The sequence below is a fragment of the Mobula birostris genome, chromosome 15 (assembly GCF_030028105.1).
Source record: "Mobula birostris isolate sMobBir1 chromosome 15, sMobBir1.hap1, whole genome shotgun sequence".
Classification (NCBI taxonomy): Eukaryota; Metazoa; Chordata; class Chondrichthyes; order Myliobatiformes; family Myliobatidae; genus Mobula; species Mobula birostris.
The window spans coordinates 19,659,753-19,803,931 of record NC_092384.1 but is presented as its reverse complement, the minus strand read 5'-3'; the positions used below and the strand labels follow the sequence as shown (position 1 = coordinate 19,803,931).

General features: G+C 43.1%; 2 protein-coding genes across 4 annotated transcripts in view; one reads left to right on the top strand and one right to left on the bottom strand.

Moving 5' to 3' along the window:
- Positions 1-7,164, top strand: part of znf319b (zinc finger protein 319b) — a 16,245-nt gene extending 9,081 nt beyond the window's left edge. For 2 of the 3 annotated variants that reach the window (XM_072279405.1, XM_072279406.1), the window contains one exon: positions 132-4,971. In XM_072279405.1, coding sequence (XP_072135506.1) covers positions 232-2,001 — 1,770 coding nt within the window. In that variant the 5' untranslated portion in view covers positions 132-231 and the 3' untranslated portion in view covers positions 2,002-4,971. Of the gene's footprint in view, positions 1-131; positions 4,972-5,759 lie in introns of those variants that run through there. The other variant, XM_072279407.1, reaches the window with a different exon arrangement.
- A 42,834-nt stretch (positions 7,165-49,998) lies between these two features.
- Positions 49,999-129,149, bottom strand: hsf4 (heat shock transcription factor 4). Its single transcript, XM_072279363.1, has 13 exons — positions 129,087-129,149; positions 118,634-118,742; positions 102,807-102,934; positions 93,208-93,332; positions 92,709-92,784; positions 90,210-90,274; positions 75,760-75,859; positions 75,206-75,339; positions 64,891-65,106; positions 63,231-63,336; positions 61,499-61,564; positions 58,470-58,548; positions 49,999-50,793 (listed from the first exon to the last, which is right to left on the bottom strand). The coding sequence occupies exons 1-13, from the start codon at positions 129,147-129,149 to the stop codon at positions 50,630-50,632; spliced, it is 1,431 nt and encodes a 476-aa protein (XP_072135464.1). The 3' UTR covers positions 49,999-50,629.
- Between the last annotated feature and the right edge of the window lie 15,030 nt (positions 129,150-144,179).

Here is a 144,179-nt window from a genome sequence, read left to right as displayed (position 1 = left end):
AATGAAGGACACAATCCAGTTCTCAGAAGGTATGCTATCTCTGTAGAGACTGTAGCTCTTAGTAACATTTTTACATTACTGTCTTCAAAACTGCTTTTTAACAAAGCTAATTTAACTATTTTTTTTAACAGGTTAGAAAGACTTCTTTCTCAGTGTGGAGTCTTCAAAAGACCAGGATAAAGTCTTTTGTTTGGTCGTGGGAAACACTTTTCCAATGTGAGGCCTTTCACCATGACTGAGTGTTGGGAGGAGCACCCCGCTGCTCCGCCCCTGGTGGAGAACTGTATCCCCCAGAGTAACGAACGAGCCCTTGAGTTTGCCATTGTGTTCCCAGCCGACGCCGCCCTTCAGCAGCATCAGCCCCTGTCAGCTGAGTGCTCCCAGAAATGCAGCATGTGTGGCCAGACCATCACGCAACTCTCCGAGCTCCAGCAGCACCCGTGCTTTATTAACATGAATCGCTTCTTCCAGTGCGCCCAGTGCCAGAAGACTTTCAGCCAGTCCACCGACCTCTTGCAGCACCATTGCGGACAACTGGAGGAGAAGCCCTTCATCTGCCACGTTTGCAAGATGGGCTTTTCCCAGCTGCTGGCACTGGTCCAGCACCAGAATGTCCACAACGAGAACAACCCCTTCAAATGCACCATCTGCGGAGAGAACTTCCAGCAGTCCTCCGAACTCTTTCTGCACCAGAGGGCCCACATCGAAGAGCAGCCCTTTGAGTGCACGGTCTGCAAAAAGAAGTTCAAGGATTCCTCTGAGCTGGTTGCCCACCAACAGTTCCATGCACCCGAGAAACCCTTCAAATGTAACGTTTGCCAGAAGGGCTTCAAGAAGTCCTCGCAGCTGGTGCGCCACCAGTACATCCACGGCGAGAAGCCCTTCAAGTGCTTGTCCTGTGAGAAGGCCTTCCGGCATGCCTCCGAACTACAGAGGCATCAGCGGGTGCACACCGGAGAGCGGCCCTTCAAGTGCACCCAGTGCGACAAGACCTTCAGCCAGTCCTCGCACCTGGCCCACCACCAGCGCATCCACTCGGGCGAACGGCCCTACGATTGCAGTATCTGCCACAAGAGCTTCAAGCACCGCTCGCACCTGGTGCGGCACATGTGTGTGCACGCCGGCGAGGACATGTTCAAGTGTGTCATCTGCCACGCCGGCTTCAAGCAGCCGGGGGAGCTGCTGCAGCACCAGTGCACGGCAGATGGCGAGCGCCCCTACAAGTGCAGCCAGTGCCCTAAGACCTTCAAGCGTGCGTCCTACCTCCAGCATCACCAGCGCGTCCACTCGGGGGAGAGGCCCTTCAAGTGCACCACTTGCCAGATGAGCTTCAAGCAGCTATACGCACTGGTGCGGCATCAGCGCACCCACACGGGAGACAAGCCCTACAGATGCACGGTGTGCGACAAAGGCTTCAGTGAATCCTCACACCTCCTCTACCACCAACACATCCACACGGGGGAGAGCCTCTTCCAGTGCACGGGCTGCCAGAAGAGCTTCAAAGACTCCTCAGAGCTCCTGAGGCACCGGTGCGCCCGGGTAGAAGGCAAGCCGTTCAAGTGTACTGTGTGTCAGAAGGCGTACAAGCGCGTCTCGGCCCTGCAGGTCCACGAAGCCACCCACGTCGAGGAGCGGCCGTTCAAGTGCAATGCCTGTGAGAGGCGCTTTGCGTGCTCCTCCGAGCTAGTCGAGCACCCATGCCGCCCCGCCAAGGAAAAGCCCTTGAAATGCAGCGACTGTGAGAAGCGGTTCAAGTACTCATCGGACGTGGAGCGGCATCGGCGTGTTCACACTGGAGACAAACCTTTCAAGTGCATCACTTGTGACAAGGGCTTTAAGCAGAAGGAGCACCTGATAAAGCACCAGAATGTCCACGCCAGGGAGAGTCAGTGTAAGTGCACGTGGTGTGGGGAGAGGTTTACAGAGCTGAGCTACCTGCAGGAGCACTGCCTTCAGCACACAGCCGAAAACTCCTTTGAAGGTTCTGCTTGTGGACAGTGATAATTTTTTTTTCCCCTTTGGAAGTTTGATCTTACAAACTGTGGTGCAGATAGGTTTGTATGAGTTGACAGGAGGTGTTGTTCCTTATGGCAGAGTGTCCAAGTTTCATGGGCTTTGTATGGAGCCCCAAGGTTCTCCATCCCTCTTTAAAGTTTCTTAACTTTGTTGATACCAATAGATCTTGGTAATCTGACTTAGGAGTTAAACATCAATAAAATCTCTCAACCCCCCACAGACTCTCAGAAATAAAACAGGGCAAACCAGCAAGTTGGATATATAAGAGCAAATAGAAATGTGCTGCTCAGGTTGCCAGGCTTGTGGAATGCATGTGACCAGAGTTCAGATACTGTCATTTTAGCAATGATCGATCACACCAAATTATTTCCAGTGAACTGTAAACCTTATGGTTTAGTGATCTGGTTTTTGTGTTCCTTTATACCTTTCCACTGTTGGAAATGGAAAGGCTGTTAAAGTTAGTGCTACAATACTGTTTTTGTGTGTGACAACACTGGAAAGCACCTTCCTTTTCCCCTCTGTCCAACAGAGTTTTGCGATTTGTTTTGCAATTGGTCTTCTGTGATTTTTTTTTTTCACATGTACTCAACAATGTCCCCTTCTTTCATGTGATCCTCCTTTCAGTGATCAAGTGGGAGGCAAATGAAACGGTAGATGTTGGAATCAAATGAATATAGAAGTGCTGGAAGAGCTCAGCCAATGCAACTGCATCTGTGGAAAATGAAACTAGTTAAATTTTTATAACTGCAATATTAACTGTTTACTCTTTCTACTGGTGCTGCTTGATTGGCTGAGTTCTATCGGTGTTTTTGTTTTTCCTAAGGGATTGGGAGCTTGCTTTCATTAACATGAATCCAAAAATGAGTGTTAACATCTTTATTGTAATAAAAGTGTAATGTGGAAAGAAGCATTTGTGCGTTTTGAGATTGCAGAGTTGTAAGATGTGGGAGCATATAATTAGCGCCGTTGTTTTCCTAAAACTGCAGAGTGCCATCCTTCTATGCTGCAAAGTGTCCAATGCAGGTGTCCAATCGCATTCGAAGCTTTAGAAAAACTTGGTTTGCCTTGCTCTACTGCCTTCTGTTTACACTTTCCCTGGTAACTAGGACCACAGGCCATAACTGAACTCATCCTAATCCTGGGAATTTTCTTGCCCACAGTTCTGTTTTACTGCTGATCCACTTTTCCTGGTGGAAAGTTCCTTCCCCACAACTCTTGTTTGAGTAATGTGAATGTTAAAGAAATGGGATGCAATAGTTGAAATGTATCTTACTACATCTTAAGCTACCTAATTTGTCCAGCGGGCCTGGAGGCTTGGAGTCAAGGCAGCTTCTTTCCACCGGGTGCCAGTCAATGTTCCTGTGTTGGTGGCTGCCAGGAAGGGTATCAGTGTGGCTCTGAGCTGGGCTTTTCCCCATTGCCAAATCCATGGCCTTTATGCATTCCCACATAAAGCAGGAGCAATTCATTTAAACAGAGTAATTTAAATGCACAATGCTCCAAGATATTGGTATAGCTCCAGTGTCCCATGCAATTGTGCTCACTTGGGTTACAGTTGCTGCTAGTTGCACCTTAAAGCAAATATGTAAATTATCACACACACAGCTGAATAGTTCTCAAGTAAAATCTGAACTGAAATATTTTCTTAAATGGATTTGACTCCTCGACAGTTAATATCAGATGAAAAATTATCTGTGGTGAGTGTTTTATTATATTGAAACCTGCAAGTTCAGTGGTGGCTTTGGTTTGGATCAGGTTGATGGGACATGTACTGAAGAGAGTTGTCTCTGGCCTGTGAAGCAATTATCCACCCATAGACTACAATAGTTGGAGCATTGTGAATTATTTTCAGAATTCTATTGCAAATGTATAATTGAAAATAGATTTTAATTTATGTATTTTAAAGTTGCTTGATAACTAGTGCTACATTTCACTGCTGCAAAATGTTGAACTTGAGTTCTGTCTTTTTAAATTTTTGGTCATATTGGCTTCGGTGAGAGAAAGATGGGTTCATGAGCAAGTCTTTCAAAAGCACTAGTTTTAACAAGAATATTTGATATAAATGTCCTTGTCATTATTGGAAAGGAAACCACAAAGTTTTTTTTTATGGGTTTTTTGCCATTTCAACGTCTACAGTCTGAATATAACACAGGATGGATGTGAAGTTATGGACACAGCAGAGCTCGAATGACAAGTCTCCTTTGAAAATGAGCCTGCACCACAGAAAGTTGGGCAAGAAGTCAGCCAAACATGATCTATCACCTTAAGTGATTGCAGTCTTTACAAAGGTGGACTTTTGATGAGAAGAGTGGTATGTTTTTGCCAATTGAATCAAGGCTGTTGTCATTTTGTGTCATCTCCATTTTGTAAGCACTAACAGTTTGCTAATGCAGATGCTAAAATGAAAAGCAGATTAATAAAAATTGAGTAGAATTAATATACTGTCTTATCAAAATAGTTTCAAGCTGCCTGTAGGATGTCTCCACGGTTACCAGTGTTTTTAGGAATGTAAAAGAGCTGTCTCTCCTGCTGTTGCGCATGGCTAATTGCAGAAAACGGGATTGTAGATAATCTACATCCTTGCTGAGTGTAAAGAGAGTATTTGATTGTAAGCTGTCAAGTAGGAAACTGAGTGCAAACTACATAGCATGTTAACTCTCAATTCCGTTGGCTTACCATTGAATATTCTCATACCACAAGTGTGATGTGTTTTTAAAAGAAGTGTCACAGAAAGTTGTTTTTTATTTTATTACAAATGAATTTTATTTTGTCTGGGCTACCATAGATACAAGATGACAAGTGATTTACTTTCAGGGTTCAGGTGACACCATAAACCATACAGTTGATTGATGTAATCAGAACCCAGAGAATGAATTACAGCCTGATACTCTTGCCACTTGTAATTTTTTTATTAATATACATAGTCTTAATAAAATTAAATAAATACTAATGAAATTTAATGGTGCCGACTGATATGATTACTGCAGAATATAACAGTTGATTCACAGGAAACTATAATAAAGCAATTTTGCTCTTCTGAAGGAGAATGAGAAGGGAATTGATTTTGGAACCAGCTGTGGGATCAATTAATTTTTAAGTGGATAATGTTAGATTTGGACCATAATAATGTTTCTCTTTTTTATTAGAGCTCTAATCATCACTCTTATAATGGTTCTAATTGAATGTAAGCAACGAAATGTTGTGTAAATTCTCTTCAATTACTTTTTAGAATCATGATCAAACTGATCTTTCTCTAGGTTCCTATTTGCAAATGGTATTTTCTTTGGCTTTTCTTCAGATGTAACTATTTGATAGACTATGAATTAATCTTTCTAGGAAACTGTTTCTTTAGACATACCAGTCTAACTGGATGTAACATTCTACCAATGTTAAACACAGGTTGATAAGTTTCAGATTGTTGAGAATGTACTGTTAATCTGACAAATGTTTAGCCAACACATTTAGAAGTTTGGACTCTTTTCCTCAAGGTTTTACAGGAAGAAGAAAAATGAAGAAATGAATCGTATTTGTGTCTCCTAGACAGATGTCACATGAGAAGCTCAGCACCTTGGCTAAACGTGTTGTACCTCATGTTGATTTTATCCATGCCCTTTTGGACCTTGTACTCCTAATTACTGCCCCAAAGTATTTAATTTGGGAAGGTCGCGTCAACCTGTTAGCATTAACAAGTGTTACATTGTAAAAGTCACTGATGAAGTTTTGTTTTATTTTCTCTGTCGTAGATCTCCTTTTGTACATGAAGTCTGAAGTCACCTGAACGGGGAAAGAATCTTGCCATTTAAAAAGAAATTCAACTTGCTCATCATTGGACATTTGGCAGAAATTTGTGTTTAGATCCCATTCTAATTTTTTTTTATATAATTGCATGCACTCTGCTACCAGGAAAACCTGGGTTTCATTTTGATAGACAGAGCATCTCCATTGCGACAACAGAACTACAGGACACTAGCACAGCTCTTAAGCCAGATTGAAAGAAATTCTTGCACAATGAGTTGATTAATAACCTAACCTTCAGTAAATGGCCTGACTCTAGAAGGTGATTGATAGACAACTCGCTCTGTTCTGAACACAAAAAGGGTGGCACTAAGTACAAAATGGTTACAGAAAAAATGCAAATACATTACATGTACAAATAATATTTAACTAAAATATCACTTTTTATGAAATCATATATATCCACAGCAGCTGCATAAAACTGTACAAAAGATGTACTGAAACTTTCCAGTACCAAACCGTAACTGGGGATTTCTGTTTGATTTGAGAGAGCTAATGTAGCAGAGATAACAATATTTAAAACTTTGGGCTGCAAAAGTAGGTGGAAGGAGGAGAAGAATATGGATGTATGGGAAATATGAGTTGTATTAAGGAATAATAATATATACTTATAAATTGAAATCTGTAAAAAAAAAAGTTAAAAATGCTTAGGGAAGAACCTGTGCATCCATATCTCTTCCAAGTAATTAGATTATTATGCTAAGAAAGGAATGTGTCTTAATACCCTTTGATGAATTGGAAGCAAAACTAATTTAGAAGTAAGAGTTTCATTCATTCTTGCAGTTCTGTGTTAAATTTATTTTCCTGTATTTTTGTTAAAAATGTAACAAAAGAATAAGTAAATCAGACTAAATGTGTGGAAGCCCATGGTCAGAATTTCGAGAACCCATTGTTACTATATTAATATTGTCACGGTAGGTTTTTGAATGAGGCTACAAATGATAGCTACGTAGGTCTATGCTAATTCAGTGGAGAATAACAGTTTACGGGTTCGGAATATGTGGAAATCATGCTGAGATGTTTCATAATGTAAGCAATTCAAATAGTGTTGTTCTACACAAGTCAGCATGGTTTGGTCTGATTATTAACAAAGTTCTTTGGAGCAAAAGACAGGGCAACCAAAATGATACTGGATAAGAGGATTTAAAAAAGAAATAGGGAAATATTCATAGTTGAAAGCCTTGATCTGGATGGATTGTAAATGTAAGTATGAAATGTAGTAAGGAGAAATAGCAGAGATTTTAACATAATTAAAACAGGAAGTAGAGAAATGGCTGATAGTTAATGTGATTCCTGTATATTTTTAAATAAAAGCTAACACAAATCCAGTGACCTTTTGAACACTAATGATGATGGGAAGTAGTTTAGAATTCTTCCTTGGAATGAGGACCAGAAATGTAAAATCACGTAATCTAAATGGAAGGTCATGTTCAGCTATCTACAATGACTTCTCTGAAGAAGTAACAGAAAATATATGTGGAGATGGGACAGGTAGCATTATTAATAACAATTGGGTTTTGAAGGTCAGGAATTAAACTTAGGCAGGTTTGCATATGATCCGTGACATTGTTTATAAATGGTTTAAATTTCAATATTTACAGAAATTCCATAGCAAGTTAGCACTTGGAGAGGAGTGCTTCAAAATCAGATTTAATGAACTGGTTAAAAAGAGAATGCTGATGGACAACAATGTTTGCAAAGCAGTTCATTTTGAAAGTGATAAATGAGCTATTCATTGGAAAGTAAGCGATTGAGAATGGATCAGAGGGTATGGGATAGACTTTGAGTAGTCTTTTAAAGTTGAGAATGACTTGTCTAGTTCGAAAGAGTGGAACACATATAAAATGCTGGAGGAACTTAGCAAGTCAGGCATTGGGGAGGGATGAGTGGAGGGGGCTCTAATCATCACTCCCAACTGATCTTCCTCCCAACACTTACCTCTGCAGCAAGCGTGACAAGTGCTACACCTACTCCCTATCCATTCAGCCCCCAAACAGTTCCTGAAAGTGAGGTGACACTTCTGTGAGTCTGTCAAGGTCATTTATATTGGTGCTCCCAGTGCGGCACCTACATTGGTGAGATCCGTCACAGATTGGTGGACCACTTTGTCAAGCACCTTGACTTTGGTTACAACAAAAGGCAGGAATTCCTGGTGGCCACTAGTTTCAATTTGACTTCCTCTTCCCATTCTGACATCTGTCCATGGCTTCCTCTATGATGAGGTCAACCACAGGTTGGAGGAGCAACACCTCATTCCATATGAGTACCCTCCAACCTGATGACATAAACATTGATTTCTCTGACTTCTCGTAACTTCTCTCCCTCCCTCCCCGTCTTTCCAAGGTCCATTATAAATTCCTTCTCACCCCTTTTCATCTACCCACCACCTCACTCTGGTTCCCTTCCATGATCCACTGTCCTATTGGATTCCTCTTTCTTCAGCACTTTACCTCCTAACTTCTTACTTCATTCCCACCTACCTGCCTTCCCTATCACCTGCCAGCTTCTACTTCTCCACCCATCTTCTGGCTTCTGACTCCTTCCTTTCCAATCCTGATGAAATATCTCAGCCTAAAATGCCTCCTGTTTATTCCTGATATTGATGTCTGTCTTGCTGGGTTTTTCCAATATTTGGTCAAGATTTCCAGCATCTGCAGAATCTCTTGTGTTTCTGAGTGTGGAAATATGTGAATTACTTTTAGTTAGATGGCCATTGCACAGCAACTAATATTTGGGCTTGATGGGATGAGATCCTGGTCTGGAGATTTTGAAAATAGTGCGGATAGAGTTAGTGAGTGCAGTGATTATTATCTTCGAGAGATTCTGGAAGTGTTCCTGTGGATTGAAGGGTAACTAAAGTGAGCAGAATATTGAAGCGAAGGAGTGAGAAGGGAGGCATTGCTCTATTAGCTATCATCAGAAGTAGGAATGATGCAGGAATTTGTACAGATTGATGTAATATGGAACACAGTAAAGAAGATGTGCGCAACTATTGTGGGCAGTAGTCTTTGGCTAATCTATTTGAATTCTTTGAAGGTGTGACCAGCAGGATATGGTGAATCAGTGAATATGGTGTATTTGGATTTTCAAAAGCTTTCAATAAGGCAACTAACTTGTAGTATGTGGAATTCAGATTATATTCTGACATGGACTCAGGGATTAGAGTACAGAGGAAATCAAAGAATGAGATTAAATGACAAGAGAAAATGTGCAGATGCTAGAAATCCAAGCAATACACACAAAATGCTGGAAGAACGCAGCAAGCTAGGCAGGATCTATGGAAAAGAGGATAGTTGACATTTCAGGCCAAGACTCAGGACTTCAAGGGAGTTGTGCCGAAGGTCTCGGCCCGAAACATCAACTACTCTTTTCCATAGATGCTGCCTGGCTTGCTGAGTTCCTCCAGCATTTTATGTGAGTTGCTAATGAGATTAAATGGATTGTTCTCAGATCAAATGGCTGGATACCACCTGAATTGGTTCTCGGGCTCCTATTATTCAAATCCAGGTCGGAGGTTTGGCTGTAGGACCCAAATGTCACATTTCCATCTTTGTTGATGATACTAAACTAGGTGAGTGCAAGTAGGGAGCAGGGTGTAATGGGGCTTTTGAAGGATATAGATAAGCTCAGTGACTTGGTGGAAACATGAGAGCTGCAACATAATGTGGAACAGTATGGTATGATGGATCAGGAAAAAAATCGAAAACAGCATTTTTAAATGATGGGAGATTGGGTAATATTGAATTTCAGAGGAATAGTAGATATCTGTGTCACCGCAAGGCTCGGTGCTGGGACCACAGCTATTTACAATATACATTAATGATTTAGATGAAGGGATTAAAAGTAACATCAGCAAATTTGCAGATGACCCAAAGCTGGATGACAGTGAGGAGGATGATATGAGAATGCAGGGTGGCTTGGACAGGTTGGGTGAGTGGGCAGATGCAGTTCAATGTAGATAAATGTGGGGTTATCCACTTTGGAGGCAAGAACAGGAAGGCAGATTACTATCTGAATGGTGTCAAGTTAGGAAAAGGGGAAGTACAATGAGATCTGGGTGTCCTTGTTCATCAGTCACTGAAAGTAAGCATACAGGTACAGCAGGCAGTGAAGAAAGCTAATGTCATGTTGGCCTTCATAACAAGGGGAGTTGAATATAGGAGCAAAGAGGTCCTTCTGCAGTTGTACAAGGCTCTGGTGAGACCCTACTTGGAGTATTGTGTGCAGTTTTGGTCTCCAAATTTGAGGAAGGACATTCTTGCTATGGAGGGAGTGCAGCATAGGTTCAATGTCATATGTTGAAAGATTGGAGCGACTGGGCTTGTATATGCTGGAATTTAGAAGGATGAGAGGGGATCTGATTGAAACATATAAGATTATTAAGGGATTGGACACGCTAGAGGCAGGAAACATGTTCCCGATGTTGGGGGAGTCCAGAACCAGAGGCCACAGTTTAAGATTAAGGGGTAGACCATTTAGAACGGAGTTGAGGAAAAACTTTTTCACACAGAGGGTTGTGGATCTGTGGAATGCTCTGCCTCAGAAGGCAGTGGAGGCCAATTCTCTGATTCTTTCAAGAAAGAGTTAGAGCTCTTAAAGATAGTGGAGTCAAGGGATATGGGGAGAAGGCAGGAAAAGGGTACTGATTGTGGGTGATCAGTCTTGATCACAGTGAATGGCGGTGCTGTCTCAAAGAGCCAAATGGCCTACTCCTGCACCTATTGTCTATAAAACTAATGTGTACACAGTAAGCAACTAAGAAGACAAAGGTTCTTAGTCTTTGACTGCAGGAGTTAATTATATGGGGGGTGGGGAGGCTGCTTGGTAAGGCTCCACCAGGACTGTTCTGGATAACTTTAGTGCCTGTGTTTTAAAATTAACACCAATGTAGTTCAAGGTAAGTTTATTATCAATGCACATATATGTCACCACATACAACCCTGAGGCTTATTTTCTTGCAGGCAATCACAATAAATACAAGAAACACAGAAGAATGAAAGACTGCACCCAAGGACAGACAGTAACCAATGACCAACCCCCCCCCCCCGACAAACTGCAAATATAAAACAAAAGGGAAAAAAATAGTAATAAATAAGTAATAAAAATTGAGAACCTGAGATGAAAAGTCCTAGAAAGTGAATGCGCAGGTTGTGGAACAGTTCAGTGCTGGGGTGAGTGAATACCCCTTCTGGTTCTAGAGCCTGATGGCTGAGGGGTAATAACTGTTTCGGAACCCGGTGGTGGGGCTCCGGAGGCCCCTTTATCTGCCTGATGGCAGCAGCGATAAGAGAGCATAGCCTGGATGGTGGGGCCCTTCAAGATAAATGCAACGGTGCTCCATTTAGATGTGCTCAAAGGTGGGCAGGGCTTTACTAGTGATGGTCTAGGTCGTACCCACTACATTTTGTGGGCTTTCCTGTACCAGGCTGTGATGCAACCAGTCAATACGCTCTCCACCATACATCTATAGAAGTTGATCAAAGTCCTACATGTCACGTCAAATCTTCCGAAACTGCTAAGAAAGTAGAAGCTTTGCCGCACTCTTTTCGTAATGGCACATACATACTGGACCCAGGACAGATCCCCCGAAATTATTACTCTAAGGAATTTAACGTTGCTGACTTTCTCCACTTCTGAGCTCCTGCTGATAATTGGCTTCCTCCTGAAATCAATAGCCATCTCCTTGGTCTTGCTAACATTGAGTGTGAGAGGTCGCCGTATCACCACTCAGCCAGATTTTCAATCACACCTCCAGTATGCCGATTCGTCACTACCAACAACAGTGGAGTTGTCGTTAAACTTAAATATGATATTGGAGCTACGCTTGGCCTTACAATCATAAGTATAAAGCGAATAGAGCAGGGGGTCAAGCTCTAAGCACACAGCCGCGTGCTGCACCTGTGCTAAAGGAGATTGTGGTGGAAATGTTGCCAATCCAAACTGACTGGCGTCTACAAGTGAGGAAATCGAGGACCCAGTTGCACAAGGAGGTAATCCTGATCTCCATATTATATGATGTAGAGCCTTCAAATAATAATGATGTAGCATCTTTGGAGAAGGTGCAAAGCAATTTGTGAGAATTCCAAAAATCAAATGCTAATCAGGAAAGATTAATATTACTCTTAGGAAGAGAAAAAAAGAAAGATTATGGGGTGATTGAGAAAGATTATGAGGTGATTGATCATATGCTTTATTTGGAAGAAAAGAGCATTATTAGTGGCTGTAAAAGATGTCCATCTCCAATAAATTAAGAATGTTGGGAGACACATTAATGAATGTTTCTCTGTTCCTCACGCAAGGTTACTTTTTACACCACAATGGGGTGTACTGTGATCCTGCAGTGGACATAGATTTGGTGATTGGATAAAAACTTGGCAAAACAAGTTTAATGTGGTAAAGTGTGAGGTCATACATTTCAATAAAAGGAACCAAAGGACAGATCATTATCTGAACGGAGAGAGACTGCAAATGAATGAAGTTGATAAAAATCTTGGTGTTTTAATGAATGAATTACAGAAAGCTAACATTCAAATACAATAAGTAGTTAAGGCAAATTTGGAGTTTTAAAAACAGGAAGCTTTTGTTAAAATTGTACGTGGTGTTGACTGGAATATTGTGTACAGTTTTTCCCCTATCTAAAGGACAGTGAGGTATGAGGCAGTCTAAAAAGGCTGGATGGTTTGGGTCTAGGGGCTTAGAAGAATGAAGGGTGACCCCACACGGTCATATAAGATCTCGAGAAAGCTTCCACCAATAGAAGAGTCTCATATGAAATCCATTGGGGGTGGGGACATCATTGCAAGAGGGCTAATTGTAAGACTGGTAATTTCAAGCAATTGTATGCAAACTTCAGCAAAAAGAATGCTAAATTGCTGGAATTATCTAACTCGGTATAGTAGAGGCTAGATCATTGGTAACATACAGTGCAGAATAGGCCTTTCTGGCCCTTTAAGCATTTCCACTTGGGTCCAGAGCAGAGCTTGTAAAACACGTCTCCATAAAAGAGAGTTACCATCTAGTAGAGTGGTCAGGCTTTGGCAAGAACAGGTGGAGGCAAAATAAGTAGGTAAATTTATTTCTTATTTCTTTTTCTTATTTAACTCTTGAAAGTCTAGGAGGTATGTCTGCGGGGACAATTTTTTCTTCTGAGTGTCAGATGTAGAATTTTCAGGAAGACTTCCTGCCTCCCCGCTGGCACCAAGTGCATTGAGGTGCAGCTCCTTAGAGACCGTGTTAGGGAACTGAGCTGCAGCTTGATGAACTTCGGCTTGTAAGGGAAAGTGAGGAGGTGATAGATAAGAGCCACAAGGAGGTAGTCACCCCTAGGCTACAGGAGACAGATAAATGGGGGACACCTCCCTCTCCCTTGCCAGGGGGAGAGAGTGAACCTGTGGGTTATCGAATTTTGGATGAAATGTGAAGCTTTTGAGGTTACTGTGGTCTGTGTCTTTGCTATTGCTTAGCACATGCTTGGTCTCAGTGATAGTACTGATGCGCGTTTATTTTTGCTGGTGGGGGGACAGGGGATCATTGCTCGCTGCTGCTTACACGCGGGGGGAGTTGGGGGGGACTTTGGGGTTCTCATGTTTAACCATCGTTCATTCTTTGGGGCACTTCTCTGTTTTCATGGATCTTTCACGAAGAAAAAGCATTTCAGGATGTATATCGTAAATACATTTCTCTGACATTAAATGACCTTTGAACCTTTGAATGGGTGACTGTCAACAGAGGGAAGGGAAAATATCAGATAGTGGAGAGCACCTCTGTGGCCATCTCCCTCAACAATAACTACTCCATATTGAGTACTGTTGGGGGGGATGACCTACCTGGGGGAAGCAATAATGGCCTTCCCTCTAGCACTGAATCTGGCCCTGTGGCTCAGAAGGGCAAGAAACTGAAGAGGATAGCAGCAGTAATAGAGGACCCTAAAGTTAGGGGGATGGATAGGTGATTCTGTGGACACAAAGAAGAAACATGGATGGTAGTTTGCCTCCCAGGTGCCAGGGTCCAAGATGTTTCTGAACATGCCCACAATATCCTGAAAGAGAGGGTGAGCAGCCAGAAGTCGTGGTGCATATTGGTACCAATGACGTAGGTAGAAAAGGGGAGGAGGTCCTGCAAGCAGAATACAGGGGGTTAGGAAGGAAGTTGAGAAGCAGGACCTCAAGGGTAGTAATCTCAGGATTGCTACTGGTGCATGCGACGGTGAAGATAGGAATAGAATGAGGTGGTAGATAAATGTGTGGCTGAAGAATTGGAGCAGGGGGCAGAGATCCAGATTTCTGAATCATTGGGACCTCCACTGTACAAAAGGGATGGGTTGCACTTGAATCTGAGGGGATCAATATCCTTGTGGGCAGGTTTGCTAGAGCTGTTGGGAGTGGTTTAAACTGATATGTCAGGGGGATAAGAACCAGTATGATGGAGCTGAGGATCAGCCAGCAGGTTTACAATTAGATGATGGATGTAATACGAATGTAAGGAAGGACAAGCCAATGATTGGGTAGAAATGCAGTCAGAGCAAAGAGTTAAATTGTACCTTGGAGGCAAAATTCAAAAGGGTGAAGCATGCAGGACTGAAGGTGCTGTATTTAAATGCACATAGTATTCTGAATAAGGTGGATGAACTCGTGGCGCAATTAGACATTTGTCAGTAAGACATTGTGGGCATCACTAAGTTCCAGCCCTCCCCCCACCTTCTTTATAGGGCCTCTGCCCCTTCCCTCTTCAGTCCTGATGAAGGGTTCCGGCCCAAAACGTTGACTGATTGTTTCCACAGATGCTGCCGGACCTGCTGAGTTCCTCCAGCATGTTGTGAGTGGGCATCACTAAGTCATGGCTGAAAGAAAGTCACGGTTGGGAGCTTAATATCAAAGGATATACTTTGTATCAAAAGAACAGGCAGGAGGGCATTGGCGGTGGTGTGGTTCTGTTGGTAAGAGATGGAGTTACATCTTTAGAAAGAGGTGACAAAGGGTCAGAGAATGCCTAATCTTTGTTGGTGGAGTTAAGAAACTATAAGGGTAAAAAAACTATTATATGAATCATATATAGGCCTCCAAATAGTAGCCAAGATGTGGGGTTCAGATTGCAAAGGGAGCTGGAAAGGGCATATAATAAGGATAATGTCACAATCAGAATGGGTACTTCAATATGTAAAGGGATTGGGCAAATCAGATTCATGTTGGATCGCAAGAGAGGGAATTTGTTGAATGCCTATGAAATGGCTTTTTAGAGCAGCTTGTGCTTGAGCCTACTCGGGGAAGGAATATCTTAGATTGGGTGTTGTATAATAAACCAGATTTTATTAGGGAGCTTAAGGTAAAGGAACCCTTAGGAGACAGTGATCATCATATGGTTGAATTCATACTACAATTTGAGAGGGAGAAGTATAAGTCAGATGTATCAATATTGCAATGGGATAAAGGGAATTGCAGAGGCATGAGAGAGGAGCTTGCCCATGTGGATTGGAGGGGGATAACAGCAGGGATCATGGCAAAGCAGAGGTGGATGAAGTTTCAGGGAATAGTTCAGAAGGTGCACAGGATAGATATGTCCCACGGAAGTTGTTCTCAAATGGCAGAGGTAGGCAATTGTGGCTGACAAGGGAAGTTAAGGGCTGCATAAAAACCAAGGAAAGGGCATATAATTTGGCAAAGATGAGTGGTAAGTTTACTGATTGGGAAGTTTTAACAATCCAACAAATGGCAACTAAAAAAGCCAAAAGAAAGGAAAGATGAAATATGAGGGCAGACTAGCCAATAATATAAAGCAGGATACTAAAAGTTTCTTCAGAAATCTAAGAGTAAAAAGGAGGTGAGCGTTGATATTGGACCTCTGGAAAATGATGCTGGTGAGGTAATAATGGGGGACAAAGAAATGGCGGATGAACTTAATAAGTACTTTGCATCAGTCTTCACTATGGAAGACACTAGCAGAGTGCCAGAGGTCTGTGTCAGGAAGCAGGAGTGAGTGCCATTGCTATTACAAAGGAAAAAAGTGCGAGGCAAACTGAAAGGTCTTAAGGTGGATAGGACACCTAAACCAGATGGATTACGTCCCAGAGTTCTGAAAGAGGTTGCTCAAGTGATCTCAGATGTATTGGTTAAGATCTTTCAAGAAATACTTGATTCTGGCATGGTTCTGGAGGACTGAAAATTTCAAATGTCACTCCAATCTTTAAGAAGGGAGTAAGGTAAAAGGAAGGAACTTTTATAGGCCAGTTAGCCTAACCTCAGAGGTTGGGAAAATGTTGGAGTTGGAGACTAATGATAAAATCAGTCACCTCAGCATGGTTTCTGAAAGGGAAATCTTGCATGAGAAATCTTTTAGGGTACTTCAAGGCAATAACAAGCAGATTGGACAAAGGGGAGGCAGTGAATGTCATTTACTTGGATTTTCAGAAGCATTTGATAAGATGCCACACATGAGACTGCTTAAAAAGATAAGATTCCATGGCATTACAAGAAAGATACTGCCATGAATAGAGGAATGCCTGACAGGCAGGAGGCATCAAGTGGGAATAAAGGGCCTTTTCTGGTTGGATGCCAATGACTAGTAATGTTCTTCAGGGGTCAGCATTGTGACTGCTACCTTTCACATTGTTTATCAATTATTTAGATAATAGAATTTATGGCTTTGTGGCAAAGTTTTCAAATGATACAAAGATAGGTCAAGGTGCTAAGGAAGCAATGCAGTTGCAGAGGACTTGGAGAAATTGGAAGAATGGGCAAAAAAAGTGGCAGATGGAATACAGTGTTGTGAAATGTATGATTATGCATTTTGGTAAAAGAAACAAAAGTGCAGACTTTTATCTAAATGGGGAGAAAATTCAAACGTCAGGGGTGCAAAGGGACTTGGGAGTCCTCGTGCAAGACTACCAGAAAGTGAATTTACAGGTTGAGTCTGTGATAAATAAGGGAAATGCAATGTTGGCATTCATTTCAAGGGGAATAGAATATAAAAACAAGAAGGTAATGCTGAGGCTTTATAAGACACTAGTCAGGCTGCACTTGGAGTATTATCAATAGTCTTGGGCCCCATATCTCAGAAAGGATGTGTTGTCATTGGAAAGAGTCCAGAGCAGGTCCATGAGGATGATTCTGGGAATGAAGGGATTAACATATGAGGAGCATTTGGCAGCTTTGGGTCTGTACTCACTGGAATTTAGAAGAATGCATGGGGAACTCATTGAAATCTACCGAATATTGGGATGACTAGATAAGGTGAATGTGGAGAGGATGTTTCCTATTGTGGGGTGTCCAGAACTAGAGAGCACACTCTCAAAAACTGAGGGCAACCCCTTAGAACAGAGGTAAGGAGGAATTTTTTTTTAGAATAGTATATCTGTGGAATGCACTAACACAGACAGCTGTGGAGGTCAAGACTGTGAGTATATTTAAAGTGAAAATTGATAGTTTCCTGATTGATCAGTGCATCAAAGGCCATAAGAACATAAGTAATAGGAGCAGGAGTAGGCCATCTGGCCCGTCGAGCCTGATCCACCATTCAGTAAGATAATGGCTGATCCAACCATGGACTCACCTCCACCTACCTGCCTTTTCCCCATAACCTTTAATTCTCCTACTATGCAAAAATCTATCTAACCTTGTCTTAAATATATTATTGAGGTAGTCTCCACTGCTTCATTGGGCAGAGAATTCCACAGATTCACTACTCTTTGGGAAAAGTAATTCCTCCTCATCTGCGTCCTAAATTTACTCCCCCAAATCTTGAGGCTATATCCCCGAGTTCTAATCTCACCTACCAGTGGAGACAATTTTCTTGCTTCTACTTTATCTATTCCTTTCATAATTTTATATGTTTCTATTAGATATCCTCTCATTCTTCTGAATTCTAGCGAGTACAGTACCAGGTGATGCAATCTCTCCTCGTATTGCAACCCCCTCATCTCTGGAAACAATCTGATGAACCTCCTCTGCACCGCCTCCAAAGCCAGTATATTCTTCCTCAAGTAAGGAGACCAGAACTGCACGCAGAACTCCAGGTGCAGCCTCACCAGTACCCTGTACAGTTGCAGCATAACTTCCCCACTCTTCAATTCAATCCCTCTAGCAATGAAGGCCAACATTCCATTTGCCTTCTTGATAGCCTGCTGCCCCTGCAAACCAACCTTCTGTGATTCATGCACAAGCACTCCCAAATCCCTCTGCACAGCAGCATGCTGCAATTTTTTAGCATTAAAGTAATAATCTGCTTTTTCATTCTTCCCTCCAAAGTGGATGACCTTGCATTTACCAACATAGTACTCCAATTGCCAGACCCTTGCCCACTCACTTAATCTATCCATATCTCTCTGCAGTCTCTCTGTATCCTCTGCACAATTTGCTTTTCCACTAAATTTAGTCATCAGCAGACTTAGATATACTATACTCAGTCCCCTCTTCCAGATCATTAATGCATATTGTGAACAGTTGCGGGCCCAGCACCGACTATTGCAGCACACCGTTCACCATGGATTGCCAACCAGAGAAACACCCATATATCCCAACTCTCTGCTCTCTATTGGGTAACCATGATAATACATAACGCCAACTCTAAGTCCTGACGAAGGGTCTCGGCCTGAAACGTCGACTGCACCTCTTCCTACAGATGCTGCCTGGCCTGCTGCGTTCACCAGCAACTTTGATGTGTGTTGCTTGAATTTCCAGCATCTGCAGAATTCCTGTTGTTTGCCAACTCTATACATCTGTATCTTACCGATAAGTCTTTTATGTGGCACCTTATTGAATGCCTTCTGGAAATCCAAGTAAATAATGTCCATCTGTTCCCCTCTGTCCACTGTGCTTGTTATATCCTGAAAGAACTCCAGTAAGTTTGCAAACAGGACCTGCCATTGCTGAATCCATGCTGTGTCTGCCTAATGGATCCATTTCTTTCCAGATGCCTCACTATCTCTTCTTTAATGGTAGCTTCAAGCATTTTCCCAGCTACAGATATTAAACTAACTGGCCTATAGTTACCTGCCTTTTGCCTACATCCTTTTTTGAACAGTGACGTGACATTCACCTTCCAATCGCTAAGGCCTGCCCAGAGTCCAGTGAATTTTGATAAATTATCATCAAAGCCTCAACTATAACCTCTGCCATTTCTTTCAGCACCCTGGGATGCATTCCATCAGGACCAGCGGACTTGTCTATCTTTTTGCCCACAAGTTTGCACAGCACTACCTCTTTAGTAATATCTATTGTATCGAGGTCCTCACCTCCCATTGCTTGCATATCATCTCTCTTGGGCATGTTAGATGTGTCCTCCACCATGAAAACTGACATTAACTAGACATTCAAAGCCTCAGCTATTTTCTCATTACCCAATATCAATTACCCCTCTCATCCTCTAAGGGACCTACATTCACTTTAGCCATCTTTTCCGCTTTATATAATTATAAAAAATTTTACAATCTGCTTTTATATTTTATGCTAGTTTATTTTCATAATCTATATTCCCTTTATTGCTTGCCTAGTGGTTCTTTGTTGCTTTTTTACAGTTTTCCCAATCTTCCAGTTTCTCATTGCTCTTGGTGACTTTGTACGCGCAAGCTTTTAGTTTGATACCTTCTTTTGTTTCCTTAGTTATCCATGGCTGGCTCACCCCACCCTTACTGTCCTTGCTTTTAACTGGAATATACTTTTGTTGAGTACCGTGAAAAATCTCTTTGAAAGTCTTCCACTGTTCCTCAACCATCCCACCATATAGCCTGTGTTCCTAGTCTACCCATTCCAACTCCTCCCTCATCCAGTTGTTAGCTCCCTTGTTTAGGCATAATACACTGGCTTTAGATCAAACTATTGCACCCTCCATTTGTGTGAGAAACTCAATCATGCTGTAACCACTCTTTTCAAGAGGATACCTAACTACAAGATTGCTTATTTTACCTGCTTCATTGCACAGGACCAGATCCAAGATAGTACGTTCCCTTGTAGGTTCAGTAACATGCTGTTCAATAAAGCTATCATGTATGCATTCCATGAAGTCCTCCTCAAGACTCCCTCGACCAACTTGATTCACTCAATCTATGTACAAGTAAAAGTTCCCCACGATACCTGCTGTTCCATTCTTACGTGCCTCAGATATTTCTTGGTTTATTGCCTGTGCCGCTGTAATGTTATTATTCAGTGGCCTATAGACAATTACCACCAGTGATTATTTTTCCCCTTTGCTATTCTTAATCTCTACCCAGGTGGATTCAATGTTCTGCTCCTTAGATTTTATATTATCTCTCACTATCACCCTGATCTCATCCTTAATTAAGAGCGCTACCCCACCACCCTTACCTTCCTGCCTATCCTTCCATATTACCTGATATGGTGAGAAGGCAGGTGTAGGAGGTTGAGTGGGATCCAGGATCAGCCTTGATGGAATGACAGAGAAGACTTGATGGGCTGAATAGCCACCCCCCCCCCACCCCCGATTCAATCCTAGCTTAATCGTGGGGCAATTTAGAATGACCAATTAACCTACCAACTGGCACGTCTTTGAACTGTGGGAGAAAACTGGAACAGCAAGAGGAAACTCCATGCGGTCATGGGGAGAACATACAAACGCCTTACAGGCAGCGACGAGAACTGAACCTGCATTGCTTGTACTGTAAAGTGTTATGCCAGCCACTATGCTATTGTGCTGTCCATACTGTGAGTATGAACATCTTGTGTTATCCATGACCTTCAAAAGAGGTACTCAAAGTTTTATTAGGGGAGGACTCAAAGTATTTTTATTCATTCAGATAGTGGTTAATACCACACTTTCAGACAATCAGGTTCAAAGGTAACGAAGTATACAACTTTGAAATTCTTCTTCAGATAGCCACGAAACCAAGAAAGAAAAGAACAGCAGCACGATCATCAATCCTCCAAATCCCTCCTACTTGCACAAAAAAAACCAAACTAAAATGGAACAGGCATACTGACCCCCAAATCTCCCTCCCCCTTACACAAAAAAATCAAGAAAGATTGGGTGAGAAACACAGAATACTGTCAAACCATAAGATTGGAAAAAAAAGTCTACAGTCCAAGTCTACATCCAAAACTCAGACATCTGGGTAACATTCTCCCTCTCCATAGCAGAGCAATCTCACTAGTGATTAAAAAGGTAGTCTCCTCTTTATGGTAGCAGAGTGATCCCCCAGCGATAAAAAGGCAGGCAGCTAGCATTTCAATCTCCCTCATCGCCTTAATCAATGAACAATAGAAGCTTTAATTGTTAAAATGGAGTCAAACATTGGCTCGTAGTCTTCTCACCATGAGGTTCCCACATGTTGCCTCTGCCTCCTGGAAACCCCTTGGAGACTGCAGAGTGCCGAAACACCCAAACCATCTCCAAACTGCAAATGGCAGAATCACATCGGAGATGAAAGACAAATGTAAGAGACATAAAAGAACTGAAATATATGATTTCATGATCTATCCAGAAGATGTTGATCGAAGGAGCATTGTATGCAAGCACCATCTTGACGGGAAGTCAAGACTAAATTAGCACTAAAAAGGCAACAAAAACAGCTTTCAATAAGTTAACTTATCAATTAGTTTATTATCCAGTTCTATATTTTAATGGAATTGTGTACCAGAGAATAAGGCAATGAGACCAACATGTCTGTGTCACCACCTACTTTACGACCAATCCAGCTCTCCTGCTCTCCATAGCCTTGTGGGATTCTTGGTGTCAGGATGAGTAGTCCATCGGCTACTGGGTTGTACGCATGACTTCTTAATTTTCTTTCATGGATAAACTTGTATCAAAGCGTAATTTTTTTGCAAGCTAAATAATAGATGCATTGTGCATGAGGTTAAAATGAGCTATTGTGAACTGCATCTTCTGCAGGTTATGGTTAGTGATTTAACATGCTCAGGCTCGGTGATTGACCTTGCTGACAGCTGTTTTAACAGATTAGTTTCCTCCCATCAACAGATGATCAACATTGAACAATTGGCCAATAGATTCCTCTGGTAAAATGAAAACTATCCATTTCCAAGTCTCCCGTGTAGCCATGGTAAAACTTTTAGTGTATGGTTATGCCTCATTGCATTTGGCTAGGGCCATTTATGACCAATTCTAGAATATCACTTCAAATATTCCTAAAGGAATATCATCAGTCCAATCATCTTCAGTTACTCTATCAGTTACTTTATTTCAATATGGTGAAGAATAGACTGCTTGTTGGTTGTTGTGTGTTGTTCAGCACCATTCACAACCCCAGTACAGTATTTAAATGGCGAGAAGGTCATCTACAAGGGAATTGCAACAGTTCAAGAAGGCGGCTTATCACTGGTTCCTCAGGAAATGGTAACAAGTATAACTTTACATATGATGCCTGGGTTGAAAGAATGCACAATGAAAGTACTATTTGTGTGTAATCACAAACAAATAAAAATGCCTTGAAGGTAGATCCGGATGCTACAGAATGCTTACATTCAAAATATATGTGCCAAATACTTAGAGAGGAAAGGGTACATGTTCTTTTGACCTACCTCTAGTCCCTGTTTGGCTGAAATGCTCCCTTGGACAGGAGCTGCTGTGGCAGAGATCTTGATGGATTGCATAAGCCCTGAAGATGTGGATGGCTTGCATGATGAAAGAAAACCCAACCAATTGCATGCCTCACAATTAGCTGCAGTGGTTGTTGACAATGGGACAATCTTTAACAACTCATACTTACGAATTAAATAAAAGTACAGACAGGGCAAGCAGGGTGGCTATTGTTGGGAGTAGGCTAGCGGTGAGAGTAGAAATGTCAGGCTTTGTCTCAAGAGGCTTTGAAAAGAAGAAGCAGAGGCCAGAATCACAGGTTAGAAGATTTGGTCTTGGCTGCCCATTGTACAGTGCAGGCAGGATGGCAGATATGGCAGTGGAATGCTCCTCCTGTAGGATGTGGGAATTCATGGAACCTGATGACTACAGCTGCAGGAAGTGCAGCCAACTCCAGCTCATGAAAGACTCTATTAGGAGCTGGAACTGGAGTTGGATGAACTTAGGATCATCTGGGAGGCAGAACCATTGGAAGATACGACTTTTGAGCGGGTGGTTACACCCAGAGTGCAGAATTCAGGGAGTAGATGGGTGAACACCAAGAGAGGTAAAGGGTGAAGGAAGTCAGTGCGGGGTCCCCCTGTGGCCATTCCTCTCAGCAACAGGTATACTCCTTTGGATACTGCTGAGGGGGATGACCTATCTGGACCAGGCAGCAGCTAGAGATCATGGTACATGTTGGTACAAGTGACATAGGCAGGAGAGGGGTAGAGGTCCTGCGCAGTAAGTTTAGGGAGTTAGGAAGGAGGCTGAAGAGTAGGACCCCCAAGGTGGTAATCTCCAGATTACTCCTGGTGTCACGAGCCAGTGAAGGTCAGAACTGGAAGATAGTGCAGATGAATGAGTGGCTGAGGAGATGGTGCAGGGAGCAGGGTTTCAAGTTCTTGGATCTTTGGAACCTTTTCTGGGGAATCTGTAACCTGTACAAGTGAGACGGGTTGCACCGGAATTGGAGGAGAACCAATATCCTTGGAGGGAGGTTTGCTTATGCTATTGGGGGGGGTTTAAACTAGATTTGGAGCGGGGTGGGAACCAAAGTGAAGAGGCAGAGATTGGGACGGTTGGCACATAAGTAGAGACAGCTTGCAGGGAGTTTGTGAGGAAGGATAGGCAGATGTTAGAGCAAAGAAACACTCAGCCAGATGGTTTGAGATTTGTCTATTTTAATGCAAGGAGTGTCATAAGCAAAGCAGATGAAATTAGAGCATGGATCATACGTGGAACTATGACGTTGTGGCCATTACAGAGACTTGGATGTCTCAGGGCCAGAAACGGCTGCTGAGTGTGCTGGGCTTTATATGTTTCAAAAAGGACAGGGAGGGAGGCAAAAGAGTTGGGGGAGTGGTACTGCTAATCAGGAATATTATCACGGCTGTAGAAAAGGAGGAAGTCATGGAGGGATTGTCTACTGAGTCATTGTGGGTGGAAGTTAGAAACAGGAAAGGGGTAATAACTACTGGGTGTTTTTATTGACCCCCCCAATAGTAATAGAGACATTGAGGAGCAGATAGGGAGACAGATTCTGGAGAGGTGCAATAATAAAAGGCAGGAGGAGAAGATGGCAGTGCAACACAGCACGCACAGCTCTCCGATGAAATGATATCGTATTTGTTAAATGGGGTACCGTGCACAATTCTGATTTGATGGACACAGCTGTAAGAAGCACGGAGGAACATCTGGAAAAACTTCTGATATGCCCGGTTCGCTGCCGCTGCTACTGTGCGATCGAGAATCTCCGGAGGGAAGTCCCCAAAATCCTCGGCTTTGCCTGCTGCTGGCGGCCAGGGCTGGGGTCGAAGCGCTCGGCAGAGATGGTGCTCGGTGTCAGAGGGCTGGGCGGAGGCTCAAAGTTTTGAGACGACTCAGAGTCGGATTGTGGTCAGGCATGGCAAGGAGCATTTTCTTCCTCCTCCTGTCTGAGTGAGATGTGGGACTTTCGAGAGACTTTGAACTTTTTTTTTTACCATGCCCATGGCCTGTTCTTCATCAAGTTATAATATTGCTTGCACTGTTGTAACTATATGTTATAATTATGTGGTTTTTGTCCGTTTTTCAGTCTTGGTCTGTCCTGTGTTTCTGTGATACCACACCGGAGGAATATTGTATCATTTCTTAATGCATGCATTACTAAATGACAATAGAAGAGGACTGTGTGTCCTCATAATCTAATCAAATCATAATAATAGTGTTGTTGTAATGGGTGATTTTAACTTTCCTAATATTGACTGGCATCTGCTTACAGCAAAGGGTTTAAATGGGGTGGAGTTTGTTAGGTGTCTTCAGGAAGGTTTCCTGACGCAATATGTAGATAAGCCAACTAGAGGAGAGGCTGTACTTGATCTGGTATTGGGAAATGAACCTGGTCAGCTGTCAGATCTCTCAGTGGGAGAGCATGTTGGAGGTAGTGATCACAACTCTATCTCCTTTACCATAGTGCTGGAGAGGGATAGGGGCAGACAACTTGGTAAAACATTTAATTGGGGCAGGGGGTAATATGATGATATTAGGCAGGAACATAATTTAGGAGCAGATATTCTCAGGGAAATGCACGGCAGAAATGTGGCAGAAATCCCAGGAACATTTGCATAGCGTTCTACATAGGTATGTTCCATTGAGACAGGGAAAGGATGGTAGGGTAGAAGAACCATGGTGTACAAAGGATGTAGAAAATTTAGTTAAGAAGAAAAGAAAAGCTTATGAAAGGGTCAGGAAACTAGGTACTGTTAGAGCTCTAGAAAATTACAAGAGTGCCAGGAAGGAGCTCAAGAATGAAATTAGGGGAGCTAAAAGGGGCCACGAGAAGGCCTTGGTGAGCAGGATTAAGGAAAGCCCCAAGACATTCTACAAGTATGTGAAGGCCAAGAGGATGAGCCATGTGAGAATAGGACCAATCAAGTGAGATAGTAGAAACATGTGCATAGAGATGGAGAAGGTAGCGGAGGTACTTAATGAATAATTTGCTTCAGTATTCACCAGGGAAAAAAGACCTTGGCAATTGCGGGGATGACTTACAGCAGACTGAATTGTTTGAGTGTATAGACATTAAGAAAGATGGTGTGCTGGAGCTTTTGAAAGCTATTGATTTAGATAAGTCACTGGACGAGATATACTCCACTATGGGAAATGAGGGAGGAGATTGCTGAGCCTCTGGCAATGATCTTTGCATCATCAATAGGGATGGGAGAAGTACCAGAGGACTGGAGGGTTGCAAACATTGTTCCCTTGTTCAACAAAGGGAGTAGAGATAACCTAGTAAATTATAGACCAGTGAGTCTTACTTCAGTGGTGGGCAATTTGTTGGAGAAGATCCTGAGAGGGAAGGTTTATGAGCATTTGGTAAAGCATAATCTGATTAGGGATAGTCAGCATGGCTTTGTCAAGGGCAGGTCATGCCTTACAAACCTGATTGAATTCTTTGAGGATATAATAACACATTGATGCAGGTACAGCAGCAGTGGATGTAGTTTATATGGAGTTCAGTAAGGCATTTGATAAGGTTCTCCATGCGAGACTCATTCAGAAAATAATGAGGCATGGGATCAAAGAGACATTGCTTTGTGCATCCAGAATTGGCTTGCCCACAGAAGACAAAAGGTGATTGTAGATGGTTTGTATTCTGCATGGAGGATGGTGACAAGTGGTGTTCTGCAGGGATCTGTTCTGGGACCCCTCCTCTTTGTGATTTTTTTTATAAATGACCTTGATGAGGATGTTGAAAGGTGGGTTAGCAAGTTTGCTGATATCTCATAAATTGGGATAGTCTGGAGGGTTGTCAGAGGTTACAACACAAAATCAATAGGATGCAGAACTGGGCTGAGACGTGGCAGACAGATGGCGTTCAACCTGGATAAATGTGAAGTGGTTCATTTCTGTAGGTCCAATTTGATGACAGAATATAATTTTAATGGTAAGGCAGTGTGGAGGATCAGTGAGATCTTGGGGTCCGTGTCCATAGGACACTCAAAGCTGCTGCACAGGTTGACAGTGTTGTTAAGAAGGCGTATGGTGTGTTGGCCTTCATCAACCATGAGACTGAGTTCAAGAGCTACAAGGTAATATTACAGCTATATAAGACCTTGGTTAGACCCCACTTGGAGTACTGCGTTCATTTCTGCTCGCCTCACTGCAGGAAGAATGTAGATACTATGGAGAGAGTGCAGAGGAGATTTACAAGGATGTTGCCTGGATTGGAGTACATGCTTTATCAGAATAGGTTGAGTGAACTTGGCCTTTCCTTCTTGGAGCGATGGAGGCTGAGAGGTGACCTGATAGATGTGTTTATGATGAGAGGCATTGATCGAGTGGATAGCCAGAGGCTTTTTTTCGGGGTGGGTTACATGGTCGGCACAACATTGTGGTTTGAAGGGCTTGAAATGTGCTGTAGATTTCTATGTTCTATAAACAAATGATCCCACCAGCAAGAATGGAAGGGGTTAGCTTCATGTCCGCTTGTCAAATAATGAATTTATCTCTGTCACAGGGTGAAGGCAGATGGAACAGTGACAAGTCATATTCCAAACATCTTTTCAAATCTTGCAGCGGAAGGATATAATAATACCACCAGGTTAAGGGACATTCTGGGGTGGGCATAAGGATGCAACAGAAAACAATCCAGATCTAGGAGCATTATAAGTGGGTGTCTCAATCCTCTCCCACCATTCACTAGGATTATGGCTGATTTACCATAGCTCTATTTTCTACCACTAATCCCTATTCCTCAATTCCAGAATGTCCAAAGTTCTGTACTGATTTGTGTTTTGAACTTGCACAAAATGACCGAGCCTCCTTAGCACTGTAGAGCATGGAATTCCAAAGTTTCTAAGTGAACATATTTCTCATCATTCTGTTCAAACTGGCCTACCCTTTGTTTTATCCAAAGCTGTGTCTCCAGTCCTAGATACCTCAGCCAGGGAAAGATTCTCCCTACATCCAGCCTGTCATGCACCTACGAATTATGTGCATTCCAAAAAACTCTCTGCTCCTTCCGAACTACAGTGACGACAATTCCAATCTACTCCACTTCCCAAGCCACCATTGCTGGAACCAGTCCAGTTTGCCGGATTCTTTGAAAGTACATTTTATTTTAAAGCAAGGAGTCAAATCCTCTACATGGTATTCTAGTTGCAGTCTCGTCAAGGCTTTGCACAATTTCACCTAGGTTTTCTTATGCCTGTATTCAGATCCTCTTCGGCACTACAGTGTTGTAGCAGTTAGTGCGACACTGTTACAGCCTGTGTGGCCTTTCAGAGTTCAGAGTTCAATTCCGGTGCCATCCTGTAAGGAGCATCTACATCCTCCCTGGGTCTTCCCCGAGTCCTCTAGTTTTCTCCCACAGTCCAAAGATGTGCTGGGTAGATTGATTGGTGAGTGTAAACTATCCTGTGATTAGGTTAGGAGTGCTAGGGCAGTGTAGCTCAAAGGGCTGGAAGGACTCACTTCACGCTGTGTCACTAAATAAACAAACAAACAAACAAACATACAAATCAATAAAGGTTAACATACTTAATACCTTCTTCAGCATTTGCTGTATCTGCAACTTGGTCTTCAGTGACTTAAGGACAAGCAGATGCGGGTCCATTTGAGCCTTCACATGATCTACACTCAACATTCACAAAAATTCCACACTATATTTACAAAACACAGTATTCTTGGTGCTTCAAGTAATGGTTTAAAATAATGGTTAGTTCTAAACAGCTGGCTAATACATTGATATTGTGAATAGTAACGTTTGCTGCTGTTGGTAGTAGGCTTACGTACTGTTCAAAGCAACACGCAAAATGCTGGATGAACTTAACTGGTCGGGCAGCATCTATGAAAATGAACAAACAGCTGACATTTCAGGCTGAGACCTTTCTTCAGGGCTGAAATGGGAGGGGGAGAGGAAGAAGGATAGCTAGATGGAGATATGTGAAGCCAGATGGGTGGGAAAGGTAAAGAGCTGGAAATTAAGCAATCTGATAGGACAGGAGAGTGAACTATAGGAGAAAGGGAAGGAGGAGGGGCACCAAAGGGAGATGATAGGCAGGTAAAGAGAGGAAAGGGGGCAGAGTGGGGAGCAGAAGCAGAGAGGAGAGCAAGGGAAATTTTCTTCACCAGAAAGAGAGATCAATATTCATGCCATCAGGTTGGAGGCTGCCCGGATGGGATATAAGGCTTTGCTCCTCTGCTCTGAGGGCACAAGAGGAGGCCATGGACTGACATGTCAGAAAGCGGATGGGAATTAAAATGTTGGGACACCAGGAACTTCTGCTATTGGTGGAAGGAGTGGAGGTGCTCAATGCAATGGTTCTCCAATTTACAACAGGTCTCACCAAAGATGATGAGGTTGAATCTGGAGCTCTGGACACCATAAGACCATAAAACAAAGGAGCAGAATTAGGCCATTTAGCCCATCGAGTCTGCTCCACCATTTAACCATGGCTGATCTTTTTCCCCCTCCTCAGCTCTACTCCCCAAACTTCTCCCTGTACCCTTTGATGCTGAGGCCAATCACTAACCTATCCATCCCTGCCTTAAATACGCCCAATGACCTGACCTCCACAGCTGCCTGTGGTAACAAATACCACAAACTCACCACTCTCTGGCTAAAATAGACCATGGGAGACATGATAGACGGCCCCAGCAAATTCACAGGTGAAGTTTTGTCTCAGCTGGAAGGACTGTGTGGGGCTCAGAATGGAGGCGAGGGAGGAGTTGAATGGACAACTGCAGCACTTTTTCCATGCAGGGCTAAGTGCTGGGAGGGAGCTTAGTGGGAAAGGTCGACTGGACAAAGAAATCATGGAGAGAGCGATCCCTGAGAAAGTGGAGGGTGGAGGAGGGTGGGGGAGGGGGCGGGTGGTAAAGATGTATTTGGTGGTACGATCTCTTTGGACATGGTGGGCATTTTGGAGAATGATATGTTGGACGTGGAGGCTCACGGGGTTGTAGGTAAGTACAAGAGGAACCCCACCACTGTTAAGGCAGTAGGAAGATGAGATAAGCACGAACGTAGAGGTAGACTGGAAGAATCAGGTTGGTGCTGGACCCCAAGAAAGGGAGTTTGTGGAGTGCCTCTGAGATGGATTCTTAGAACAGCTTGTATTGGAGCCTACCAGAGAGAAGGCAATTCTAGATTTAGTGTTGTGCAATGAACCAGATTTGATCAGGGACCTCCAGGTAAAGGAGCCATTAGGAGGTAGTGACCATAATATGATAAGTTTTAATCTACAATTTGAGAGGGAGAAGGGAAACTTGGAAATGTCAGTATTACAGTTGAACAAAGGGAACTATGGAGCTATGAGGAGGAGCTGGCCAAAATTCAATGGAACAATACCCTAGCAGGGATGACAGTGGAGCAGCAATGGCAAGTGTTTCTGGGAATAATGCGGAAGGTGCAGGATCAGTTCATTCCAAGGAGGAAGAAAGATCCTAAGGGGAGTAAGGGGAGGCCATGGCTGACAAGGGAAGTAAAGGACAGTATAAAAATAAAAGAGAAGAAGTATAACATAGCAAAGATGAGTGGGAAGCCGGAGGATTGGGAAACTTTTAAAGAGCACCAGAAGATAACTAAAAAGGCAATATGCGGCAAAAAAATGAGGTACGAAGGTAAACTAGCCAAGAATATAAAGGAGGATAGTAAAAGCTTCTTTAGGTATGTGAAAAGGAAATAAATAGTTGACCAAAATTGGGCCCTTGAAGAGAGAAACAGGTGAATTTATTATGGGGAACAAGGAAATGGCAGACGAGTTGAACAGGTACTTTGGATCTGTCTTCAGTAGGGAAGACACAAACAATCTCCCAGATATAATAGTGGCCAAAGGATCTAGGGTAATGGATGAATTGAAGGAAATTTATATTAGGCAGGAAATGGTGTTGGATAGACTGTTGGGTCTGAAGGTTGATAAGCCCCTGGGACCTGATGGTCTGCATCCCAGGGGACTTAAGGAGGTGGCTTTGTAATTATGGACGCATTGGTAATCATTTTCCAATGTTCTATAGATTCAGAATCAGTTCCTGTGGATTGGAGGGTGGCTAATGTTGTCCCACTTTTCAAGAAAGGTGGGAGAGAGAAAATAGGGAATTATAGACCGGTTAGCCTGACGTCAGTGGTGGGAAAGATGCTGGAGTCAATTATAAAAGATGAAATTACGACACATTTGGATAGCAGTAACAGGATAGGTCTGAGTCAGCATGGATTTACGAAGGGGAAATTGTGCTTGACTAATCCTCTGGAACTTTTTGAGGATGTAACTATGAAAATGGACAAGGGAGAGCCAGTGGATGTAGTGTACCTGGATTTTCAGAAAGCCTTTGATAAAGTCCCACATAGGAGATTAGTGGGCAAAGTTAGGGCACATGGTATTGGGGGCAGAGTACTGACATGGATTGAAAATTGGCTGGTTGACAGGAAACAAAAAGTGGCGATTAAGTGGTCCCTTTCAGAATGGCAGGCGGTGACCAGTGGGGTACCTCAGGGTTCAGTGCTGGGACCGCAGCTGTTTACAATATACATTAATGATTTAGATGAAGGGATTAAAAGTAACATTAGCAAATTTGCAGATGACACAAAGCTGAGTGGCGGTGTGAAATGTGAGGAGGATGTTATGAGAATGCAGGGTGACTTGGACAGGCTGGGTGAGTGGGCGGATGCATGGCAGATGCAGTTTAATGTGGATAAATATGAGGTTATCCACTTTGGTGGTAAGAACAGGAAGGCAGATTATTATCTAAATGGAGTCAAGTTAGGAAAAGGGGAAGTACAACGAGATCTAGGTGCTCTTGTACATCAGTCACTGAAAGTGAGCATGCAGATACAGCAGGCAGTGAAGAAAGCTAATGGCATGCTGGCCTTCATAACAAGGGGAACTGAGTATAGAAGCAAAGAGGTCCTTCTGCAGCTGTACAGGGCCCTGGTGAGACCACACCTGGAGTATTGTGTGCAGTTTTGGTCTCCAAATTTGAGGAATGACATTCTTGCTATTGAGGGAGTGCAGCATACATTCACAAGGTTAATTCCCGGGATGGCGGGACTGTCACATGTTGAAAGATTGGAGCGACTGGGCTTGTATACACTGGAATTTAGAAGGATGAGAGGGGATCTGATTGAAATATATAAGATTATTAAGGGATTGGACACGCTGGAGGCAGGAAGCATGTTCCCGCTGACGGGTGAGTCCAGAACCAAAGGCCACAGTTTAAGAATAAGGGGTAGGCCATTTAGAATGGAGTTGAGGAAAACATTTTTCACCCAGAGAGTGGTGGATATGTGGAATGCTCTGCTCCAGAAAGCAGTGGAGGCCAAGTCTCTGGATGCTTTCAAGAAAGAGATGGATAGAGCTCTTAAAGATAGTGGAATCAAAGGTTATGGGGATAAGGCAGGAACTGGATACTGATTGTGTATGATCAGCCATGATCACAGTGAATGACAGTGCTGGCTCAAAGGGCTGAATGGCCTACTCCTGCACCTATTGTCTATTTTCTGGGAAATGGAAGCGATGTGGATGAGGGCAGCATCAATGGCGGGGGAAGGTATAGTCAAGCTAGCCATGGGAATTGTTAGGTTTATAAAAGAGAGTCGACAGTTTATTTCCAGAAATGGGGATAGAGATCGAGAAAGGGGAGGGAGAAATGGTCCAAGTGAATTTAAAGGCAGGGTGAAAGTGGTTGAGTGTCTCTTCCCAGACAGAGGAAGGTGGTGGTGGCGGGGAACTGGTTGAGTTTTTTGTTGAGATAGAAGTGTAGAGCCTTAAGATCTTATTGATGGGGTAGAGAAGTGTGTAGGGAGTGGACATGCATGGTGAAAATGAAGCCATCAGGGTAAAGGAATTGAATGTTGGTGAGGAGATTTAGAGAGCTTGAGAAATGTCATGGATGTAGGTGGGAAGGGGCTGAACCTAGGGGGACAGAATCAAGTTGAGGTCTGAAGACACAAGTTCAGTGGGGTAGGAGCAGACAAAGACATTGGGCCTACCCAAAGAGACAGGTTTGTGGATCTTGGGTAGGAGGTAGAAGCAAGCACTGCAAGTAAGGGAACAATGAGTTTGATGGCAGCGGATGGGAGTTCTTCAGAGATGATCAGGTCAGTGATGGTGTCGGAGACAGTTTTCAGATGACCCGGAGTGGGTCCTCTTCAGGGGGTAGGTAAGATGTGATGTCTGAGAATTACCATCAGGCCTCAGCAAGGTCATCCACACTACAACAACACCCCCTTTGTCTGCAGGTTTGATGGTAAGGTTGTGATTGTGCTGTTCGTTGACCTGTTCTGTATAGCTTGCAAAACTGGAACATGTCTCTGTAAATCAACCACATCAATATGCAAGGTGTATTCTTTCTTCATGTCATCAGCCAATCTTAATTTTATCAGTGCATAAAATACTTAAGCTCATAATTTATTTACAGAGTGCCAATAATATTGAATCCATGGGCATATTTACTGTTTAGAAAAAAAGTGTAGTGGAATGTGTTTCATGGACAATGATCCTGATTGCTTTGAGGTGGTTTCTATAAGTTAATTGAATTGAGTCTAAAGATGATAGACAGGGCCTTTTGAAAATGATGTGTAACAAAACTAGTTTCATACTGCAGGAAGTTGAAAACTCAGACAGGTCCATCGTGGGCACTAACCGCAAAAGGGTGGCATCCATCATCACTATCTTTTCTGTATTCCTTATGTAGCTGTGTTACCCAGGGCATGTCTTCTTCTCAATGCATCCATCAAAGACAAAGTACAGGAGCCTGAAGACACAAACTGAACATTTCGGGAACAGCTTCCTTCCCTCCGCTATCTGATTTCTGAATGGACATTGAACCCAGCACTATCTCACTAATTTTTCCTCTTTTTGCACTACTTATTTATTTTTCTTACTGTAATTTATAGTTTTTATTATGATGTATTGCAATTCTGCAAATTGCACACCCAATGCATAGATGGTATCTCCAGCATACAGAGAATACACTGTGTGCACTGAACACAGTACAGTAAACTGGAACAAGGACAGGTGAGTCTCTGCTTCACCTGTCTGTCTTCCTGGATGGTGGGAAGGTAAGAGGTAAAAGAGCTTTGGCTGACTGGCAAGAGCCAAAGAGCATGAATAAAGGGATCCTTTTTGGATTGAATGCTAGTGACTAGTGGTGTTCCGCAGGGTCTGTGTTGGGACCGATTCTTTTTATGTTGTATGTCAGTGATCTGGATGATGTAATTGATGGCTTTGTGGCCAAGTTTACGGACAATATGAAGATAGGTGGAGGGGCAGGTAGTGTTGAGGAAGCAGGGAGGCGGCAGAAGGACTTAATCAAATTGGGAGACTAGGCAAGAAGTGGCAGATGGAATACAGCTATATAAGGAATACAGAAAAAATAGTAATGATATTAACTGTAGGGCATATGAAAATATGAGAGCTATAGTCAAGAGGGAGATTCGATTGCCAAAAGGCAGGTGAGAAGTATATTGCTGATAATGCTAAGATTGACCTTGAGTGTTTTTTTCCCCAATACTTTATAAAAGAACAGTCCAGAAGGAAGTTAAGTGTATAAGGAACGTGAGGTATTAGATAATGCAGAGAAGGACATAGCAGATACTCTTGACTCATGTTTTGCTAAAGTATTCAACTGCGAAGATGTTAGCAATATGTCTGTAAGTGTAGAGAAAAATAAGGTTGTTTTAAGTGACTTAGAGATATTAGAAAGTGAGGTCCTGCTGCAGCTGAGAAGGCTAAAGTTAATAATCTCCAGGTCTAGACAACATACTATGCCAGTAAAAAGTATCCAGCCCCTCCTTTGAAAGTTTTCATGTTTTATTGTTTTGCAACATTGAATCACAGTGTATTTAATTTGGCTTTTTTGACACTCATCAAAAGAAAAAGACTCACTCGTGTCCAAGTGAGAACAGATCTCTACAAAGTGAACTAAATTAATTACAGATATATAACACAAAATAATTGATTGCATAAGTATTCACCCCTTTAATATGGCACACCAAATCATCACTGGTGTAGCCAATTGGTTTTAGAAGTCACATAATTAGTTAAATGGAGATCACCGTGTGCAGTCAAGGTGTCTCAATTGATTATAGTAAAAATACACCTGGATCTGCAAAGTTCATCTGCTGGTGAGTCAGTATCCTGGCAAAAACTACACCATGAATACAAAAGAACACTCCAAGCAACTCCCCAGAAAGATTATTGAAACACACAGGTCAGGAGATGGATATACGAACATTTCTAAGTCACTGAATATCCCTTGGAATACGGGTAAATCAATCATCAAGAAATGGAAAGAACATGGCACAGCTGTAAATCTGCCTGGAGCAGGCCGTCCTCAAAAACTAAGTGACTGTGCAAGAAGGGGACTAGTGAGGGAGGCCACCAAGAGACTTATGACAACACTGCAGGAGTTACAAGTTTAGTAGCTGAGGCAGAGGAAACTGTGTGTACAACTGTTGCCTGGGTGTTTCAGCAGTCGCAGTTTTATGGGAGAGTGGCAAAGAGAAAGCCACTGTTGAAAAAAATACACATGAAACCTTGGCTAGAGTTTGCCAGAAGGCATGTGGGAGACTGAAGTCAGCTGGAAAAAAGGTTCTATGGTTTGATGCAAGCAAAATTGAGCTTTTGTGTATTCAAACTAAACACTATATTTGGCGGAACTAAACACTGCACATCATCAAAAACACACCATCCCTACCATGAAGCCTGGTGGTGGCTGCATCATGTTGTGGGGATGCTTCACTGCAGCAGGCCCTGGAAGACTTGTGAAGGTAGAGGGTAAAATGAATTCAGCAAAGTACAGGGAAATCCTGAAGGAAAACCTGATGCAGTCTGCAAGGTTACTATGACTTGGGAGAAGATTTGTTTTCCAGCAAGACAATGACTCTAAGCATAAAACCAAAGCTACAAGGGAATAGCTTCAAAACAACAATGTTAATGTCCTGGAGTGGCCAAGTCAGAGTCCAGACCTCAATCCAATTGAGAATTTGTGGCTGGAGCTGAAATAGCTGTTCACTCACGATCTCTGGGCAATCTGACAGAGCTTGAGCAGTTTTATAAACAGGAATTGGAAAAATTGCAGTGTCCAGATGTGCAAAGCTGAAGGAAACCTAATTAGTCAGACTCAAGGCTGTAGGTGCTATCAAAGGTGCATCTACTAAATACTGACTTGAAGGGGGAGAACACTTAAGCAATCAATTATTTTGTGTTTTATATTTGTAATTAATTTAGATCACTTTGTAGAGATCTGTCATCACTTTGATAACGAAAGAGTCATTTTCTGTTGATCAGTGCCAAAAAGCCAAATTTAATCTACTATGATTCAATGTTATAAAACTATAAAACATGAAAACTTTTTATAGGGGCTGTATATTCAAGGGTACCTAAAGAGATTAAATATGCAAACCCGTAACATGTATTTTTCAGAAGTCATTGAAGAGTGGTGGAATCTGTAAGGACTGGAAATAGGCGAACGTTGTCCCAGTACAGTACATAAGGAAGGTGACTGTACTGACCCTGGTAACTATAGACCAGTAAGCTCAACAAGCAAGATAATGGAAACAATCATAAAGAATAAGATGGAAATGCAGACAATAAGTACAAGCATGTTAACAGAAAGCCCAAATGGGTTCGGAAAAGGAAAATCATGGTTTACTAATACGTTGGAAATCTATGAAGTTGCAAACAAAATTTTTGATAACAATAGAGCAGTTGATATCATTTAACTTGGACTTTCAGAAGGCTTTTGACAAGGTACCCCATGAGAAGTTAATAATCAAATTACAGGAGGCAGGGATTCAGGATAAGATGTGCAAATGGGTGCAGAATTGGCTCAAAAGCAGAAGACAATGAGCTATGGTGAAAGGATTATTTTCATACCTAGAAGATATTAAAAGTGGGGTTCTGCACTTAATTTACATTAATTATTTGGATAAGCACATAACAAATAAACTAGCAAAGTTTGCCGATGACACAAAATTAGTGGGACGGGCTGATAACGTTCAGGAAGCAGAATCAATAAAGTTACTGGATATCTAAACAAAATCCAGATGTTGGCAGATAAATGGCAGATGAAATTTAATGTAAGTATTACATATGGAAAGTAGAAATATTAGATATAAATAAACAATACGGGGGGGGTCTTGAGTTAGAAAGTGCAGCGTATGAGAAGGCTTGAGCATCACTATCAATATTTAGACAATGCACAGAAGTGATTATGAAGGCTAATAGAGTGTTGGGCTATATAATCCACTCAGTGGAGTTTAAGTCTAGAGACATTCTCCTTAAGCTGTATAATGCGCTTGTGAATACTGTGTACAATTTTGGTCTCCATATTGTGTGAGGGACGTGAAGGCACTGGACAGAGCCCAGAGAAGGGAGACTAGACCCATTCCAGGTCTGCAGGGTGTGAGGTATGAAGAAAGACTGAAAGAATTAAATCTTTCTAGCCTAAGTAGACGTAGAATAAGAGAAGACAAGATAGAAGTGTTCAAAATCATTAAGTTACAAGTAAAGTGGATGCCAGCTGCTATTTCAAAATTAATCCATCACCAAGGACACGGGCCCAAAGGTAGAGACTGATTAAGGGGAGAATTCAGACTAACATCCGGAAGTATTTCTTTACACAGTGAGTTGAGGACACATGAAACAAACTACCTAGTTGTGTAGTTGAGAGTAGTACCTTAGAGACTTTAAAACCTAAACGTGATGGTTATTTCAACAAACTATGTGAGTGGAAATTTGGAAAGCTTTGTTGGGCTGAATGGGCCATTCTTGTCTAAACCTTTCTAATGTTCTAATGTGTCTGGAGCTGGATTCCCAAAGAAGAGAGTCAAAAACATGCACATGAAGTTAAGCATGCAGGTGCATTGGAAGGTGAAGACAAGGAACAATATGTGCTCTTCCTGGGAGAAAAAAGAGTGAGAACAGTAGTATGAGGAAATAGAAGAGATACATCTGATAGGCCACCAACTGTTGCAATGGGGAAGCAAGGGTCAGGGAATAATTTGTTTTGGGTTTTTTTTTGTTCTTTTTAGTGTAGGGGGACTTTTTCTTTGCATAAAAGTTTTTGAATCTTTTTCAGGTTCAGTTATTAAGTGATTGGGAGGCTTAAATTACAAATGTTACTCGGAGTCTGTGTTTGTATACGTTAATCGTTATTAATGTAATCCGATCTCTTTGTATCATTATCATTGTTATGTTTATCAATTTGAAACTTAATAAAAAAGATTGAGAAAATAAAAAAGAATTTTCTTAAAAGCATTGGCACGTCAAGCTTGTCATCGGAGTAGAAACAATGGAAACGGGAATACTAGAAAAATGGGCCAGAATCCTGGCAGGGCTGTGGGAGTCAGTGAGCTGGTGATAGATTGGCTGCTAAGCCACCCCCAGAGGTGGAAATACATATGTTGAGAGATGGGAGAGAAGAGTTCGGGGTGAATTATTCAAAAGTGAGAGCAGGGTGGAAATTGGAAGCAGCTATAATAAACACTAGAGATTCTGCAGATACGAGGAAATCTGCAGATGCTGGAATTTCAAGCAATACACACAAAATGCTGGTGAATGCGGCAGGCCAGGCAGCATCTATAGGAAGTACAGCCAACGTTCCGGGCCGAGACTGAGTCCCGACGAAGGGTCTTAGCCTGAGACGTCGACTGTGCTTCTTCCTATGGATGCTGTCTGACCTGCTGCGTTCCACCGGCATTTTGTGTGAGATTCTGCAGATGCTGGAAAACCAGAGCGACGGAAGCAAAATTCTGGAGGAACTCAGCAGATCGTGCAGCATCTATGGAAGCAAACAAACAGTCAACATTTCAGGCCTAGACCCCCCATCAGGGCTCAGCATGTGTAATAAGTCTCGTGACTTCCCTATAAAAGCAGAAGCAACCTCAATGCAGTCATCAGGAGAAAGAGGAGGCAGGAGTCTGAGGGGAACTGAGATATGGCCTGGCTTCAGTATATCATAAAGTGACAGACATAGTTCGAACCCATGCAGCCTCCCACAGTGACATCATTGACCTGGAGGAATGAGAGTAAAATGAAAGGAGATGTTGCACAATGTGACCAAAGCTTTGTCAGGTTTAGAATGGTAGTGGATGGGAGTGATTGTGCCTCTGTTCAAGAAAGACGTGGAAGGGCTTGGTTTGGGATGGAAAAGAAGAGGGACTGAGTGTCTATGATGCAGCTGGGACCAGGATACTCAAAGTAGTGGGAGACGTCAGAAGTACAGCAGCTGTAAATGGCGGGAAATTGGGCAGAGATAAAGAATAGAGTGAAGGTAGGAAGAAATAAATTTTGTGGGACAAAGAATGATGGGTCTCCCAGGATGTTTCTGCTTGTGATCCAGAGGGTAGTACGAGGGGGTGCTCGGCCTTTATGAAGTAGAGATCAACTCACCAAACTGCAGCACTACCCTTGTCAACAGGCTCGTAGAAGACCTTGAAATTGGTCGTAAGTGAGAAGAATGGTGTAAGTTGATAAGGAATAAAAGCAGAGAAGAACTGGCATTTTTAGCACATTGAAAGCAGTTAGTGATGAACCAAGGGGAAGAGACCAGAGGGACTGGTCCAGATGGGTCAGCATTCCTGAAGGGGGTGACAGTCTGGGGCAAAGCCAGTTATCTTGTTTTGTAGCTGAGATTCTTGTACATATTCCTCCAATAAGAAGTGTTTCAAGAGCTACACTTATACAAAGGGTGTACATAAGCTGTATGGGTCCTAGTGCCCTTCCCTTGGACAACATTGGTGGCGTGGAGAGGGGAGACTTGCAGAATGGGCAACTGCCGGTCTTCCATACAACCTTGCCCAGGCCTGCGCCCTGGAAACCTTCCAAGGCGCAAATCCATGGTCTCACGAGGCTAATGGATGCCTATAAAAAACATAGCTTTAGGCACTGCCAGGCTATTTTCATTGTTCAGGAAATAATACACCAGCACAAGCCTGTCCAGATTGGCTGACAAAGCTAGAATATCAATAAAATATTCACCAGTAATGTGGCCTAATTCCTACAGCAGTTTCACAGCTGACTTCACCAAGACCATTACCTTAATTTCAACTTTTTTTGCAAGGTTCAAAAGACAAGTTCAAACAATTTGCAGGTTTATCAAGAAAGTTAGATCCTCCAAGCAGAAACATTTGCATCTGTAGAAAGAAATAGCAATGAGGAAAAAGTATCCATACTTCCAGGATGCTTTTTTTAATGGTTCTTCAGAGCTGCTCAATTTCAAGGATTTATTTTTGGACAACTTAATCCAGATTCTCGATCTTGTGAACAGCGTACAGATTTCCCAGCACCGGACCAAGATCTTTGAGTTTGATAAGGATCTGGCAATACAGATTCAAAATTCCTTGAAAGTGGTGGCAAAAGTAGATAAAGTGGGAGAGTTTTTGGCAGGAGTTGTGATGTTATGTTAAAGTTGTATTAGACATTGATGAGACCTAATTTGGAATATTATGAGCAGTTCCCGACTCCGCCCTACAGGAAAGAGACCAATAAGATTGAAAGAGTACAGAGGAAAAAAAGAAAATTAATAAGAATATTGCCAGGACTTGAGGACTTGAGTTATAAGGAAGTGTTGAATAGGTTAGGACTTTCTATTTATTATGTTATGTTATTCCCTAGAGCATAGAAAAATGAGGGGAGATTTGATAGAGGAATATAAAATTATGAAGGGTATAGATAGGGTGAATGCAAGCAGGCTTTTTCCACTGAGGTTGGGTGGGGCTACAACTAGAGGTCATGGGTTAAGAGTGAAAGGTGAAATGTTCAAGGGGAACATGAGGGGGAACCTCTTCACTCAGAGGGTGGTGAGGGTGTAAAATGAGATGTCAGTGGAAGTGGTGGATTTTGGTTTGATTTCAACATTGAAGAGATATTTGAGAGGAGTATGGAGGGCTGTTGTCAGGGTGCAAATCAACGGGACTAGACAGATTAATAGCTTGGGCTAGATAGGCCAAAGGGCCAGCTTCTGTTCTGTAGTGTTCTATGACTTTATTACTCAGTCTGCAATGCTGATTTGATGCCAGTGGGTCTCAATGCTGCAGCAAACATCCTCTTTTAGTTTTGCACAACTAAAGAGGCATTCAGCAATATCAGCATAATAGAAAAGCATCAGCAACTACTTGTGGGTTAGATGCTGATTGACCACAGCAAACCAAGCAAAGGCTATAGGGAAACAAGGACTTTCCCCTACTGACAGTTTGTAATCTATCTACACTGTGAAATGCAACGCCACATGAAAGGAGTTCAGTAGACCTCTGGCACGCCCAAGCATTCCCACTGGAGTTAACAGCAGTCACTAAACAGAGCCATCAGACCGCATACTGTACTACTTGCTACCTCTGCACTGGGAGGCCCCGGCTCTCTCCAGAAGCTGCACAGTGAGCTGCTACAAAGCAAAACGAGAAGTGGCAGGAGGAGGAGGAAGAAGTAGGGGAGGATCAGGAAAGGAGGAAGCAGTCTTCCAGTCAGGCTGCCTCAGTCAATGCCAATAAACCCGACTGCACTTTTCCACGGCAAAACTTACACATCCTACCTCCCCCGCACCCCCAACCTTGCTGAGTATCACAGCCTCCGTTTGGTTGGAGTGCTGAAGTGAAGGCCAAGGTGCATTACAAAGCAGAGTGGCTGAGCTGCACAGCGGGGTACTGCGGCGTGGCAGCATAGCAGTTTGTGCAGTGCTTTACAGCGCCAGCTGGAAGACCTAGGTTCGAATCCCACTGCTGCCTGTCAGTAGTTTGTACGTCCTCCCCATAACTGCGTTTCCAAAGATGACCTGGTTGGGGTTAGTGAACTGTGGACAAGATATGTTGGCAGCAGAAGCCCCTCAGCACCATTCTTACTGATCAAATGACACATTTCACCGTAGGGGTTGATGTTTAAAGATTCAACGTTGTTTAATGTCAATTCTAGCACACAAATGTTAAGGAGAAGATCCGATACAACACAAAAAAAATCACAGTAAGATAAGAAACACAATAGTAACAATAAAAATTCAATATATGTAAGTATGTAAGATAGCTGATATACGGAAATTGACTGTATGTCCTAAAGTGATGCTAGGCACAGGAGTGCCTGTACGTACGGTGACTGACAGGAAATGATAAAGCAGTGAGGATGTGGAGGGGTAGGTTAGTGGATTGAAGTGTTCATCAGCCTTATCGCTTGGGGAAAGTAGCTGTTTTTGAGTCTGGTGGTCTTTGAATTTCATGCAGTGATGCAGCTTGTCATGATGCTCTCTTACTGTGCATCTGTAGGATATTGTGAGTATAGACGTGCATAGTCCAGCTCTCTTTAGAAAGTCCAGTTGTTAATGTACTTGAGACAAATAAAGCTGATCTTTTGTTCCTTCCTAAACCTGCACGTGCCCATCGGAGCCTCGATAACTGGCTGTGTACATGTGCCTGGCCTCCAGCCCCCTGCGCGGCAGAAAGTAAATGCAACAGCAGTTGACCTCAGGCACCGACCTCTGGGCCAGCAAGGTTCACCTCTGCACCACACCTTCTCAGTGTTACCCCTGGCACTGTGGGATCAGTGTTATCATCAGGGCAGGACAAAAGCCTCGGGGGTAACAACTCTCCAGCCTAGAAACCAGATTGCTGGACTTCTGTGCATGCCCCTTTGAAGACGATATTCCAACATTTGGAGCTTGTGAGAAGCTAGGGCTCCAGTCTACTCCAATGGACGCTGAAAGATTGGCCACTAGATGCTGAATCAGCAAGTGTTCCAATGAAGCTCATGAGCACCTCCTTCATGGTTCTGTGCTGAGGCCTGGGCAGGTTCAGTCAGCCCGGCTAATGCATTTAATTCTGCATGACCACCTTGCCTCACTCACCCTCTGGGGATGAACATAGCCCAGGCCCCAACGCAGATCAGTCACACCCAGCATCTTCTCCTTCACACCACCCAGACTACAGTGCTGAGCTCTCTGTAAGGCGAAATTCACCAAGGTGATATTGCGGTGTGAGGTGGAGAGTGGGGAATACAAGCTGCACCTTTGCTGCTTGTAAATCTTGGAGATTGAAGGAAGGATAAATGGGACAGGATGAGATAGATCAGTGGTCAGAATATGCTCTGCTGTTGGTTAAGTGTTTTGGCCACGGCTGCACCAGTCATACTCTACATTTAATCACTTATACCGAAGGCCATTTGCCATTCCCCTGTGTAGTGCGGATTTGAGAATTGTGGGACGCAGCCTCTTAGGCTCAGGGCCTATCTTCTTTTAGACCTCTTAATATATCCAATGTTTTCCCCACCAGCAAGGCCACTTTACCTTCCATTTTTTGTTTGAATATTGTAGATATATTGTTTGATTAAGCATTAATTGTTGTTTATATAATGCATTGCCGATTATATATAAAAGCACATGGATAACATACATGCAACCAGTGGTGTATCTAAGGTATGGCAGGTATGGCACGTGCCTGGGCACCACTGAGCAGTTTCTATTAAAGTCAGACAAGCCATCCTCAGGTAGTGAAAAAAGAATTTTTTTCAGATGTATGATCTGTCTTTGATTACCATTGGAGAGAAGCACTCGGATAGCCTTATTTCAGAGCATTATGTAAGAAGACCATGAAACGTTTCTTCACGAAGGAGGAGGACAGTGGAGCTGAAGGACGGAAGAGATGAAATTTGGAGGTGGAGGAAGCCAAGAAGTCGAGCAAATTCTTCATGCCCTTCTTTGAAAAGCCCAGAACAAGTAGTTCGACATGTTCCATGGAGTTGCCTGCACCTGCTACAAGTTTGTTAGAATCCGAAGGTGGATCAAGTACAAATGCGTCACAAGTCGAGGAGGAGGTGAAGTCCGGTAAATCTGAGGATGACGAGATTAAGAGTGAGGCTGCCACAAAGAACGTGGACATGACAGGAGGGGAAGACGATGATGGTGGTGGTGATGTTGAGTTTATTGACAAGATTGAACCTGACACTGAACCTAGTGAACTGGATGGTGTCAAAGAGCCTCGAACTGTCACACCAGAAGTGATTGAACAGCATGACATTGGACTTCTGAAGTTCGACAAGGATACTGAAAGAGCAATTCTGCCTGACGCGTTGAGAACAGAAATAATAAAGCTGGGTTCGAAGTATTTCCAGAACAGTGAGGGCCCTTTCTTACCAACAAATAACCGTTCAATGAACAAACTTAGTTCAAGAGGAAATTGAGAAATGGTCGTGGTGAGGAAGTGACTCGCTCATGGCTGGTCTATTCCCCTTCTAAAAAGTCTGCATTTTGTATCTGTTGTCTTCTCTATTCCCAGTCAGACCATCAATCCTCATTGGAGCAGGAAAGTCAACTCAGCCAGTGGAAAGCACCTGAAAGGATTAGTGTTCATGAAAATGCCAAGAATCATCGGGAATGCTTCACACATTGTAAAGAAATGGAAAGAAATTTAGCTGGAAACAGAGGAGTTATTGATGTGGTATTTCAGTCACAGATTGAGAAGGAAAAGCAGAAATGGTATGATATCTTGACGAGAATCCTTCACTGCATGAAATTCCTTGCAACTCAGAACGTGGCTTTGCGAGGACACAGAGTCACTTCAGCTAGACGATGACTCCAATGTGGGAAATTTCCTTAGCTTACTGAAACTACTGGCCATCTTTGACCCTGTCATAAAAGAACACTTCACTCATTTGGAAAGTCATCCTGGATCCACGTCTTATCTTTCATTGGGTGTCCAGATCTAATTCATCCACATGATGGCATCCACTGTTCACCAGAGTTTACTGAGAAGCATTCGTAAAGCCTAGTACTAAGGTCTCATGTTCGAATCCACTACTGATCAGGCACACCGTAAGCAGATGTCAGAAGTAGTGAGGTATGTGGAAGTTGATTTTGAGAGGAAAACAGTCCGTGTTAGAGTACTTCCTTGGTTTTACCCAGATAAGCCAGAAGGATGCTGAGAGCTTGGTTGAAGACATCTTGAAACAGTTAGAGAAGGACAAAATGGAGCTACAAGATTGTCGGTCGCAGTGCTATGACAACGCTGCTGTGATTCAAAAAATATGTGAGAAAAACAACCTGGCAGTGTTTGTGAATTGCAACAATCACTCACTTAACTTGGTGGGTGTACATGCAGCCAAGCAGGATACAATGATGGTCACATTTTTTGGAACCATCGAAGCCCTCTACGTGTTTTTCTCTCGTTCAACACAGCACTGGGAAAAACTCAAAAACGCCGTGCCTGTGGTTGTTATGTCAGGGTCCGAAACCAGGTGGAGTGCAAGGACAGAAGCAGTGAAGCCCGTCAACAAGTACCTTGAGGAGATACTTCAAGTTCTCCAGGACATGATAGACAATGAAAACGAGACCAGTGAAACAAGAAGTGTCGCAAGGCAGCTGTGCAACTGCTGATGAGTTACCATTTTCTGATTTTGCTAGGATTTTGGAACAAAGTACTAATTTGCATTGACCGTATTCAAAAGAGGTTGCAGGATCCTAGCATGAACTTCCACGATGCTGCCCTGGATTTGAAAGCCCTTCGAGATCATTTTTATGATGAAAGAGAAGTGTTGGTCAGCGAGTCACTTGAAGGAGGAGTCTGTCTCTGTCAAGAATGGAATATTGAAGTTGAAAGACGTCAGAGACAAAAGAAATGAATGGCTGATGAGAACCTGAGAGACGCTGGGTTAACAGCTAAGGAGGAAATGGAAAGAGTCATGAAGGGAACACTCGACCATCTTCACAGAGAAATGGACGAAAGGTTCGCTCATTTGCACGACATTGACGCCAAGTTTGGGTTCCTTCTCGATGGCGAGGGACTGTGTTACGGCACCAACTGTAACGACCTAAAGAAGTGTGAAAATTTGGGCGATTTGTACAGCTCTGATGTTGATGGACAGCAGCTATATGAAGAAATTTTGGATTGTAGAATGTTGCTATCAAGGCAGGTCAACATGAAAGTATCAAGACTTGAAGATCTTCTTGAATTTATTGTTCAGTGTGGAGATGAGAGCGTCTTCCCCAATCTTCACATTGTTATTCAGATAATGCTAACCATCACAGTTTCCATCGCCAGTTGAGAGAGATCATTCAGCAAGTTAGAACTAATACTTTCGTATTTGAGAGCCTCCATAGGTCAAGCCAGATTCTGTGATCTTGCTCTGCTGAGTGTAGAAAGAGAAGAAACTGAAAAAAGCTGACTTTGATCATATCATAGACCAATTTGCATCAGTGAAAGCAAGGAAGTTGCAGTTATAATTTTCATGTAGTGCCATAATTTGTTAACTAAAAGATTAACGAGCTTGACTTGTATTTTTGGGTTGATATTATGGTAAAGTTATCTAAAAGATGGGTGTCAGACGTTTGGACAGGGGCGCGATTTCAGTGCTTGCCACTGGCACTATTTTCCGTAGATACGCCCCTGCATGCAACACACACAAAATGCTGGTGAACGCAACAGGCCAGGCAGCATCTATAGGAAGAAGTACAGTCGACGTTTTGGGCTGAGACCCTTCGTCAGGACTAACGGAAAGAAGAGATAGAAAGCGATAACATACATTATCATGCAACCATGTCATATGTGCACACCTCGCTAAAAGTAAAAATGAAACTAATATATGCATTCCTGGCTCTGTGTTTCCTTTCAATTATTTTTATGCTTTGGAGTTACGGAAGTTTTTAAGTTTTAAAACAATCCCGAGAAGCACAGTGAGATGTTAGAGTTAAAAAAAAAGCAGCGCAGCACATGTCGCTTTGGAAGGGAGATGGAGAAAATGGATGAATTCATGGGTTGATAACAGTGAGTACTGATGATAATAACCATAAACTTAAAAGAAAAGCAGAAATGGCTAGCTACATCAGAAAGAGAGACATGTTTGACTGCACAAGAGATCATTTTTATATTTACCAAATTGACCAGCATTTTGAAGCAAATAGCCACTGAAATGTGAGTGCCAATTTTGCTGAGTACATTGGGTTTAAAGGCATACAGTTTGCTTAGAAGTTTAACTGTTCCAATCAAACCAGTCAGGATGAACTCTGCTGATATTGTGTAAGTAATGCAGGAACATTTAGAATCAAAGCCGATGTTGATTGCAGAACACTTTAGGTTTCATAAGGGGAATCAGAAGGAAGGGGAGTCCACTTCAGCACAGGTGGCTGAATTGAAGAAGTTGTCTGAGCATTTTCAGTTCAGTGATGGGCTTAATAACGCACTTAGAGATTGTTCAGTTTGTGGAATCTTACAAGAAAACATTCAAAAATGGCTCCAAACTGAAGCACAACTTGTATTTAAAAGAGTGGTTGAAATTGCTGCACAATGGAAACAGCCGACAGAGATGCAAACTGAGCTGCACTCAGGAATGAAAGTGAGCGCGAACAAAATTGCAACACCTAAACAGAAACTGGCCTGGCCAAACAAATTGTGCTACCATTGCGGCAGGGGCTTACACGCACCAGACCAATGCAGGTTTAAATGTGAAACCTGCAGAAAATGCAACAAAGTAGGACACATACAATGAACATGTCAAGTAGGCACACAGAAGAGAAAAAGATAAAAAGTCAAGTTGCAGTTGTAAAGAGAACACTAATCTGCATGCTGTTGATGAAAAATCTGATAATGTTGAGAATGACACAGGACTGTGTGGCTTAGAGATTTACAACGTGAAAGCTAAAAATAGACAAGCAATATGGCTTACACCAGAAGTGAGTGGGGAATTAATTAAAATGGAGTTGTACACTAGCTCTGCTGTTTTCAGTCATTCCACAAAATGAGTTTGAATGGCATTTCAAAGATACTGAACTGAAGCTGGCACATATTGAACTAAGAACTTATACTGGAGAAAAGATCAATAAGCCACATCGGAATTGTACGCAGCAAAAACAGAAGGGCCAGCATTGTAGGGATGTGATTGACTGAGACAACTACAACTTTATTAGAGATCCATTCACAATTAACATGCCACATTGCCTGCAACTGACTGAACTGAAAGCGAATAAAGGATAATGCCAGAGCAGTGCTCAAGGAAAGGACTGGAAAACTCATACATATCAAGAGTAAATGAAGATGCCACCCCCAAGTTTTGCAAAGCCCATCTGGTTCCCTATACAATCCATGATAAAGTAGCCAGTGAGCCACATCACATGGAGGCTTAAGGAATTCTTTCTAAGTTTGAGTGGAACTCATGGGCAATGGCAGTGGTGTCAGTAGCCAAGAAAAATGAGTGTCAGGATCTGTGGTAATTTTAAGGTCACCATCAACCCAGTAATGTAAGTAGATCAATGCCCTCTACCCAGGACAGAGGATATCTTTGCAAACCTTTCTGGAGGGAAACACATCAGCAAAACGGATGTAGCCGAGGCCTACCTGCAGCTGGAGCTGGAAGAAGAGTTCCAAGTGTTTCTCACCATGAACACTCAGAAAGGGCTTTATCACCAGAATAGGCTTCTTGTTGGAGTAGCACCTGGACCTGCAGTCTGGCTGAAAGCTATCGACTGACTGCATTGCTGCCCAGGCACTCAGTGTTACCTGGATGACATCACTGTTACTGCTAAGAATGGCAAGGGACATCTTCAAAATCTCAAAGACAGTGTTAAAAAGATTAGAAGATTATGGGCTCAGAGCACAATGCGACAGTGTGATTCTTTAAACCAAGCATCACTTACTGCGTGACACCATCGACACACAAGGATTACACAAGTGTGCTGAGAAAATTCAAGCAGTAGTGGATGCCCCAAGGCCAAAGGATGTGTCCCATTTGCTGTACTTTCTAGGATTTGTCAGCTACTGTAACAGGTTCCTGCTAAATCTGGTTGCTGCGTTCCATCCCTTGAACTCAGATTGGGAAGAAATGGCAATGGACAAAGCAGCGCGAGGTGACTTTCAACAAAGTAAAGGGAGTGACACATTATGACCCACATCATCCAGTGAAGCTTGCCATCAGTATCTCCAGAAGAAAGCTGTTCAAAGCTGTCAGAACTAATTCTGCAATCCCAGAGTCAATTCCTACAACCACCATGGAGGAGGCCCCAGAACCTGAGATCATTTCACAGCCACAAGTCTTTCCTGCCAAGCCAAGTGAGTTGCCCCCACACACACCTTGTCAGGAAAGACACAAGAAATCCTCCACTGTGATCAAATCCTTAGGTCTGAATGGGGCAATTTAAAATTTACTGTGCTTGATGGAGAAGATGGCACCAGCAAACAATACAATGAAAGGCGACATCCTTCAGACAGTTCACAAAACTACTTTCTTTACTTCTGTTTCTTTCAAATATGATTAAGATTAAATATGATGCCGACGCTTGGAACCTGTGATTTACACTTTGATGTTGTGTGTGTTCGGTGTATTGAGCGATGTAGCACTTTGTGTGCCCGACAGTTCAGTGAAGCTTTCAAGCAGAGTGTGTGGCGTGGAAGGCGGGTCACGAGCCCATGATCAACTCAATTTCTCGCTGATCTCCCCAATTAAAACATTGTGCAAGATTGAGATCAATGGGGACAAGAGTGTTCAGCGCCATCTTGCTGAGATTGATCAGTCACGCTCTCCCTCTTGCTCAACGCTGCTAGAGAATGGTGCCAGGTCTTGGGCAAGGTTTAATCGATGCTGCTTGTGGTTGGACCCCGCAGATCACGCTGTGAGCTGTTTCTAATTATCCCTTTCTTTCATTGCGATTTTGATCATGCTGGACTGGCTGTGCAGCCCTACAGTCAATGGATGACACAGCTCTGGCCTGAACATCCCGGAACATTCCGGGACTGTTTCAGTGACTCTGTAGTTGAGGTTTGATGTTCTGTATTTTCTCCTTTTTTTGCCATTCATGCGATTTGATCATTTTTTTTTTGTTTGTTGGGTGTTCGATGTTTTCTTTGAACGGGTTCCATGATGTTTCTTTATTTCACAGCTGTCTGTGGGAAGACAATCTCAGGGTTGTATACTGCATACGTACTTTGATAATAAATGTACTTTGAATCTTTGAATGCAGTCACTGAACTGTCTCCACAACCTATGGACTCTCTCTCAGGTTTTCATCATTTATTTATTTATTTATTATTGCTTTCTCTTTGTATTTCCACAGTTTTTTGTCTTTTGCACACTGGTTCAATGTCCATTTGGAGCAGTCTTTCATTGCTTCTATTACGGTTAATCTGTTATATATTTATTGAGTACATCGCAAAAATGAATCTCAGGGTTGTATATAGTGACATATGTACTTTTATTACAAAATTAACTTTGAACTTTGAAATGCATTCTGTATGAGTTGGAGCTACAGCTAAGCAGGAAAAAGTGTCTATTTAATGCTTCAGTAATGATTGAGCAATATTGTAAATATATTGTTTGCTTAAGCATTGTTACTTCTGTAATGCATTGAGGGCTATATGTAAAAGTACATGTATTGCATATATCATCACTCCACGTCATACGTGTGCGCCTTGCTAAAAGTAAAAATGAAGCTAAGACATGCGTTCCCAGCTCTGTGTTTTCTTTCAATTACTTTTGTGTTTTGGAGTTACAAAACATAACACCCGTGTGCTTAACCAACGACAGCAGAGACTACAGACAAACCCACAGGAATAAGAGTGGGAAGTAAGTATACAGAGTAAAGGTTATATATAGAAGGGATCCTTAACTATCTTTAAGCGAAGTTTACCTATAACCCTGTGAAAGATGGGACACATTTCAAATAAGTGCTGCTTCAACTTTTTTATTGAATGTGTAAAGATTTATCACAATATCTCGGTCAAAAATAATCCAAATGGAATATCAGTATATCAAACCCAACCTTTCAAGCTTAGCACTTTTAACCAATGCAAATATATAGAATAAAAAATAAAATCTGCTTAGTGCTGTGCTGCAATGTACAAACACAGAAATCATTACCATTCTTTGTCTGTAGATGGGTAACACACAAACAAGAATTCTGAAACAGAACCTAAAAAGATCAAGGCAAAACGTGGTGGTGGACAAGATCTCAGCACTCATGCAAAGAATCATCACAGGTTCATTTCCTATCTTGCATTTTTCCTTGCAAACAACTCTTAAGACAGAGAGAAGATTCTGCCACCTTGCCCCAACCCCAAGTAATAACTATCATTTCCAGCAGAAATTTGTCTCCTCCAATTGCAGTGTAGAGGAAGTGCATGGGGTTGGCAGAGTGAGGCGGTGGAAGGGGGTGGTGCAGATTGAAAAAAGTGACTTCCTTGAGCCAGAGTCACCAGAGGGCAGCCACTTGGTGGGATCTGTAAATCTTGGGATGCCCTGAAAGGTTTTTGTTTCCTGACGGAAGGTTTGCTTTGTGTGGCACAGTCCCATGGTAGTGGCTAGGGTGCGAGACTCTGCCTGGCAAGGTGCTAGGACTTGGGCCGTTTGCTTCAGAACTCCTCCTGTGCCACTTCGGGGTCTGGGAAATAGGCTGCAGACTCCTCGGTAAGCTCGAAGAGGGTCGTGTCACTGTCTAGGCTGGAGAGTTCCGGATTGATTGGAGGATGGGGCTCTGGAAGGAAATGCTGTGTAGTTTGCTGAAGATGTGGCTTTCCTGCAAATAATTAGAAAGAGTTCAGGGGATCATCTCTTGCAAGTGTTGAAGAGCCACACACAAAACTGACAACCAATATAATGATGGAGGATGGAAATGTATTGAAACTGGAACCACAAATATGTCACCTCCTTCACCTCCAGAAAGTGGGGTTTACAAAGGGCTATTTAGTCAAAACCCATGACAAAACGAGTAATTTCTACATGGAAACAACAGGCCTGATTGGGTTGCACATATGGTAGGGCCACTGCCTCACTTCAGTCCTGACCTTCAGTATGTCATAGGTGGGGTTCCACTTCACAACTCAAAAACATTTGTGTTGGTAGGTTAGTCGGCCATTGTAAAGTGCTTTGAGTGTGTAGAACCTGAGGGACATTGATGGGAATGTAGAAGAAATAAAGTGTAGTGTGGCATCAGTGTAGAAATGAGAGATTTATTAGTGGTGTGGACTCAGTGGGCCAAAAGGACTGTTTCTATATTATGTTTCTCCATGACTCTAATCCTGCTTTGGTCGCTAAAGGACAAGCTCATAAGACCATAAGACATAGGAGCAGAATTTAGCCTCTTGGCCTATCCAGTCTGCTCTGACATTCCATCATGGCTGAGTTATTATCCCTCTCAATTCCATTCTCCTGACTACACCCTGTAATCTTTGACTCCCTGACTAATCATGAACCTATCAACCTCTGTTTTAAATATACACAATGACTTGGTCTTCACAGCCGTCAGTAGCAATCAGGTCCACAGATCCACTAACCCCTGGCTGAAGAAATTCTTCCTTTTCGCTGATCTAAATGGAAGTCCCTCTATTCTGAGGTTGTGCCCTCTGGACCTAGACTCCCTGCTATAGGAAACATCGTCACCATATCCACTCTATCACGGCATTTCAATATTTGATAGATTTCAATGAGATCCCCCCCCATTCTTCAAAACTCCAGTAACTACAGGCCCAGAGCCTCTCGATATGTTAAACCTTTCATTGTTGAGATCATCTTCTGGACCCTCTCCATTGACAGCACATCTTTTCTTAGACAAGGGGCTCAAAACTGCTCACAATACTCCAAGTGTGGTCTGATTAATGCCTTATAAAGCCTCAGCATTACATCCTTTATATTGTATTCAAGTCTTCTTGAAATGAATGCTAACATGGCATCTGCCTTCCTTACCACTGATTCACCCTGCAAGTTAACTTTTAGAAAATCCTGCATGATGATTGCCAAGTCCTTTTGTATATGTAATTTGTGAATTTTCTCCCAATTTAGAAAACACCCTACCCCTTTACTCCTTCTACCAAAGTGCATGACCCTACACTTCCCTACACTATATTCCAGCTACCACTTCTTTATCCATTCGTCCTTCTGAAGACTCCTTGCTTCTTCAACATGACCTGCTCCTCCACCTATCTTCGTATTGTCTGAGTAAACAACATTCACTGACTTTCCTTTGTCAATCCTGCTTGTTATTTCCTCAAAGAATTCCAACAGATTTGTCAGGCAGGATTTCCCTTCAGAAAACCAAGATGCCTTAACTTATTTTATCATGTGCCTCCAAGCACCCCAAATGGACTCCAACATCATCCCAATCACCGAAGTGAAGTCAACTAGTCTATAATGTCCTTCCTTCTGCCTCCCTCCTTTCTTAAAGAGTGGAGTGACATTTGCAATTTTCCATTTCTCCAGAACCTAGTGACTCTTGAAAGAGTATTAATAATGACTACACAATCTCTTTAGCTACCTCCTTCAGAACTCTGGACTGTAGTCCATATAGTACAGGTGACATCTACCTTCAGATCTTTCAGCACCTTCTCCTTAGTAGTAATAACTTCACTTACTTCTGCCCCAGATACTCTCAAATTTCTGGCACACTGTTAATGTCTTCCACAGTGAAAACTGAAGCAGAATACTTAAGATTGTCTGTCATTTCTTTGTCCCCTGTTAATATCTCTCCAGCATCATTTTCCAGTAGACTGATATCCACTCTTACTTCTCTTTTACTCTTTATATATCTGAGCTGCCATCAACAAGGCAAGATGGTGCCAGCGACCAACACAACAAATGGCGATGTCCTGCAGACAGTTCACAAAACTACTACTTCTTCTTCTTTTAAATATACTTCTGCTACTGATCTGTGTGCAGTTGGATCTTGTAATTTACATTTTGATAATGTGCTTTTGCCGACTGAAGGATCTGGTGCTTTTGCTCTCCGAGGGAATTCGGATGTTTGACAGTGAGGTTAGGAACGGAGTGTGTTGCCTAATGGCAGTGCGCAGGCTCATGATTGGCTTCAATTGTCGACCAAGCCGCTGATTAAAGTGTCGAGCAAGATTTGAACCAACAGAGAGCAGAAGGTGATCAGGCATTCAGCGCTGTTTGCCTGTGGTTGACCAGTCTCTCTTTCCCTCTCACTCGCTGCTGCTGCCGGAGGAAGGTGCAGGTGTCCTGAGACAAGGGTAAGGTTTAATTGGTGCGGTTCGTGGATTGCACTCATTTTTGGAGGACTCTGCAGTTCATGTTATATGTGTTTTTGATTTCTGATTACTCCTTTTTTTAAGCGTTAATTTGATCGGGGTAGACTGGCTCTACGGCCTGCAGTCAACAAATGACACTATCTAAACTCACTCTGAGCTGAACTAAACCAAACATTCCTAGACTGTTTCAAGGACTCTTCGGTTAGATGTTTAATTTTCTGTGTGTTATCCGCTTGTTTTTTGTTGTTTGTTTTCTTTTACATGTTGGGTATTTGGGATTTCCTTTGAAAGGGATCCATGCTGTTTCTTTGTTCTGTGGCTGTCTGCAGAAAGACGAATCTCAGTGTTGTATACTGCTTCATTTATTATTATTGAAAAAACTTTTGGTATCCTCTTTTATTTTATTGGCTATCTTTCCTTCGTCATTCATTTTTTCTCTCCTTTTGGCTGTTTTAGTTGCCTTATGTTGGTTTTTAAAAGCTTTCCAACTCTCAAACTTCACACTAATTCTTGCTTTGTTATTTGCCCTCACTTTTGCTTTTATACTGACTTTGACTTCCTTTGTCAGTCATGGTCACTCATCCTCCCTTTAGAATCCTTCTTCATTCTGTGCCTTCCATATTCCACCCAGAAACTCCAGCCACTGTTGTTCTGCCTTTATCCCTGTTAGTGTCCCCTTCCAATCAACTTTGGCCAGCTCCTCTCTCATGCCTCTGTTGTTCCCTTAACTCCATTGTGGTACTGATACACTTGAACTTAGCTTCTCCCTCTCAAGTTGCGGGGTGAATTCTAGAATATTATGATCACTATATCCTAAAGATTTCTTGCTTTAAGCTTTCCAATCAAATCTGGTTCATTACACAACACCCAATCCAGAATTGCCTTTCCTCTGAGTGGGCTCAACCACCAGCTGCTCTGAAATGCCATCTTGTAGACTCTCTACAAATTATCTCTCTTGAGATCCAGCACCAATCTAGTTTTCCCAATCTACCTACGTACTGAAATTCCCCAGCCTGCAAGAGAAAATCTGTAGATGCTGGAAATCCAAGCAGCACACACAAAATGCTGGAGGAACTCAGCAGGCCAGGCAGCATCTATGGAACAAAGTACAGTTGATGTTTTGGTCTGAGACCCTTTGGGAGTACTGCAGAACAAATGCTGAGGAGTAGATTTAAAAAAGTGGGGAGAGGGGAGAGAGAAAAGAGAAACACAAGGTGATAGGTGAAACCTGAAGGGGGAGGGATGAAGTAAAGAGTTGGGAAGTTGATTGGTGAAAGAGATAGAAGGCCATGGAAGAAAGAAAAGGAGGGAGGAGATGAGTGGGCAGGGAGACAAGGTAAGAGAGGGAATAGGTGATGGGGAATGATGAAGGGGAGGCATTACCAGAAGTTTGAGAAGTTGATGTTCATGCCATCAGATTGGAGGCTACCCAGAAGGGGAATACAAGGTGTTGTTCCTCCAACCTAAATGGAGGAGCCCATAGATAGACATATGGGAATGGGAATGGAAAGTGGAATTAAAATGCATGGCCATTGGGAGATCTGTCTTTTTCTGGCGGATGGAGCATAGGTGCTCGACAAAGCGGTCTCCCAATCTACGTCGGATCTCACCGATAAACAAGAGGCTACACCGGGAGCACTGGACACAGTACATGACCCCAACAGACTCACAGGTAAAGTGTCACCTCACTTGGAAGGACTGTTTGTGGCCCTGAATGGTAGTGAGGGAGGAGGTGTAGGGGCAGGTGTAGCACTTGTTCTGTTTGCCGGGATAAATGCCAGGAGGGAGATCAGTGGGGAGGGACGACTGGACAAGGGAGTCACGTAGGGAGCAATCCCTACGGAAAGCAGAAAGTTGGGGTGGGAAGGGAAAGATGTGCTTGGTGTGGGATCCTGTTGGAGAAGGCGGAGGTTTCAGAGAATTATGTGCTGGACGTGAAGTGGGGTGGCAGGTGAAGACAAGAGGAACCCTATCCCTGGTAGGGTGGTGGGAGATTAGGGTGAGAGCAGGCGTGTGTGAAATGGAAGAGATGCGATTGAGGGCGCTGTTGATGGTGTAGGAAGGGAAGACCCTTTCTTTGAAGGAGGACATATCCTTCATTCTGGAATGAGAAGCATCATCCTGAGAGCAGATGCAGTGGAAATGGAGGAATTGAGAGAGGGGGATGGTGCTTTTACACATAACAGGATTGGAGCAGGTATAATCTAGGTAGCTGTGAGAGACAGTGGGTTTATAATAAACATCAGAGGATAAGCTGTCTCCAGAGATAGAGACAGAAATCTAGAAAGGGAAAGGAGGTGTCAGAAATGGACCAGGTAAATTTGAAGGCAGGGTGGAAGTTGGAGGCAAAGTGGATGTAATCGACAGGTTCAGCATGGGCACCAATGCAGCCGTCGATGTAGCATAGGAAAAGTGTGGGATCGTCACCAGTGTAGGCTTGGAACATAGACTGTTCCACGTAGCCGACAAACAGGGAGGCATAGCTGGGACCCATGCAAGTGCCCAACTTTTGTTTGAAGGAAGTAGGAGGAGCCAAAGGATAAATTATTTACAGTGAGGACAAGTTCCGCTAGGCGGAGGAGAAGTGGTTAGGTCTGGTGTCCAGAAAGAAATGGGGAGCTTTGAGCCCTTCCGGGTGGGGGGTGGAGGTGTATAGCGACTGGACATCCATAGTGAAAATAAGATGATGGGGGCCAGTGAACTTGAAATCATTGAGAAGATCCAGAGCCTGTGAAGTGTCACGGATGTAGGTAGGGAGGGACTAAACTAGTGGGATAAGCAGAGTTGAGGTTTGCAGATACGAGTTCAGTGGAGTAGGATCATGCTGAGACAATGAGTCTACCTGGACAAGCGGGTTTGTGGATCTTGGGTGGGAGGTAGAAACAGGAGGTGCAGGGTGTGGGAACTATGAGGTTGGTGGCAGTGGATGGGAAATCCCCAGAGCTAATAAGGTCAGTGATGGTGTGGGAGATGATGGTCTGGTGTTTCTTAGAAGGGTCCTGTTCCAGGGGTAAGTAAGATGAGATGTCCGAGAGTTGTCGCTGGACCTCAGCAAGGTAGAGGTCAGTCTGCCAGACTACCTTAGCACCTACCTTATCTGTGGGTTTGATGGTGAGGTTAGGATTGGTGTGAAGGGCGTGGAAAGCTGAGTGTTCGGAAGGAGTTAGGTTGGAATAGGAGAGAGGAGTGTTGAAGTCGAGACGATTGATGTCCCGTTGGCAGCTGGCAATGAAAAGCTCCAGGGCATGCAGACCAGGGTGGGGTGTCCAGGATGAGGAGGGTTGAAGATGGGAGAAGGGGTCATCAGTGGGGGGTGGAAGGTCCTTGCCAAAGAAATGGGCTTGGTTATGGAGGCGTCGCAAGAAGAGCTCAGCGTTGTAGCGGGCGCGGAACTCATTGAGGTGTGGGCGCAGAAGTAAGGCCCTTACTGAGGAATGAATCTTCTGCCTCGGAGAGGTAGGGTCAGAGAGAATGGTTGACAAAGATCAGGCCCTTACTGAGGACACAACGTTCTGCCTCAGAGAGGGGATGATCAGAGGGAATGGTTGACAAAGGTCAGGCTCTTACTGAGGACACAACGTTCTGCCTCAGAGAGGGGATGGCTGGTGGGAATGGTGAAAACTTGGCACAGATGAGAGCTGGGATCGGAGTGTGGAAGGGGGTTGGTAGCATCTGAGGGGAAAAGAGGTTTGGAGTGTTCAGGGATGGTGGGGTGAGAGGGATATAGAGCCTCTGAGTGCCCAAGGGCTGGCAGTGGGACCTGAGAGAGACGGGATTGCAAAGAGCTGGTGGGGAAAGGGGAGACGGGGATTCCAGCGGCTGCGCGTGAAGACCCGGCCTGGAGGTCAAGACTGAAGTTGTTGGAGGTTGCGCAATTGGCACTTTGGAGATGTCAGAGGTTGGTGGAAGCCGCTTTGATGGTGGTGGAATCTGGGTTTTGAATCTGCTCTGGATCGTTAAGAGCTGTTGAGGTCTGCAGCATCTGGACTTCCTCCCTCATGACCATTCAGGGCCTCAAACAGTCCTTCCAGGTGAGTCGACACTTCATTTGTGAGTCTGTTGGGGCCATATACTGTGTCCAGTGCTCCAAGTGTGGCCTCCTGTATGTCGGTGAGACCCATCGTAGATTGGGAGACTGCTTTGCCGAGCATCTACGCTCTGTCCGCCAGAAGTAGTAGGATCTCCTAGTGGCCACCCATTTTAATTCCACTTCCCAATCCCAAATGTCAATCCATGGCCTCCTCCACTGTCATGATGAGGTCACACTCAGGTTGGAGGAGCAACATCTTGTATTCTGGTTGGGTAGTCTTCAACCTGATGGTATGAACATCGCTTTCTCAAACTTCCAATAATGCCCCCTTTACCATTCCTCATCCCCTTTTCCCTCTCTCACCTTATTTCCTTGCCCACCCTTTGCCTCCCTCTGGTGCTCCTCCCCCCTTTTCTTTCTTCCATGGCCTTCTGTTCTCTCTTCTATCAGACTTCCCCCATCTCCAGCCCTGTGTCTCTTTCACCAATCAATTCCCAGCTCTTTACCTCATCCCTCCCACTTCAGGTTTCACTTATCACCTTGTGCCCTCTCTTACTTCCCCCCTCCTTTTAAATCTCCTCAGCTTTTTTTCTCCAGTCCTGCCGAAAGGTCTTGTCCCAAAAAGTCGACTGTACTTTTTTTCCATACATGCTGCCTAGCCTGCTGAGTTCCTCCAGCATTGTGTGTGTGTGTGTGTGTGTGTGTGTCCCAGACTATGATAACATTGCACTTTTTGCATGCCTTTTCGATCTTCCATTGTAATTTCTATCCCACATCCTGGCTATTGTTTGGAAGCCTGTATATAATTCCCATCAGGGTCAATTTAATTTCATAGAGTAGATGTGGAGAGGATGTTTTGCATGGTGGGGGAGTCTAGGACTAGAAGGCACAGCCTCAGGATAGAAGGGCATCACTTTATGATGGAGATGAGGAGGGATTTCTTTAGCCAGAGGGTGTGGAATCTGGCCAAGTCATTAGGTGTAACCCTAAAGGTTAACTTGCTCCAGAGTCGGTGGTGAGAAAGGCAAATGTAATGTTAACATTCATTTCAAGATGTCTAGAATACAAGAGCAGGGATGTGATGCTGAGGCAAACAACAAATTTCACTGTATGTTTCAATGTAGTGTAACAAATCTGAATCGGATGTACTGATACCAGAAATCAGTTTAACTGATTTACCTGAGTTTGCTCCAGATTTCAGGGCTTTGTTGGACGGTTCGATTGGCCTCAGCTCTGGATCCATATTCAGTTTCTGGATCTGGGAAATCATAAACCACATCTTTCAGTCAGAACTTGGTGACTGGTTATCGATTGTTACAAAGGATTGGTGCAATACTTTACAATCTAACCATTTACTGTATAACCAAACTATGCAGCCACTTCTATGACATGAGAACAAGTGCCGGGGGAATATGCAAACATGACCATTTGCCAGTAAAATCCCCCACTTGGCTATTTTCAGACTGAATTTCACAGGCTGAATGTCGCAGGGTATTGCTGTAACATAAAAATAGATACTTAATTAAGAATACATAACATTAATTTATGTATCTCATAATCTCACTTGTAATTTTTTTACAATTTTAATGAAAAAACTTTATTGGAGGTTGGAGAACCTGCAGTGAGGTGGAATAATTAAACTGTGTTTTCAAGGACTCAGCACATGGCTCTTTCTTTGCCTTGTTAGAATGTGGAACAATCCAGCACAGTACAGGGCTCCGACCATATAACCTGCTCTACGATCAACATGACCCTTCCCTCCTCCAGAGATCCCCATTTTTTATCATTCATGTGCCTACCCAAGAGTTTTGTAAATATCCCTAATGTATCTGTCTCTACTACCACTCCTGCCAGCACATTCCATGCACCCACTACCCTGCATATAAAACTTTACTTTCTCCAATCACCTTAAAATTATGCCCCCTCGTATTAGCAATTTCCGCCTTGGGGGCGGGGGGAAGAAAATCTCCAGCTATTCACTTGATGTATGCCTCTCACCCTGTATTACTGAATGTGAGGTGTGTTTATTAAAGAAGTGAATTTCCTTTAAAGCAGGGGTTCTGAACCTGGGATCCATGGAACCCCTCGGTTAACCGTATTGGTCCATGGCATAAAAAAGGTTGGGAACCCTTGCTTTAAGGGAAGTTATTATATAGCTTCCTTTAAAGCTGGGATTCCCAACCTTTTTTATGCCATGGACGACAACACTCCTTCGGTCTACATCTTCTGGCTAGATCATGAAACCACATATTTCACTTCTTTTATGTCTTTTACATTCGTTTATCATCTTGGATATGATTCTGGGACTGTTGGAGCCTGTGATTTGCTGTTTGGAGATTGTTTGGGTGCTCCAGCGCTCTGCAGTCTCCGAGAGGCAGGGGCAGTGTATGCGAACCTCATGGTGGGCAGGCAGTGGGATGGGGCATGAGCCGATATTTGACTCCATTTTGCAGATTACAACATCCATTGTGCGCCAATTAAAGCGATGAAGGAGATGGAAACATCGAGGCGAATGTGGAAGGTGAGCACCGGCTGCCTGCCTTTTGATCGCTGAGGATCGCTCTGCTACACTCCCAGAGAGGGGATGGCCTGAGAACGTCGCCCAGGTTTTCTGCGTTTTGGATGTGGACTTGGACTACAGACTTTTTCAGTCTTATGGTTTTCTTGTATTCTGTGTTTTTCACCTGGCTTTTCTCGTTTTTTTGTGTAGTTGGGGGGGGTTTGGGGGTTGATGTGCCAGTTCCATTTTTGTTCATTTTCTTGTGAGGGAGGGGAGATTTGTGGGTTGATGATCGCGCAGCTGTTCTTTTCTTTCTTGGTTTCATGGGCACCTAGAGAAGAAAAATTTCAAAGTTGTATACTTCGATAATAAATGAACTTTTGAACTGTATATGTAGCGGTTAGCATGATGTTATTACAGTTGAGGGCATTCCAGAGTTCAGAGTTCAAGTCCAATGCCTTTCTGTAAGGAGTCTCTCACATCCTCCCTGTAGAATGTATGGGTTTTATCTAGGTCCTCTGGTTTCATCCCACAGTCGCAAGATGTACCAGGTAGATTAATTGGTCATTGTAAATTGTCCTGCAATTGGCGGGGGGGGGGGGGTGGTGTTAATAGGGCTTGTCGGGGGTTGCTAGGGCAGCTTGGCTCGAGGGGCTGGAAGGGCTTACTCCTTGCTATATCACTAAATAAATAAATATTTGTTTCAAATGTAGAGCATCAAAGTAACATTGTGCCTGATCTCTTTAAATACAATCAGTGGGCACTTCATTAGGTACACCTGAACATCTGCTCATTAATGCAAATATCTGATCAGGCAATTCTGTACAAAGTTCAAAGTAAATTTATTATCAAAGTACATATATGTCACCATATACAACCCTAAGATTCATTTTCTTGAAACGCACTCAGTAAATCCAAGAACTATAATAGAATCGATGAACGACCACACCCCACAGGGCCAAAAAAAATACAGTGTGCAAAAGACAACAAATCGTGCAAATACAAAAGAAGAAACAATAATAATAAATAAATAAGCAATAAATAAACATGAGATGAAGGGTCCTTGAAAGTGAGTCCATAGGTGGTGGGAAAAGTTTAGAAATGGGTCAAGTGAAGATGAGTGAATTTCTCCCCATTGTTTTAAGAGTTTGATGGTTGAGGGGTAATAAGTGTTCCTGAACCTGGTGCTGTGAGTCCTGAAGCTCCTGTATCTTCTTCCTGCTGGCAACAGCAAAAGTGTAGCCAACATTATAATGACATCAAAAGTTGAAATTGCCTTACTTTTCTCTTTTTCCTTAATACTGTATGTTCTCAATTTCAATGCGGTAACTTGTGTTCCTCCCAATCTAAAACAATTCATCCCTACTACTAATGAAATCATAACGGGAGCTCTGATCTCTCATCATTAACCATATTTGCTTTTCACTTCCCTCTAACTGGATCACTGAGCTAGAACATCTTTAATCTTCTGCAATTTGGAGACCAAAGCACAATATGCTAGGAGTATAACAGGTCATGGGTGTTCATTCTTTCTTTCTTGATTACTGAAGAATTAACAGAAATTCTTGGCATCACCATACACCTGCATCAGATCTAGGAATAGAGTTCCATTGTGTGGAGTATTGGCAGGATTTACACACTGTTTAGGAACAGATCCCATCATCAGTCCTATACCAGGTGTACTTTCTTGTTCTGTAATTACCCTTACCATTGCAAGATTTGCCTCCATATTAGACAGGTTCAGTTCATTCAGAGGGAAAGTTGGGTTGAAGATCTGCAGGGCAAAAGAATAACCTTAGAAAATGATGAATTAATTTTACAAATTCATTATATTTGACTATGTTCTACATTCCCACATTAAGAGTAAAACCAGTGAGTAAAGCAACAGAACACCAATGGCATAATGTCTGTTGTTGGAGAAAGATCCCAAATAATCATCAATGAATTCAACAATAAAGATTCAGGAAAAGGGCAGAAAGAAGTGCTTTCTTTTTGAGACCCACATTATAGGATCTCCATTCTTCCCGATCAGATTCCTTCTTCTCTGGCCTTTACCTTTTCTACCTATCACCTCCCAGCTTGCTACTTCATCCCACCCGTTCCCCACCCACCTGGCTTCACCTATCACCTCCTAGTCTGGATTCCTCATCCTTCCCCTACCTCCTTTTTCTGGCATCTTCCCCTTATCTTTCCATTTCTGATGAAGGGCCCTGACCTGAATTGCTGACTATATTGATTTCCATAGATGCTGCCTGACCTGCTGGGTTTCTCCAGCTCTTTGTGTGTGTGTGTGTGTGTGTGTGTGTGTGTGTGTCTGTCTGTCTGTCTCATACACTTCTTCTCACTCAATAGCATGCAAGTTGGCCATTCCTTCTCTGAATAATCCCCTTCCTGTTTGGGTCCTGAATGGTGGTGAGGGAGGAGTTGTAGTCAGAAAATCCCACCCTTTGTGGCGGTAGAGCGAAGGTGCTGAATGAAGCAGTCCTCCAGTCTACGTCGGGTCTCATCGATGTAGAGGAGGCCACACGAAAGTGCCAGTAGCACCAGGTTCAGTCCTCCCTCACTACCAACCAGGGCTCCAAAAGTCCTTCCAGGGGAGGGAACACTTCACCTGCAAGTCTGTCGGGATCATCTACTGTATCCAGTGCTCTGGGTGCAGCCTCCTCTAGGAGTCTTTAAACACCTTTACTGTTTTTGCCTCCACCCCATTTCAAGCACCCACCACTCTGGGCAAAGAACTCGCCTTACACATCACTTTTACTTTAAATGCATGTCCTCTAGTAGTTTTCTCCCAGGCCTGAAATTAGTCAGGGTCTTGGCTCGAAATGTCAACTGCTTATTCCCCCCTCCATAGATGCTGCCTGTCCTGCTGAGTTCCTCCGGCATTTTGTGCGTGTTACTGAAAATCTTCATGGTTCTTTTTTTTAATATATCTAATTGAACTGACACACATGGCTAGATGAAGCAGCCACAGAACATGCCATGTGAAAGTTACCTGAAGATGAAAAGCCTAAAAATTTAAGCGCATTTAAGCACAGACTCAGAACATTGCAAGCAATGCCTGTGTTTACTGCTCAGACCCGAAAGCCTCGATGTGCATTTTTTCCTGGGGTCCGCAGCGCAGTCACTCTCAGCAGAGTCCTGTAGACAAGGGGATATTGTGGGATTTTGATGCCAAAAGCAAAAAAAAACCAGATTGCTAATGTGCATCGAAGTCTAGACAATGCGTATCCTGAAGATCCTCACGTTCTCGTCTCTCTGAACGGTGTGCTGATGGGTTTGGCAGGGGTGCTGCACTCCATCATGTTGAACATACACACTGCTGACATGGTGTACTGAAGGTGAAAAGGCTGGTAGAGTTAATAATCTCAACTGAAATTATAGCACTGCTTCAAACCCAGTTCCAAATCCTATGTGTTATAGAGGCCTCCAGGACTTACGTGCATGATTGTGGAATGCTCCAGACTGTACTGCTGGCTGCGAAGCACTGAGTGCAAACCATCCACATTCATCTCAATGTTCTGCATGTGGTCAGACGCCTTGTTCCTGTAAATCCAAGAAGTTCTTTACAAAAGGACAGTTGTGGGCATCAAATGTCAACCAATGACTGCCATCTCATTATGTGACTCAAACAGGATACACAACCTACAACACTACAGCACAGTACAGGCCCTTCAGACCATGATGGTGTGTTAAACTATTAACATACTCTAAGATCAATCTAGTGTGGTGCGTGACCAAGTGGTTTGGGTGTTGGGCTCACAATCTGAAGGTTGTGGGTTCGAGTCTTGGCTAAGGCAGTGTGTTGTATCTTTGAGCAAGGCACTTAACCACACACTGCTCCAGTCCACCCAGCTGAAAATGGGTACCGGCACATGCTGGGGGTTAACCTCGTGATAGACTGGCGTCCTATCCGGGGGGGGGAGGGGGCAGTCTTGTATTCTCAGTCGCTTCACGCCACAGAAACCGGCATAAGCACTGGTCTGATGGGCCACAAAACTCAGGACAGACTTTGACTAAGATCAGCCTAACCCTTCCCCCCCCCATACATAGCCCTCTATTTTTCTATCATGTGCTTATCTAAACGCTTCTTAAGTGCCCAAGGTATCTAGAATTTATATCATTGGAAAACGTCCACAGCCTAACACCCCAAAATCTTGTTTACACATCAGATAACCCTCCTCTCAGCTACTGAACTAATCCTTTCAGAATATTCTTCCACTCCTCCTGCCACCTCAACACAGACATTAATCCAGCTTCACACTGAAACTTTTGTAGTATCTAACTCAACTGTTCAGCTCCTTTCCCCTGCAACTCTGAAACTGACTATTGCATCAGTGGTCTTTATTGGAAAACTGCATTCAAGACTCTGTAATCCCAACTGAAAATCCAGGAAAGTGGGACTGGCTCAGGTAGACATCTTGGTCGGTACAGATGAGTTGGGCAAAAGGACCTGCCTCCATGCCAGGGAACTTTATCACTCTAGATGAGCTCAGCGAACTGGGAAGGGCTGGGTTCTATGACACAATCCATGTTCTGCCGTTCTCAGATTTCAAATCATGGCCTGTAAAAAGTGAACTGGAGTCAATGCAATTTCCCTTGAGGAACCTTCTTGGTGGGAGTCAGTGTTGAACTCAGTGTAGTCCCTTATGGTCCCTAGCTCTATATTTTTCATTCAGGTTTACTTCTGAAGCCTTTCCCATGAGTGTGTATAGCTGCAAGGCAGTGGAGGTTTGAGATCAGAGTTTTCCATCTCCTAGATGAGCTGCCAACCACGGCTGATGAGCCCTATCTGCTCAGATGGACTGATGCTTTTGATAAACTGTATCTGACACAAAACATACGCAAATCAGAACCCTTACTATGGAAAGGGGCTACAGTGCAGTAATGGCCCAGATTTGTGTATTCTAAAGGAATGAGCTGTTCCAACACAAAACTGTGGTCCCCTTTCCATACGTTCCTATTCTTTGAATAAACTTCAGTTGTCATTGGTTGTACTGGTGCTCTGTGAAATGCCATACTGAATGCAGTCTTTGCTGCAGAAACAATACCACCTTTATTTGATTGTGCATGTAGTCTCATCATTGTGTGAAGACTCACCTGTCTACAGCAGCAACCTTTCCCCTCCTGTCCATGTGCTGCCCTGTGGTGTAACTGGGTCTCCCCTCCAAAACAGACTCAACCACTGAGACCGGTAACACGGGAGGCTCCAGACATGCGGAGCATGGATTCCCCGGAACCATTGTGTCCACCTGGACCTGGACTCCGATCCCCGGGCTAGCCGGCTCCTCTTTAAAAGCCATCAGGCACTTCTCCCTGTTTATGTTAAGACAATTGAAAGATAAAGTTGAGGTTCTTTTGAACCCAGATTGTACATCAAATTTGTTATATCAGACAAACAAAAAGGCAATGTAATTAGAGTTTAGAATGTGGATACTTATGCATAACATCACAACAACTATTTCACTAGAAGAATGCTAATTGTGTTCTTTTGTATTTAACTTTGTTTGTTATAACGATTTATCATTTTCACCAGCTTCTGAGCTGCCTTAATAACTATCGCCCGTTAGCACTCACATCTACAGTGATGGAATACTTTGAGAGGTTGGTCATGACTAGACTGAACTCCTTTGCAATTGCCACAATGAGTCAACGGCAGATGAAATCTCAATGGCTCTTCACATGACTTTAGACCACCTGGACAACACAAACACCTACGTCAGGATGCTGTTCATTGACTATAACTCAGCATTTAAGATCATCATTCCCACAATCCTGATTGAGAAGTTACAGAAGCTGGGCCTCTGTACCTCCCTCTGCAAATGGATCCTCGACTTCCTAACTGGCAGAACATAATCTGTGTGGATTGGTGATAACATCTCCTCCTCACTAACGATCAACACTGGCACACCTCAGGGGTGTGTGCTTAGCCCACTGCTCTACTCTCTGTATACACATGACTGTGTGGCTAGGTATAGCTCAAATACCATCTATAAATTTGCCGATGATACAACTAAATCAGCTGATCATACAGTTATAAAAAGGGCAAGGCAGTGACTATACTTCATTAGGATTTTGAAGAGATTTGGTATGTCAACAAATACACTCAAAAACTCCTATAGAATCAGAATCAGGTTTATTATCACCAGCATGTGATGTGAAATTTGTTAATTTAGCAGCAGCAGTTCAATGCAACACATAATCTAGCAGAGAGAGAGAAAAATAATAATAAAAGATAATAATAAACAAGTAAATCAATTACATGTATTGAATAGATTTCTTAAAACTGTGCAAAAACAGAAAATACTGTATATTAAAAAAAGTGATTTAGTGTTTATGGGTTCAATGTCCATTTAGGAATCTGATGGCACAAGGGAAGAAGCTGTTCCTGAATCACTGAGTGTGTGTCTTCAGGCTTCTGTATCTCCTGCCTGATGGTAACAGTGAGAAAAAGGCATGTCCTGGGTGCTGGAGGTCCTTAATAGTGGATGCTGTCTTTCTGAGACTCCACTCCCTAAAGATGTCCTGGGTACTTTGTAGGCTAGTGCCCAAGATGGAGCTGACTAGATTTAGAACCTTCTGCAGCTTCTTTTGGTCCTGTGCAGTAGCCCCCCGCCCCCCCCCCCCATACCAGACAGTGATACAGCCTGCCAGAATGTTCTCCAGGGTACAACTATAGAAGTTTTTGAGTGCATTTGTTGACATGCCAAATTTCTTCGAACTCCTAATGAAGTATGGCTGCTGTCTTGCCTTCTTTATGAACTACATCAATATTTTGGGACCTGGTTAGATCCTCAGAGATCTTGACACCCAGGAACTTGAAGTTGCTCACTCTCTCCACTTCTGATTCCTCTATGAGGATTGGTGTGTGTTCCTTCATCTTGCCCTTCCTAAAGTCCACAATCAGCTCTTTCTTCTTACAGGTTGTTGCTGCAGCACCATTCCACTAGTTGGCATATCTCACTCCTGTACACCCTCTCGTCACCACCTGAGATTCTACTAACAATGGTTGTATCATCAGCAAATTTGAGCTATGCCTAGCCACACAGTCATGTGTATACAGAGAGTGGAGCAGTGGGCTAGGCACACACCCCTGAGGTGCACCAGTGTACTGTGGAGAGTTTTCTGACAGGCTGTATCACTGTCTGGTATGGGGCGGTGGGGGGGGGGGGCTACTACACAGGACCAAAAGCTGTAGAGGGTTGTAAATCTAGTCAGCTCCAACTTAGGTACTAGCCTACAAAGTACTCAGGCCGTCTTCAAGGACCATCTCAGAAAGGTAGTGTCCATTATTAAGGACCTCCAGCACCCAGGACATGCCCTTTTCTCACTGTTACCATCAGGTAGGAGGTACAGAAGCCTGAAGACACACACTCAGTGATTCAGGAACAGCTTCTTCCCCTCTGCTATCCAATTCCTAAATGGACACTACCTCACTTTTTTAGTATATATTTTTTCTGTTTTTTGCATGATTTTTAATTCATTCAATATATGTATACTGTATTCCATTTATTTATTTATTTATTTATTTTTCCTTCTTCTATATTATGTATTGCATTGAACTGCTGCTGCTAAGTTAACACATTTCACAACACATGCCAGTGTTAATAAAGCTGATTCTGAATTCCAAGTTTGGAATCAATAGACTGTCCGATTTCAACAGAAAGCTGGAATTAGAATTTCTCACATAGAAGGGGATTCACAATTGCAAGAAAACTCCCAGGTAACTTTCTAACTTCTTACTAGCGTTTGACTTTGGAGGGCCAATAACAAAACGAACAGGATGCAGCTTCAAACTACTTATGTAACTAACACATTATATGGTAAAGCAAAGTACCAATGAATTCCTTTTGGACCCCATTTCCACATGTACTGCACAGCTTCTACCCAGCTGGGATAGTATTCTAAGGTATGGCAGGTATGGCACGTGCCCTGGCACTTGAAGGCCACAGAGCAGTTTTTATTAAAGTCAGACAAGCTATCCTTGGATAGTGAAAAAAGAATTTTCTTTCAGTTGTATGATCAGTCTTTGATTATCATGGGTGAGAAGCACTAGGATGGCCTTATTTCAGAGCATTGTGTAAGAAGACCAGGAAACGTTTCTTCACAAAGGAGGAGGACAGTGGAGCTGAAGGACGGAAGAGACGACAGTTGGAGGCGGAGGAAACCAAGAAATTGAGCAAGTTCTTCACGTCCTTCTTTGAAAAGCCCAGAACAAGTAGCTTGACACATTTCATGGAGTTGCCTGCACCTGCTACAAGTTTGTTAGAATCCGAAGGTGGATCAAGTACAAATGCATCACAAGCCAAGGAGGAAGTCAAGTCAGGTAAATCCGAGTATGACGAGATTAAGAGTGAGGCTGCCACAGAGAACGTGGACATGACAGGAGGAGAAGACGATGGTGGTGGTGATGTTGAGTTTATTGATGAGACTTTACCTAACGACACTGAACTGGATGGTGTTAAAGAGCCTCGAACTGTCACACCAGAAGTGATTGAACAGCATGACATTGGACTTCTGAAGTTCGACAAGGATACTGGAATGCGTTGAGAACAGAAATAATAAAGCTGGGTTCGAAGTATTTCCAGAACAGTGAGGGCCCTTTCCTACCAACAAATAACCGTTCAATGAACAAAACTTGGTTCAAGAGGAAATTGGGAAATGGTCGTGGTGAGGAAGTGACTCGCTCATGGCTGGCCTATTCCTCTTCTAAAAAGTCTGCATTTTGTATCTGTTGTCTTCTCTATTCCCGGTCAGACCATCAATCCTCATTGGAGCAGGAAAGTGGATTCAACCAGTGGAAAGCACCTGAAAGGATTAGCGTTCATGAAAATGCCAAGAATCATCGGGAATGCTTCACACAGTGGAAAGAAATGGAAAGAAATTTAGCTGGAAACAGAGGAGTTATTGGTGTGATATTTCAGTCACAGTTTGAGAAGGAAAAGCAGAAATGGTATGATACCTTGATGAGAATCCTTCACTGCATAAAATTCCTTGCGACTCAGAACCTGGCTTTGCGAGGACACAGGGAATCACTTCAACTAGACGATGACCCCAATGTGGGAAATTTCCTTAGCTTACTGAAACTGCTGGCCGACCTTGACCCTGTCAGAAAAGAACACTTCACTCATTTGGAAAATCATCCTGGATCCACGTCCTATCTTTCACTGGGTATCCAGAATGAATTCATCCACATGATGGCATCCACTGTTCACCAGAGTTTACTGAGAAGCATTCGTAAAGCCGGGTACTATGGTCTCATGTTCGACTCGACTCCTGATCAGGCACACCATGAGCAGATGTCAGAAGTAGTGAGGTATGTGGAAGTTGATTTTGAGAGGAAAATGGTCCGTGTTAGAGAGTCCTTCCTTGGTTTTACCCAGATAAGCCAGAAGGATGCTGAGAGCTTGGTTGAAGATATCTTGAAGCAGCTAGAGAAAGACAAAATGGAGCTACAAGACTGTCGGTCACAGTGCTATGACGACACTGCTGTGATTCAAAGAATATGTGAGAAAAATAACCTGGCAGTGTTGGTGAATTACGACAATCACTCACTTAACTTGGTGGGTGTACATGCAGCCAAGCAGGATACAATGATGGTCACGTTTTTTGGAACCATCGAAGCTCTCTACGTGTTTTTCTCTCATTCAACACAGTGCTGGGAAAACCTCAAAAACGCCGTGCCTGTGGTTGTTAAGCCAGAGTCCGAAACCAGGTGGAGCGCAAGGACAGAAGCAGTGAAGCCTGTCAACACGTACCTTGAGGAGATACTTCAAGTTCTCCAGGGCATGATAGACAATGAAAATGAGACCAGTGAAACAAGAAGTGACACAAGGCAGCTGTACAACCGTATGTTGAGTTACAATTTTCGGATTTTGCTACAATTTTGGAACAAAGTACTCATTTGCATTGTATTCAAAAGAGGTTGCAGGATCCTAGCATGAACTTCCACGATGCTGCCCTGGATTTGAAAGCCCTCCAAGATCATTTTTATGATGAAAGAGAAGTGTTGATCAGCGAGTCACTCAAAGGAGGAGTCGGTCTCTGTCAAGAATGGAATACTGAAGTTGAAAGACGTCAGAGACAAAAGAAACGAATGGCTGATGAGAACTCGAGAGATGCTGGGTTAACAGCTAAGGAAGAAATGGAAAGAGTCATGAAGGGAACACTCGACCATCTTCACAGAGAAATGGACGAAAGGTTCGCTTGTTTGCACGACATTGACGCCAAGTTTGGGTTCCTTCTCGATGGTGAGGGACTGTGTTACGGCACCGACTGTAATGACCTAAAGAAGTGTGAAAATTTGGGCGAATTGTACAGCTCTGACGTTGGTGGACAGCAGCCATATGAAGAACTTTTGGATTGTAGAATGTTGCTATCAAGGTGGGTCAACATGAAAATATCAAGACCTGAAGATCTTCTTGAATTTATTGTTCAGTATGGAGATGAGAGCGTCTTCCCCAATCTTCACATTGTTATTCAGATAATGCTAACCATCGCAGTTTCCATCGCCAGTTGAGAGAGATCATTCAGCAAGTTAGAACTAATATTTGCGTATCTGAGAGCGTCCATGGGTCAAGGCAGATTCTGTGATCTTGCTCTGCTGAGTGTAGAAAGAGAAGAAACTGAAAAAAACTGACTTTGATCACATCATAGACCAATTTGCATCAGTGAAAGCAAGGAAGGTGCAGTTATAATTTTCATGTAGTGCTATAACTTGTTAATTAAATGATTAACGAGCTTGATTTGTATTTTTGAGCTGATATTATGGTAAAGTTATCTGAAAGATGGGTGTCAGATATTTGGACAAGGGCACAATTTCAGTGCTTGCCATAGGAGCTATTTTCCGTAGATATGCCCCTGATTCTATATTCAGTCAGAAATGCAAACAGCTCATTAACATTACACTCTCTTAAGGTGAACTGAGCAGAGTCAGAAATAGATATGGTAACTAATGTAACATTGTTGTTAAAATGTCCTGCACTCACAGCAGTAAAACTATAACTTGAGCTTTTCTTGTTAATTATGGGAGACATACATTAACGTTACTCCTTTCCTGTCCAACACCCACTTTGGAAATGTCGAATACAAAGTCAGTATCAAAGTACTTACATGTCACCGTAAACTACCTTGAGATTAATTTTCTTGCAGGCATTTACAGGAAAATAAAATATAATAGAATTTATGAAAAACCATACATAAACAAAGACTGACAAGCAACCAAGGTGTAAAATAAGACAAATTGTGGAAATAAATAAATACGGGGAACATGATTTGTAGAGTCCTTGAGAATGCATCTGTAGGTTGTGGAATCAGTTCAGAGTTGAGGTAAGTGAAGTTATCCACACTGGTTCAGGAGCCTGATGGTTGTACACATACACCCACAATTTGATAAGGCAATTTTGCAGTTTATTATCAGATCAGTAAGATAACACCTCTGTATATTCTTAGAATACAGGATCCTGGACTATGCAAGAGGATAGATGGGAGTTGTTTTAAAAGTCCCATTTAACGACAGCTCCTGTAACTCCGTAGCTCCTCCTCTATTCTCCATTGGATCATCTGTCCAAGTTTCTGAAGTGGGGTTTGAGCTGACAATCTCTAAGGCTCAAAATAATCCATTAACAACAGAGGTCAAGTTCAAAGTTCAAAGTAACTGCAATGAGCAAAACAGTCCTGAATTGTCTTACTGCTTATTTCTCACCAACTATCACTGAAAAAAATTACTACTCTTTGAACACAAACACATGCAAATATTGCTATTTAAAAACTGTTTGCTCTAAGCCCTACGTCGTGTCTAATAACCACACTTGTTCACACCACTGACGCCAGTTAGAAACTATTCTGCAACAGCCAACTGTCCCAATTAAGCGACATAGAGTCCCAAAAATCAAAGGGGATCCTGGCTATTTCCTCGATTAGTTTTTGTTGTTTAAGAGTTACCCCAAATGAGCAGCTTCCCCGATGGACCAATTAACCGAACCCTATATAAATAATATGCTGGGAAAGCTAGTTCTGTTACTGAGGTAGTGTTTATGGGTTCATTGTCCATTCAGAAATCCGATGGCGGAAGAAAGAAGCTGATCCTGAAATATTGAATGTGTCTTCAGGCTCCTGTTCCTCTTCCTTTATGGTAGCAAAGAGAAGAGGGCATGTTCTGGGTGATGGGATACTGCCTTTCTGAGGCATCTCCTTTGATGCTGTGGAGGCCAGTGCCCATGATGTAGTTGGCTGAGTTTACAACTTTCTGCATCCTTATTCCAATCTTGTGCAGTGGCCCCTCCATACCAGACGGTGATGCAACCAATTAGAATGCTCTTCACAGTACATTTGTAAACGTTTGCGAGTGTCTTTGGTGACATACCAAATCTCCTCAAACTCTTAATGAAATATAGCCACTATCATGTCTTCTTTGTACTTGCATTAATATCTTGGGCACAGGACAGATCTTCAGAGCTGTTGATGCCCAGGAACTTGAAATTGCTTGTCCTTTCCACTTCTGATCCATTGACGCTGCTAGTGTGTGTTCCCTCGATTTACCCTTCCTGAAGTCGACAATCAATTCCTTCACCTTAGTGACGCAGAGTGCAAGGTTGGTGCTGTGACACCTCTCAACCAGCTGGTCTATATCACTCCTGTATGCTTCCTCATCTGAAATTCTGCCAATAGTTGCATTGTCAGCAAATTTATACACGGAGTTTGAGCTCTGCCTAGCCACACATTCGAGAGGAGAGCAATGAGCTAAGTGTGCATCCTTAAAATGTACTTATCATGAGTCCTGCAGGACTCTGTGGCGTTCCAAAGTGCATTGGGCTTCTAGGTTTCTCGAGCACCTGAATTTACTAACTTAACTAGAGTCATTAAGTCCTTGTCCCTTCTGTTTAATGTTGCCAAGTTAGTTGTCATTGGCACTGCTTTCTATGATTATTTAATTCAGACTCGCAGTTAGTTCTGTGGCGGAGTCCTTGTGTTGAGAATGATTTGTTTCGCAGCGTCACTCGGTCATGCCACTGGTGCTGGGTTGGTATTCCTATGGATAACCTCCTGTTTCCGTCTCTACCTGGGTTCAGTCGTTGCCAGCGCTCACTCTGACGTGTGCCAGCGTTGACTGTCAGCGAGGAGGAGATGTTATTTCTGACCTGCATTGACTGTGGTCTCCCGGTGAGGAAGTCAAGGAGCCAGTTGTAGAAGGAGGTACAGAGGCCCAGGTTTTGGAGCTTTTTGATTAAAACTGAGGGTATGATTGTGTTGGACACTGAACTGTAATCAATAAACAGCAGCCTGACATAGGTTTAACTATTGTCCAAGTGATCCAAGACCAAATAGAGAGCCAGTGAGATTGCATTGTTGTAGAGCTATTGTGGCGATAGGCAAATTGCAGAAGGTGAAGGTCTTTGCTTAAGCAGTTGATTCTAGCCATGACCAAACTCTCAAAGTCCTTCATCTCATTAGATGTGAGTGCCGCTGGCCAATAGTCGTTGAAGCAGCTCCCCCTGCGCTTCTTAAGGCTCTGGCATGATTGTTGCCTTTTGAAGGAAGCCAGAACCTCCTTGAACACCTTCCACTTGGTTGGCACAGGTTTTCAGTGCCCCATCAGGTACACCATCAGGACCTGATGTCTTGCAAGGGTTCACTCTCTTGAAAATGTTCTGACGGCAGCCTCCGAGACAGTGATCACAGGTCACCAGATGCTGTAGGGATTCACACAGTTGTAGTGTTATTCTTCCTCTCACAGCGAGCATAAAAGGGGTTGAGCTCATCTGGGAGGGAAGGATGTTAGATTTTGCCTGAAAAACCTTTCAGAGCTGATGTGTTTTGATTCCATCTCTAATCTCAATCAGAATTGTTTTCTCACCCTCATTTTAGCTTTCAGTAGGCCGTAAATGGACTTTTTGTAAAGTTCTGTATCACTGGTCTTGAATCCACATACCTAGCCCTCAGAAGAATACAAATCCCCAGGTTCATCCATGGGTTTTGGTTTTGGTATGTCTGGTATGCTTTTGAAGGCACACAGTCATCCACACAGGTCTTGATTGAGTTGGTGACAACTGTGGTGTATTCATTCCGCCTCGAAGATTAATCCCTGCATCTTGTCCAGTCCACTGACTCAAATTAGTCCTGTAAGTGCTCCTCTGTCTCCAGTGATCGTACCTTCTTGGACCTCATCACCAGTGCTGTGGTCTTCTTTCTCTGCTTATGTGCTGGAAGTAGAATATCAGTCAGGTGATTGGACTTTCTAAAGTATTGGCATGGGATGACATGGTAAGCATTCTTGATGGTGGTGTAACAGTGCCCAGGTGTGTTGGCTCCTCTGGTTCCACAGGTGGTATGTTGGTGGTAGTTGTTCAGAGCCTTTTTTCAAGCCGGCCTGCAACGACAGGGAAGGCATCAGGTGCACAATCGTGCCTGCTGATGATGTTGCTCAGCTACTCCAGTACCTGCCTGGTGTCGGCCCGAGGTGGAATGTACACCACTGCCAGGTGGATAGCAGAAAATTCCCTCAGCAGATAAAATGGACACTTGACCCTAGGTGTTCCAGATCGGGTGAGCAGGACGGAGACAGAACCACCATGTTTGTGCACCACAATGAGTTAATCGTAACACATACTCCACCTTCTCTGCCTTTGAAAGACTGAGCTTCCCTGTCTTTGTGGAGAATGGTGAAGCCATCGGGCTGCAGTGCTGCATTCAAAATTGCTGGTGAGAGTCCCTGGTGTCCCTCTGGTACAACAATCATGCTCTGAGGTCTTCAGTTTTATTTTCCAGAGACTGTATGTTCACCAGCAGGATGGTCGGGAGTCTCTGTGTTTCAATCACACCTGTAGCTGGGGGCGGTGTCCCCACTTCCATTTTCTCAAAGGGGAACCGCACTCACAACCCGAGTCTGCGGTCTGCGTTTCGGTGATTTTGGGTATTGATAGTTTCTTTAAGCGTCTTAAAACAATGCTGCTTACTGAGGTACCCATGGATGTGAGCGTGGATTTCATCTGTAGTGACCTAAACAGGAATATTTGATGATTCCCATCGGAGCTGCATGAAAAAAGTTACTACTTAACCTTGCCATCTTACTCGATTAATCTGAGTTGTAGAGTTGTTGAAGGTGAGTCCATAGGTTGTGGAATCAGTTCAGTATTGGGGTGACTGAGGTTTTCCACTCTGATTCAGGAGCCTGATGTTGAAGGTTAATATCTGTTTCTGAACCTGTAGTACAATGAGCCTATAAAAGGTGAAAAGTTGCATTAAGATGAACTAGAATGAAACCAATACAGCATGAAACAGGCAGGCTAGGAATCATTTGTGCATATGCAACTTTTTGCACTTTGCTGTTGAATCCTTAAGGTTAATAGCAGAGCAACTTCCTGCCTTATCCCAATATACAAAGTGGTCTAATTGTCCTTGTACACCAATGACCCACCTCTGCTCCTTCCGTGCAGGCTGACTGGTAGCACCACTGGGCTGGGGGAGATCTGTGATGTCAGAAATGATTGGCCCTTCAGAAACTGGGCTGTTGGTATAGGCTGTGGAGCACAAGGCAGCTTCTGTGGACGGCTGGAAAATTGACCAAGTTAACAACATTACCAATGGAACAGAAGTAACATTTATAAAACCACTATTAGCAATTAGCCCAGACCTGGAAGTATTTCTGTTCATTAAAGAAGAGAAACTGAAACCTGCTGGTAAGTATATACAGGAATATTGAGTAACATAACAGTGAGATTAAGTTAACCCAAGGATAAATAGTCCTCCTACATGCAACACAGAGGCTTGTGCAAAAAATTGGGCTGTCAGCGAAATGCCACAAAGGAATACCCATTACCCCAAACTTCAGGAAGAGGGCGGAGTGAAGTATTGGAAGTTACTGATTATCTGTACTTATAACCCAACCTGAGCTGCACTGAATAGGACAATCACACTGAGACTGCTTTATTATAACAGAATTGTTTGAATGCCAGGAAGCTTGCTACATACCAACTGAATGAAATAGGGATCCTGATGAGGTTCTATTGACAGATGTCGACCATATTTGGTGACAGGAGGCATAGGACTGTTGTCATCCAGCATCAGAGGTCTGCAAGATGAAGAGCAAGATTGATCCAACCCAAGGCTTTGAGCTTATACAGTATTAAATCTGTCTGAACATCACATTGGGCATGCAGTCTACGTGAGGGTTGTCACTTCAGGGGCTGCACTGGCTTTACACAAAATGTTTACTCAATTATGATTTATGTCTGGTTACCGATGATATAAGAATCAGGGTCAAGGTTGTTGGTAGATTTTATTGGCCAAGGCTTTGGCTGCAGTGTTAGTACTCAGACCTAAACTTGTAATTTAAATGTGTAAGGTTTTGTTATGTACAATAGACAACATAGCTGATGTTGAGTAGAATCCAGGATTTTCATCTCCAAAAATGCCCAAAGCAGATTGGATAACAGCTTCAAATTACTATATTTTATAGTACCAGAGGAATGTAAGGCTGTGCTTGCAAGTGATTGTGAACGTTGGTTCAGTAAAATCCCTCATGGAAAGCATTCTCCCTTGAAATGTTCTGGTTTATAAGCAACTCTGAAATTACACAGAATGCAATTAAATTGTATCAAGAAAATTATGCTAACCCACAAAAGTGAATGAAACCAGACTGACTAAGGCAGTGGACTTGGAGACAGTCAACCTTGGAGTCAAGTGAGTATTTGTTTGCTGGTCTCAAGCATGGGAGTTCTTCCAGATACTAGTCAAGCAATAGCTTGTATCCTTAGAATTTTACCTTACACCCAAAGCTCTGCACTCCTACAGCCCGCTCCATCAATACACCCTGTTCCACAGCTAAGGTTGATCCACTGATCAGACCTGTGCAGATGGAAAGGATTAACTGGCCATGGGAGTCCTCAATTCTTGACAGCATGAAGGCTCATGACGTTATATCAAACATGATTAACATGTACAGATAGATCATTACTCCTCCATTCTGAAGAAACACTGAAAGTGACAAGGACAGAGGATACACTTAGGGTGGGGTACTTCAATGTCAGTCACCAGAAATGGCTTTGTGGCACCAGTCTTCGCTCCCAGAAGAGCTCAGTGCCTTTTATGCCCCCTTTGACCATCAAAACATGGAGGCAGCTTCATGAACTCCCACAGCCCACGAAGACCCTGTGATTTTAGTCTCCAAAGCTGACCTGGGAGCGTCCTTCATGAGAGTGAAACCAGGGAAATCATCCGGCCAGAGGGGGTAACTGGCCAAGCACTAAAGACCTGGAGTGTTCACTGATATTCTTAACTGCTCATTTTGGCAGCCCGGTGTACCCATCTGCTTCCAGCAGGCTTCAGTTATACCGATGCCCAAGAAGAACGTGGCAACTTTTTTCAATGACCATTGTCTAGTAGCACTTACATCCACTGTGCTGAAGTGCTTTGAGAGGCTGGTGATGAAACTTATCAACTCATGCCTGAGAAGCAACTCGGATCCACACCAATTTGCCTACCGGAGCAACAGGTACACAGCAGATGCTATTTCGTTGGCTCTTCACTCAACCCTGGAACATCAGGATAATGAAGAAATATATATCAGGATTCTCTGGGTGGACTACAGCTCAGCATTCGTTACTATCATCCCCTCAAAACTAATGTAAGCCTCAAGACCTAGGCCTCAATACCTTCTTGTGCAGCTGGATTCTTGATTTTCTCACACAGCAAAACACCATAGCAAATTCTTAATACATATAAATGCATATGGCAGATGAAGTTGATCCTTGAAACTATTCTAGGAAGGGACAGCATTGGCATCTATCTGGAAAACCTCCCGGCTATATCCCATGTATAAAGTCCAGCAACAGAGCAACTGACTTAAACTGAGGAGTCTTCTTGTAGATCTCATCGTAGGTTAGACCCATCCAGGACCTGCAAGGTCACTCAACGAAATGGAGGTTATATAGTTGGTAAGTTACGTTTATCTTATTTCAATTACATTCATTTTCAGTGATGCTTGCAATGATTTGCTAACTATTTCCACGTAATTAATTTTCTACTTCTAATAATTTTTAACATATATAATCGTTCATTCAATTTTTTAATGGTTTTTGAATGTTTTGAGCATCAGGAACACCAAAAAAGACTTGAGGGCTCTGACAGATGGCAGCAAAGCTAACAGTGTGGCTTTGCCATCTGCTGAAGATTTTCTCAGTAGTTTAGTGGCCCATTCCGGCCTCGCACACATGACCTGATTGTGGTGGGTGAGCCAATGGCTTCGCCAAACGTTTGCTGACTGCATCCAAGATTTCACTCAGCAAGATCTTCTCTGGGGAGACATTCTGGGTATGTGAGGGGCAGTTGGATATCTCAGTTGTGATACAAGATTCATGTTGAGTTTGTTGGCTTGTCTGAGCGTACGTGCGTGCATGTATGCATACACACATGTATGGAAACCAAACAGTTAGGATTTGGAAATAATCCCTATATCAGCAAAGGAAGAATAAGGCTGGTACTTTTGATATCCGTCCTTTAAGTGATAGACATTGGAGTGCGTAGTTCAGATTTTGCAATGCTTTTTAGAGCAACATAAACAAAACACTGCAGGAACTCAGACAACATGGATAGAAGGTTGGCTGACTGCAGGAGGCAAAGAGAGGAAAATATAGGGGACCCTCTTCTGGTTGGCTGCAAGTGACTAATGGTGTTCTGCAGCGCTCGCTTCCTTTCACGTTATATGTCAGTAATATGGATGACAGAATTGATGGCTGCGTGGCCAAGTTTGTGGATGATATGAAGATAAGTGGAGGAGTAGGTGGTATTGAAGAAGCAGGAAATCTGCAGAAAGACTTAGATTTGCTAAATGGGCAAAAGTAGTAACAGATTGAATATAGTTGAGGGAAGTGTATTGATTTGTTTGTTTATTTATTTGGAGGTACCATGTGGAATAGGCCCTTCTAGCCTTTCAGGCCGCACTGCCTCACAATGACTGATTTAACTGCAGCCTAATCACAGGACTGTTTACAATGACCAATTAACCCAGCAACTGGTGTGTCTTTGGACTGTGGGAGGAAACCGGAGCACCTGGAGGAAACACACAGTCATGGGGAGAGTACACAGACAGCAGTGGGAATTGAACCCGGGTCACTGGTAGTGAAAAGCTTTGCGTTAAGAACTAAGCTATTGTGCCGGCCTGTGTATGGTCATGCACTTTCTCAGAAGGAATAAAGGCATAAATTATATTCTAACCAGAAGAAAATTCAGAAATAAGACGTGCCAAGGGACATGTGAGTCCTTGTGCAGGATTCCCTTAAGGTTAACTTACCCTCAGGGTCCTCCAAGAGGGAAGAAGAATGATGGACCCAATCGGATGGATACAGTTAATTACAGGGAACGACTACGAACAAGAGCTAGGATAAGAGGCTCTGAGTGTCCAGTGTGTTGGTGCGGGAGAGCGTTTTCCAGCATTAAAGGTTTACGAGTCCACCAAGCAAAGTTCAGGTGCTATTCCATCCCAGTGGATGAAGATGAGATTACTTCACCAAGCACAGATGATGTGGTTTTTTCAACCACTTAATCACAAGCCACAGCGATTCGCTCTGGAGAGAGTCATCATACTCCCGGTCAGACGAGAGATAACCCAGGTCAGGTTTCAGACCACAGTACCCAGGTAGATCCTTTGCATGATGGTGATGGTGAGGAGGTAGAGAAGAAGAGGAAGGTCAAGTGGCCAGCAATGGCAGATGAGAAGGCTTGGCATGTATTTGATGAGGATGTCAGTATGATGTTGGAGAACACTCTCAGGGGAACGTCAAAGAGAAAATTGGAAGTGATGGGCGATCTACGATGTTGGAAAGTACAGGTTTGACTTGTTTGAGTTGAAGAAAGCAAAGCCTACACAGCAACCAAGCAGGCACCAGAAGAAGATTAGTAGGTTGAGGAGAGAGCTTAGACCGTTGAGACAGAGGTGGAAGGTAGCAAGTGAGGGTGACAAGCCAGGGCTTGCTGATCTCCGAGAGCATTTTCGAATAAAGTTAGCATCACTCCATCATGCAGAGTCACAATGTAAAAAGAGAAAGAAGAGAGAGAAGGCAAGAAAGTCGTTCTGTGAGAACCCTCACGAGTTCACAAAGAAACTGCTTGAACAAAGTAAGAGCGGGCAGCTTAACATCTCTCAACAAGAACTTGAGGATCACCTGGCAAGCACTTACTCTAACGAACAGCGGGAGGCTCCTTTGCTTGACACTTCAGGGCTTGTGGAGCCTACCAAGCCAGGAGTGAAGTTCGATTTGTCAGAACCCAAACTGGCAGAAGTCGAACGGTTCATCAGAAAGACGAGGTCAGGCTCAGTGCCAGGACCTAATGGAGTGCCGTATAAGGTGTTCAAGAAGTGTGAACAGCTGAGGAAATACTTGTGGAGATTGTTAAAGGTGGTGTGGAGACAAGGTGTTGTTCCTTTGTCATGGAGTGAGGCTGAAGGAGTATACATCCTGAAGGAAGAGAATTCTTCTACATTGAATCAGTTCCGACCAATTTCACTCCTGAATGTAGAGGGGAAGATTATGTTTGGCATTCTGGCAGAAAGAATATCTTCATTTGTGATAGAGAATGGATTAGTAAATACATCTGTGCAGAAGGCAGGAATACCAGGCTTCCCAGGATGCCTTGAACATTCTAGTATGATATGGCATACCATCCAGGAGTCAAAAAGGTTGAGAAGAAACCTGGCTGTAGTTTGGCTTGATCTGGCAAATGCGTATGGTTCTGTTCCCCATGTCCTGATTGAGTTAGCGATGGAATTCCTATGGATTCCTGCTAAGGTGAAGAACTCTGTTATGCAGTACTACAACGATTTTCAGATGAGGTTTTCCACTCTGCAGTTTACAACTAGGTGGCAGAGCTTGGATGCTGGAATCCCAATGGGATGTGTGATTTCACCCATCCTTTTTGTGTTAGCCATGGAGGTCATTGTGAGGGCTGCAGAATCAGTGGGACCAGGTGTCGCACTTGATGGTGGAGGGGAGTTACCACCAATACGAGCGTTCATGGATGATCTCACCCTTTTGGGTCCCAGCACGGAGGCAGTGGAAACCGTACTATCTAGACTCGAGGAGCTAATGGATTGGGGAAGAATGAAGTTCAAGACCAAGAAGTCAAGGAGCCTTGTTCTTAGGAGAGGAAGGCTGGTTGACTTTCACTTCACCCTTTGTGGAGAGGAGATTCCATCCATTCAGGACCAACCAGTTAAGAGCCTCGGGCGATGGTACATAGAGGAGCTGAGAGACACCCAGAGGGTTCAAGAGACAGGAGATCAGATCAGCAGAGGTCTGATGTCTGTTGACAAGTGTGGCTTGCCTGGCAAGTTGAAGTTGTGGTGCTTGCAGTACGGACTGATGCCACGGATAATGTGGCCACTAACTGTCTATGAAGTGGCAATGTCCCATGTTGAGGCAATGGAACGGAAGATCAGCAAGTATGTGAAGAAGTGGCTTGGAGTACCGAGCAGCCTCACCAATGTTGCAATCCACATTAGCCAGACAAAGCTTACCATCCCAGTGCAATCCCCTGTTGAAGAGGTCAAGGTAGCCAAGTTAAGATCATCCTTGATGCTTCGAGACTCAAAAGACCCTGTCATCAAGAACACCCAGCCGGATGTGAGATCAGGCAGGAAGTGGTCAGCCCGTGTAGCAGTTGATGAGGCAGAGTCTAGATTGAAGCACAAGGAGATGGTTGGGGCTATCCAGCTGGACTGCCAGGGACTTGGATGGACAACCCACAAGTGGTGGTCATCTTCTACAGGTAAGGAGCGCCGTGAGCTTGTAACACAAGAAATACAAGAGGTAGAAGAGGAGAAGAAGTTAACTAAAACAGCTGGCCTGGCCAGACAGGGGGCTTGGACCTGATGGGAAAGTGTTGAACAATGACACCTATCTTGGAATGTTCTGTGGCAGATGGAACCGCTCCGCATTTCTTTTCTATGCAGAGCAGCGTACGACCTGCTCCCAACACCTGCCAACCTCAGCACCTGGTATGAAGATAAGACAGACAGGTGTGCTGTTTGTGGTGAGAAGGGAACACTTCAACATATTTTGAGTGCATACAGAGTCAATCTTTCCAGCGGCATGTACACTTGGAGACATAACAAGGTTCTCAAAGTTGTAACAGAAGCGGTTGAGCGGAGAGTATTGTAGCACAACTTATCTCATGCCCCATGCTGCACAGAACATCACATATCATTTGTGAAAGGAGGCTCCAAGTCAAGGGTGTACAGCACAGGCTCACAATCAAGCATACTTTCTTCAGCCAATGATTGGTGTGTCAAGGCCGACCTGGACGGGAAAGGCAGTTTCCCAGAGCAAATAGCTTTCACCACATTGCATCCAGATATAATCGTATGGTCTGACACCAGTAGAGAAGTGGTTATTGGTGAACTCACAGTCCCCTGGGAAGACAACATCGATGAAGCCCATGAGCGCAAGTTAACCAAGTATGCAGAATTAAGATCAGAGTGCAGAGACAGAGGGTGGAAGGTCTCATGCTATCCATTCAAAGTAGGCTGCCGTGGGTTTATTGCGTTCACTTTCCAGAAGTGGCTGAGTGACCTTGGCTTCACTAGAAGAGAGATCAAGTCAACCAGCAGAGCTGTAGCTGAGGCAGCAGAGAAAGGATCGGCATGGGTGTGGACCAATTATGTCCAGAGGGGCAGATAGTCAGACAGTGTATATATATCTTGCAAACCCTTCAGTAGTTGCATAGACACCTGAAGAGTAGACTATCTGTTGGATGGAAGTGACCAACAACTCTGATAGAGGCAGATGCCGAGTTTTTAAGCTCACCGGTGGGAGGTGGTGCTTTAGCACTGCTGACCCACCACCTCGAGGGAGTCTTGATCATAAGCGTGCCGAAACTCCTGAAGACAGGTGGCAGATCAACTGATGATCCCACTGGTGATAGCACAGGACAGTTAACATCTTAGTCCACCTGTATTTTTTAACTCTTAACAGGTTGGGTTGGCAGTAAGGAAGGTAAATGCATTCATTTCAAGAATGTGAAAGTACATACTGTACGTAATGCTGACGGTTTATAAGGCATTGGTCAGACTGCATTTGTCAACATGCAGAAGCTGCTCACCTCTTTCATGAGCAACAAAAAGCCCATCGAGGGGTTGCTTAAGCAGCCAGAGTTTTCAGATAAGCAACACACACAAAATGCTGGTGAATGCAGCAGGCCAGACAGCATCCATAGGAAGAAGCACAGTCACGTTTAGGGCCGAGACCCTTTGTCAGGACTAACTGAAAGAAGAGATTTGAAAGTGGGAGGGGAGGGCGAGATCCGAAATGATAGGAGAAGACAGGAGGGGGAGGGAGTTTTCAGATAAGGATGTGCTAGCATTGGAGATGGTCCAGAGGAGGTTCACGAGAATGATCCTGGGAATGAAAGGGTTAACATATGAGAAGTGTTTTATAGCTTTGGGTCTATACTCACTGGAGTTTAGAAGAGTGAGAAGTGATCTCGCTAAAACTTAACAAACACTGAAAAGCTTAGATAGAGTGGACATGGAAAGGATGTTTCCTCTAGCGAGGGAGTCCTGGACCAGAGAACACACCTCAGAATAGGACGTCCTTTTAAAAGACAGACGAGGAGGAATTTTTTCAGCCAGAGGGTGGTGAACCTGTGGAATTCATTGTCATAGATGGTTTTGGAGGCAGTTGTGTATTTAATATTTCAGTAACATTGTAAATATATTGTTTCAGTAAGCATTCTTTACTTGTTTAAATAATTATGGTTTATATATAAAAATACATGACTCGCATCCCGGACTCCCTTGGTTTTGCTTTCAATTTGTTTATGTTTATGAGTTACAGAACGTAACAGCGGTGATGGGCAAGTTTTAAACAAATCTGAGACGACTACCTACCCATTGAAGCACAGTGAGACAATCAAATTAACAAAAAGTGCAGCATGGGTTTTCTGCAGAAAAGGACATGATAGAGTTGAAAAAGAGGTAGAAAAAAAGACAAATTCACAAGTTCATAAACAGTGAGTACCTGGTGATAATAATCATAAATTCGTGAACAAAGGAAAGTAGAAATGGCTGGCTACATTGGAATGATAGACACATTTGATTGCACGAGAGATAACTGGATATTGTATATTGAGCAGATTGAGCAGTATTTTGAAGCAAAAGAAATAGCCAATGAGAAGTGAGTGTCAGTTTTGCTGAGTGCACTGGATTTAAAGGCATGTAGTTTGTTCTGAAGTTTAATTGCTTCAACCAAACCAGCCAAGATGAGCTTTGGTAATATCATGAAAGTAATGCAAGAACATTTAGAAATGAAGCCATTGTTGACTGCAGAACGGATTAGGTTTCATAACGGGATCAAAAGGAAGGGGAGCCCATTACAGTGTACGTGGTTGAATTAAGGAGATTGTCTGAACATTGTCAGGTTGGTAATGAGTTTAATGGTGCAATGAGAGATCACTTAGTTTGTGGAAACTTACAAGAAAGCATTCAAAAGTAGCTGCTAACTGAAACACAACTTACATTTAAAAGAGCAGCTGAAATAGCTGTATCAAAAAAAAACAGTAGAAGTGAGCGGCAAATTAATTAAAATGGAACTGGACACCTACTCGGCTATTTCAGCCATTCTACAAAGTGAGATTGAATGTCATTTCAAAGATACTAAGCCGAAGCCTGCAGATATCCGACCGAGAGCTTATACTGCAGAAAATATAACTCCTGTGGGAATGACATTCGCAACTGTGAAATACAACAATCAACAAGCCAAATTGGGCTTGTACGTGGTAAAAACAGGAGGGTCAGAACTGTAGTGGCATGACTGGCTGAGCCAATCACAACTTAACTGGAGATCTAGTCACCAACTGTATGCCACATCCCTTGTCAACCAAAAGGGAATTAAGAAAAGCAGTGGTCAAGGATGGCATTGGAAAACTCAAACATATCAAAGGTAAAATAATGTTAAACACCACAGCCAAGTTTTACAAAGTCTGTCCATTTCCTTATACCATCAGTGATAGAGTAGCCACTGAGCTGGATAGCATGGAGCTGGAGAAATTCTCTCCAAGGTTGAATGGAGTCCGAGGGCAATGCCAGTGATCTCTCCAGCCTAGAAGAATGGTTCTGTCAGGATCTACCAAGATTTTAAGTTCACCATCAATCCGGTACTGAAAGTAGAGCAATACCCTCTGTCCAGGTCAGAGGATACCTTTGCAAACCTTTCTGGAGACACAGGGAGTGTGAATGTTGTGTTAGAGCACTATGGAAGTTGGGAGAGAGCATAAAAGGAGCAGATTCTGGCAAGCCTGGTCTTTTTTAGAAGGTGCAGGTGCCGTAGGGGTCAGATTCTGGCAAGCCTGGTCTTTTTGAGATGGTGCAGGTGCCGTAGATGTCAGCATCAAAGCCCTAAACTCAGCTGCAAATAAGAGGGAGACAGGCTCAAGCAGAGCGGCCACAGTTTGAGTGAGCCAGTGGGAGAATGGGAAGGCTTTGGCTTAGCAGGCTTCAGCATGAACGCGTGGAGGCACAGTTACGAAGAGGTAATCCTCGTTATTTAAGTATAGAGTAGTCACAATGAAATGCTCCTCCAGTCAGACGTGGGAATTCAGGATACCTGACGGTTTCTCTGATGACTACTCCTGCGGGAAGTGCACCCAACTTCAGCGCCTGACTGATGGGGTCAAGGTGTTTGAGCTGGGGTTGGATGTACTCAGAATCATTTGGGTGCTGGAGCTATTCTAGACAAGACATTTTGAAGAGGTGGTCACACCCAGAGTACTGCCTTCAGACAGTAGACGAGTGATCACCAGGAGAGGGAAGGGGATTAGGAAGTCAGTGCAGAGTTCCCCTGTAGCCATTCCCATTGGGAACAAGTATACCTCTCTGGATACTGTGGGGGGGGGGGAGGTATGATCCATTAGACCACAGCAGCAGCAGCCAGGCTGGTGGCAACTGTGGCTCGACAGGGAAGGGTAAAGTTAGGCAGTATGGTAGTTATAGGGGAGTCGATAGGGGACAGAAAGGACATCCTGAGACCACAAAAGAGACACCAGGGCAGTTTGTTGCCTCCCAGTTGCTTGGGTCCATGATGTATTGGAGCAGCTGCAGGATATAGATAAGGAGGAGGGGGAAACAGCCAGAGGTCTAGGTGCATATTGGTGGCAATGACATGGGCAAAAAAAGGGAAGAGGTCCTACACAGTGAGTATGTAGAGTTAGGGAAGAAGCTGAAGAGAAGGACCTCCAAGGCCGTAATCTCTAGATTTCTGTGCCACCAGCGAGTGCAGGTAGGAATGGGGTGATAGCACGGATGAATGAGTGGCTGAAGAGGACAAGGTTTCAAGTTCTTGGATCATTGGAACCATTTCTGAGGAAGGGGTGACCTGTACAAAAGAGACATGTTGCACCTGAACTGGAGGAGAACCAAGATCCTGGCCACAAGGTTTGCTGAGGCTACTCGGAAGAGTTTGAAATACTTTTGCTGAGGGGTGGGAACCAGAGCCCCAGGTCAGCTAGGGATTGGACTGGAAAATAGTTGTCAGGGAAAGTGTTGGAAGGCTAAAATCAAAATAATTGGTACTGTATGTTGAGTCAGATAGATTGAAGTGTATATATTTCAACACTGGAGTACGATGGATAAGGGTGACGAACTTAGACCATGAATCAGTACATGGAACTACGATGTTGTAGCCATTACTAAAGCTTGGTTGAGAGAAGGTGATTAATGTACCAGATTTTCAAAGTTTTAGAAAAGACAGAGGAGGTAAACGAGAGGGGGTGAAGGTGTACTACTAATGAGGGATAGTATGACAGCTGCTCTCAGGGGAGACACAACGGAGGGGTCAGACACTGAGTCCATTTCAATGGAACTCAGGAATAGGAAGGGTGTAATCACACTGATGGGATTGTACTACAGACCATCCTCACCCCCCGCCCCCAATAGTCTCCGAGACATTGTGGAATGGATACATAATCAGATTAAGGAAATGTCTAAAAATAATAGGGTTATTGTCATGGGGGATTTCAACTTCCCCAATATAAATTGGGACCTTTTTAGTGCTAGGGGTTCACATGGGGCTGAATTTGTTAAGTGTATCCAGGAAGTTTTCCTAAATCAATATGTGGCTGGTCTAATGAGAGGAGGGGCTGAACTGGACTTGGTGCTGGATAGTGAGTCTGGCCAGGTGACTGACCTTTCAGGGGGTGAAAAGTTAGGGAACAGTGATCTCAAATCCTCATCTTTCTGGATAGTTATAGGTAAGGATAGGTATGGTCTTTGTAGGACAGTTTTAAATTGGAGAAGGTCAAATTATGAGGGCATTAGGTTGGAACTAAGGATTGTTAATTGGGAACATCTTTTCTCAGGCAAATCCACATTAGACCTGTGGAGGGTGTTTAAAGATCAGTTGAACAGAGTACAGGAAAGGTATGTTCCTGTTAGAAAGAAGGACGGGGACAGAATGAGAAGAGAACCTTGGATGTCCAGAGGGGTGATGAATTTAGTCAAGAAGAAAATGGAAAAGGATGTAAAGGTTTGGAAATTGGGATCAAACGAAGTACGAGGAGTATAAAGAAGCCAGAAAAGAAGAAGGGAATTAGGAAAGTCAGGAGGGGGCCACAGAAAGTTCTTGGCAAGTACAATTAAGGCATTCTATACACACATCAAAAGCAAGAGGCTAACGAGGGAGAAGATGAGACCACTCAAGGATAAAGGGAGGAAGATTTATTTGGATGTAGAGAATGTGTGTGAGGTACTTAAATGAGTACTTTGCTTCGGTATTTACCAAGGGAGGACCATGAGATCAGTGCTGAGGGTATAAATATATTAGGGCGTTTAGGTATCAAGGAGGAGGATGTGTTGGGTCTCCTAATGAGGATTAAGGTGGATAAGTCCTCAGGGCCTGACGGGATTTACCGGAGGTTATTGAAGGATGCAAGAGACAAGATTGCCGGGCCCTTGACCAGTATCATTGTGACCTCTCCAGGCACAGGCAAGGTTCTGCAGATTGGCAATGGTGAACGTTTTCGCTCGATTTAAGAAGGGAACAAGGGAAAATCCTGGGAACTATAGACTGGCGAGTCTTACGTCCGTTGTAGGGAAATTGCTGGAGAAAATTCTTAGGGATGAGCATTTGTAAACTCATGGCCTACTTAGGGAGAGCTGGCATGGCTTTGTGCAAGGCAGGTTGTGCCTTACCAACTTGACTGAGGTTTTCTGGAGTTGCAAAACACAGCAGAAGCCAAGTCATTGGGTATATTTAAAGCGAAATCTGGTTTAAGATGGCGCTGCTGAAGGCAAGCAAGATCATCCAGGTAAACACTAGATCCTTTTTCAGCTTACTGGTAGCTCAAAAGGCAAGAAATTTGACTGAAAACATTATTAATACCTTTTCTGAAGTAAATTGTGGTAAACAATCTGCACAAACAACAAAGAGGTGAGAGAAGCTGACTGGAGGGATGAGGCGTGCTGGTGTGTTGCAAAGTTGAAATGTAACGTATTGGAGACAGGGTCACAGATGGAGTTGGAATTAGCGATTTGAAGAGGAGTCATCAAGGCAGAGGAGCTTCGACGCTCATCCAACTAACCCGGATGCGACATTGGATGGCTCTGAGTGCTGACTCGATTTGGTGACGTCAAGAACAGCTTCGGAATGGGCAGTGAGGTCTAGGCCACTGCGGCAGCTCCTCAGTCCTAATGTGAGGTATGATCTGCTGTCTGGACAATTTAAACGTAGGCCCAGGCAGACTGGAAAGGCAAGGTGTCAGGACCAGAGGTGAGGAGTGGGCTGATTTCGTGCTGGGGCTGTGAGACTGTCGAGTCTGCTGTGTTTCATGTCTGTGAGCTTCGCAGTGGTTTGCCCTGCTAATATGATGAACAGAAACCAAGGCTTTGGGCCTATTCTGGGCTGCTCCGGGGGTTCAAAGGCTCATTTATTATCAAAGTATGTGTGTGCATGCAATATATAACTCTGAGATTCTTCTTTTCCAGATAGCCACGAAACAAAGAAAAACATAGAAGTCAGTACAAAGAGAAACAGCAAACTCAACCCCCCCACCACACACACAAAATAGAACATACGATCATCACCCCCCCCCACTCCCAATCTAAGGATTTAATTTGGTTCAGAATACTGTTGCTGGTTTCTATTGTTTGCATAATTTGTGTTCATTTGGGTTCTTTTGGACGACTTGTTTTGTGGCTGCCAGTAAGCAGACAGATCTCGAGGATTGTATCATTTATATGTACTTCGATAGTAAATGTACGCCGAATCTTTGAAGGTTGATAGGTTCTTGATTAGTAAGGGCATCGAAGGCTATGGAGGGAAGACAGGAGAATGTACAGAAGACCATAAGATACAGGAGCAGAATGAGGGCCATTTAGCCCATCAAGTCTGCTCTACCATTTCATCTTGACTGATCCAGTTTTCCTTTCGGCCTCAATCTCCTGCCTTCTCCTGTACCTGTTAATGCCCCAACAAATCAAGAACCTATCAACCTTCACCTTAAATGTATCCAATGATTTGACCTCTACAGCTGGCTGTGGTAATGAATTCCACACTCTGGCTAAAGAAATTCATCTCCATTCTAAAAGGATTTTGAGGCCGTGTCCTCTGGTCTTAGCTTCCCCTCCGTAGGGCTGGGAGGGATAATACATCAGCACTGTGGAGTGGTGGAGCACACTCAACAGGTCGGATGATCATTTCTGCTCCTGTGTCTTATGGTATTATGGTTCGGGCAGTGTCTATGGAGAATAATATACAGTCAATGTTTTGGGCTGAGACTTTATGTTGCAAGGCTTTGCAACATCTTCTGTTGCTTTCAGTAACTTCATCACTTGAACACATACAGTACACCGATTTACATCACATACAATTACTGCCCTGATATCTATCCAGGGGGAGATACCGTCTATTCTTGGGGATTCTGATTACTTGCTGCCAATGGAATGTGCAATAACATTCCCAGGATCTGAAGTTTATTCCATGGTAAGGGTAACGAGTTTAGCTTTTACTGAACACAAGTTATATTCCATTCCAGCCGGGCACTTGGCATTTTAAAAACTCACGTTTCCTCGAGATCAGCTTTTGAGCACGCTACTGAACAAACATGTAAAGCTGTCAGCTTTCAGGTTCTGAATATCAGTGATCAGCATCATCTTCCTCCGTGCTCCAGGCAGATTACAGGAAACAAATGTTCTCCTAGCCCCAGACCCGAGTCCCAAGAACAATGGAGTGTGAGCTGGCAAGGCTTATTGTACATCATGGTGGAATATCTGCTCACCGCAGCAGAGAGCCCTGAATGAATGGGTCATCAGGTCTTACTCAGCATTCTGAACCTACTGACTCATCGTTCTCATGGTAACAGGTCAGCTGACCATTCAGAGTTGAGCCTGGCCAGTGAATGGGAATCAGTCACACTCTGGTGATCTCAGTACTTACAGCTTTCTCTTCAGCCCCATGCTGCCATGGTTTGATTGCAGTTGGCTGAGCAGGAACTGAATCAGCTGTTAACAGAGATCAAAGGCAAGTGTTAGCAGAGTGAGTCAGCGTATGACCTGTCACACTCTCCATCCAATGTTAATCACCTGGTCAGGGTTAAAGCTGATTCTGCACATTCTCCCCGTGGCCACTCACCTCCAGCCTGAGCTCCCTCACTCAGTCCTGTGTTTACCCCACTTCCTGACCACCCTACATAACTATGTCTCAACAAACCCCCAAACATTTTCCCTGCTGTGACACATCCACACCTCTCATTCCCTCACAGTCTTTCTCATCCCTCTGCAGTATAAAATCATTTTGCAGGTCAATATGCTGTCAGGCCTGTTGATATGGTGGCAACTACCTGAAGATGAACACTAGTGCTCTGGAAAGAAAGGGCTGACTTTCTCTTCCATGCAGGCCCTGGTGGAAGACATGACTGGTCCGTTGACTTCCTCCTGCACTGTATCAGTTGAGTGATTCAAACAACCGACTTTAATTTCAGTTTGTTAACACTTGTGTCCGCCAACAAGTTGGAGATGAGATGAAGCAGCTGTCTGGCCTCAGAGCAAACAGAGTTAACTCACTCAGTAAACCATCTGTTTGAAGAGTGGCCAAAATTGAATTTGTGAAAGAAATAACAGCAACTTCTCCCAGTTGAAGTAGTGTAATTTTGCTAGAAAAGTGCAGTAAATTGAGGATTGTTTGAATCAGTGCAGAAAGCAGCCAGCTAACCCATCAAGTCTGTGTCTATCCTTACCACAGCAATCATGTTAGTGCCATGTCAGCAAAGCCAATAATTATTTTCACATTTCCTAGCAACTTACACGAAGGACTTTGAACTATCGACTCAAGGCTGCCTCCCCGGCAATCCCCTCAATCCCTGCACTTGGATTTCCTCTCAAGAGCATTCGGTTTCCCTTTCGAAGTCCTGACTGACCCTGCTTCCACCACTCTGATAGACAGCTCCCCCGGTCATAAGTAATGTCACTGTAAGAACATTTTTACTCAAACTCCCTTGCAGCTTTTGCCCAAAACTTTAAATCTGTCTGCCCTGAAGGGATAGGTTTCCTTCTATTCTTAAACACAAGAGATTCTCCAGATGCTGGAAATCCAGAGTAACATGCACGCGTCCTGATGAAGGGCCTCAGCCCGAAACATTGACTGTCTATTCCTCTCCATTCCTGACCTGCTCATTTCCTCCAGCATCTTACGTCTGATCCTCCTCCTGTTCTTACCATCTAAACCAGTCATAGTCAGTTTCAAAGTTTGGGGCAAAAGCTGCAAGGCTTTAATTAATTGTATTAACTTTAATAATTGTCCACTCAACTTTCGTTGCTTTTAGAGTAATGCCTGTTCCCCCAGTCTAACTTTGCTGCTGTATCCCCTTGTGTATCCAGCAAGCTTTCCCTGCTCCCTCAGAAGGACCTTTCACATCCTTCCTAAAGGCCGTTGAATAGAATGGGGTGCAACACTCCAGAGGCAGCCTTCGCTGCGTTTTGTATAGGCTGAACACAATCTGCTGCATTTGACACAATTTACTTTATTGCACAAAAGTCTTTGGCACATAAGATATAGCTAGGATGCCGAAGACTTTTCCACAGTGCTGTATTTGTTAACGTGGAGCGGACAGCGAGTTGGTCAATCTGGTGGGAGCAAAGGATGTTGGGAATGGTGGGAGGGGTGGGGCAGGGGGTGGTGCAGGTGCAGTCACGCCCGGCCCTGAGACACCAGGCAAGGCCACTTAATTTCAGCTGGTTTATTGATCATTACAGAATATTTTTCTGGTGCTTCCTGCTCTCTCCCCTCTCCTCTCTTCTTTTCCCAACCATGATTCCCCTCTCCCTGTCCCCTGCCCCCTCTCAGTCCACAATAGAGACCCCTATCAGAATCAGATTCATCACTCACATATACAGTATCATGAAAGTAGTTCTGTTTTGTAGCAGCATTACGGAGCAATACATAAAATTACTATGGTACCATGTAAAAGTCCTAGGCACACTAGCTAGATATATGTGCCTAAGATTTTTGCTGAGTACTATTTCTCAGTCACATTCAACAATGCCATCACCAGGCTTATATTACAGTGAAATTACCAGTTATCTGCATCTGTACTGGAAAAGCACTGTCACTCTACACAGTATTTCATCAGGACAGCATTCATATTGTGAATGTGTGGGCTGTTGTACTGGGAAATTAAAAGACTTCATAAACTAAATTTCTCAGGTGAACTTGCTCTTTTATCAGACTGAGTGACTGGTAGTTTAGGCAGTTTTTCTGTTGGGAAGGAGGGCAATATCAAAAGGAAGGACTGTTTTTGTACATTTTCTGATGCTGGGTTCTGGAACCAAACTCCCAAGGATCTGGGAGGAGGTCCCCACAAATTACCCCAGCCACCAGCAACCGACAGGACCGACACATTCTTTCAGGAGCGGTCTGACCCTGAACGGAAACTCCCACCTTGTTGATCACTTTCTGCTGCTGACTGTGCTTCTGCTGAAGAGACACGACTTCTCGCCACAAAACTTCATTCTGACTGAAGAGGAACAGAGTGTTAAAGACAATCCTACCCAAACTCTGAATAAAGACAGTCTTACTGAAAGCTCAGAGGAAGCTGCTGAGGCGACTGCATTAACAACTTTTGGAGAGGCTTTTGGACAGGTTCACGGCTAGTAAACGTTCAGAAGGATACGAGCCAAATGCAGGCAAGTGGGACTGGCTCAGATAGGCATCTACATCAGCATGGGCAAGTGGGACTGAAAAGCCTCACTCTGTACTCTACGACTCCATATCTGGGATTGGCCTGATACATTTCGTGTCCATGTTTACAACTGAACTACAGGATTTGAATCTGGATTTTAGATCCATTTTGGACATCCAGTCTCTCGTTAGATGGACGTAACCAGATCTCATCTCATTACTTCATGTTTAATTTCAGTGCCCCGCAGCAGGTACTAACTGTTTCATGTCCTTTAGTCGACAGTCCATGCTCTCCTGATGACCTCGCATTAGCTGCATGTCGTACAACAGCTTGCTGACGTCCTCCTGGCGTACTTTGGTCTCTTCACTCTTCACAACTGATACCTGGGGTGGAAAGAAAAGAAACTGAGGCTCATTATGGGCTTGCAGTCGACTAAGGAGGAGCAGACATTGGGTCACAAGTGCTCACTCCATCCAGATGATAAGCACTCATGAAATATTATGCATCTTAACCTGGAAAAATTCCTGTCTAATTCCAAAAATATTCGTATACAGGAGTCCCCTGCTTTACAAACGTTCGCTTTACGCCACTTCACTTTTACGAAAGGCCTACATTTGAACCTGTTTTCGCTAACTAAAAGAGGATTTTAGCTTTTACGAAAAAAGACGCCTGCTTTAAACTTGTGTTTATCCCGAGAAAGACTACCATGAACGTGAAGCCTTGTGCGGGCAGGTGTGTGCGCAGGTGTGTGTACGTGCTGATTCTTTTTCTACAAATCGGTTTTGGCTAAATCTTCCTGATTCTGTTAAGTGAGACTACATTGTACATACATTATTTCTCCTTTATATAGGCTGTGTATTTATCACATCATTCCTGCTTATAGATTAGATCAGATTAGATTCAACTTTATTGTCATTGTGCTGAGTACAGATACAAAGCCAATGAAATGCAGTTAGCATCTGACCAGAAATGCAAAGAATAGTGTTATTTACAAAATAACTGCAAATTAAAAAAGTGCTACAGCACACAAGTATAAAGGTACTGAAACAGTACAATACGGATGCAATACTGCTTAGCGCTGTGATGAGAGGTTCAGCAGGGTCACAGCCTCAGGGAAGAAGCTCTTCCTGTGCCTGCTGGTGCGGGAGCGGAGGCTCCTGTAGTGCCTACCGGATGGGAGGAGACTAAAAAGTCCACGGTTAGGGTGAGATGCATCCTTGATAATGCTTTTCACCCTGCCCAGGCAGCGTTTATGGTAGATGCTCTCAATGGTGGGAAATTGGGTACCAATAATCTGCTGGGCAGTTTTCACCACATGCTGGAGTGCTTTACGGTCCGATTCGGGACAATTGCCATACCACACTGAGATGCAGTTGATGAGTATGCTCTCAATGGTACAGCGGTAAAAGTCCGTCAGTATCCTGGGACAGAGGTGAGCTTGCTTCATACTCCGCAGGAAATAAAGGCGCTGTTGTGCCTTTTTGATCAGGATGGAGGAGTTCAGGGACCAGGTGAGATCCTCGGAAATGTGGACACCAAGGAATTTGAAGCTTGATACACGCTCCACTACAGTTCTGTTGATGTAGATGGGGATGTGAGTGTGACTCCTGGCATGTCTGAAGTCCACAATAATCTCCTTGGTCTTCTAGGTGTTAGGGGCCAGATTGCTGTTGGCACACCACGCAGCCAGGTGCTGGACCTCGTCCCTGTAGGCCGTCTCTACTATATGTTAGTGTTATTTGGTATGATTTGGTAGGTTATTTTTTGGGTCTGGGAACGCTCAAAAATTTTTCCCATATAAATTAATGGTAATTGCTTTGCTTTACGCCATTTTGGCTTATGAACAGTTTCATAAGAACGCTCTACCTTTGGATGGCGGGGGAAACCTATACTTCCACATTTTCTCCACAAATTCTTTGTCACTTTTTTAAAAAAATTCCATGTTTCATACTTTCATTTAAAGTTTGTTGAGTAGCAGTAGCATCAAATGAATGAAGGAGTAGGATTGTTATATGTTCATTCCACTTTACTTAAGAAATAGGAGCAGGAGTTGGCCATCTGGCCCATTGGGCCTGCTCCACCACACAATAAGATCATGGCTGATCTGGCCATGGACTCAGCTCCAGCTAGCTGCCTTTTCCCCCTAACCCTTAATTCCCGTTATATAAAAATATATCTAACTGTGACTGAAATATATTTAATGAGGTAGCTTCTACCATTTCTGTAGGCAGAGAATTCCACAGATTCACAACTTCCTAAGAAAAGCAGTTTGCCTTTATCTGTCCTAAATCTATTCCCCCAAATCTTGAAGTTGTCCCCTAGTTCTTGTCTCACTTTCCAGTGGAAACAGATTTCCTGCCTCTATCTTATCTCTCTCTTTCATAATTCTTTGTTTTTATAGGATCCCCTCTCATTCTTTTAAATTCCAGTGAGTACAGTCCCAGGTAACTCAATCTCCCCTTACTCCTTCCAAAAGGATGAGGGCATTTACCTCCTTATAGGCCAATCCCCTCATCTGGAGGTAACCTAGTGAACCTCCTCTATGCCACCTCCAAGGCCAGTCTACATTTCCTTGAGGAAGGAGGCCAATTCTCCAAGAGCAGCCTCACCAGTACTCTGTGTAGTAGCAGCATAACCTCCTTTCTCTTAAATTCAATCTCTCTAGCAATAGACACCAATATTCCATTTACCTTCTTGATAACCTGTTGCACCTGCAAACCAACCTTTTATGATTCATGCATAAATCCATTTAAGTCCCTCTGGACAACAGCAGTCTTTCACTATTTAAATAATAATCTGATCTTTTATTTTCTTTCCAAAGTGGATGACCTTGCATTTACCAACATTGTACTCCATCTGCCGGACCCTTGCCCATTCACTTAACCTATTCATAACTCTCTACAGCATCTCCACATCCTCTGCACAATCTGCTTTTCCACTCAGTTTAGTTCATCAGCAAGCTTAGACATGCTACACTCAGACCCCTCTTCTACATTGTTAATGCATATTGTGAACAGCACCAAATCCTGTGTCTCACCATTGACTACCAACCAGAGAAACACCCAACTCTGCTTTCTTTTACCTACTCAATGCTTTATTTATTGCTAATACGTTACTCATAGTTCCATACATTCTTTCTGATTGATAAGTCTTTTGCGGCACCTTATCATACGCCTTTGGAAATCCAAGTATACAAAATCTATTTGTTTCCTTCTATATCCTCCAGTAAGTTTGTCAAACGCGACCTGCCCTTAATGAATCCATGCTGTGCCTACCTGATGAAAATACTTCTTTACAGATGTCTTGTTATTTCTTCCTTAATGATAGCTTCAAGCATTTTCCCAACAACAGATGCTAAGCTAACTGGCCAACGTTTTGCCAATATCCTTGTTTAAACAGTGGTGTGTCATCCATTCCACCTGGACTTGATTAGAGTCCAGAATTTTGGTAAATTATTACACACACACACACACACACATCAACTATAACTTCCGCCATTTCTTTCAGTACTCGGATGCATTTCATCAGGACTAGGGACTTTAGGGCTACTAGTTTGCTCATCACCACCTCTTTAGTAACAGTGATTTATATCGAATTCCTCCTCACCATCTTTTTTTGGTATGTGACGTGTCCTCCAGCGTAAAGACTGACACCAAATAGTCAATCAAGGCCTCAGCCATTTTCACAGTACCCAATATTAATTCCCCCTTCTCACCTTCCAAAGGACCTATATTCACTTTAGATACCTGCTTTTGCTTTATATTATTGTAAAAACTTCTACTGTTTTTACATTTTATCCAGTTTACTTTCATAATCTATCATCCCTTCCCTTTATTACTTGCTCAATTGGTTCTTTGTTGCTTTTCAAAGATTTCCCAATCTTCCAACTTCCCACTTCTCTTGGTGACTTCGTATGTGCCAGCTTTCAATTTGATGCATTCTTTTATTTCCTTGGTTATCTAAGTCTGGTTCTCAAGATCTATACTGTCCTTGCTTTTAACTGGAATATACTTTTGTTGAGCACCGAGAGAAATCTCTTTGAAAGACTGTCTCATCATATAGCCTGCATTCCCAGTCTATACTAGTCAGCTTGTACTTCATTCCATTGTAGTATCCCTTGTATTGGTTTTAGATCACATTTATATGACAATTCAATCATACTGTGAGCACTCTTTCCAAAAGGATCCCGAGCTACAAGTCTCATTGCACAGAACCGCATCTAAGATAGCATTACCTCTTGTAGACAAGAGGAATTCTGCAGATGCTGGAAATTCAAGCCACACACATCAAAGTTGCTGGTGAACGCAGCTGTGTTCACCAGACTACCTCTTGTAGGTTCACTAACAAGCTGTTCCAGAAAGCTATCATGGATGCATTCTATGAAGTCCTCCTGAAGATTGCCTTGATCAAGGTGATTCACCCAATCTATGTGCAAATTAAAGTCCCCATTCCATTCTCACATGTATCATATATGTCTTAGTTTATGACCTTGCCACTCATGTTATTATTTGGTGGCCTAAAGAGAACTTCCATTTACTATTCCTGATCTCTACTCATCTGGGCAGGATTAAGAATCCTCAATCTAAATTCTTCAGTCTAGTTTTTTCTTTCTCCTTCGTGCTTTTCCTCTCTCCTTCTGCAGTAGGTAACTTGGCCTGAAATACAATCAAAACCAGGAGCAAATTGCTTATTCACGGCACACTTAAAGTATCTAGATCACAAAATGCTTTGCAGATAAAATTCTGAATTTTGACACCACTACTACTTTGCAACAATGGAACGAATGGTTTCTTCATCTGGTTTCGCTGCTTGTGTGGGATATATTTAACCTGTGTTGCGAAATACGCTGTGGGACAGCACTGCATCATAATGGTTCACACAACGCTTTACAGCACCAGCTGTAAGATCAAGGTTCGATTCCCACCGCTGTCCGTAGGAAATCTGTACTTTCTCCCTGTGACAATAAAGTTTTCCTCCACTTTCCTCTCACATTCCAAAGAAGTTTGGGTTAGGGTTAGTAAGCTGTGGGCATGATACGTTGGCACCAAAAGTGTGGCAAAACTTCCTCAGACTGATACAGTTATCAGATTGTGTTGATAATTGATAGGAACGATGGGCTTCACTGTATGTTTCAATGTTTCAAAGTTCAAACTGAATTTGTTATCAAAGTACATATGTCATCATATACAACCCTGAGACTTGTTTTCTTGCGGGCATACTCAGTAAATCCATGAAACACAATGAAAGACAGCACCACACATGAGGAAGTCTGCAGATGCTGGAAATTCAAGCAACACACATCAAAGTTGCTGGTGAACGCAGCAGGCCAGGCAGCATCTCTAGGAAGTGGTACAGTCGACGTTTCGGGCCGAGACCCTTCGTCAGGACTAACTGAAGGAGGAGCTAGTAAGAGATTTGAAAGTGGGAGGGGGAGGGGGAGATCCAAAATGATAGGAGAAGACAGGGGGGGAGAGATGGAGCCAAAGCGGGACAGGTGATTGGCAAAAGGGATATGAGAGGATCATGGGACAGGAGGCCCAGGGAGAAAGAAAAGGGGGGGGGCCCAGAGGATGGGCAAGGGGTATAGTCAGAGGGACAGAGGGAGAAAAAGGAGAGAGAGAGAAAGAATGTGTGTATATAAATAAATAATGGATGGGGTATGAGGGGGAGGTGGGGCATTAGCGGAAGTTAGAGAAGTCACCGAACAGGACAGACAAACAACCAATATGCAAAAGACAACAAACTGTGCAAATATAAAGAAAGAAACAATAATTAATAATAAATAAGCAATAAATATTGAGAACATGTGATGAAGAATTCCTAAAAGTGAGTCCATAGTGATGAGGCAAGTGAAATTGTGTGAAATTATCACCTCTTCTTCAAGAGCCTAATGGTTGAGGGGGAGTAATTGTTCCTGAAACTGGTAGCATGAGTCCCAAAGTTCCTGTACCTTCTTCCTGATGGCAGCAGCTAGAAGTGAGCATGACCTGGATGGAAGGGGGTCCCTGACGATGGATGATGCTTTTCTGTGACAACGCTTTGATGTAAATGACAATATTTCAATGTTAATGTGAAAGATAAAGCTAATTTTATCTTTGCTTTGGACACCAGAAAAATTTCTTTGTAATGGAATCTTTCACATCCATCTGTGAGAGCAAGTAAAGCCATTTGAGGGAAAGCAAATTGTACATTCCATCAGCATCTCCCAGGGGACCTACTGTCAATTACCTCTTCCCTGAGCCTGAGTCTAGCAGGGTTGAATTCCATGGGACCTACTCTCAATTATCTCTTCCCTGAGCCCAAGTCCAGCAGGGTTGAATTCCATGGGACCTACTCTCGATCATCTTCTTCCCGAGCCAACGTCCAGAGGGTTGAATTCCATGCATGCAATGAAATAGAGATTGCATGATGAAACTACATTAAGGAAACCAACAGAAGTATAATATTCTGAGAAGAATTTAATGTTGTACCAAACCATTTTACATCCCAAAAAGACAAGCGCTCTACGTGGCAAAATAGAATCCACAAAGGTAAAGAGTAAAGGAACAACAAAATATTTAATGATAGAGGTAAAAACTGATATAGACCTTTGCAAGATGCAGAGTTATTAAACCTGATTCTGATTCGGAGTATAACATACAAGATATCCTGCCCATAACTTTCCAAAGTTTCCCTAATTCAGCAACTGGTCTTATAGACTAGATATCTGCATGCCCCATTTGGTCATTTAAGGAACCCGAGAAGATGAAACGACAATAGTTAAGATTCCCTGACATATGTTTAGAAATGATGGAGTCTGTAATTAAGGACAGAGTAAATGAACAACACCTTAGCAGTCAACATTTCAGACCAAGTCCCTTCATCAATTGAGTGTTCATCCTAGATTCTCCAAACAGCAGAAATTGTTCCTTTCAATCTCTGCTGTTTGGACAGTTCTATAGAAAGCAACAAGCTAAGATTGTATTCCCAGGAATTGAGACAAACTATGCAATGTCTTCTCATAATTTAACCCTTGGAGTTCAGGTGTTACAGTGATAAATCAACACTGCACATCCTCCACGTCCTTCCCCACAGCTCAGAGGACCATTTCACAATGCAAATCTTGTCTGATGAACCTGATTAAAATGTTTAAAGTGAAGCCTTCTGCAATGGAGAATGGGTTGTTTATAGATGGTTAATACAGGTACCCAGATATACTCAATAATGTCCATCATAACAAAGTGCTAGCAGAAGTCAAAATTTGGAAAGCTGGAGACAACTTACTGATCTAATGGTGAAGTAGGCTAAGCCGTAGGAAACAAAATGGGTACATCAATTTGGCAGGATGTTCCGTTTGATGTTCCACAAATTACATAATGCTGAACAGCAACTATTCATTGCATTTGATAAATTGCCTAGATGATGGGTTAAAAAGGCACAAAAATCACAGAGAGATGAATGGCACTGTAAAACTGGCAGCCAAGATCAGTAAATTACCAAGTGATATTAAATGATTATGTTAATGCTTAAAAGAGTAGTAAATGGATTTCAAAGCAGAGAAATATGAGATTATCCACTTCTGAATTACAAAGTCTAGAACAAGACACATTCTAAACAGAGAAAAAAACAGTTTGCCATAGTGGTTGTCTAAATAAACTTACTGCGATCCTCTACAGCAGGGGTTCCAAACCCTTTTTATGCCATGGGCAAGGGGTCTGTGCACCCCAGGCTGGGAACCTCTGTTCTACAGGGATCCATTAAAGTGCCTTGGATAAGTCATGAAAACCATCAAGAATTCAAATGCTGTACTAAATCTTTTTCCTAAAATGAAGACAGAAGCAATGCTATGTATAAATATAAAGACCCTTTGGTGCACAGTGGGGAAGGACATGGAGGACGTGCAGTGTTGATTTATCACTGTAACACCTGAACTCCAAGGGTTGAATTATGAGAAGACATTACATAGTTTGTCTCAATTCCTGGGAATACAATCTTAACTTGCTGCTTTCTATGGAACATAGATTGTGAACAGCTTATCTAATCAAACTTTTCAATCAAGTTGGCACTGATAGGAGATCGAAAGGAACAATTTCTGCTGTTTGGACAATCTAGGACGAACACTCAATTGATGAACGGACTTGGTCTGAAATGTCGACTGTTTATTCATTTGTTTAGATGCTGCCTGACCTGCTGAATTCCTCCAGCATTGTACTGGATTTCCAACCTCAGTAGAATCTCATGTTGAGGAATCAATTGAAAAGTTGAAGGTAAGCTTTCCAACAGTCAAGAAATTTTCTAAGCACAAAGCCTTAGAAGCTTGGAACACACTGCTACAAATGTAAATACTGTGCTCGAATACACTCAGTGGCCACTTTATTAGGCATACTTGTTTATGTAAACATCTAATCAGCCAATCATGCGGCAGCAACTCAATGCCTAAAATATGCAGGCATGGTCAAGAGGTTCAGTTGTTGTTCAGACCAGGCATCAGAATGGGGAAGAAATGTGTTCTGAGTGACTTGACCGTGGAATGATTGTTGGTGCCAGATGGGGTGGTTTGAGTATCTCAGAAACTGCTGATCTCCTGGGATTTTCACACACAACAGAGAATGATGGACCAAACAAAATGTATCCGATGAGGGGCAGTTCTATTGGCAAAAACGCTTTGTCGATAAAGAGAGGTCAGAGAAGAATGGTCAGACTGGTTCAAGTTGACAGGAAGGTGACAATAACTCAAATAACCACACAGTGGTGTGCAGAAGAACATCTCTGAAAAAAAAAACACACACAAAATGTTGGATCTTGAAGTGGATGGGCTACAGCAGCAGACGACCACAAGCAAACACTCAGTGGCCACTTTAGAAGGTACAGGAGGTAGCTAAGAAAGTGGCCACAGAGAGTAGCTGTTAATGTTAACTGGTAAAATGAATGCATTATCAACCTGTATTAAATCAATGGAGAATTTCTCATTCTACACTCTGATACATCTAATGTTCAGTGTATTTGGGAGGTGCAAATATCTGACATCCTGGTGAAACAGAACATTGATAAGGAATCTAAAGAAGTGGGTGGCAGAAACTTGGAGCAGATTCTGGGGATTAGGAATCGTGCACAAATCAACATAGCAATAAATGGTCTTTGAAGGTCACTTGTCCCTAGAGCAGGGGTCCATTTCCATCTTTACTTTAACTCACCTCTAACTGAAATTTAGCATCTCCTTCAGTTATAAACATATATAACAAACCACAGGATGATTAGCAGTACCCGTGACTTTCATTTGCTTTTCTTGCCAAGCTCATGGTTCAAGGGTAAGGTAATCCACAGATGCTAGATTATCAGGAATCTTCACCTGTGGACTGACATTGGATTCAAAATGCACAAAATATTTCATCCCTTCACTTTCATCTCAAACCCAGGTTCAGATTTCACCTGTCATTTATAAAATCTCTTCATGAATACCCACCTTGTTACAGTGCAAGTCGATATTCCCTGATGCGGGAAACCATTGAGTAAACAGCAGCTCACAGAACAATTTATTCTCAATAATTATCCCTGTAAATCCATCCTCCACATTCACAGTAACTCTCCCCTGCATACCAGGGGCAATTTACTGCATCCAATAAAACTACAGACCCAAATGCTTTTAGGTAAACTGGAGCCCATGGGGGAAATGCATGTGGTCACAGAAAGAATGTGAAATCCCCACACAGGCTGCAACCGTGGTCGGGAGCAAATCCGGGTCAGTGGAGCCATGAGGCAACAGCACAAATAGCGGTGTTGCTCGCTGCCGCCCTTTCACCCTTTTATGGCGCTGACCAGAATTTGGCTTGGAGCGAAGGGCGTTGGTGTTTCGTTACAGAACAAGCTGAAGTCCTCACCTTTCTCCTGATGTGTTCCAACAAGTGCTCCTGGCCGCGGAGGAAGTACACGTGCTGGAATTCCGTGTCGTCCCGCTCCGGTTTCACCAATCCACTCTGTTCAATATTCACCACCTTCCGGAAGCCGTCTGAATCAACATATCAGAGAGAAATACAGCTTCTGTGAGCAAGTAGAAGTTTCTAATAAAAGAAGAGAGTGCAGCAAATGCTCAGCGGGCCAGGCAGCATCTTGGGAGGTGGGGGAGGGGTGTGGGGAGAGAGAGCAGAGAGGAGAGAGAGGAGGAAGAGAGAGAGGAGGGAGAGAGAGAGGAGGGAAAGAGAGAAGGGGGAAACGGAGAGAGAGAAAAATAATGTTTCAGAAAAATAATTATGTTCAGAACTGTGAAAGATTGGAGATAAAGCAAGTTTCAAGTTCAGAGAAAGCGGGAACAGGGAGAGAGGAAAGGTCTGATGGTGGAAAGATTGAAAATCTTCGGCAGCTCAGCAGCAAAATTCTGAAATAAAAAGAGAAAATTTGTACATTTCCCAGTTCCGTTACAAGGTCATTAACCTGAAATGTTAACTCTGCCTCTCTCTCCACAGAAGCTGCCTGTTCTGCTGTGTCTTTCCAACATTCACTGCCAGCCGCTTTCCTCCAGGTTCTGTGGGCTTGTAAGCATGTTAATCCAGTGAACTGCAATGTTCCCAGAACTTTTTGCGGACTAACAGTCAGGAAACTCTTGGCTTCAATGTAAACCTGTCTGAATCGCAGACAACATTGTGTGGAGAACCTCCATAGTTAACCTGTTAGTTGTCAACTGTGGTTCTAAACAGTTAGCTTCTTGGAAATGAATCCATCAACTATTTTTTGTCATTCAATATTAAAAACTAATGCCAACTACTATTTATGTTTATTTAGCATTTGCATCTATTGTATCCCAAGGACAAACAGATGGTAACCGGGCATATCGAGTGATGAGTGGACACTTGCCCATGGTGTATGTCATAGCTGGTCTGAACCTCAGCTGGCAGCTGGCTGAAGGAAGATACAGTAGGAAGGGCACACTAACAACGTGGCAGATCTGACCTGGTCAGGTGAGTCAGAGTCACGGAATCACTGGGAGATACGGCGCAGAAACATACCCTTTGGCCCACTAAATCATGTCAACCATTACTAACCTATTTAACACCAATACTACATGAATTTTATTCTTTATTTTCTTTCACTCTCCCCACGTTCCAACACTCACTCACTCACACCCCCCCCCCTTTGGGATAGGAGATGAACCTGGGGCACCCAGGGAATCCTATGCGGTCAAAGGGAAAACGTAGAAACCCCACACAGGGATTGAACTGCTGCCTCTGGCATTGTGAACCAGTAGCTCTACTAGCTGTACCACTGTGTTATCCACAGAAACAGCTACACAAGATACCAAACACTCTTCCTCTTCTGTTCTGTAAAGCTCCAAACACTTTTGTTTCTTTAACTCCAGCACACAGAATTTCCATAGAACCATAGAACCATAGAACCTACAGCACAGAAACAGGCCTTTTGGCCCTTCTTGGCTGTGCTAAACCATTTTCTGCCTTGCCGAGCCAATTTCTGCCTAACCATTCCCTGCCACTTTCAACTCTAGCCCTCAAATCTTCCAACTCCTTCCTTAAACCTTGCTTCTCCCTTGTCTAAGATGAAGCCTAAAACATCCTTCTTTGACAATGTCACCGGTCTTCTATCCTAATACCTCAGTCTGTTTCACCGAACAAATATTTCATTAAAGCATTACAAAATACAACTTATTGCTGTAATATAGTGAATGAAACACAACATTTGTTAACACATGAACCAATACAAAAAGGGATTTTTAATGGTATTAAATCATTCCAGCTGCTCCTGTCTCAACAGTGCTAATGGCTATCTAGAAGTGCATAGTCATAAAATGGAATCAAAGACAAGAGCGTGGAGCTGTCTGTTTACCATTCCCAATTCCACCAACAACTGAGGAATCTGTATTAGGCTCTAACATCATGGACAAAATGGGCAACAGCACCCATGGGGCACTTGTGTCTGTGAAAAGGACCAGTGAGTGGTTGGTGCCCATCCTCCCGGCGTGGTGCCTCCAAATTAAATTGGAGGTTAGCAAGTTGAGATTTGTTAGAACTTTGACAGTGACTTTATATTTTAGTTTTAGAAAAACAACAGGGCAACAGGCCTGTACTGTCCAATTACACCCATGAGAGGAATAAACTTACGCTGTGCTTGGAATGGGAGGAAACTGGAGACTCTGGAGGGAACCAGAGAGTCACGAGGTCACAAACTGCTTACAGATAGTGGCAGGAATTGAACGCTCACTGCTATACTATTGTTCCATCGCAATCTTGACGCCAAGCTCTTAACTTTCAGATGGGTTAAAGTACATCCCTGGGCTGCTTGATGGAGCGCAGAAAGGATTGCAACAGTGCCCGAAGACGAGGTACAACAGGCGGAGGAAGTAATGAAGGATGGACCGACTGCTCTGATATGATTTGAAATTGGCAGAAAGTAAATTGAAAGTTTGATTGTAGAAATACACTATTTTCTGAAATGGGAACATAATCACTAATTTCCAGTTTTGTTTTCAGTGCCATACTCACTCATTGGGTGGAATTTTCCAGCCTTGGTAATGGTAAATGCAAGGAAAGAGTTATACTTGAACTGTTTAGTACAGTACAATTCTTCCGGCTATCTGTTAGATGACGTTTTCCAACAGCACAATTCATTTTTACATTTTATACCCTCCACCTGTTACACCTCCTCCTTGTGGGCTATTGCAGTCCTCCCTCGCCACTGAGCAGCTCCGCACTTGTTTTAATGTACTCTCCCTCAAATAAAATTTCAGCAGAGATTGGCAACAAGTCAGCATCAAAGCTCTAACAAATATCAGGTTGCTAAACCCCGATTTAATTTGATCCTGCCCAGAACTATTCTCAGCCGCAGGCACCAGACAAAGTGCTGAATAGATCAGGTCTGGTACAACTGTGAGCTATGATCCTGCCCTCGCAGAGTTAATAATGATTGATAGATTTCTCCAATGCAGCTGCTTATGTAACAGAAGAACACATCTCCTGCACATCAGTGCGTCTGTTGCTAATGGATACTGAGCTCTACTAGGCACAGCTGTCTTTGCAATGGGTAGGCATCTGCCTTTAGGCGAAGGCTCAGCTTGTAGGCCTGGAGAGAATCACAAAGAGAGGGAAGAGGGCAGAAGGACCGAACACGCAGATGGAACTGTTCAGATCAGAAGCACTGAAGAATCAGAAGTTAAAGTTGATCAGCAAGGAAGTTCTGATGCATGAACCAGATTTGGTGCAGGGTCACAAAGAGGCACCAGGGTATGGAACGTGGGACACCAGCCATCAGCACTTTGGACTCATCAACACCACAGATGACAGTGATGAGACTGAGAGAATACTGGAGCCTGGTAATACTATGGAAGTGAAACCTGACAAGAAGAACTAACTTAAAATCTATATTGGGAGGAGGAGAAGATGGCGGGGCGACGCAGCACGCGCGGCCTCTCTGGCGATGAATATCTGTAGTCTGTCAAGTAGGGTGCCGTAGGATGGAGACAGACGTGAGAGCACAGAGGAACATCTGGTGAAACTTCTGAAATGCCTGCCTCGCTGCCGCTGCTACTGTGTGATCCAAAATCTCCGGAGGGGAAGGCTCCGAATCCTCGGCTTTGCCTATTGCTTGATGGCTGGGGCGGGGTCGAAGTGCTCGGCAGAGATGGTGCTCGGTGCTCAGCGTCGGAGGGCTGGTCGGAGGCTTGAAGTTTTTGGACGGACTCAGAGTCGGCTGTGGTCGGGTGCTTCCAGGATGCTGCATCGGCAAGTTTACGGCGCTGGAAGCTTATGGCAGGGAGAGTTTCTCCCTTCTACCGTCTATGTGAGATGATGGGCCATCAGGACTTTGAGACTTTTTTTTACCGTGACCATGGTCTGCTCTTATCAAATTACAGTATTGTTTTGCACTGTTGTAACTATGTGTTATAATTGTGTGGTTTTGTCAGTTTTAGTCTTGGTTTGTCCTGTGTTTCTGTGATATCACACTGGAGGAATGTTGTATCATTTCTTAATGCATGCATTTCTAAATGACAATAAACAAGGACTGAGTGTCCTCATAATCTCATAATCTAATCATCTAATCTAATATTTGTGTGTGTTCCACTGATTCTCAGAAATACTGATATTTTAATGTAACTAGCATGTGTACAAAATGACTGAAAATACATGAATCTCACCATTTTTACACATTCAACATTAAACAGAAACCATGACAAGGTGTAATCAAGATTTCAGAGTGATACTGCCATAACCAACATTTCATTCCTGTTTATGTCAGAGGTAGAGTAGGGCTGATTAGAAATCAAAAAATGTATGGTTTTGTAGAGAAGAAGGGACAGAAGTTCCAAATGAGAAGATGATACTGATTGATACCCAGGGACAGGGTGCTACCAATATCACGCTACAGAAGGAGACTGTTAGTATTGGACAGGACACGGAGACAAGTGAATCGCAGAGCAGGCGATGTGGAGAAGCTGGCTGCTCTGGGCTCCGGGTCGATGGACTCAATCTGGTTTGGAATGCTGTCGGTTGATTGTTTGCAAGATTCGAATTTTTTCCCCTCTTTCTCTGTGCGTCGAATGCTGGTCTTTTTTTAAATTGGGTTCTTTCGGGTTTCTTGCTTTGTGGCTGCCTGTAAGCAGAGAGATCTCAAGGTTGATGAGAAAATGTGTTAGGAGTGGCACCCTCATAGAAAGGTCACCAACTGGATGAGATAAATCTTTTGCCAAAGAGAAGGATGAATATTGCAGAGACTGTAGCTGCAGTCTAACAGCTCTCCTCAGATAAGAGAGCACTACTAAAGGATTGAAAACAATATACAGTAAATTGGGACAAGAAATTAATCTCTCAATCACAGACAAGCCAATCCAAGGTCAGAGATTGGGAAACTTCTGGAGGTAACAATCTTGGCAAAACTGATTGGCATTCAGAAAAAATGGGTTCAATTAATGAACATTAGCTTGAACTTGAAGAATAATGTTTATGAATAATTTTTTTTACATATTTCAGACAGGCAGCAGATGAGCCAAGTAATTACAGGCCAGAGAGCCTTACAGCAGTGGTAAAGGAAATACTGGTGAAAATTCAGTACAGGATTTATGTTAATTCGGAAAGACATGGGTTGCTCAGAGAGGATCAATCTGGATTTCTTGTTTCAGTAATTTGAGTTTTTTGAGGAGGTAGCCAAAGAGACTATATAAAGACAGGGAAGTCGATGTTGTTTACATGGACTTTGGTAAGGTATGTGATAAGACCCCATGTTGTGTGCTGAACTAGAATTCCAGATTCATGATTGTTCATAATGCTTCAGTACATATAAGTGCAAAGGAGAAATAAATGATTGTTATTCTAAATCCAATTTGTGTTGGGCATGTGGCCAAGTGGTTAAGGCATTCGTCTAGTGATCTGAAGGTCGCTAGTTCGAGCCTCAGCTGCAGCAGTGTGTTTGTGTCCTTGAGCAAGGCACTAAACCACACATTGCTCTAGACTCTGTGCGAGGAGTGGCGCCCCACACAGACTTCCATTCTGCGTCTTGTAAGGCATGAAAATGCCCAATGCAGGCCTCTCATGGTCTGAGTTGACATTCCCCCCTAAATCCAATGCAGGATAAAAAAAGACACATTAACTATAAAATTGATCCTATACAAGTAACTGTAAGTGTGGCTGTACACACATGCTATATAGATTAGCTTATATACAAAGACTGATTGTATGTACGTTGAGTGGTGCTAGGTGCAGGAGTATCTGACAGGAAATAGCACATGAAACCTATTTGGATCCAAAAACTGGCTTGGTGATAAGAGACAGTGGGTATTGGTGGAAGGATTTTTCTCTAATTAGACATTTGTGACTGATGGTGTACCAAAGGAATCATTGCTAGGAACTTTGCTGTTTGTGATACATATTAATGAATTGAATGTGAATTTAGGAAGAATGATCAGCAAGTTTGTAGATGACACAGAAATTGGTGATGTTGTGGATAGTGGGAAAATTGCCTAAGATGACAGCAGCTGAAAAGTGGAGCTTGGTAGATGGGGATAAGCTGTATGCAGGGTTATTTGCTCAGACCTGGGCACATCTTCCTGAATATATTTTGTATTCCAAAGTTCAAAGTACATTTAGTATCAAAGTATGTGTACTTTATACAACCTCGAGATTCGTCTCTTTGTAGGCAGCCACAAAAGAAAGAAGCTCAACAGCACCCATAAAAACACAAGACATCGAATATCCTATGTGCAGAGAAAAAAATACAAATCATGCAAAAATAAAAGTAAGCAAATAACATTCAGGAAGGTGAGTCAGAAATCACAGCAGCAGATTCAGAAGCCCGATAGTTACAGGCCATAGCCTCAGTTCAGTGTAGAGATGGGTAAACCTCACAGTGCAGCGAGCTGAACTGGCCCATCCCTCACCTCCAGCCCTGACACCCTAACCTTTTCAATTTGGCCCAGCGCTTAAATCGTCCAAGCTTCAGGTCTTTCCAGCATCTGCAGATTTTTTCTTGTTGGTTCTTTTCTCACTCTTAGACCAGGACCTAGGCCCTGTGTCTTCGATATGGTCTTGGGCTCGATCCCCACCACCTCCATTTGGCCTGTACTTGGCCTGTACCCAGCCTTTCCAATTCGGCTCAGCGCTTAAATCATTCAAACCTCAGGTCTTTCCTCACTCTCAGGCCCAGGCTCCGCCTTGACTGTGCCTCACCTCCAAGTCAAGTCGCTTTTATTGTCATTTCAGCCATAACTGCTGGTACAGTACACAGTAAAAACAAACAATATTCCTCCAGGACCATGGTGCTACATGAAACAACACAAAACTACACTAAACTAAGTGAGACAACACAAAAATACATTAGACTTCAGACTTACACCGGACTAAAGTGCACAAAACAGTGCAAGACAGTACAGTAATTGATAAACAAGACAACAGGCACAGTAAAGGACAAATTACAATATAATAAATGAAGTAAATGTAAACAATGTTTTAGCAGGAATTGAGAAAGAAATGAGCAAATATTGCAAAGGGAGTGGAGTGGTCTTCATGTGCTGTGTGTGTGTGTGTGTGTGTCTGTGTGTGTGTGTGTGTGTGTGTGTGTGTCTGTGTCTGTGTGTGTGTGTGTGTGTGTGTGTGTGTGTGTCTGTGTGTGTGTGTATCTGTGTGTGTGTGTGTGTGTGTGTCTGTGTCTGTGTGTGTGTGTGTGTGTGTGTGTGCTGTGTGTGTGTGTGTCTGTGTCTCTGTGTGTGTCTGTGTCTGTGTGTGTGTGTGTGTGCTGTGTGTGTGTGTGTCTGTGTCTGTGTGTGTGTGTCTGTGTGTGTGTGTGTGTCTGTGTGTGTGTGTGTGTGTGTGTGCGTGTCTGTGTGTGTGTGTCTGTGTGTGTGTGTGTGTCTGTGTGTGTGTGTGTGTGTGTGTGTGCGTGTCTGTGTGTGCGCACGTGCGCGCCACTTGCCTCGCTGCAGTTCTGCTGCATCGAAAGGCCTCCAAGTTCGCTCCAGCAATGGGCAAACATTGGCTCATTCCCTGCTGCCTTAGAGATTTCAGTTCACACCGCAGAAGTGGAAGGCTGTACAGGCGATTTAAAAGCTCAACTCTGACAGGGAAGTTACAGGCTGTTGTTTGCAGTGATCATTTACCAGAAAAGGTGTGACGAATAAAGTATTTAGTTGTTTTCTTTGTTTTATTAGCCACTAGTGTCACCGAGATTCACCAGCGCCATCTTAAACCAGAAACCAACATTGTTTTGTTTATGTTCCATTTCCTTGCTCTGTATCTGTTTCCATTCGCTCATTGACCAGAAAACCTTGCTTACAGCTTGCCCCCATGGTCATCCCAATTTTACCCTATTGGAGACACATCCTCCCCTTCCCTACCCTCCCTGCAGTTTAGCAAGCTTATTTTGCCTGCTACTGCGACTCTTTGTTAGAACATCAACTTGAAGCGTTAACTTAATTCTCTTTCCACAGACGTAGCCTGACTTGCTGAGTGTTCCCAGCATTTTATGCATTTATTTTGGATTTTCAGCTTCTGCAGTTCTTTGATTTTCAGATTACACAGCAAGTTGTGATCAGAAAGAGCAGTGCAAGTGGTAACTTTCAAAAGAGAAATGGGCAAGTACTGAGTGAGAGAAAAACAAAACACAGGGTTACGGAGGCAGAGCCAGTGAACAGGCAGTTGGGCGGAAGAGCAGTGAATTGAGCTGCCTTCTCCTGCTTTGCAGCCTCTGCTTCAAGCTCAAGTTGAGACACGCATTTGGTATGAAATGTAACCATGCATGCAGAGCAAAACTCTGCAGCAGAATGGTGCAATTGTGGTCGATATATAACTGCAACAAATGATATAAGCGTACACAAATTAACTTGTGCATAGACGGTATCAGAATATAGATGAATGAAATATGGACATGTGACAATTATAATGCTGTTACTTTTTGACCCAACATTATTACTCCCACAAGTTACTTATTCTAGTAAAATATAATTTTGAATACATTTCTTATTTATTTTACTACTTTTGAAAACAAAGGAATAAAAGCTTCAGGCTTAAACTCTTTCTCAGGTGCAACATTGCTTTCATGACGATAACTGTCTGTGTAGTATGCATTTACCATGGCAAACATGCCAAGGACAAGTTCAGTGAATGATTGAGCCAGCACAGTATACCTGAGCGCTTATCGGATCCTCTTGGCCCGGTCTCCAGGTAGGTAATGAGCAGACATCATCAAGCACATAATATTATTCCACAATTACGACCCAGCCACATCGCATGATGCTGAAACCACAGTCTCTGGAATAGACACTACTGGTTCCTGATTGCTTGATGGCAATATTGAAAAAGATTTTCAACTTACTGCACTGTACTAACTTAATGGGTTATTGGTCCAATAAAGCAGTTACTAGATTACCCAATTAGAGTAAATAACAAAGCATTTGGGAGCAAGCAATACTGATGAGCTATTCTGGAGAAATTAATATATTAGCAGCTAGGAATCACTTATTTTCATAATTCTGAAGATTTTCTACTATCCATCATTTCTATAGAAGGGGAACTAACTTGACAAGTTACCTTAGATTCCCACTCACAGATGCCGTATGATCTATTGACCATCGCTAGCATTTTCTGTTTTGATTTATTGTAAGGTTCTCTTGCATGGAGATCAGTTAGAGTTATACAGTCACAAGGACAAGTCGGCTCAGTGAGTCCACACCAACCCCATGTGACATCGGGGCCAGCATATTGAAACAGTGTATTACCCCAGCAGGGACAATCTGAAATAAACAGCCAAACATGGTAATGATGTTATCTTTGAGCTTCACTTACTTTTCGTCATTTCAGAGCACATGGAAAACCTCTGCAGTATCAGACTGTTTAAAATACAGTTGATGAAGATGTGAAAAGTGGGTCACTCACACAGTGGAAAGCCTGTACTGTTACCAAATGCAGTACCAGGTTGTATTTGAAAGTAGAGTTGATGAAGATGTAAAAAGTGGGTCACTTACTCAAGCCTTGAGAAGCAGCTTCAACGTAATCAACACCGTTTTAGGCATCTCCAAGACTTGCATACGTGTGTTAAACAACACATCTTAAATCAAATAATTATTTTTAAAATACAGCACATCACAGATCTTTGGCAATTTAAATAGAATACCAAAATGTAGCTTGCCTCCACAGACCATAGATGGAATAATCCCCGACAGCACCACATCTACTTCTGTAACTCTGGGGTATATGGCAGAAAGTTTATTTTTAGTTTATGTTTCACAGCCAGCAAAGTTACTGCGACAGAATTCCCAGCTCATGCTAATATTTCAGAGCCACCTCAACAGGGGTTTCAGTGCTCCATCCATAATGTATGCACTCACAACCCTGGCAGTTTAGTAAACCTTCTCCAGCCATTTCACACATCAAACAAAATTTAACAAACCATATGAGACATATTGGGACAAATCACCAAAATCATAATCAAAGAGGTAGGTTTTAGGTAGTGGCTTAGGGAGGTGGAGAAATTTAGTGAGGGAATTCTAAAGTTCAGTACCTACAGAGAAGAACATAATAAGTACATTCAATAATAATATGATAAGTATACTGCTTTAGATACTGTTGGGGGGTTGACCTGCCAGGGAGCTGCCACAGTGACCAGGTTCTGGCGCTGTGGCTCAGAAGGGAAGTGGAAAGAAGAAAAGTGCGTAATGATAAGCGGAGCAGACAGGAGATTCTGTCGACATGAAAGATCACCTGGATAAGGACATGTCCAGGGTGATGGGGGCCTTTAACGATGGACACCACCTTTTTGAAGCATTTCTCCTTGAAGGTGCCCTAGATGCTGAGTAGGCTGTGCCCATGATGGAGTTTACTACGTTCACAACTTTCTGCTGGCTATTTCAATCCTGAACAGTGCCCCCACCGCACATCCCAGATGGTGATGCAGCCAGTTAGAATGCTCTCCATGGTAAATCTGTATAAATATGCAAGTGACATACCTGATCTTAGACTCCCGTTGAAATATAGCCACTGTTGTGACTTTTTTTTGTTACGTTGGACCCAGGATAGATCCTCAGAAATGCTAACCACAAGGAACTTGAAATGCTCACTCGTCCCACTACTGATTCTGCAGGAGTTGGTGTTGGAACCGCTTCCTTTCATGTCATATGTCAATGATTTGGAGGACTGAATTGATGGCTTTGTGGCCAAGTTACGGATGATATGAAGACTGGTGGAGGGCAAGTAGTGATGAGAAAGCAGGAAGTTTGAAGAAGGACTGAAATAGATTGGGAGAATGGGCAAAGAAGTGGCAGATGGAATACCATGTAGGGAAGTGCATAGTCATGCACTTTGGTAGAAGAAATAAAAGTGTAGACTATTTTCTAAACGGGGAGAAATTAAAAAAAAAATCAGAGGTGCAAAAGGGACTTTGGAGTTCTTATGCAGGATTCCCTAAAGGTTACTTTGCAGGTTGAGTCGGTGGTAAGGAAGGTAAATGCAATGTTAGTATTCATTTCGAGAGGACTAGAATATAAGAGCATGGATATAATGTTGAGGCTTTGTAAGGCATTGATCAGACTGCACTTGGAGTACTGTGAGCAGTTTTGGGCCCCTTATTTGAGAAAAGATGTCCTGGCATTGGAGAGGGACCCATGGAAGTTCATGAGAAGGATTCCAGGAATGAAAGGGTTAATGAATGCAGAACACTAGATGGCTCTGATGTACTCACTGGAGTTAGGAAGAATGAGGGGGGGATATCATCGAAACTTTTGAACATTGAATGGTCTAGATAGAATGGACGTGGAGTAGATGTTTCCTGTTGCAGATGAGTTTAGGACCAGAGGACACAACTTCAGAAAAGAAAGATGTCCATTTAGAAAATAGATGATGAGGAATTTTATTAGCCAGAAGGTAGTGAATCTGTGAAACTGATTGCCACAGATAGCTGTAGGGACCAAGTCACTGAGTGTATTTAAAGCAGAGGTAGATAAGTTCTAGATTGGTTAGGACTTCCAACTGTTATGGGGAGAAGGCAAAAGAATGGGGTTAAGAGTCATCGGGCAGCCATAACCGAATAGCAAAACTGACTCGATGGGCTCAATGGCCATCTTATGATCTCACAGTTTTAACAATGGCAGAAAACTCCCTTTAACCAGGGCCCTGGGGAATTTGGTGATGCTGGTCTGACAGATTTTCCAGACCATCGGATATTATGAAAGTTTAAAGGAAGTGTGGGGAAGAGGACGCAGGTGAGCTTAAAGGGAAACTGAACCCAGTGGATTTCAAGTGAGTGCAGAAACAAGAGCCTTAGTGCATCAAAAGGAACATGGGAACCATGGTTCGGTTGGAATCGGCTCTCATGATACAGATGCCAATCCACTGGGATTTCAAAACAACAGGATAACTGATTCTAACAGCTTTGCCGTAAAGTGACTGAGGCAGATCTCTAAAGCAGATTGGGAATAAAACTTGCATGGTGCTTGATGATTTCTGCCAACATCCACTGGGAGGTAACGCAAACACCAAATAGGATACACTGAATTATCTGTATGTTATTAACAACAAACCATTCCCCGTACACCTCGAGAAATAGAAGAATGGAAAGACAGGAAATGAGAAGGTGTGATCAGTAAGTGAGATGGTATCCCAATTGTTTATGTTTACAGCGAATCCAAATCAGGGAATATATTTGTGATGCTATATCCAATCCCCTTTTGTACATTTTTCCATTCAGAATCCCGTATCACAGAACTTATGTTTCCAACTCATACATAGAAATGGTCTTAGATTTAGCCACCAAAATTCTTCAATTGGAAGAATGGGTCCCTCCAAACTTTTGGCTTATAGTGATGGTAGGGCTGATTGAGTAGGCGAAACAGATCTCAGTTATTTACTCAAATGTCCAAAAAACAGCTCAATTCCTGTATGGGGTGCAAACTTTCTCCTCTCTCTAACCCAACTGTTAATTGACTTGACAGGACATGAACATTTTGAAATTTCCCTAAACATAATTTATGTCCGTAATGCAATTCAGAAGTTATCTTTTGGAAAGCAAAATTAATTTACTATGAAGCCGCTTCAGTTCCTGCAAGATGTTTCAGTATAAGTTAGGGATTGGCTAGAAGTAGGTGAAGGATTCATTGTAATGTCTTCCAGTTTCTGAACAGACCTATAGCAAGGATCCCATCCCACACACGTGAGTTTAGAACATTAATCTCGATGATAATCAATGACCAGTAACTTGAAATACAAAGATTAGGAAACTGAAAATATAGGAAGGTGAGTGAGGTCAAGGCAAATAGTCAACTATTCCATGATAATACTATACCATTTTCCGTTCTCTACTCATCAATCCCCTTCTAACTCAATGAGTTCATTTGCTTTTGTTTCTCTCAAAGACATTACTTCATAAACTTAGACCATAAGTTAAGACATAGGATCAGAATTAGGCTATACAGCTCATTGAGTCTGCTCCGCCATTCCATCATGGCTGATTTATTTTCCCTCACAAGCTTATTTTTTGCTTTTTCCCCACAGCCCCCAAAACCCTGACTAATCAAGAACCTATCAACCACCGAAATATACCCAATGACTTTGCCTCCACAGATGAATTCCACAGATCACCACCCTCTGGCTAAAGAAATTCCTTCTCATCCCTATTCGAAAGGAATATTTTTCTTTTTTGAGACTGTCCCCTCTAGTTCTAGACTCTCTCACTATTGGAAATATCCTCTCCACATCCATTCTATTAATGCTTTTCAATATTCAGTAGATTTTAATGAGATCCCCCTCATTCTTCTAAACTCCAGAGAGTACAATCCCAGAGGCATCAAGTGCTCCTCAATAATTAACCCTTTCATTCCTGGGATCATTCTGATAAACCTCTGAACCCTCTCCAATACCAGCACATCTTTTCTTACATATGGGGCCCAAAACTGCTCACAACACTCCAAATAAGGCCTGAATTTGCTCCTCATTTAGGAAACCTTTATAACTTCAACCAAAGTGCATGACCACACACTTCCCTACACTGTTTCATCATCTAAATCATTAAAATATAATGTGAAAAGTAACAGACCACAGACCAACGTCTGTGGAATACCACTAGCCCCCAGCAGCCAAATGGTAAAGGCTCCCTTTATTCCCACTCTTTGCCTTACGCCAGTCAGCCAATCTTCTGTCCATACAGTATCATACCTGTAATACCATGGGCTCTTATCCTGTTTAGCAACCTCGTGTGTGTCACCTTGTCAAAGGCCTTCTGAAAATCCAAGTAAACAACATCCACTGACTCTCCTTTGTCTATCCTGCTTGTCATTTCCTCAAAGAATTCCAACAGAGTTGGCAGGAAAGGTTTCCCGTTCAGGGAAACTACACTGACATCAGCCTATTTTATCATGTGCCTTCAAGTATCCCAAAACCTCATCCTTAATAATGGACTCTAACATACTATCAACCACTGAAGTCAGGCCTGTAATTTCCTTTCTTCTGCCTCCCTCCCTCCATAAAGAGTGAAGTGAAATTCACAATTTTCCAATCTTCTGGAACAATTCCAGAATGCAGTGATTTTTGAAAGATCACTGCTAATGCCTCAATAATCTCTTTGGCCACCTCTTTCAGAACCCTGGGTGTTGTCCATCTGGTCCAGGTGACTTATCTACCTTCAGACCTTTCAGTTTCCCAAATACCTTCTCCTTAGCAATAGCAACCATACTCACTTCTGTCCCGACACTCTCAAGTTTCTAGCATGCTGCTGTTGTCTTCCATAGTGAAGACGGACACAAATACTTATTAAACTACATTACTGCCTCTCCAGTGTCATTTTCCAGTGGTCCAATATCTATTCTTGCCTCTCTTTTACACTTCATAAACAATATCTGAAAGAAAATTTCTGGTATTCTCTTTTATATTATTTGCTAGTTTACCTTCATATTTCATTTTTTTCATCCTTTTTTTTAACTTGCCTTCTGTTGGCTTTTAAAAGCCCACTATTTTTTGCTACATTGTTTGCCCCTTCTTTTGCAAAGTTACTACAAACTTACCACAAAAGCCTAAACAGAAGATTGCATTTCACCATTCCCACTTCAGATTCCGCTAGCTCACCCTAGTTCTGATTCTCACCCCTCCTACTCCATTTTGGGATAGCTACAATTGAACAGGTCTGTGTGTTAGCAATTCCCAACATGTTAGCAGCAGTTCCTCTGGGACCTAAATCAGGTTTTAGTTTCAACATTCATTTTTCTAGGCCAACCATTTATAAACAATCCTTGAAAGAGGCAGAGATTCAGACAATTTAAAACAAATATCTCAATGAGCACAAACATCAAATGGCTAAAGCATGTTCTGTTTATTGGGTTTAGTGTCCATGATGATTGGCTAAAGGACCTTTTTCTATGTTCTCTGACAGAGATACACACAGAGCTTCCATTTCTCATTTTTGTTTATTCATTCACAAAATGTGGCTCACTCACTATGTCAATATGTACTGCTAAACCTCTAATTTCTCCTGAAGTGAGGAGGTAATTAAGAACCTCATTGGTAGGCCAGGCCAAAAGGTTTTCTTTCCTGAAGGACATTAATGAACCAGTTGACTTTTTAATGATGGATCAATTGTTTCAGTTTTTTTAATTAATTCCAGATTTATTTAATAAGATTAATGTACATTCCCCGGCTGCTATGGTGGGACTTAAACTCATGTCTCTGGGCCAGTGGTCCAGAACATAGGCCGCTATTCCAGGAACTAAACCACTACGCTATTAATTGGCAATGTTGAGGATAGTGAAAAGTTGATGTTCTACATTATCTGGCATTCCTTTGCTCTACAACAGTGCAATCATTAATTTAGAAGGGTCATTAAGTTGGAATTGCAAAGGGATAATGATGCATTTAATGAGTGGGGAAAAATGGAACATGGAATTGAATGCTAGGGTGTAAAAAGTCATCCACTTTGGGTGAAAGAATTACTCATGTGATTGCTTGCTAAATTGCAAGATATTGGGACTCTGTTAGTAAAGAGATTTTAGAACAGCAAACTAGCATCAATTTAAAAAAACATGAAAAGGCTAATTAAGTTAACAATTAAAAGGTTAATTAATTAGAAAAATTGAAAGGAACATTAACCTTTATTTCAAGAGAGCTGGAATACAAGGCGGCAAGTGGTAGAGCGTCATGACATTAGACTCAGATACACAGTATTTGGAGTGTTATGTTCCACACAGTGCACCTCGGCCTGTCCAGAACAACCATCTACGACAACTGGTGGTATCACTTACACATGTTTAGCTGCCTCACGAAGCTGGCCATGTTGTTGTGTTTGAAGTATTTAGGCAGCACTTCCTTAGCAAACCTGCCCTGATCAAAGACATGGAAACTCGTCCCATTCTAGAAATAAAATTTAAAAAGAGAAAACACACTTGTCACTTAACCGAAAGTCTAAATTACAGGGTCAAGAGAAATGATAAACAAAGCTAAGTAAAAATCTAAACTATCACTGGTACCCTCACAAATGATGCATGATAATTAACCAGCCTCTGTAACTAATTTACAGGCACATTTTAATGCTCCACTATGGCAGGGAGTTGAGGAGTCAAGCATTCAGGATGATCATTAGAAATTTAACATGCTCCCTGCTCCGTTTTCTAACAATCTATCAGCACGTGCCCAACCTGCCCTGCTTTTTCGGAAGAGAGTCTATTTACAGTGCAGGGTGATGTTATTGCCCATGTATCATTAAAACACTTAAGAGTACTTAGTAAAACCCTACCAGAACATCCCGACACTTGTGGAAAGGTGAAGTATGAAGAGTAATTCAAAAGGATACTTCCTTTTACTGACTGAATTGTCAAGCACCTCCAGCTTTGACCGAGCAGAGGTCAGTCGTAATACAAAACCTCAGGATTGGTATTTATGGCAAATAGACCTTGTGATCTAATGGGACACGGTCCATTTCCCATGCATTCCACTTGAGCAGAAGAATCCTTCCAAGGTTCCACTCCATAATACTTGTGTCCTTGTTGATGCCTTTGTAAGTATATTTTCAGTATTGCCAAATCACAATGTCAGTAAATAGAACATATTACATAAAAGAAATAACGTGTAAATAATATCCAGATTAAAAACGTAGACACAAGGAAATCTGCAGATGCTGGAAATTCAAGCAACACACACAAAAAACGCTGGTGGAATGCAGCAGGCCAAGCAGCATCTCTAGGAAGAGGTACAGTCGACATTTTGGGCTGGGACCCTTCATCAGGACTAACTGAAGGAAGAGATAGTAAGAGATTTGAAAGTGGGAGGGGGAGGGGGAGATCCAAAATGATAGAAGACAGGAGGGGAGGGATGGGTCTAAGAGCTGGAAAGTTGATTAGCAAAAGGGATACCAGACTGGAGAAGGGAGTCCTCTACTGTCAAGATGAAGCCACACTCAGGTTGGAGGAACAACACCTTATATTCCGTCTGGGTAGCCTCCAACCTGATGGCATGAACATTGACTTCTCTAACTTCCGTTAATGCCCCTCCTCCCCTTCACATCCCATCCCTTATTTATTTAATATATATATATATTTCCCCTTTTTTCCCCCTCTCTCTTTTTTGTCCCTCTCACTATAACTCCTTGCCTGCTCTCCACCCTCCAGGCTACCCTCCCCCCTTCTCTCTCTCCCCAGGCTTCCCGTCCCATGATCCTCTCCCTTCTCCAGTCTAGTATCCCTTTCGCTAATCAACTTTCCAGTTCTTAGATCCATCCCTCCCCCTCCTGTCTTCTCCTATCATTTCGGATCTCCCCCTCCCCCTCCTACTTTCAAATCTCTTACTATCTCTTCTTTCAGTTAGTCCTGACGAAGGGTCTCGGCCTGAAACGTCGACTGTACCTCTTCCTAGAGATGCTGCCTGGCCTGCTGTGTTCCACCAGCACTTTTTGTGTGTGTTGTCCAAATTAAAAAGCAGCCTTTCCCAATAGGCACCTCCATTGAGTATGATTCTTTCTCCATTTCTAATTCAACAAGATTGGTGATTTACGGGCTGGCACAAGGAACGCTTACTGAGTTGCCTGTAAAAATAAGTGGTTCATGGATGCCCAGCTAGGAAGGAAACCTGCCAACAGTTTCCTGCTCTCGGCTACGTTTGACTCAACTCATATTTCGTGGCCGACTATGAATTTATTTGGAACAACTATTGAAAGAGAAAAGTGCGGTACGCAAATCTCAAGAACACATTTATTAACGTAGGACGTAGGTGGAGAGAGCTATCTGAAGGTGCTTTCCAAAGAGGCGAAAGGAAACAGATGCAAAAAAAGGAAGAGCGAGATTAGGGGACATGGGTGAAAGGTGGCTGGAGATAGGTTTTTAAAGCTGGGAAAGTTCAGACAGGAAGTTCTAGGGAATAAACCCAAAGCTGTCAACTTGAGAAAAGCAGTACACATGAAGTGAGGTAAGGAGGTGTGAAGGACGCTAGAGAGTGAGAAAGAATGATTTGATGAGGTTGATTCAATGGGTCGGTAGGTATTCTCTGCACACAGAGAAGTTCTGCTTGTTCAGCAGGGTAAGAGTTGCATATTGTGCAGACTGAAGGGCTGTCGGTTGATCAGCGGGAAAAGGGATAATCCCTACTTAACTAGAGTACTTGTGAATCAGGAGAGTAACTTACTATGAAACTGCTGAGAGCTGCTGTTCAGGATTAGAACCTTTAACAGTGTAGGTCAGTGGATTACAGAAAGGATGAGAAGGGCTCTCCTCTTGCACCTCCCTGCAAGTGGTACCTGTCCATTTCAGTAATGATCATCATTATGGAAAAACTGATGAATGACAGATGGGTAGATGTGCTGCACAACTGCAGTGCTGTGTTTGCTTTACAGATGCCTTGAGGGAGATGCAAGTCTGTAGGTGGCTCTCAGATGGTGAAGGGAGATCTATAGTTGAAGAGACTGATACACCAAATGGACTGCACTATTTCAAATTTACTCCAATTTCAAATGAAACTATGAAGCAACTGAGCTTACATTCTGATCAAGTGAACTGATGAGCACTTGCAGTATTGTACTGGATTTTGAGGAGATTACTACTGTCCTCTGAACGTGTTGAGCAGCCATGACACTTTGATTTGTTCTCTCTGGAAATCTTCTTTTAGATACTTGACTTCCTAAGTCATTCGTTTGTCTGGCTACTCAATGGTTGAACCAACATCGTCCCACCAGCTTGTTGATAAGGACATGGAGTGACTTATACATCTCATTTACATGGGACAGGAACTTTCTCGGGTAGTTGACAAACTCCAGATGACCTTGGACTTTATCAACATCAGATGGACTTGGATCTCCTTTACTGCCTCACCTTTGGTTGTATCTGGTTTCAGGCACCTCTGGCGAATGTGACCCAAGCAAGCGGCTTCTTTATTTCAAACTCCAAATTTTTGCTGAACCAATTTTGAGTTTCCTCATCTTCTTAACAGGACTCTCAACTTCCAACCATGGTTTAAGATTACTTCTCCCATTGTTTCTCCTTCACCAAAAACTAATATTCGCCTGCTGTCCACAATACCCCATACTGACCTTCAAATGTACAGCCAGTTCCTCTGGTGCTGTGATGGTTGTGAGTGGCATTGTTACCCAACAGCATTCCTCAAATGATGCATTGAAACCTGTGAAATAAGTTCTCCTCATGTTCTATGGGCCAGAAACCATTCTTTGCATCCAGCTTAATGAAAGCTTTTGATGTCCCAATCTAACAAAACTGTAGTGTAGAGACTAACACAATGCTACTGCAGTGTCAGTGACCCAGGTTCAATTCCGCCACCGTAAGGAACTTGAATGTTCTCCCTGTGACTGCATGGGTTTCCACCCACATTTGAAATATGTACGATTTAGTAGGTTAATTGGTTACATGTGTTTAACTGGGTGGCGCAGACTCATTGGGCCAGGAGAGCCTGTTATCAAGCTGCAAACCTAAATAAATTTACAAAAGCATCCTCTAAGGTGTTTGGCAAGGATAGCCTGGAATTGTTCTGTGACTCAAAAATAAATTCAGGTGGAGGTCCTGAAAACAGACTACAGGGAGTTAGGAAAGAAGCTGAGAAGCAGGACCACAAGGGTAGTAATCTCAGGATTACTGCCTGTGCCATGCGACAGTGAGTATAGGAATAGAGTGAGACGGAGGATAAATGTCTTGGCTGAGGGATTGGAGCAGGGGGCAGGGATTCAGATTTCTGGATCATTGGGACCTCTTCTGGGGCAGGCGTGACCTGGACAATAAGGATGGGTTGCACTTGAATCTGAGGGGGACCAATATCCTGGCAGGGAGGTTTGCTAAGGATATTGGGGAGAATTTAAACTAGAATTGCTTGGGAGGTGGGTGGGAATGGAAATGATGAGATGGAGAAAGGGGCAGTTGGCTCACAAACAGAGAAAGCTTGTAGTCAGCATGAGAGAGAGGATAGGCAGGTAAAAGAGAAGGGATACGCTCAGACCAATGGTTTGAGATGTGTCTATTTCAATGCAAGAAACATCATGAACAAAGCAGATGAGCTTAGAGCATGGATCAGTAGTTGCAGATTCTGCAAAGCTGTAATAGTAACAGGGCTGTTGTGATGGGAGATTTTAATTTCCCAAATATTGATTGGCATCTCCCTAGAATGAGGGGTTTAGACGAGGTGGAGTTTGTTAGGTGTATTCAGGAAGGTTTCTTGACACAATATGTAGATAAGCCTACATGAGAAGAAGCTGTACTTGATCTGATATTGGGAAATGAACCTGGTCAGGTGACAGGTCTATCAGTGGGAGAGCATTTTGGAGATAGTGATCACAATTCTATCTCCTTTACCATAGCATTGGAGAGGGATAGGAACAGACAAGTTAGGGAAACATTTCATTGGAGTAAGGGGAAATATGAGGCTATCAGGCAGGAACTTGGAAGCATAAACTTGGATGTACTCAGGGAAATGTACAGAAGAAATGACGCAAATGTTCAGGGGATATTTGTGTGGAGTTTTGCATAGATACGTTCCAGTGAGACAAGGAAAGGATGGTAGGGTACAGGAACCATGCTGTACAAAGACTGCTGAAAATCTAGTCAAGAAGAAGAGCTTACGGAAAGTTCAAAAAATTAGGTAATGATAGAGATCTAGAAAATTATAAGGCTAGCAGGAAGGACCTTAAGAATGAAGTTAAGAGAGGCAGAAGGGGCCATGAGAAAGCCTTGGTGAACAGGATTAAGGAAAACACCAAGGCATTCTACAAGTATGTGACGAGCAAGAAGATAAGGCGTGAGAGAATAGGACTAATCAAGTGTGACAGTGGAAAAGTGTGTATGGAACCAGAGGAGGTAGAGGAGGTACTTAATGAGTACTCTGCTTCAGTATTCACTACGGAAAAGGATCTTGGCGACTTACAGCGGACTGAAAAGCTTGAGCATACAGACATTAAGGATGTGCTGGAACTTTTGGAAAGCATCAAGTTGGAGAAGTCACTGGGACTGGACGGAATGTACCCCAGGCTACTGTGGGAGGCGAGGGAGGAGATTGCTGAGCCTCTGGCAATGATCTTTGCATCATCAATGGGGACAGGAGAGGTTCCGGTGGATTGGAGAGTTACAGATGTTGTTCCCTCATTAAAGAAAGGGAGTAGGGATAGCCCAAGAAATTATAGACCAGTGAGTCTTATTTCAGTGGTTGGTAAGTTGATGGAGAAGATCCTGAGAGGCATGATTTATGAACATTTGGAGAGGTATAATATGATTAGGAATAGTCAGTATGGCTTTGTCAAAGGGAGATCATGCCTTATGAGCCTGATTGAATTTTTTGAGGATGTGACTAAACACATTGATGAAGGAGGAGCAGTAGATGTAGTGTATATGGATTTCAGCAAGGCATTTGATAAGATTCCCCATGCAAGGTTTATTGAGAAAGTAAGGAGGCATGGGATCCAAGGGGACCTTGCTTTGTGGATCCAGAACTGGCTTGCCCACAGAAGGCAAAGAATGGTTGTAGATGGTTATATTCTGCATGGAGGCCGGTGACCAGTGGTGTGCCTCAGGAATCTGTGCTGGGACCCCTACTCTTTGTGATGTTTGTAAATGACCTGTATGAAGAAGTGGAGGGATGGGTTAGTAAATTTGCTGATAACACAAAGGTTTGTGGTGTTGTGGATAGTGTGGAGGGCTGTCAGAGGTTACAGCGGGACATCGATAGGATGCAAAATTAGGCTGAGAAGTAGCAGATGGAGTTCTTGGCAGTGTGGAGGATCAGAGGAATCTTGGGGTCCGAGTCCATAGGACACTCAATTTCTAAAGTACATGTCCGGCACAGCATTGTGGGCCGAAGGGCCTGTATTGTGCTGTAGGTATTCTATGTTTCGATGTTTCTAAATAAAAGATGTTGGAATTAAATCAGTAAGTTAGATAACATTACGGGGAAAGAAACAGGTCAATAATCCTTTATCTAAGACTTTAATGTTTTCTCTTTCCCTTGATGCTACTGACCTGTGGAGTATTTCCAGCAATTTTAGTTATTGCTTTTCCGAAATATCTTCAATGTAGTCAATCATCTTCACAATCTCAGCCTGCCACTTGATTTCTCAGCATGCACCAAACTGAACACTCAGGTGCTAGAGGCCATTATCCTCAGCTCAGTTACTTTGCCCAATATGGCTTTAAGTGTCTCCATAGCAGTCACGAGAACGCACCTTGGAGTTGCCTGCTACTCTGGGTTTCCATTGCATTGGGTGCTCATTGTCGATGTAGATGTCCTTTCTGTACAACTGACCTTGTATGTTTCCAACTCAAGGCCTGAATTTGATCATGTCTCTACTTCATCTAATTGATGGGCTTCCAATGTCCTCTTCACTGTGTGCTTTGTAGACATGTTTTCCAGTCCATATCATTCATAGTCCTGTCCACAGCACAGCAGTTTCGGTAAGCTGTCAGCCTGTATGGAGGATACAGTATAGCAAACGGGTTGACAGGGACTGTCCCTTTAAATAACGCTGCTCCTGCCTCCTCGGAGCTGTCTCTTCCATGAGTGAGCTGCATCTGTCATTTATCAGACTGGTGTGAATGAAGGATGGAACGAAGGCATCAGTAACTGGCACTATGACAGTCTGAAATGCTGGCAAGTCTGAATCACCTTGCATTAATGTGATGTTTCCACTGCATCATGCTGTACTATTTTACCACTGTGCTACAAACTTTTGGCCCATCAGCCAACAATCTGCTGAAGCAGCATCTCTGTGGTGGGGAGACAGAAATATCAACATTTCATGTCGAAACTCTGCATCAGGACTCTCCGGTAGATTGGTTGTTGATCCAGATTCCAGCAACTTCAGTCTTTTATCCCTCCATTCCTTCCAAAGATGCTGCTCAACCTGCTGAGTACCTCCAGCAGATAGTTTGCTGTTCCCAATTCTAGCTTCTGCAGATTCTTGTGTCCAAGACTTTTAGCCAGGGCCATTTTTAAAGTGCAACAATTTTCACCAGCTTATGTGATTTTCCCATTACCATCACTGCATAAAATTCAAAATGAAATGGTGTTGCTAACATGAGAGCTCAATTACAGGTTGATGGGACTAGGCAGACTAGATGGGCCGAAGGTCAGTTTCTGCACTTTGTTGTTCTATGAGTGCAGCTTAAAGCACTGGTGAAATGCAGTGTATGTCTGCACTCTGCCCAGTGAACTAGCTGTTTAATTTGAACTGCACCAGTGCCTCTGTTAATCTCCGTGAACACTGGGTGCCTGCCAACAGTTCAATTAGCGGTCTAGTTGGAAAATTACAAGCTGGGTGGAGAGGAGGAAAGCATGGTTTAAAGTTGTAATGTCGAACATCACCAAAACAACAGAACAATATTCACAAGTGTCCAAATTTGTAGCCAGTTTCATCCATGCTCAACTGTTATCTGAGTTTGGTCTCTGTCCAGTAGGTTTGACTGTAATCACACAATATTCTTCTCTTACATTGGGTGTCTTAAGTATTCTTCAGAGCAGCATTCTTGTTTTTGGACTGAATTGCTGGAGCCCTTGCCAGGATTAGAGTGCATTTGTCTCTGCTTTATAAACCACTACGAGCGTTACTATGAAGGTTAACTGAGTTCAAAAGGAAGAAAACTTAATATCCAGACAATTACTTCATCCCAGGGTTCCCAGAACAGCTGGAACCAAAATGAATCAGTAAAAATATCTTCTTACTGTTTCAACAGTAAAAGATTTTCATACTGGTTAAGGCAGGCTTCATCATTAGATAAAAACTGCTCATTTTAAATTCTTTTCAATTCCTTTAATGACTTAATTCTGTCCCAAAACTTTCAGCCATTTATAATTCTGAAAATAAACCTTTTACTGCAAATATGATGAATTAAAAATATATTACCCAATGATTTGTTGAGATTCTCACTCTTGCTCCTTAAAATTTAACACTTAAAATTAAGCTCACGCCATAATAAACAGGGAAAGTACTCTTATAAAAGTGTTAAGAAGGCCTAATAATTGACAAATTTAGTTGTATTGCTGTAATACAAATTATGACAAATCTGAAAATAATTATAATTTACTGTTTTATGATCAACAAAGGACTCCACAACATTTGCACACTGCAGGATCAGACCGTACTGGGACTGAGACAGGGCACCATCTCTTAGCCAATGTTGGCATCTTAAACTCAAATAGTAATACTTCTACTTAATTCCCCTCCATCTGTCTATTTGGCAGCTATTCACATAAATGAGCATTATCACTATATAGTCATACTGTTACATGGTGAGTTCAATAATCCTGCATAGTTTGTATTAACTAGCCTGTCACTGTGGAAGCAGCTGGAATATAAAACGAAGGCAAATGCTTTTTACTTCTGTTACTTTGTATATCGAGAAGATGTATTTAATTTTGTTCCACACAGCCAGCCAAGAATACAACCGCCTTAAGAACATGGTGCCAAGTGGGAAACATGGTTTAGTTTTCCTTAGGATCAGCGTAAGTTTGGTCATTGACTTCAGGAAAGGGGGCAGTGCATATGCTCCTATCTACATCAACGATGTAGAGGTTGAGAGTTTCAAATTTCCTAGGGGTGAATATCACCTGTAGCCTGTGCTGGTCAGCCACATTGATGTCACAGCCAAAAGCTTGATGTCTCCGCTTTGTCAGGAGGCTAATGAAATTTGACATGTTCCTGTCAACCCTTCCCAATTTTTAATAATGCATCGTAGAATGCATTCTATTTGGATGCATAATATCATAGCATGGCAAGTGCGCTGCATGTGACAAGAAACTGCAGGGAGTTGTGGACACTGCTCAGCACATCATGGAAACAAGCTTCCCCTCTATGGACTCTCTCTAGATTTCTCACTGCATCGGTAAAGCAGTTGGCATAGTCAAAGACCCCACCCACCCCTCTCCCATTCGGCAGAAGATAAATAAGCCTGAAAGCACATACCACCAGGCTGAAGGACAGCTTCTATCCCGCTGTCAGACATTTGAATGCACCTCTCGTACGATATGATGGATCCTTCACCTCACAAGCTATCTTATGATCTTGCAATTTATTATTTACCTGCACTTTCTCTGTAGTCTTTACTCTCTATTCTGCATTGTTATTGTTTTACCCCTGTTCCACCTCAGATCAGTGTGTAATGCTTTGTCATGTTTCAAGACAAGCTTTTCTCTGTATCTCGATACTCGTGACAATAATAAATCTATACAAGCTTGTCCTTTTAGTATTTTCTACATGATTTTTGTATACACAAGTCATAGAGCTCAGAAGCAGGCCATTCTGTCCACCAAGCCCAAGTTGCCGATTGTATCTAACTAAATTAATCCCATTTGTGTGCAATGGGAGAAATGCAGAGCATGAATCTGCCAACCTCTCACGATTTGCCTCTCTAAAAGCAGGAGCCCAAGTACTTCTTTAGTGGAGTTTTTAATGAAAGTGCCTAGAAGGATTGCCAACAGCGAGTCCTTTGAAAAGTCCTGTGCACCCTGGGAATAGTACTAACTGTAGTCATTTCTGGGCCTCTTAAGATGGTGGTGACTTCTGAATCCAACCACTGTTGGTAGTCACTGCACAGCCTGGGGAGCAATCTCAAGCAGGAAATACTCAGGCTGGCACACCCCACTTCACAGAGGCAGCGTTGTCGGCTTTAGTGGAAGAAGCAGACACTGGGAGGAACAATGTCTGCTCTACGGAATCCAGCATGATACCAAGGGCAAAAGTGAGGTGTCAGTGAGTGAAGCCAACCTGAAGACATGGTCCTATGTTGCAAGCCATCCAGTGAGGTCAAATGTGGTCAAACGCCCTTCCTCCTGGATAAGGTGTCTTAATGATTCAAATATCCCTGTGGGCAGGTTTGCTAGAGCTGTTTGGGAGGGTTTAAACTAATTTGGCAGGGGATGGGAACCAGAGTGACAGTGCTGAGGATGAGGTAGTTTACAAACAGAGGCATTGTGTAGTGAGGCTCCTAGCAAGGAGAGGCTGATGATCGGGCAAAATTGCAGTCAATAAGAGAGTTGCAACTTAAAAGGCGGACAAAATTGAAAAGGATATTGGATTGCTGGAAAACAATGCTGAAGAGTTAGTAATGAGGGACGAGGAAATGGCGTAGGAACTGAATAAGTATTTTGCATCAGTCTTCACTGTGGAAGACACTCACATTTTGGTGGAAGCTCCAGGTGCCAGGGGTCATGAAGTGCGTGAAGTTACCATTACTAGAGAGAATGATCTTGGAAAACCGAAAGGCCTGAAGATAATTTACTCACCTGGACCAGATGGTGTACATCCCAGGATTCTGAATGTGATGGCTGAAGAGATTGTGGAGGCATTCTTTCAAAAATCACGAGAAATCTGAAATGCTTCCGGAAGACTGGAAAATTGCAAATGTCACACCACTTCTCAAGAAGGGGGAGAAGCAGAGAAAGGAAACTATAGGCCAGTTAGTCTGACTTCAGTGGTTGGGAAGATGTTGGAGTCACTTTTTAAGGATGAGATCTCAGAGCACTTGTAGTCAGCATTGAAATCTGTTGGAATTCTTTGAAGAAATAACAAGCAGGATAGACAAAGGAGAATTGATTGATGTTGCGTACTTGGATTTTCAGAAGGCTTTTGACAAGGTGCCACATATGAGGTTGCTTAACAAGCTATGAGCCCATGCAGTGGGCATGAGCATGGATAAAGCAGTGGGTGATTGGCGGGGAGCAGAATCGGAATAAAGGGAGCCTTTTCTGGTTGGCTATAAGTGACTAATGGTGTTCCACAGGGACCGATTCTTTTTACATTATATGTCAATGATTTGGATGATGGAATTGATGGCTTTGTTGCAAGGTTTGCAGACAATACAAAGATATGTAGAGGGGCAGGTAACTTTGAGGAAGTAGAGAGGCCACAGAAGGATTTAGATTGGTAAATTCATGTGGGTGGGGGGGGTGAGAAGCTGGAAGGTGATAGGTGGAAAAGTTAAAGCACTGAAAAAGAAAGAGGAATCGAGAGAAGAGAGTGGACTATGAAGGAAAGGAAAGGGTGAAGGGCACCAGAGGGAGGTGATAGGCAGGTGAAAAGAGAAGGAGTAAGAGGGGAGCCTGAATGGGGAATGGAAACGAGAGAAGGGAAGGAAGTTAGAGAAATTGATGTTCGTGTCATATGAACATCACCTGACCTCACCAATCACCTTCTAGCTTGTAATCCTTCCCCTTTCCCCTTTCCCCTTCCCCCCCACCCTAACCTCTTATCCTGGCTTCTTCCCCTTCCTTTCCAGTCCTGGTGAAGTGTCTCAGACCAGAAAGTCGGCTGCTTATTCCTCTCCATTGATGCTGCCTGACTGCTGAGTTCCTCTCACATTTTCTGTGTGTTACATTTGAGCAATTCTGGCTAGACTGAGCTGCCGATTTACTTGTTTATTCATTATTTTTTTTCTTCTAGATTATGTATTACATTGAACTGCTGCTGATAAGTTAACAGATTTCATGACACATGCCGGTGATAATAAACCTGATTCTGATGTGTGTTACTCAGAATTTCCAGCATTTGCAGAATCTCTTGTGTTTAGCTCATATGTAAACTGGAAAAGTTACCCACCAGTTCTGCTTCATCATACAGAAGCTCCCCAGCTTACAAACGATTTGACTTACGGAAATCTGATATTATGCAAATTCTCCCATATCAGTATTAAGACATTTTTCAAGCTAATAACAATAAAATATTTCATGGCATTTGTTAGCGACTGGAAACAACATAGTGGCATGAAAAAGTTTGGGCACGCTGGAACCATTTCTGAGGAAGGGGTGACCTGTACAAAAGGGACATGTTGCACCTGAACTGGAGGGGAACCAATATCCTGACCACAAGGTTTGCTGAGGCTACTCGGAAGAGTTTGAAATACCTTTGCAGAGGGGTGGGAACCAGAGCCCCAGGTCAGCTAGGGATTGGACTGGAAAATAGTTGTCAGGGAAAGTGTTGGAAGGCTAAAATCAAAATAATTGGTACTGTACATTGAGTCAGATAGATTGAAGTGTATATATTTCAACACTGGAGTACGATGGATAAGGGTGACGAACTTAGACCATGAATCAGTACATGGAACTACGATGTTGTAGCCATTACTAAAGCTTGGTTGAGAGAAGGTGATTAATGTACCAGATTTTCAAAGTTTTAGAAAAGACAGAGGAGGTAAACGAGAGGGGGTGAAGGTGTACTACTAATGAGGGATAGTATGACAGCTGCTCTCAGGGGAGACACAACGGAGGGGTCAGACACTGAGTCCATTTCAATGGAACTCAGGAATAGGAAGGGTGTAATCACACTGATGGGATTGTACTACAGACCATCCTCACCCCCCGCCCCCAATAGTCTCCGGGACATTGTGGAATGGATACATAATCAGATTAAGGAAATGTCTAAAAATAATAGGGTTATTGTCATGGGGGATTTCAACTTCCCCAATATAAACTGGGACCTTTTTAGTGCTAGGGGTTCACATGGGGTTGAATTTGTTAAGTGTATCTAGGAAGTTTTCCTAAATCAATATGTGGCCGGTCTAACGAGAGGAGGGGCTGAACTGGACTTGGTGCTGGATAGTGAGTCTGGCCAGGTGACTGACCTTTCAGGGAGTGAAAAGTTAGGGAACAGTGATCTCAAATCCTCATCTTTCTGGATAGTTATAAGTAAGGATAGGTATGGTTTTTGTAGGACAGTTTTAAATTGGAGGTCAAATTATGAGGGCATTAGGTCGGAACTAAGGAGCGTTAATTGAGAACACCTTTTCTCAGGTAAATCCACATTAGACCTGTGGAGGGTGTTTAAAGATCAGTTGCACAGGGTACAGGAAAGGTACATTCCTGTTAGAAGGAAGGATGGGGACAGAAGGAGAAGAGAACCTTGGGTGTCCAGAGAGGTGATGAATTTAGTCAAGAAGAAAAAGGAAAAGGATGTAAAGGTTTGGAAATTGGGATCAAACGAAGCACGAGGAGTATAAAGAAGCCAGAAAAGAAGAAGGGAATTAGGAAAGTCAGGAGGGGGCCACAGAAAGTTCTTGGCAAGTACAATTAAGGCATTCTATACACACATCAAAAGCAAGAGGCTAACGAGGGAGAAGATGAGACCACTCAAGGATAAAGGGAGGAAGATTTGCTTGGATGTGCAGAATGTGAGTGAGGTACTTAATGAGTGCTTTGCTTCAGTATTTATCAAGGAAAAGGATATGGAGGACCATGAGATCAGTGCTGAGGGTATAAATATGTTAGGGCGTTTAGGCATCAAGGAGGAGGATGTGTTGCGTCTCCTAATGAGGATTAAGGTGGATAAGTCCTCAGGGCCTGATGGGAATTACTGGTTATTGAAGGAGGCAAGAGCCAAGATTGCCGGGCCCTTGACCAGTATCACTATGTCCTCTCTAGCCACAGGCAAGATCCCGGAGACTGGCAATGGTGAATGTTTTACCTCTATTTAACAAGGGAACAAGGGCAAATCCTGGGAACTATAGACTGGCGAGTCTTACATCAGTTGTTGGGAAATTGCTGGAGAAAATTCTTAGGGATGAGCATTTGTAAACTCATGGCCTAATTAGGGAGATCTGGCATGACTTTGTGCAAGGCAGGTTGTGCCTTACCAACTTAACTGAGGCTTTTTGGCAAGGTGATGAAAGAGGTTGATAAGGGTAGGGCAGTGGATGTTGTCTACATGTATTTTAGTAAGGCATTTGACAAAGTCCCTCATGGGAGGCTAATCGAGGAGATTAAGATACACTGGGTTTGTGGCGAATTGGCTGTTTACATTCAGATCTGGCTTGCACACAGAAGACAGAGGGTAGTGGTTGAAGGGACTTATTCAAGCTGGACTCTATAATTAGTGGAGTTCCGTAGGGATCTATGCTGGGACCTCTGCTGGTTGTGATGTATATAAATGACCTGGATGAAAATGTAGATGGGTGGGTTAGTAAGTTTGCGGATGATACTGAGAATAGTGGAGTTGTGGAGATGTTGAGGCTTTAGAGAGAGAGCAGAAGAGGTTTACCAGGATGCTGCCTAGTTTAGAGGCATGTGCTAGCATGAAGATCTGGATAAGCTTGGGCTGTTTTCTCTGGAGTCTTGGAGGCTGAAAGGGGATCTAATAGAGGTTTATAAAATTATGAGAGGCATAGATTGAGTGGACAGAGAGTATCTGTTTCCCAGGGTAGAAATGTCTAATACCAGAGGCATTTGCATTGAAGGTGACAGGGGAAAGGTTCAATGGGGATGTCAGGGTTAAACCTTTTACTCAAAGGGTCATGGGTGCCTGGAATGTGCTGCCTGGTATGGTGGTAGAAGCAAATGCATTTTAAGAGGTGTTTGGATAGGCACATGGATGTAAGGAAAATGGAGGAATAGGGACATGGTGTAGGTAGGACGCTTCCGTGTTTGTGTGTTTTTGATTGGTTTTTAGCTGCTTCGGCACAACACTGAGGGCCGAATGGCCTGTTCCTGTGCTGTACTCTTCTCTGTTTATTTTCAATGTGGAATTAACTGAGGTCTACTCCTACAGATGGAGATGGAAGAGTCCAAAGTGTTTCTCACCATAAGCACTCACAATAGGTATATCGCTATAATAGGCTTGGTTTTGGAAAACATCTGCACTTGCATGCTGTGTACTGTACAAACTATTAGGCACCTGAACTACACACAGTGGCATGCAAAAGTTTGGGCACCCCTGGTCAAAATTTCTGTTACTGTGAATAGTTAAGCGAGTAGAAGATGAACTGATCTCCAAAAGTCATAAAGTTAAAGACAAAACATTCTTTTCAACATTTTAAGCAAGATTAGTGTATTATTTTTGTCTTGTACAATTTTAGAGTGGAAAAAAAGGAAAGGAGCACCATGCAAAAGTTTGGGCACCCCAAGAGATTTGAGCTCTCATAACTTTTACCAAGGGCTCAGGCCTTAATTAGTTTGTTAGGGCTATGGCTTGTTCACAATCATCATTAAGAAAGGCCAGGTGATGCAAATTTCAAAGCTTTATAAATACCCTGACTCCTCAAACCTTGTTCCAACAATCAGCAGCCATGGGCTCCTCTAAGCAGCTGCCTAGCACTCTGAAAATTAAAATAAATGATGCCCACAAAGCAGAAGGCTATAAGAAGATTGCAAAGTGTTCTCAAGTAGCCGTTTCCTCAGTTTGTAATGTAATTAAGAAATGGCAGTTAACAGAAATGGTGGAGGTCAATTTGAGGTCTGGAAGACCAAGAAAACTTTCCGAGAGAATTGCTCGTAGGATTGATAGAAAGGCAAATCAAAACCTGTGTTTGACTGCAAAAGACCTTCAGGAAGATTTAGCAGAGTCTGGAGTGGTGCTGCACTGTTCTACTGTGCAGAGACACCTGCACAAATATGACCTTCATGGAAGAGTCATCAGAAGAAAACCTTTCCTGTGTCCTCACCACAAAATTCAGTGTCAGAAGTTTGCAAAGGAACATCTAAACAATCCTGATGCATTTTGGAAACAAGTCCTGGGGACTGATGAAGTTAAAATAGAACTTTCTGGCTGCAATGAGCAAAGGTATGTCTGGAGAAAAAAGAGTGCAGAATTTCATGAAAAGAACACCTCTCCAGCTGTTAAGCAGGGGGGTGGATTGATCATGCTTTGGGCTTGTGTCACAGCCAGTGGCACGGGGAACATTTCACTGGTAGAGGGAAAAATGAATTCAACTAAATAGCAGCAAATTCTGGAATCAAACATCACACTGTCTGTAAAAAAGCTGAAGGTGAAAAGATGTCTTCTACAACAGGATAATGAACCTAAACACACCTCAAAATCCACAATGGACGACCTCAAGAGGTGCAAGCTGAAGGTTTTGCCATGGCCCTCACAGTCCCCCGACCTAAACATCATTGAAAATCTGTGGATAGACCTCAAAAGAGCAGTGCATGCTAGACGGCCCAAGAATCTCACAGAACTGGAAACCTTTTGCAAGGAAGAATGGGCGAAAATCTCCTAAACAAGAATTGAAAGACTCTTAGCTGGTTACAGAAAGCGTTTACAAGCTGTGATACTTGCCAAAGGGGGTGTTACTAAGTACTGACCATGCAGGGTGCCCGAGCTTTTGCTTCGGGCCCTTTTCCTTTTTTGTTATTTTGAAGCTGTAAAAGAGGGAAATAAAAAAGTAATCTTGCTTAAAATATTAAAGCAATGTGATGTCTTTAACTTTAAGCCTTTTGAAAATCAGGTCATCTTTCACTCGCTTAGCTATTCACAGTAACAGAAATTTTGACCGGGGTGCCCAAACGTTTGCATGCCACTGTATATTCCAATAGTTTAGTTCTGGCAAGTGAGAGGGTGACTTTTCAAAGTAGTTATAACAGGTGCACGTGGAGTGATATGATAAGGGTTATTACAGAAAAGGAATGTTTCTGACTTACAGAGAAAACTCACAATGGACAGTTCTCACGATCCGAACCCTTACATAATCTGGGGACTGTCTGTACTCTGATATGACTGACAATGGGCAGTCTATTAATGAAAGCTGAAGAGAAACCATATACACATGCCTGGGAACTTGTGTGGGAGGTCTGAGCACAGCAGGCAGCTCCAACCTTGCACAGAACCCAGGGCCGATCCTTTCCAGCAGCAAGGCGGCATCAACACTCAGGAACCCAACTACGGGGCAGTGCCTGCTATCAGATATCACCGCCTCCATTGCGCCAGAGGCAGCTGACTCCCAACTTCCAGGTGCTGCAGTCAAAGCTCAGCTTGCTGCCTCATCGGCTCTAACCGCAACCGTGCATCCCACAGTCTCCAAAGACTTTGAAGCTCGAAAGACAATCAAGGGTTAACTTCATTCACCAGATACATTTACATGAATCAGGAAATTGCTGCAGTGTGTTGGGGCAACATGCAACAAAAACAGCATTCAACAATTATAAACGATTAGTTATATAAACATTAAAATTAGAGGTTAAAATACAGATATGGAATAATATGTGCATAAACGCACAAATACCAGAATGTATTTGCAATATAAACAGCATTGTAAAAAGTAGCTTAGTGTCTACAGCGCAGTGTGATGAGGGGAGCAATGTGGTGGGTAGGTTGTAATAAATAGACGGGGAGGCGGGGGGGGCCACTAGAATGGTATATCAGATTAATTGCCTGGGGTAAGAAACTTTTGAGATGACAAGAAGTTTTTGATTTAATAGCCTTATCACATTTTCCAGGAGGAAATTTTTGGAAAAGGTACTTTGCAGAGTGGGTAGTTCCTGCAATGATTTTCCTGCCCACTCCTTTGTTTTAGACACATACAAGTCGTACAGTGATGGCAGACTTCAGCCAATGACCTTTTCAGTGGAACTGACAATTCACTGCAGGCTGTACGTCATGAGAGGATGCTGCACCAAACCACATCATCTTCTGTGTGAAGAAGGTCCTCCTCCAGTTCCCCGTAAATACTTCACCTTTCGCTTTGGTCTCACCCAGTGGAAAAAGTCCTCTTGCACTTACCCTATCCATGCCCCTCATAATCTTGTATAACTCCATCAAATCTCCCCTCGATCTCCTACGCTCCAGGAAATAAAGTCCTAGCCTATTCAACCTCTCCCTATAACTCGGGTTCTCAAGTCTCAATTACATCCTGTAAGTTTTCACTGCTCTTTTTCAATCTTATAGATAGATGCAGTGAGTGCCCGGTTCTAGTATTTTGCTGGGAATTCCCAGGATGTCTTTGCTAGAGAGAAGCCTTGTGGTAACCTTGTTGAGTAGCAAGAAGAACTGCTGAGACTTAAACCTAGTGGGGATGTTCAGTGCCATCCACTGCTCAGCCACCGTCCAAATATGGCAAACTCTTTCTGCATTCAGGCTCAAAGTGTCTCTTTGTACCTGATCTTTGAATTATCGAGCACACTGTAGCCTATGAAATGAAATAGTCTATCATCCATCTGCTTGGCATAGTAGTTGCAATGCAATAGCTACAGCCTCAGGGTGAATACATTATGCAAGGAAGCACGATTTTGGTTGTTGGTTACACATACCCTGTATATTCAAGCAGTGATACCTCTGCTGGTTATGAGTCTTACACCCTCCCTCATTCCCATAACCTTTGGGGCACCACAAACCTAGTAAATTCAGGCTCTCAGTACCTGCTTGATTCTGTTAACTTTCTATCTTTATTGATAGCTGCAGTAATTGAGTGCTGGTTTTGTTCTAATAGCAGAAGATGAAATCCTTCCCCTTGGTGATGGCAGATCAGTCACATCCTGGATGTATTATCAGTTACCATGGCCTGCAGTAATCGTGGCCCAGAGGGATTCCAATTTCATCTCTATATCTACTGCAGATGCCCAGCTGGTGCTTTGCCTTAAACTTTATCACCAGTGCCTCTAGAATGATTGCAACTCTGGTGTGCCTCTCTCAAGACTGCCAGCGAAGGAGTCTTTCTGACCAGACTGCTCCCAGCCCTTCACCCTCTCTATCATTGGCCTTTTTTTTTGGCCCCTCTCCTCCTGTTCTCAAATGTGCTGTACTGTACTGCCAGCAGGACCATTGCCAAGGATCTCTGAACATTCAGGTACAAAACATATCCTTGAAGTTTGTGCACAGCTAAACTTTCCCCAAGAACAACAACTATGACCTCCAATAAATGCAACGAGCTCTCCTCATGGACAATTCCCAATAACTTGCAAGTAATTTCCTGATGAGATAGCTGGAAGGAATTTCATCTCTTCCTGCCCACGTAATCCTATGATGTTTTCTTTGTGACACATTCTCATTTGGTGATCTCTTAAAATAGGCTAGGTGCAGAGCTCATTTCTGCTGTTTATGACCTGTATTGACATGTGCAACCTGTACTGGGTGTTAATTACATACAGTGTCTGTGGGTAAAGATCAGGAAGGAAGGAATTCTTCATGGCCGTAACATAGAGGATGACCTTCTCTAGCTCAGAATGCAATTCAAAATAACAACATGTGGTTTGGCCACTGAGATGTCACTTTTAGCCGTGTCAATTTTACATCTGCATTCAGTTGCGTAGTAAAGAAAACATGTACAAGATAGAATTTGTAGGGCAGTGTCACCAGATGGAATTAACCTGAAAAAAGAAATTACTCATTTCTGAAGAAAGAGCCATGTTTTCTTTCTGGATTGTTTCAGAAGCGTGAACATAGCTTGTGCTGTCGTGAGCTTTAACATCAGCTAAAATGATACGTGTAGAAATGTGTATGTGTGACAGATCTATGATAATATTTTCTTAAAAATATTCTTTTCCCTCAGTTTTCTCCCTCTTTCCAGGTGAAAATGTCTCCAAGCACTTTACACAACGACTGTCACTTTGAATAATCAGGTAACAGCAATTATTGCAATTCAACGGCATTCAACATGTATGATTTAGCTGACCTATTACACTACATTAAGACGAAATGAAGGTTTAGGAAGAATCAAAAAGCTTTGGATGCTTCAAATCCAGATTATAAACAGGAAGTGAAGACCCTTCAATATTAACTCTGTTTCTCTTTCCACAGATGCTGCCTAACCTGCTGAGTATTACCTGCATTTTCTGTTTGTTTTTGCTCATTTTGTGTTTAGAAGAAAGTTGACTGAAGCCGGGTCTTCTAACTTTGTACGTTATCTGAATAGGTAGATGAGGGGCTTCAGCATGTGGCATTTGGAAGAAGGAACTTTTCTCAACCTAGCTGTTCTTCATCACTGCACAAGAAATTACACCTTTCTTTTAAATCATTCTTGCAGCATTTTAAAATGTGTTTGAGATTCAAACAAGCTCTTCATATATTTAAGAACAGACCCTGTGAAAGGGAATTATAAAACTGAAGTTTAAAAAAATGGCAAAAGCATTTGGAAATAGTTGAACAAACATGCCAAGATAATGAAAAGCTGTTAGAAACACTGAAACAAAAATAACAGACAATGAGGGAGACTGTACCACAACGATGCAGAGAGGAATGTATATGAGGGAGTCCTGTCAGGGCAACATATGGGCCTATCTTCTGAAGAGAGGAAGGAAAAGCCTTTTAAATAACTGTCAATGCCTAATACCAGACATGATTATGTACGGTACATAGCTTTAAAGACAAATGCGCACCTCTTCAGTTCCCCTAACGCTGGCCTTTACCACCACCCTGACAGATTTTGTTGTAACATCAGTGAAAGTACATTTATGTCTGACCACACAGTAACATTTCAGATACAGGGGACGATAATAAACCAATGTTCACAGCTCATATGTGCACAAAGCTCAGTGCCAGAGAGTATTAGAGCAAGAGCAAAGTTAGTCCCACTGCTTTAGTTGTGGATCTGCCTGGGTTTTTTTCTGTTTACACTAGATTTTCAGTAACTGATCTCTATGATTTTCTTTCAAGCCTACACTCAGGGAATGACCCTCATCATCACCAGGTCTCCAAGTGCACTGTTATGCTGGTTGTGTTGCAGAGAAGGGAGCAAGGTCAGGAATTATCTGTCACTTGTGGGAAAGAGGTGGGGACAGGACAGTGCAACCCTGCCACAGATGGAGCCTTAAAGCCAAAGCTTTGGAAGCCACATTCAAAAGCTTAGAAGAGCAGCTGATGTTCTGCCATGCTGGAAGCAAGGAGAAAGCGAGGAAATTAAAAACAATGCATTTACACTTAGATACCACTTTCATATGCTCTGAATCTCCCAGAATATTCCACAGTCAGACGAATACCTTTGTGATCCTGATGAAGTGCCTTGGCCCGAAACATCGACTGTTTATTCCTCTCCACAGATGCTGCCTGACCTGCTGAGTTCCTCCAGCATTTAGTGTGTGTTACTGAGTGAAGTGTAGTGACTGTCATAATAGAGGAAACTGTTGGTAACAAAGACAGGAAGGGAATTGTGCATATAACATTTGAGAGTGGTTTAAACCAGGTTTGGTGCCAAGGATGTATCCAGCGACAAGATTACTTAAATATGATGAGATGGACAAAAAAATTATCAATTATTAAGATGAATGCATCGCCTGTGGTTTTTTTTTTACATTTTTTTGAAACAGGCAAGATGTTTCTGTCTTTACTATGTAATTAATGAGGTAGTTTTTCAGGTCCAAGTGACAATGTTTTCTAGAGATGAGGTTATAATGTTGCTATTGACTAAGTTAACCAGATATCCCCCTCTCTCCCCGCCGCCTTTAGTGTCTTTTCCACAAGTTTAGGAACTCCTGAAAATCTGGTTGTCCCCCAAGTGGCATAAAATAGGGAAATCAATCGTTTCTTTTTTCTTGGACTCAATTGATCGAGGGTTACTCATTAAATTTCCCATCTAAACAAAGTGAAAGCAATGTTGAGCAATCCAATGAATTGTTCCAAGCCTCCGTTTCATGTCCAATGTATGTACATTTTCAAAACCCGGAGTCAGCACCCAACACAGCAGAATATAGCAAAATAATCTAGCAAAATACACACAAGAGATTCTGCAGATGCTGTAAATCTTTACCAACACACAAAATGCTGCAGGAAATCAGCAGGTCAGGCAGCATCTATGGAGGGGAATAAACAGCTGATCAAAACCCTTGGTCGAGCCTGGAAAGAAAGTGGGCAGAGCCACAATGCCAGGACACTGTACACAACTATTGAAAGACGGCAGTGCCCACACTTATCATTCATTACATACTTGTGCTGCCGCACTGAACCATGAACCTTCACCTAACATTATCATAACCTCAGTCAAAACCAATGGGGGTATCTCATTTCATCCACAAGTAATCTGACAGAGGGAGACAAAAGACTTTCTTGTCTTTGGCCTCATTCAACAACAAAGGTTTGAAATATATAACAATTTTAAAAAATTGATCTGTTGGTAGTCCATTTACAAAGTGAATCATTAGTTAGATTTGCAGCTGGATGTTCGCTCTACACTATTGCGAGCTCCTTCCCCAATTCACAAGTTCTCTGATCCCAGAGACTCACCACACTCCAGCATATCAGGTCATTGGTCTCGGGGTCTTCCACTAAAGTCCACAGCTTGGTGAGGAAGGCAGGCACACTGCTGCTGTATCCATCCATGTTCCAAAAATGCAGGCTGGGTTCATCACACTGACTATCAGCTGGCTCTAAAACTCCCCCAATGCATCAGCATCCGATACTGACCCTGATGGCAGCAGTATATCATCTGACACTGACTTTAGGATAATAACACTGCTCCCAAACACAATGGCACTTGCCACTGACCCAGTACACACCACCTGACCCCAGCGAGCCATCAGCCCCACTCCTGCACAGTCATCCGGCCCGAACAATGGCTCCAACACGGCAGAGATTTCATAGGACAACAGTTCCACAAAGGATTACATGCAAATGCTGCATTTCAGCTTCACCCAACCAACTGTGGAATCTCAACAATAGCCTGGGAGTAGAGAACTTCGGATGCAATGACTGTCAGCCAGTATTACCACATTCCTACTAAATTAGACTCACTCAAACTGACACCCTCAAGCTTCCTTCTCCACAGGCTTCTAATATTCATCTGGCTGCTTTGAATATTGTTTTAAATTCTAAGCATAAAAACAGCCAGAACTTAAATATTACTGATTAGATTTGCTATTTAAACAAAGTGAAAGTAAAATCGAGCAAATCCAATGAATTGTTCCAAGCCTCAATCTCATGTCCAATGTACATACATTTTCAAAACCCGAAGTCAGCACCCAGCACAGCAAATTACAGCAAAATCCACCAGGTTCAATAGGTACATTTAATGTCAGAGAAATGTATACAATATACGCACAAGAGATTCTGCAGATGCCGTAAATCTTGAGCAACATGTCAGGCAGCATCTATGGAGGAGAATAAACATTTAACGTTTCCAGCCAACACCCTTCATCCCGACTGCAATGGGGGGGGGGGGGGACCAGAATGAAAAGGTTAGGGGAGGGGAAGTACATGCAAGCAGGTTATAGCTGAGGCCAGGTGAGGGGGAATTTGGATGGGTGGGGGAGAGGGGATGAGGTAAGAAGCTGTGAGGGGAGAGGTGGAAGAGGTGAAGGGTTATATAAAGAGGATTCTAATAGGTGAGGACAGTGGACCGTGGAGGAGAGGAAAGGAAGAGGGGGGCCAGAGAGAGGAGATGGGCAGGTGAGAAAAGGGGTGAAAGAGAAGTCAGAATGAGGAGTGGAAAATGAGGGAAGGAGGGATAGGGAAGAAATTATCAAAGATTAGATTATAAGAACATTACTGATGATGGAGTATTAGAGGGGAAGCTTAATCCTCTACCTCATCATTCAGTTAAAGAGCATGGATAAAGGCCTTCCAGCATGAAACTATCAAGCAAAGTGGTGCAGCTCAAAGAGCTAATGCCTCACAGTTCCAGAGATCCAGGTTCAATCCGGACTTCTGGCGCTCCCTGTATGCTCTCCCTTTGACCAAATGGATTTCCAAAGGGTGCTCCGGTTTATTCCCACATTCCAAAACCATATGGACTGGTAGGTGAATTTGACACTATAGATTGCCTCTCAGGTGTAGGTGAGCACTAAAATCTGGGGTTTGGGGTAGATGTAGTGAATAAAATGGCACTTGCATACATAGAACCATGCAGCACAGTACAGGCCTTTTGGCCCACGATGTTGTGCTGGCATTATAACCTACTCTAAAATCAATCTAACCCTTCCCTCCTACATAGCCCTTCATGTTTCTATCATCCATGTCCCTATCTAAGAGTTTCTTTAATGCCCGTAATGTATCTGCCCCCTACCACCACCTCTGTCAGGGCACTCCATGCACTCACCTGCCCCTGTGTAAAACAATATGCCTCTGACATCTTCTCTAATAACCTTAAAATGATGCCCCACTCTGAAACTCCTGAACAGACATGCTCTGAAACAGCTACATTCAGGAGTAAATGGGAGCTTGGTGGGCTGCACAGACTCATTGGGCCAAAGGGTCTGTTTCTATGCTGTTTGATTTCCATGCTATCTCTCTGTACTAATTCCATCTCCACCACCCACATGCATCCCATCAGCTCCCCACTCCACCCTCCTCCTGCATCATTCTTCTGACACCTTTTCGGGGCAATTTATCATACAGTATCTGGTTGACTTACCAAGCAGCATGTTTTTGGGATGTGGGCAGAAATGAGAGCACCCCCCACCCCAGTTACAGGGAAATGAGCACACTCCACCCAAACACACAGGAGGCGAGGTTTGATTGCAGAGAAAGCCACATTCTGAGCTGCAGGAGGTATGTAAAGAGAGATGCACTGCAGTAACCACAAAGCACCTGTCTGGAAAGTCAACAGTCTAGAGTCCTGTCGTCATTAGAACCAGCCCCTTAGCGTCCAGAGTGACAAATCAACTTCCGGATATCACTGCAGGACAGTGCACGGTCTTTCCTCATTGACCATCCTTACATCAGGGGTGGAGATGTTTGATGATATTCACACGATGTCCAATCCCATTCACAGCTCCTCAGCAATTTACCTGCACGGGAGCAAGGTCAAGGCAACTTTCAAATTCAGGCTGATACGAGCCACAAGAGCAGCATCCTGAGTCACCATTGAGCAGAAACTCAATTTGACTAACCACATTATTGCTGTGATTTACAGTTAGTATATTGTGTTCAGCACACTCTGTGTTGTCTCCTCTGCACTATGAAACTAAACACAGATCATGTGGGCAGTTTGCTGATCCCCTCCATTCTGTCCACAGGGATGACCCTGAGCTTCCAGTTCCAAATCGCTGCTCCATCCCACTCTCACTCTGACCTCTCCGACATCAGCTCCAATGAAGCTCAAGGTACTGCACCTCATTTTCTATTCGGGTATACTTTAGGTCTTTCAGCTTAGTGCCATATTTAACAATTTCAGTCAACCCCCTTCTATTGCAACTTTATTTTTTTTTCTTTGGTTTCTACTATTTTTAGAAAGACTAATTATCCTGGAAATATTAGCTGTCACTGACATTCCCTCAGTTCTGTTCACCCTCCCATTTCTACAACTTAAAACGCAGTTGACTTCACTTTTTCGGATCTGAGGAAGGGTCCTTGACTCCACTATTTCCGTGCTCACTGATGTTGCTTGAGCAGCTGAGGGTCGCCAGCACTCTGTTTTTGAAAATTCATTACAACTGTGGAGTATTCGTTCTTTCTGAATGAGCTCTCCACAGTTGACACAGACTTTAGAAAAATTCGTAGACTAGGGTATCCCCACAAAAGTCATTCAGTCTTCCCCATCTGGAAGAACTAGATGAACTGTAAGATCCACAATCTGCTGAGGGCTAGATCAGGTCTGGTGACCAACTCACATACAACAGATCCTGGTCCGATCTCCAGAAAGCCATTTTACATGGGAAGTGTACATGCTGAACCAAACTCGAATCACTGAAGGGTGCTCAGCAGCGGTGGCAGAGCTTCAATGCCATCACCTCCTACAACAAAGTGAG

What these genes read in the sequence shown, in the direction of transcription:
- hsf4 (XM_072279363.1), bottom strand. Translation starts at nt 129,149, where the DNA reads ATGCCTCCACAATCTCTTCAGCCATCACATTCAGAATCCTGGGATGTA. An exon ending in TGGAGGCAAATCTTGCAATG is followed by an intron (nt 58,549 to 61,498) that starts GTAAGGGTAATT and finishes ATGATTTCCCAG; the next exon opens with ATCCAGAAACTGAATATGGA. An exon ending in GAAATCTGGAGCAAACTCAG is followed by an intron (nt 50,794 to 58,469) that starts GTAAATCAGTTA and finishes AATTATTTGCAG; the next exon opens with GAAAGCCACATCTTCAGCAA.